Source organism: Calonectris borealis, chromosome 11, assembly GCF_964195595.1.
Source record: "Calonectris borealis chromosome 11, bCalBor7.hap1.2, whole genome shotgun sequence".
Lineage (NCBI taxonomy): Eukaryota > Metazoa > Chordata > Aves > Procellariiformes > Procellariidae > Calonectris > Calonectris borealis.
Window position 1 is genome coordinate 21111502 of NC_134322.1, and position 114297 is coordinate 21225798.

At 41.3% G+C, this 114297-nt stretch overlaps 2 protein-coding genes and 1 long non-coding RNA gene across 4 annotated transcripts; 1 reads left to right on the forward strand and 2 right to left on the reverse strand.

Moving 5' to 3' along the window:
- The first annotated feature begins 439 nt into the window (after nt 1–439).
- PSTPIP1 (proline-serine-threonine phosphatase interacting protein 1) lies at nt 440–59998 on the forward strand. The gene is made up of 15 exons (XM_075160432.1): nt 440–1790; nt 21419–21519; nt 25109–25183; nt 37687–37721; nt 38804–38910; nt 40784–40846; nt 41932–42030; nt 43827–43872; nt 44715–44794; nt 47598–47696; nt 48350–48446; nt 51582–51666; nt 53193–53263; nt 54894–54994; nt 56983–59998. The coding sequence occupies exons 1-15, from the start codon at nt 1758–1760 to the stop codon at nt 57112–57114; spliced, it is 1224 nt and encodes a 407-aa protein (XP_075016533.1). The 5' UTR covers nt 440–1757; the 3' UTR covers nt 57115–59998.
- A 12190-nt stretch (nt 59999–72188) lies between these two features.
- TSPAN3 (tetraspanin 3) lies at nt 72189–96667 on the reverse strand. Of its 2 annotated transcripts, XM_075160433.1 has the most exons (8): nt 96486–96640; nt 91202–91304; nt 84096–84287; nt 82921–82995; nt 79088–79189; nt 78567–78719; nt 78189–78272; nt 72189–73138 (listed from the first exon to the last, which is right to left on the reverse strand). In XM_075160433.1, the coding sequence occupies exons 2-8, from the start codon at nt 91301–91303 to the stop codon at nt 73046–73048; spliced, it is 801 nt and encodes a 266-aa protein (XP_075016534.1). In that variant the 5' UTR covers nt 91304; nt 96486–96640; the 3' UTR covers nt 72189–73045. The 2 variants fall into 2 exon arrangements, with proteins under 2 accessions (XP_075016534.1, XP_075016535.1); XM_075160434.1 differs by lacking the exon at nt 91202–91304 and having other exon boundaries at nt 96486–96667.
- A 630-nt stretch (nt 96668–97297) lies between these two features.
- LOC142086841 (uncharacterized) lies at nt 97298–106352 on the reverse strand. The gene is made up of 5 exons (XR_012675263.1): nt 106059–106352; nt 105582–105685; nt 105025–105077; nt 104490–104610; nt 97298–101292 (listed from the first exon to the last, which is right to left on the reverse strand). It is a non-coding gene; the product is annotated as an uncharacterized LOC142086841 (long non-coding RNA).
- Nucleotides 106353–114297: the final 7945 nt, after the last annotated feature.

A 114297-nucleotide genomic window follows, 5' to 3' on the forward strand; every position in this document is an offset into this window, starting at 1 on the left:
TGACTAGTGCCCATGCCCTCAAACTACATTTTTTTAGGGAATTTTCCCTTCTGGAAGAAAGCTTCTCTCATTCCTCCTCAGCACCCTCTGCGAGTGACTCCTCACAATTCTCCTTCTCCCCCTCTCACGCAATGATGCTTTTTTCCTGCTGCTCATGACAATCAAAGCAGTTTCTGGCCCTGCACACCTCTGGCCCTGCAAACTCTCTTTTTTGCCCTCCTTCGCTGGCACTTCACGTTCCCTTTCAAAGTCTCTACACATTCCCTGTCTTCTTCAGGCCACCAGGAAGGAAACTTGCCAATTTTCTAAAATACCAGCTACAAATTGCTCGTGGAGTGACTGCTGATAACTCCAGCCACCAACTGCTGCAGATCTCTCTGAGCAGATCTCTGTGCCCCGCCGGAGCTCGGGGAAGTTGCGGGACTTCCTCACCACTAAATAATCTGCGCGGGTGGCTGGTGCTGCAGGGACAGTAAGAGAAAAACAACACCCAGGCATCAGGAACAACATTAATTAGTTATAGCTAAGTAAATCCTGATGTGTTCTTGGTGTGGAAGGACACATTTTTGCATAGGCAACCACGGCAGGAGTTTTTTTCTTTTCTTTTTTTCCTACCCTCTGAAAAACACATATTTAAAAATCCTTAAAACATCCTAAGGAGGTGAACAGAGGCAACGTCACCTGTAGGACAGGTATTTTGAAGAGGGTTTCATGGAAGCGTTAGACATATTACCTTATTATCAATTATTTGCAGCTGCACTGTAACAGGTCAGTTAGTTTATTTAACTAGCTGTCTGAAATACTTGATGTCAGCACTGTGCTGGGTGTGCTGCCGATTCAGACGTGTGTGAAGCTTCACTTCAGGTCCCGGTGCTAATAAACTCTTAGCTCTCTTATCATAATTTTTTTCAAGAGTTTTGATTTTACTTCTAAATTTCACATATCTTGCTTATTCATAGAAACCTTTACATGAGGGCATGCAAATCAGAAATTTTCGCTATATAGACATACAGGTATCTAAAAGCGTGCAGACACCTGCACACTTTACAGTGTTCTTAATTTAACCAGAGTCTTGAAAAGCCTTTTCAGTTGCAAAATGCAACTTTGAGCTACGCTTCCCATATGCAAATACATGGGCCTCTGCCAGCCCCAGAAGGTACTGGATAAATGTGGCACATACCTTTCTTTTGCTTCTTTTTCTTTGTAAGACCAGAGCATTATATGATAGTTTGACTCTAATTTCCTCCACAGCTTATCTCTTTGCATTGTGCTGGTTTCCTTTGCATTTTAATTGCTTGCTCTCCTCCTGTAGCTGATCAAATCATATCACTGAATTTTACTAGCTTTTTTTTTTTTTCCTCCTTTTTTATTTGCCAGCCGCTCACATGCACACATGGCAAGGAGCAGCCTGACATCATTTGACATCTCCTTGCTTCCTCATTTCAATATTAACTGTTTACCAGAAGAGAAACAGGTTTGGGGTTAGGGTGCTGAGTGCATGCATGTCTCTGTGTGTGAGCAAGAGCGTTTTTTCCCCTCTGTCCCTTCACAGCCATAGGTCATTACGCTGAGCTGCCTGAAACTGCCCAATGCTATTTTTCACCAGCTTGACTTCAGAAGAGACAGGTCCGTGGATGTGCTTGACTTTCTGCTTTGGCTGGGGTTAGCAGCAAGGCTCAGTGCTGTGGCTGCTGCTGCTGCTCTCATCTGAGAACGAACTTGCTGAAGGATTCCTCGCCCTCCACAGAGCAATAATAATGACACAGCTGCAGTTTAAAGATGCTTTTTGGGTAAGTGAGCATTTCCTACATGTTTCCTATATTCAACATATCTGTATTTTAAAATCTTTTAAAATACAGCTTGGTTCTATATATAGTTAAAACTAATTTAATCCCATTCTGTGTTCTAAATTTAGTTTAGTAAAAAACCAAATTTGTCTCCAAGCAAAAACATGCGGTTCGGTAGTATGTGTGTTTGATCCTAGGCAGAAGGATGCATTGGAAAGAATATATCCAGTCCACATAAAACAATTGACATTCCCAGTTCCTGTGCTAGGTCCAGAAACCGCTTGTGAAAGGGACATGGGTTTGTCTGTCTCATAGTCCTAAGAGCACTTGCTTGCAGTCAGTGTCCTCAGTTTTAGGAGTGGCTCCCCTGAGCCCGTGAACTGTTACTAATTACAGTCTGAATTCTCTCGTGTTTGCTTGTAGAGTAAAGCCAGCCGGTTGCGTGCAAAATGCTATTGCTCAGGCACCTACAGAATCCATGCCTGCTTTTAGGTGCAGAAGGGCACGCACCAGCCACGTAGGCGCCCAGGAGCCACACAGCAGCACAGGGAGAAAGAACTAGCAGGGCCACTCAAGAACTAAGTCCGAACACTCACAACTGGCTTAAAAACAGTGAATACTAGAACAAGTAGATATGCTCCGATCTTGTTACTTGGCTTTCAGTTGAAGGACCTTTTGGTGTCTTGTTTTCAAGCTCTTTCTCTGCAGTTACAAGGTAAAACGACCCCAGTCATTTCTCTCTCAAGGGTAATCTGAAGTTCTCTTGCAATTGCTTCTGGAGCGGAGGTTTTATGGAAAAAAAAAAAAACCAACAACAAAATTCTAACATTGCAAAGTTGGGTAAACAGGATGTTACGTGGTTGCCTCTTGTCTGGGCAATCATTTTTCCAGCATCTAGGATTGACTTGAAGAAAGACATGAAGGCATATGAATTCTTCCTGCCATTTTCCTATCGGCCAAGCAGAACAGCCCCTTCATGGTGTATTTGCTGCTTGTGCTTTCTTTCTATCCACCCGCCCTCCAAGGTAAACCCTCGCTTGGTTTGAAATAGAAGGGCAGACGTAAGAACCCATTTCAGTGAACCACCTTCCTCCTGGCACTTCCAGGAAGTCCTCCCTGCCCCCACTCTAGTACCAGATTTGAACAGTTAAAAAAAAATGTAAGGAGGAAATACAAAAGTTAATTTTGATGTTAACCCTAACTGCGTGCGACCACACCTACGTGAGATTCTCTGTGCCTCCTCTTTCATACAGCTACTAACTGCATAGTCCAACACACGGGGTAGGACACAACTGCGAGCCAGTGCTACCCTGGGAGCTTCAGCTTTGGGAGCTTCAGCTTCTGCATTTCTGGACTTCCTTTGAAAACGTGCCATCCGACTTTTAGAACTTGTACATTTGGTATATTTACTTTTCAAGGTCTTGGTCTTTAGCGAGAATAAATCAGGCATACTCAGCGGGCTGGAGTAGGGTCAGGGTGACTAATGCCAGTTGACAATCTGGCCAGGCCAGTTCTTTACGGCTCCTCTTCCCTCAACTTCTCTCCTGTGCTTAATCACGTTACCATGACTATAATCCTTGCTTAGCTTTGAAGCTAACACCTTCCTTAAAGGAAAGTATCTTTGTTTTATTATTGTTTGGCTGGAAACATTGTATCACCAAGCTTGATTAACAGGGCAGAAATATATCCGGTTGCAGGATGGTAGTTTTAGCCATGCAATAATACGTCTTTTAAAATGAAAACTTACAGGATATTGCACAATGCGGCAAAAGCGTACAGCTTGCCTCCCAAATCACAAGATCAGCAATTATTTTTGCATTCATAAGGTTCTGTTATGCCCATTAGTGAGAAGGAAATGTATTTGCGCGGTTTGCTTCAGTGAGCAATTATCTCCTTTATTCGATTTGTACCACGAATAGAAACCGTCTTTATGATTAAAAACTAAAAATTGTATTTGCACCATAGTAGATCACTCAGTACAGACCCCTGATCTCTAAGACCTGCCTAAGGACACTGTCCCCTTCCTGTAATTCACCCTGTAGTTCACCTGAGCAACAACTCCCTGCTGTTACCATCAGTAAACTTTTGGATAGGCAGAAGTTTCTTTAGTACCTATTGCAATGTAAAATATGTCGAGAAACCCCGAACGCAGCAGATCTTCCCCAACTAGCTGAGAAAGAGCACCATTCATTCCTCACCAAAGTTCCTCAGACTTTGTAAGAACAGGGTGTGCCGTCCGTCAGGAAAATGCAAATTGTTCCTTATAACAGGTATAAGTTTTAATCTCTCTTTTTCCTTATTAAATGGAGCAGTAATAGTACTATACTAAAAGTTTCACACTTGTGCTATTTTTTTTTATTTTCTTTGTAGCATGGCCTGGGCTAAAACCAGCGTATTTTTTAATTTTGTTGTTACATCCTCCGCACACTCCGTAATGGTTTAAGGCAAAGTTGCTCAAATGTGCTCCTTAGCAGAAGCACTAAAATGTGCTTCTTAGCAGAAGTTTTCTATCCTCTGATAATATTTTTTGGAAAATATTAACGAGATGAAAATACAAATCAATTTTGATAGCCAGTGCAGGGCAGTTGCTAATGGATTAATATTCTGCTGGGCTGCTGTACAAATGTAACAGATGTTGCCTGCCTTCTCTAGCATCATATTAGACAGGTAGGTAAATTCCCATGCTAATGGAGAGTACGTCTGTGATACCAGCTGAGTTTCCTGTTAACAGGGTTACGTTAATAGGCAGAGATCTGAGCAACATTAATTTTTTTTGTTACAAGAAGCCACTAACTAAGGAAATCTTTCCCCTTCTGTCACAAATACTGAGTCTCTTAGTCTCATTCTATGTTCTTGTACTCATCGTTTGCTTTTCCTCTGAAATTCTTGTCATTGCCTTTTCCTTCTATTTTGTTTTTCTCCAACATGCTGCTCCACACTCCAGTTGCAACCTTGTGAAATGCAGCTATTTCTGGCCAAGAGGTAGGTAGGTGCTTACTGGCGCCATTTACTGGCTTTGCCTTACCCACCTGCGGAGGGGGGATGAGGAAGACTTTCAAAGGAGGCGTTTGGGTTTGGGGCAGGCTCCAAAGTGCCCAGAGCTGAGTGGGAGCAAATCTATTCCCTTGGGCAGCTTTGAATCAAACTCAAGTGGTCAAGTCAATTCCGAAAATGTGTCATGGGCTCCTAAGGTGCTTAGGATTTAAAACAAAAAAACGCTTAAAGTGTGAAGTGCTTGTTCGTTCTCAGCTGTGGGATGAGCTCAGAGCTCATGTGCTAACATGAGATAGCAAGGTTTGCCTCCCTGCTCTGCTGCGGACTTCTTGTTACCACATTTCTGCCTGTGCAGTACCCGTGGTTATGGTCAGACGCTACAGCAGCGGGAGCCCTGGAAGCGCTTAAGGTAAAGAGCCTGGTACAAAGAAAGATGCTTTCTTAATCTTTCTTGTTTTGACTTCAGGCTATATTCTACATCAGGTTCAATGCAAAGTTGACTTCGTAGGTGAACCTCTCAACTGTTACTGTAGCTTTTTCACACAATGGTGTACTATATATGCCAAAAAAGATGTGATTAGTTTCATAAATAATTTAACTTCTAATGAGACTCTTAACTGTGGTACAAGAGTGCAGAGATGATTATAAAAGTCACAGTAAGACTGTTTTCTAGACTTACTAGGCAATGTACTGAAGAAATACAGCATCAACTGTTCTACTCAAAAAAGGAAGTCTTTTTTGTACCAGGAGCTACACCGCTTTCCTGTAGAGGTTAAGTTTTGCAGGGCCTGTTGTTTTGAAGCAGGTCTGCGAGGAGGAAGCGAGACTGGGCAGGTTTGTTGGGAGGGAGGAACCAGGGCTGGCGAGGGCTCCCGCCAGCCCCTGCGCCCAAGGCACGGCTGAGCTCGGGCAGGGGAGGATGTGGCTGCCATACCTTCCGTGCTGGCATCTCAGCTTTGCAAGTGGTTCCCCACCGAGTTTAGTTTGAATTGGATTGCACCAGTTGCATCTGTATCTACTGACAGAAGGCAAATTAAAATAAATAATCTCACCCCACACTGGCGCACAGACAGCCGGGCTCTGGTGTCGGTACGTACTGCATCTCTCTGGACTGCAGAAAGCCTGACTGGGCGCAGATGTACGGCTGCGGCCCTGCTTACATCCAGGGCGTCATCACTGGTGGATATGTGTGGAAATGGAGAATAAATCGGGAACCGACTCGGAAAAGTTGAACGGATTGCCCAGCTGATGTCTGTGTTTATTGTGAGGTCAACTTCATCTCCTCAGAAGAGGCTGCTCTATTCTTTTTTTGCATGTAATTTCTTCCTACATTCTCCCAGCTGATCTGGGAAGGATGCTTAGCTCACTGGGGCGATGAGAAGCAATCTCACAACAGTCATTGAAACCACAGGAAATCACAAGTAGAAAACCTGATTAGTTATTGTGGCTATGGAAACACTGGTGCTTCACAAGTCACTTCTGAGCAGAGCACAACAGCTAAAATGAAGCTCAGATGGACTAACTCTCCCAGCTCAGGTACTGATAGCAAGGTAAACAAATCAATGGCTACTTCCATCTCCCGTATTCCTAAAACAGCACCGAGGAGGGTGTGTGAGGAACCAAGCACAGCATATTCGGGGTGGTTCTTTTCCTTAGTGATGAGCTCAAATGGAAGGACTAGAGTTTTGTGTTTGCAGCTTTTGGTTAATATGCTCAGCTATTGCCTGCATGTGGCAGATCAGGCTGAGCATCTTCCCTACGAGGAGGAAGAGCATCTGGGGAAGGTTTAAACACAGCGGGCTGGTCCTAAGGCCGCAGAAGGCTTTCCAGACCAGGTAGATTAATGAGTTTCCAGAAAGCTCATTTCAGGTCAGTGATTGAAAATAATTAGACAGTTAAGCAATTATGTTTTATTAAAATTTTCTGATGACCATGCTGCAACTAAGTGCCTTATCTAGGGGTTTTGACTGCTTAAACTGGTTGATTCATGAAGTCAGTGTGACAATTTTGGTAATATTTTTACACAGTTACGTCTGGTTTGTTTTGATCTGTCCTGCTCTGCAAAAGTTTGGTTTTGCTTGGGCTCAGAGAAATGGAGGATTCTTATTTATGCCAACTTTAACTGTGCCATGGGTATGCATTTTAAATATGGAATAGGTGAGTCATCGACTCTCTTTTCACCCGCACGTACACAGACACGTCTAATCAACACCGCCTAGAGTTAAACAAGTGTTTGTTGCACATGGCTTGAAACGGATCCTGTGGATCTATAACAGCACTTCATGCAAAGATCAAAGAGGGTGTCGTCTGGTTTGCTAAAGCAGCCTGTTGAGGTGCATTTTCTGATGGTAGAGTCACAGAATATCTGAGATTGGAAGGAGCCTCTGGAGATCGTCCTGCCAACCCCCTGCTCAGCGCAGGGCCAGCTAAAGCAGCTTGCCCAGCACCATGTTTTGAGTATCTCCAAAGATGGAGACTCTACAACCTCTTTGGGCAAACCGTTGCAGTGTCTCACCACCCTTACAGCAAAAAACCTTCTTATGCTTAAACAGGACTTCTTGAATTTCAATTTGTGCCCATTGTCTCTTGCCCTGTCCCTGGGTACCACTGAGAAGTCCTGGCTTCGTCTCCCCTGCTCCCTCCCACCAGGTGTTTATACACATTGAGCCATCTCTTCTGCAGGCTGAGCAATCCCCGTTCTCAGCCTCTCCTCCCACGACAGATTCTCCAGGGTGGATCTCAGATTCTCTCTGTGAATCTCATTTCAACATATTTTTTCCTTGCAGGACTGGGTGATTCATGACCCATCCCTTTCTTCCCGTAAGGCTTGCACTCCCGCAATGCAGCACCGCAGAATTGCACCGCTTCTCTTTCTTCAAAGTTTACAAAGTTGACCGGGGACACTGACCTTGCGTTGCTTTGCAGGCAGTGGAAGCCTCTGAATTTCAATCCAGTTACACTCATTGCATACTTGCATGGAAGGCAAATTAGGCTGCTTCATTTTATTATTATTATTATTCAGCTCCTTTTAGCTCAAAAAGACCTTTTTCTGCTTTTGTTTTCATGCCATACTGCAGCAAGGTAGATTCTAGCTGGCAGATGGCACAGAAAACACTTGTTTCATCTCCTGTTTAATCTAGGTTTTGTAATAAAACTTCTCTCAGTAGCCACAGTTCACTAACATACAAAGTTCACTGTGTTGTTCAGTAAGAATTTGGGGATTTGAGGCTGGGATAAGGTGAGGGCTGGGGGGCATGGCTCTGCATGGGGATCACTCAGCGTTGCTCAGGGTGTCAAGGTTAAGAAAAAAAAAAGTTGAAAATATGCATCTAGATCCCAACAGCTTTGCAGTTCCCCAAAGAATTGCACCCTTACTATAAATGGAGTTCAGTACTTCTTCAAAGTGGTAGAAAAACGTCACTGAACAAGATTGAGGAATTGTAAAGTTCCATAGCTCTTGGTAACACACTCTTGGTGCAACTTTATTTTTGCTTGAAATGAAAAGCAACAGTTATTTACTCTTAGTCTTGAGAATTAAGTGAAAACTGACCAGCTCAGGCTAGCTTAGAGATACCAGCTTCTGTTGTTCCATTCAGAGCAAATAAATAAATAAACACAAACTTTTTTTTCCTTTAAAGTAACAACTTTTCAAGCCAAGATGCTATTTGGTGCTGCTCTCAATTTGTCCATGCCTAATTAATTCCTAAATGGAAAGAAAAATAAAAAATAAAGGGTGGGGGCAAAGGAAAAAAGAAAATAGGCGGTCAGCAACACTGAGGTCTGAGTCTCATCACTTCATGCTATTTGCAATACGTGCTGTAATTACTGAAGGGTTATTAACAAGTCAGGACTGACGAACAGCCCTGGGGGCAGCTCCTCAGTGGGATGGAAATCGCCAGGAACACCAGAAGGAAAGGAGGCACCTGTCATTGAAAGACCCCGGCTGCACATTTGGTTAGGACTCGTGGTTTTGACAAAACCTTTTTTTTGTGGGAAAACACAGTTTTACTGGAAGTAGGGGAGCTGTTTTGGAAGATAAAGCTAGGTTTCGATGAAAAAGTTCACATCTGGTGAAGGCTTCCTCTGGAGATGGAGGTTTAAGCTGAAATTTCTAACCAAAGAGGGAGGTGGAGACCAAATTCATAAGAACCAGCCCGCTGGGGTGCGGGGAGCTCTGCAGGGGGGGATGTAGTCTGGAACAGGAACTGGACCTTTCGTTGCCCGCAGTCTACCCTACCTGTAGCCTGGAGTCTGGAGCTTTCCCTCCACTCCAGCAGATTCATCCACGAGTAAAACAGCTAGAGAAAGGAGAGATTAAAATAAAATACCTCCTCCCTATGTAGAAAGCAGATGGTGGATAGTGTGCCAGCTTAGGCAGTGGGATGTCTCAATCAGATCTGCCTGATTCAGAGCAAGTTTCTTCTTTATATCAATGTGAATGTCTTTTTTTGTTGTTTTCTGTTCCTGCTGTTGTCAAGAGGTGAAATGTGGACTTCTAAAATCTTACATAAATTTGCAGGGCAAGAAAACTGTTTCCCACCCTGCTCTCATTTCATATGAGAGAAGCTCATATGAAGAGAACATAAAACACTCCTAAGACAGATAATACTGAGGCTCCCTCTGAGTGGAACAAGAACGTTATTCTTGCTGGTTAAAAGACAAGGCAGTTTCGAGTGAACGGACACCCTTGTGTGTGACAGTCGGGCTGATGCAACAGTTTTAACAGCTCAAAGGGTTCAAAAGTAGCTATGCTGGTGCAATCCCTTAGTGTGCACCCACTTAAGTAGATCTTGCCCATTTCCTATACCCTAGGAGCTTGCAGCAGAAAAGGGGTACATCCAGCTAAGTACCTCATTGATTCAGCAATTCCTAAAAAACCCAGAATTAATCCATTTTTAATTATTTTTGTATAAGGCAGGAAAGACACTTATGCAAGTGGGAGCAAACACAGATAAATGCCTCCCAGAACAAAAATGTAATACTAGCACAGTTGTCCCACCTGGACAAACTGCTTGACTTTAGTTAAATGAACCCCCCCCCCCCCTTTTAAGAATTTCTAAAAGCCTGAAGTTGATTTTGTTCTGTTGGATTGCACAATTCCCCAGGACTTTGTGATACACTGCACTAATGGAGTGTAAGAATATGTTGCGTCATATTGAGTAACAGGATATGTTGAAAATTATTATTTAGGTGGTGAAGATCTCTTGTAAAATGGAAACGGTAATATGTAGCTATCGGAATAATCCTCACTAAGAAGTGAACTAAATCTTTAATTCATTCCCCTTGTACAGCAAGACTCTGGGAAGATTTCCTGAAGCTTTACCCTTCCCTATGTGCCAGGAAAGACCACTAAAAATGCCTAGCTCATCTTATAGGGGAAGCAGAGGGTGTGGGTGCAGCAGTATGTTGTATTTAGTGCCTTTTTCAGGACTAACAGGAAACAATTCTCAGTTTTGTAAGACAGGGAGGAGAAAGACACACAGTTTTTTAAATGAATTAATGTACCAGCTAAGCAGGTCTGGTTCCAGTAGCTCTATATGACCTGAACAATTGTCTCTGTCCTGAGCAAGTCAGGATTGTTTCATGTTGCTCTGCTCACAGTGGTCTGGGACTGAGCCCACCGTGTTTGCAGGAGAGGAGCTCCTTATAAAAGAGACGAGACCTGGAAGCGGATGAACTAAAGAGGAATAGAAACAAAAATAAACTCTGACCATTATTTTGTATAAAACAGAAGCATCCTCTACTTTTAAGATTCTATTTCTCCTTATTTTACTTCCAGTTTCTCTTGTGTAGCTAATATTCAAGAAGAAACTGAAGCAACATCTGATTTCACCATTGACACATTTATCTATTGGACTCCGGAAAACAGTGGCAAAACAGTGCTGTGCCTTACGAGAAGCAGGTGCAAATGCTCATATCAGGCCTCTCAGTTGGCTCCCAGGAAGAAGCCACCTTACGTTATGGATTTAGCTGTTGTCTAAAGTCACCACATGGAGAAAATATGAAGGGATGCCACCACCTCAAGCCTGTGTCATACAGCCACATCAAGCTCCCATTTAAAACTAGTGAGGGATTTATGCTTCCTCCTGTCCCATTTCTCACTATCCCCATCACAAAGGTGTCCCAGAAGTTTGTAATACCCAAATTTCCTGAATGGGTTCCTAGCTTTTTGTCACACTTGTGACGCATGTCTGGCTGCTGCCCCTTTCTCCTTTTCCTAGCACAGAAGCATCAGGGGTCTGAACAGCTGCACTGTAGGAGCATGCCATGTCCTGAAGGTGTCAGAAACATCCTGAGACCCCCACCTGCAGGAACTTCAGGTCAAGGCTGAGGTCAGTGAAAACTAGTGGAAATGGGCAAATAAAACCGTGATCTCAACCTGGTAGAATATGTGCAATTCAAGAGAGTGCACGTTGTTTTCCCTGGCTGCTTTACAATACAAGACACTTGGAATAATAAATGACAGCATCTCAAAATTAAAAGAGATGCTCTTCTCCTACCCGGTATGAAGAAGGTGTTCTTGTGAAAAAGGATGGCACAAGGTTTCCATTTCCTGACTTTGCTCGTGCCCTTTGTGGAAGCTTCATGAATTGAGGCATTATGAGACACAGGCAGATGGGCAGTTGAAAGAAGGTGATGGCATGTGGCATACCGTGGCATGGCTCCGAAGCTCTATTTCTGCCTTCCAAAAGGCAAAGCTCCTTCCATGTAACGTTTGAAAGAAGCCGAAAGTTCAGAGGTCACTGTCACATTCTCCAGTCCTCTGGCTAAAGCTTGGAGGACTGATTTTGTGATTAATCATGCTATGAGATGTAAAAACACTGCTATGCAAGAAAAAAAGAACAAAACAAAGCCACCATAAAATCTTGCACTCTTTACAAAGAGAGCAAAAATTAAGCTACAGTTTTTCTTCCCTAGGAAATGTTGCGCATTCTTAGAATATTATTTAATTAAAGTGTTAAGAAGGGAAGCTAAAATGGAGGTAATAACTACAGATTCCTTTTATTAGACTGTAATCTAGACTTCCCAAGTCTGTTCCCTCTGTACCATTAGCCTGCCAGCAAAAGTTAAGAAGGCTTTTGTGCAGCCTTTGTAGCTATGCAAATCATGGGCTGATTAAAACATGAAGAGAGCCAAACAACATGCTGTGACTATAAGAATGCCTAATATATAACACATGAGCAGTCCAGGACGCCAGTGAGGAGGGCGAGGGCTCAGGAAGCTAAGGAGCAAATTCCTCTCGTCAGCAGAACTCCAAAACCACCATTTCCTTCTCGGAGAAAAGCCGCAATGTCATAGAGAGCAAAAGACCACTGGGAAGCTACTGGTTTGCTCAATGTCACCAATTTTGCAATGCTACTGTGAAGTTTGTGAAATCTCAATTTCAATTTATTTCTGAATATCCTAGCTGCTGCAGAATTGAAGTCTGATGAGAATCTCTGCTTTCATTTGAAGTTCTCTAGCCTACCTCGTTACAGGGGGAAGCGTGAGATGGCAATCTAGTAGCTCAGCAATTGGAATGCTACAAATGCAATGTTTTTTTCCTTCTGATTTTTGAAGGTCCTATTCAAGGTTCACATCTATGCTATATCTGGCAATAAATACTGTTTGCTCCCCATGAAAAGTACTGCATCGCAGATTTAGGTAACAGGCTGCAGTGAAATTGCAAACTAAGCCTCATGTTGAAAATGCTCGAGTCAACTCCTGAAATTATCATGAAAAAGTCCCAGGATAGCCACCTATATCCTTAGCAAACACGTATGTTCCTAATGTGCAAAGACTGAATTTACAAGAAATGACAGAAATGTTATACAGCCAGCTCCAGCCCACCTATTCCTCCTTGGTTTTTTCTGCTTATGTGGAAAAATCATATACTTTTAAAAAAAAGTATTGTTTTTTTAAGTTCGTATAAATTCTGTAGTCTGTTCAGCCTTGGAAAGCATGACCAACCATCGCATCCCCATCCATTCCAACCAGTTCCAGCCAGTAAGAAAAAGGAGCTCTTACACGGTAGTGCAGTATGCAGCATGGACACATGCTTTTAAACTCATTAACAAGTTTGTTATCACATGAAAATTTATAGAAAAGGACTCGTATCAAACCAAACATTGGTCAAAGGAGACTGTTTCCATTAGAGGCTTCCGCTGCAATGCTGTTCTGTTCTGGACACTGATGACCCATTTATGTGTTCACCTCTTAATTAGGTTGCACAACTACGTTTTCAGCTGCTAACACTTTTCCAGGACAAGGCAGCAGAGGGTCAGGCTGAGAACCTGGGATTTGTTTTGAATAAAGGCTCTTTCATGTCTCACTGGTGTAGAGCAGAACTAGGAGAGCATCTCATGTAATGGGGAAGCAACACCTAACCGCTTGTTATCGCACCAGGGCCATGTAAAGCCCAGGCACCGTTCCTCAGCATCGCAGCTGAGCTGGAGTGGGGATTTAAACAGTCACTTGGGTATCAGATACACGAAATAGTGGTGCTTACTGCTATCCCATTTTATTTTACTATTTATTCCAGGATAGCTTGAGCGGCACAGAAAAAGAGCAGTAAACTTCCTAAAACACTTGTTACCATGTGAATATATTCCTAGGAATACTAGGAAATTCTAAAATATCCCAGGGAAAACAAAACAAAACAAAAAAACCACGAAGCAAGTAGTTCACTTACAATGAAAGACCATGACATGATAGAAAACATTCAGCCCAGTTAAACGTACTTTGAGATTATAAATCTTGTTTGACTGTTGGCTATTAAATCTGTTTGCTGCTCACCTACGGTAAATACTCAGCCCTTGATAGAGCACTTGACAAGGAGACTAACAGATCAAGATCGAGAAACACTGTTAAAGCAGTGCCAATATACAGTGGTATGATGCAATGATATAATTTGTTGATATAACTCAGTCAGAACAACTTACTTTCAATCCAGGACGGGGATATCACGTATGATACAACTGTGGATAGAAAGGATTTCTTTCTGACAGTTGAAAAAGGTATTGGCAGAATGATGCTTGTTCAAAACTCACTATCCCCTGTTCTCTCTAAACTTCCTCCTCACACCAGTAGTTATTTCATTTTTGAACCTGGAAAAATGAATCTTAAGTTTTTGTTTTACTAAAATTGTCAAGGGTTTACGTTAACTAAACAAGATAGGCTACAATGCAAAAAAAGTTTGATTTTAAAAAACTTCCAAAGATACTCATAACAGATTCAGTTTCAATTTTTTTTCTCTTTTGAAAATCTCTATGAACACTTTATTTAGGCGATTTAGCAACATTTATCATTTTCAGTCCCAAACCCATCTTGGTAATACTTCTGATAAAAGCCTTAGGAAAATACCATTAAGAACAAAGACAAGGAATGCACTTTTACAGCTAAATATTTTCAGACTTAAGAGAAAGTGGGGTTCTTTTAAGATTTGAATATTTGCAGATAATACATTTCAAATAATTCCTAAATGAAGGATCATTAGGCTAAAAGAATACCTGATAGCTATGCTATCACTGTCAGTGCTCATACCACTACCACTTGCAGTCAGGCCCAAACCTGAGAGATGTGCAAACCAGTTAACGTGCAGATTTTGATATTATCTTTATCACTCAGCACTATCCTGCCACGTACCAAGCAATGCACCAGAAGTCCGCTACACAGTTTTTTCTTTTCCAGCCTTTCTTCCCCTGTCAGGGTAGTGTTGTTGCTGTGCTGTAACCTGGGGGTTACTCTCCCTGTGAACCACCTAGGACGTAGTTCCTTGCAAAAAGCAGGTGAGCAGGCTTTGCAGCCGGAGGCGCTGGGGAAGAGGCCTCTTTTGCTGACAGCCAGAAGTGCAGCTCCCCTGAGCAGTGCAGCAAGCTGAGGTGGAGCTGCAGTGGCACTTACCAAACAGGACATACAGCTTCAGCTGCAAAGCAGTTGAGATGCTAAGCTGCTGACAAGCCAGCTTATCCTGCGGGAGCAGGTAGAGGTATGCATAGTGGTATGTAAACTACCTCTAAAGAAAGGTCTGAGTGGGCAAGCCAGGTCCCAGGACGGTGTTAGAAATGCACCAAGAAAACCAGCCACAACAGAAGAGCCCACAGTTCCTACAGCACAACCGTGATGACTTGATCAATTCACGTCACCTTCTGAATATTCGTAGTTGGACATGCAAGGGCGTACAATTTAGCGAGCGCTTTGCACACAAGCCTGGATATTTTTGCTTCAGTTCAGTCCATTGTAATAGCTATTTACCAAAACCATGCTTCAGTAACCAGTAAAGCATTTTAGTCTTTCCTACTTGATATTATTGCAATAGTACCCTCGTGACTTCAAAACGTAGGTGCTTGCTCTTCCAAAACCCTTGCAGTACCCTCTGAGCACCCAGCAGCACAAGGCTCAGAGGAGAGATGTGCTGTAAGGCTGATTCTCAGCTAGCTGAAGACACAAGACTTAGCACAAGGTTACTCAGCTTTATGCCACCAGGAAGTAAGAAGAAACTATGTCACTCCCCAGCTATCTTCGTACTGAACTTTCTACCCTCTGGGCTGGTAACTGACACCATCAGTCTTCCCGCTTGCAGCCTTTGGTTACGAAACCGAGTCTCCCCTTCATGGCTGCAGAAACCAGCTCAGAGCCAGCCGTGAATAATCTCTCCCACAAAGAACTCCCGATGTTTACCTGCGTGATTGCCTATGGAGAAACTTCTACCGGATGGAAAGGTGCAGTCCCAAGGCAGCTATCTCTTTAGTAAAGTGCTAATGTGAGGGAGCAGCATCGTTAAGCCACAGAGAAAAATAGAAATGGAAAGAAGAAAGTGTATCCCAGTGTGCTTACTCTCAACACCTCTGCTTGCAGTCCTCCGCACCTCCTTTCAAGTGTTCTAGGAAAAGATATTCTGGTTAAAACTAGAGCATCAAATTTGTGGTTTTCAGTCATACACTCCCTTTCACATTTCCCTCATCTCTGGAGGGAACAGTGTTGCTCATTGCACTGGAGGAAAGCAACTTTCGCAAACGGGAAGAGGAGAGGAGATGCTGCCTCTCCATTAGCTGTGATTCTCCCCATGAGAAGAAAAACCCCGGGCTCTGGGGCAGAGACCAACGCGCATGTGAAGTATTAATGGAAGAATCTAGGACAATATGAATCTGCCTGCAACACTGAAATCCCTTTGTCAAGCACTTTCTTATGAGTGATTATAGGTCTGCTGGACAACGCAGATTAACTAATCCTTTTTATTAAAATAAGAATGAGTAAATCCTCTTTCACAGTTCCACATGCTTTGACTAAGTGGAATCACTTTCTTGGCAATGAGACAAATTAACTGGTGGTGATTCAAATCATCCTCTTCCAAGCAACTACCTACATTTTGTTATAAACAAATTATGTTTTACACATTTAAAGAATACATTTATTGTTTAATTAAAGCATTTTTTTCTAATTTCTTAAAAAAAAAATTCTTTGACTATTCGTTAGTTCTTATAATTGTCACAAAGTCCCAGCTGAGAGGTGCCCAAGCACTATCTGAGTAGTGCGACGTTAACAGCCTTTGCAAAACCATTCGATGCTAATTACAACACAAAATGGTAAATGGGAAATAGAATAAAGGCAAGACAGCTTATCAAGGCTAGATAGTTGTTTAACATGATACAGTCTTGCTGTCTTGATTGCCTAGACAAAGAAAATGTGAGGTCTGTTATGGTGCTACACAGGAAATCCTTAAGAAACTAGAGAAGAAAAACAACACAGGACTGAACAGACACAGCAGGAGAACAACAACTGTAAAAGTGGGCAAAGACCCCATTCTGGGGGAGACGCTGGTGGCTTATGCTGAAATGGAAATGCCTGAGCGGGAGGAAGGGTTCTCAAGAGCTGGCCTCAGGATTGATTTTATTCAATATATTCACTGCAGATACTGGCATAAGACATTAAGGATGGGCTGGAAATAGCTGTTGTTGAAACAAATGGGTAGAATGAAATCTTGTACAGCAGGTATGTGATAACCTTCAAGCCTAGGGTAACAGAAAGCAGATAAAATTAATGTTTCAAAGTGCAAAATGAGAGTAAGAGACCAGTAGCAAAAAGGTCCAATACACTCTGGGACCTCATTAAGTAAAATTGCAGGAGAGGAGAAAGCTGCAGATATATCAATAGATTGTAGATCAATTAGGTGCCACTGGTATGATTTGACAGCGGAAGAAAGCAGATACATCTCTGATGTATCAGAAGTGTTTCTTAGAGAGCAGACATTAATGTCATGGTACAAAGCATCAGTTAGACTTTACTGGAGTAGCAGAGCATCGTCCTTGTCCAACAGGGATTTATTTAGCCTTGAACAGGTACTATAAGAACACACAGGAATCAATGGAATGAAAAAACAGTATCCCAGGAAAGGGCAAAGGAGGTTTGTTTGGATTCAAGAAAAGGTTGAGAGAGGATGCATTTGTACAACACATGAAAGAAGAAAAAGAGCTGCTGAAATGAAAGGGAAATGCTTGTGTAAGTAAACTTGGGCCTAAATGATTTATGGCTACATTGTGGTTGGAAATTAAGAAGCAATGTTGCAGGGTGAGCGTCCATAGCAGCTTAAACTTGTCTCAACCTGGGCTGTCACCTGGCTACGTTTCCTCTCCCTCCTTGCTGTAGCCTGTGACACGCTAGTGGCACATGCTGTTTAGACCACAGCCAGATCTGCTGCCTGGGAGGCTGAGGCAGCCCTGGTTTAGATTTCAGACGCTGTGGTTTCTGAAATAGGGCTTCCACGTTCTTCAGGAACACATAGCGAGGACAATAAAGCAAATTTTGAGATGGATCCCCTCAAAATGAAGAAAGATTAAATGAGTACCTGTGGCAGGAAGTCCTTTTTAGACCTGCATTTAGCTGGAGCCAAATCCCTATACAAGGGTCAGCCACAGGGACAAAACCCACACGAATCTAGCAGGCAGGAACTGATGCATCCATCAGAGGAGACTCCAGCTCTCGTTCAGATGCGACTGCAGTGGCTCCATTTTTAACACGTTCAAGTCTTACTCGTGTTAGCAGGCAACAGAGAGAAAGCAAAACTGTTGAGTAAGGTACTGGCCGTTTGCACTTGGCATACATCTGTGCACACAAGCACACAGAGTGAATGGTGAGAACACTACTCCCATGCCCTGCTTGGTAAAAAGCCTGTGATCTAGGAGTGTGCAAGTGCTATTACAGATTTCACATTTAAACGGGTTATCTTTTTATATGCATTAAAGGACTAAAATATTCCTATAGTTATAATGAGCAAAATCTGGCTTTTGCATTTCTAAATTCATTGAAGTAAGGAAATGGGAAGGCAAAAAGATGGAGCACAGAATGTGTTGTGAGCAGTGGGGAGCAGCACTAACCTGTTCCCTTTGCTTTACTGCCAGTAAAAATGCCGGTGCGTGTCCTGGAGGCGAGCCTGTTTGCAGAGCTCCAACAAGACTGCACGGCTCTGCTACCCAGGGCAGTGTAGCTTACAAAGGATCCTTTGACTCAGACTGTGAGAGTATCTTGTTAGATGTGCTGCAAAATTAATTCTCTTGGTTACCAAGGCAGAGTGAACCTTGATGCAGTTTTTAATATGGCATTGCTTCTTCCCCTTGCATTTTTATGGCTTAGAGCAAGATGTCCAAATGGCTGAATCGAGTCCATTAGGTAGTTTTACCAGACCCCTAGAAGGGTCGCTGGTCAGCAGGCTGACCCCCAGCACGCTGTTGTGTTTTTCTGAGTGGTTTTGGGTTGATAATGAGTTAGTGCTGCATTCTCCATTTAGGGAATTTAATAAGTAGTTCTCTCTCAGACATACAGAATTTGCCATTCTTTCATTACGGCAACTGCGCCAGTTTAAAAGAGGTGGGGGAAGACTCTAAGTGAGTTTTAGCATTTACTGAACAAAGAGATATGTTTAACAGAAACGACAGAGTAACTTTACAGTGTGCTTACCACTCTCGGTTTGTTGACTGTGGCAGTATGCCTGACTGCTGGGGTGATACAAACCCATATGATATTTTCACTTACCTCTGGGCAGCATTTCTGGGACAAGGAAGCTGTATACAGAGCTATGGGATGTCGTTAATTGCATCTGGAAATACACAATCAAAATTCTTAGGCTGTGAGTTGGTGGTGGAGCATCTAACCAGAGTGGTTTCTGCCAGGCAGAGGGAGCAATTTATGAGAGTTTTTTACAGCAGCAATGCCTTCTGCCATTGAGATGTCCTCAAAAAAAAAAGGGAGAGGGGGAAGTGACAGTCCATTGCCAGGGTATTATCAAGAACCTTTCCTACTTTCCACTATGAATGGCAAAAACTTGCTTCTTTTCATTTGTCTCACAGCAGGATCCCTCCCTGGGATGTGTGTGCGTAACTTGCCCTTGGAAACATTAGGAAAACTGATGTTTTGGGTTTGAGATGCTATTTCTTAAGGAGTGATCATATGCATCAGATCAGCATATGTCATCCTATCATTTTACTGTGGTTGCAACAGTGGTAACAGTGGATCCGTGGCACTCTCTCCATCTTCTTTTATCTACATTATTATCTTGCCTGGCTCTATAGTGCAGACACTTTGCTGGTAGAGGCATTCCTCTATGTCTCTTGTGAACCATTATCCTACTGTCTTTCCTTTCTCCCCACTGCTCACAATAAGAGTGTCCATTAGGGAAGAAGGAATTACTGCTGTCAAGAAACTGTAGCACTGGAAATGTTACTACAATCTGTAGGTTTACAAAGATTGTCTGCAGAAATTTATCCTTGCTCTTGAAAAAGCAAAAAAACCTGCTCCCAGGTCTGCAAATCTCTACAGAAACCCTGAGGCCTGAGTGAGCAGCACTGAGGCAGCCGTCGGCCACCGCCATTCATCCCCAGAGCTCCCCCTATTCCTCTTCAGTCCCAGCAATAAGGAAGCAAAGCCGCAAGCTCAAATATCCAGCAGTTGCTTGCCAGAGGATCCTTCCCGAGTCCCAATATTTAAACAGCTGTCTTCTTCACAGTCATAGTGGAAAGCAATAAACTAACGCATTTATTAAATGATAACTGCTTTGGGGACAGTGGATAGATGTATAAACTGCATACAGTTCATATATGAGCACCTGTATTGTACATAAACTGCTTGAGAGAAGGAACATATTCATTCCCTTTATGGTTACACAGTCTGTGATTTTACCATAATGCTATAACATAAAGCTCAGATAACATTCACCATACATTTTCAGTAACATTATCACTATGTACTGGTTAACTGAGGCTCTCAAAGTAAAAACGGCTTGTCCTGATCCCATTGTGAGTCAGTGGGAGGTCCAGGAGTAGAGCATAGAAATCCTCTCCCAGGGCCACACTCGGAGCACATCGCAACTTCACTCCCTTCCCTTTCTGGGCTCCAGCATTTCCTCAGCAACACTGGCTTCGTTGTGACTGATTTACTATTGCTGCAGTGCAATCTGGAGGTTGGTAAAAAGATGAAAGAAGTGCAAGACTAATTGTCTTTCTTCTTATTACTCAGATATTTTTGTCTGAGATGCATGGGGGTATGCTCTGATGGATCATGTGGACAGGGGTAAGCCTGACGCATGGACTTGTCTGATGGGGAGGGAACCGCAGTCCTGGACCACAGCAGAGGAACATGGCGCTGAGCCGCAGAGGGTGCAGAGCCCCGGTAGGAGATAAGAGCCTTGGCTTTGGGGCAGCAAACTCCCCCCAGCTCCACGACCTCGCCTGTCTAGTGTGGCTGGCTGGAAATCACAGATCACCTTGGCTGGCTCCATTTCCACGTAGGGTCATGGAGCAGGACAGGCTGCAAAAATGCCCAAAGGCACAAGCGAATCCCATGTATTGCGCAGGAGATTGGGTGGTGAATGCAAAAGCAAGGGAAGGAGCACTCATTGGCAAGCGTCTCAAACACAGACTTGCAGTTTCCTGCAGATCTGATGTCCACATTCCCAAGCTCTCTACATGCTTATGTTCTACTTTTCTGTTTTTTAAATCCTGTCATGTTGAATTTACACCAGAGACAGACTGATTCAAACAATGAGAAGAGTTGTTACAGCAATCCCAAAGGAAACTTTAACAGCACATCAGAACCCAAGGGTTGCCTAACGGCAAACTGTCTCCCATTAAAACACCCACCACTGACCGGGTGGCACATCCACTATCCCGTGTATTGATACTCATACAAGCACAAGATTGCTTCACGTTTCCACTTGCATCTAGAGATGCAGGTCACTGTCTTACTGAGAGTCCTGTGGCAGTGAGTTGACTCTGACCATTCTTTTTAGCAAACGTATGGGAAGAGGAGCTGTTGTCCTTAAGGACTACTATACAGGTCTGCTCTGCAAAGATCCCACACGCAAGGCTAAAGGCGACTTCCCCAAAGAGACAGCTAGCGCTGCTTTCCACACAGCAAAATTTGCAACCCGCTTCACTTTCCAGTATTAAAAAACAAACCTGATTTAATCAAAACTTTTACAGATTTTCACTTTGGAGAAACCTCACCCATACCTGCCCTGCCCCAGTTGCCATTGTTCTGGGCAAATCTAAAGGTCCATTTGGATTTTCCAGAAAATTAATTTGCTCCATCTGTCTGACAGTAGGCGTCTGGTGAACCTGCAAACTATGCACACAAATCAGCTCAACTGTTTATCTTTCTGTCTTCAGTGCAAGGAGTTCACCTTCCACACTGGCTATGAGGTGCTTGTACAGCGGCTGTTGGATGGGAGGAAGATGTGCAAAGACGTGGAGGATTTGCTCAAGCAGAGGTAAGAAAATCAGAGTGAAAAAAGTGTGAACAGCCTCCATTTTCTCTCCAGATGTTTGGCATCTGGAATGGAATAGTAGGCTGTTTCTAAATTTGGTAGTGATACTAGTTTACGTAGAAAAGCCCGAGTGATTTGAATCCTTTTGACGTGATTTGTCAAGGTAGATAACAAATAGAAATTTCAAAGATTTGAGAAGAGAAGAGAGGGGTGAAAGAATCAGAAATCCAGAGCTCCGTTAAGAGTCAGGTAGTTATGGGTCCAGAATCACATTATAGCATATACATCCACAACAAGTAGCATTACCAAATTTCCCCTTTTACAGGGAGCATTTTTCTTTCTCTTTAAATGTGTTGTTGCCACAGGCACAGTTTCAGTTTCCTGCAACTACCAAAAATAGGCCATTTTTCAAATACAGAGCTATGCAAGACGCTACCAAAAGCCTTTCCCAGATGCCCAAGACAGCGCACGTCATTTGCCGACCTTACTAGACTTTTAATAACAATGTTGTAGATTATGTCCATCCTTTACATGCTTCTTGGGGGCCCCTCAACAACAGCTATGGACAGCTGACACTTTTGTGGGTGAGAAAATATATATTACACAGCTGCTCTGACTCCTTTGCCATTCATTTTTGTACTTCCAACTTAGAAAAAAATATGTAAAATTTGGTTCTGTTTTTAAGTGGCTGGGTTTCAACAGTTTCAACATGTAGCACGAGGCACATACATGCTCATGCATGACCTATAGGAAAGACCACACAATACGGGTTATGTATTCAGCAGGTAATCCTAGAGCAGTTCATCTCAGAACTGTCTCCTTATGAATATTGCTCTGCCTTCATCAGTCACAGCCTGCTTTTTCTTCCCATGCTGTCCCCATCTAGTTTTCTGGTTTTAGGTTGGCTTTCTGAAGGCTACTTTTCAAGGACTGGGACTTTGAAGAGGATGCGAGATGTCAAACTGAAAGCTGACTATTTCAGAGTGTGAAGAGTCTCCCATCAAAATCTGAACCTATTTGAATTGCTTTTCTTGACCACCAGTGGAAGCCGCATGTGACTCAGTCCTGAAGTCACATCTGTCTGATGGTAGCTTAGGGTTAACTGTTTAAAATAGCTCCTTTGTGACTCATAACTTACAGAGATCAGAATTACATTGCAGGCTTCAGGCAGGCCCTACACTGCAGCATGCATCTGATGCTATATACACTTGTGTTTCTTTCCAAAACATATTAGAGAGGTTTCTGCAAGTTGCAGGGTAAGGTTCTTCCTGGTTTGTGGACTTTCCACAAAGAAGAAAAAATGCACATACACTAATTTTGCAGATCTGAAAGCTACAAGAACAAATGTTTCCATGAACTTTTGCACACCCCCAAAACATTCCAGTGAGCATGCATACGTGTGTGTGCTTGTGTGTGTACATGCATATTGGGGGAGGAGGAAAAGGAGAAAAGATAGCGGGCACTGAATTGCAGAAAGAAGGTATTATTTCCAGTTTATTTCTGGAAGATGTTTGTTTCAGCTTGTCCTCATGTCATTCATGGGAATAACCTAGGAGGAGATCAAAGCATGTGATGGATCTGTGTTCCTAGAGGCTGCCCATATCATGGGCTTCATGCCAGAATTTCAACAAGGACTCCCGCAGCAGCTGCCCTGAGACCCAAAACCCACTGCCCTGGCTACACTAATACTTTATCAGTTTTCCACCCGGGTCAATTACTTTTGCTCACAAATACCCCTGCCTGGTCCAGAGGAGGGCCTAAGAGATTGGGGAGTGAGAAAGCAGTTGTATTCCAGAACAAAGCCCCGGATTTAAAACACAAAATATGCTCCAGCTCTTGACGGCTGCAGGGAAACCTAGAAGCTGTGTGCAAGAGCACTGGAAAGTGGGAAAGGCAGCACCAAGATGTGAAAAGCAAAGTCTCTGACACAGAAATGTTTCTTGTTATTAAAATTAGAAGAAAAATAATCTACTCTGCTTCTGCAGTGTTATGGGTCTCTGGAGCATATTTCCATTTTGATGAAATTTCATTCATCTAACATGAAAACGAAGTGGTACCTCTGTGTGGCCTGTCACCATATTGTGCACCCCATTCTTCTAGAGGAATCCCTAGCAGTGATGTAGGAACACCCCACTAAAACGCAGCAATTTCTAGTGCAGGATGACAGCAATTAACTAATTGCATGTGCAGTGTTAGACACACGGGAGCCATGGACAGAGGCCAGGAGCAGCCTCCACTCCTGGCTGCGGCAACTGTACGCTGCTGTATGACCAGCGCTACTATTCCACCAGCCTGACAGATCTCCTTGGACTGGGGGAAAGTCCCCAGGACAAGCCTGCCTCAGGTCACAGAAGATGGTTGCAAACCAGTGAAATTGCACCAGAGTCACCGGTACAGCTGGCTACAACGCAAGGTGCTCACAGCCATCAGATGCAGAGGAACAGTCGAAAGGGCAGTTGGATGTTCTCAAACAGAGACCCACCCCAACGGCTGCTGTGTTGCAAAACTGAAAGACCAGCCCTCAAACCGCTGGAACTCAGCAAACAGCAATAACAAAGCACAGAGCGGCTGAGTGGGAAGATGGATGCAAGAACAAACCAGTGGGGTTGCATGGCCTTGCACCCACATCAAAATTCCTTTTTTGAACAAAGACTACATTTCTCTTAGGTGCCAAGTTTCAGGCTCAAAACTGTTTGAAATGCTTTGAAACCCCTTTTGAGAACTGGACTTACTCTAACCAAAATCCTCCCCCCCTCCCCCCCAAATCCTAGCACCAGGCTATCTGTTCATTATTCATTATTGACCATTCAATAGTTTTTAGCAGCTACTCAAAGACTGAAAACTCAGTTCAGTCCCAGTCTTGCACCCAGGGGAAAGGAAATAACATATTTAGTACGAATACTTTTTTTTTTTAATAGAGAATAGAAATTTCTTCCAGAGCTGGGGGGAGGGGAAAACAGCAAAGAAATAATTGTTTTTCTTTATTAACCATAGAAACAGAACTATTTTCCCGAGTCACTAGTTACAGTTCCCCATTAAATGAGATATCACATATTGTCCCCTCCATAAAACTGTTACAGCCTCACCTTACAAATAACAAGGCTCCTTCCCCCTCTGCCTCCGTTGCAGCTGTTCAAGCAGCACCTCATGTTTCTAACGGTTAGAAATTTTCCTGCTACTCCCGGCTCCCATTTATTTACAACCTCTCTTAAATGGAACCTACTCTTCACTCCCCTCCCAGCCTTCTTTTTAATGGATCAAGTCAGCCATCATCTTTTAGGTTTCTGAGCATCTTCACTACACTTCTGTACACCTCTTCTTCTAATTGAATCCAACTTTTTGGGGACAGAGTTGTACATGGCATTGCACAGTAATCAAAGCCATGGAGACAGGCTTCATTTTCCCTCATTTCTTCTACAAATAGGCTCACCCAAAATATTTTGGAGGTAACTAATAGCACTAGGATTGAGGAGATAGAGAAATGAAAGAAATTGTATTTCTCATGTTTTGTACCTCAGATGCAATTACAAGCTTTGTGTAAACATGATCCTGGTACCACTAAGAGAAATTGAGTAAGTTTTTCTTTTAACAGAGCACAAGCAGAAGAGAGATACGGGAAAGAGCTGATTCAAATTGCCCGAAAAGCAGGAGGACAAACAGAAATCAAGTAAGGAATTCTTTTATTATTAGTGCAAACAAAAGCATTTTGGAAGCAATATCAGACTCCTGCGTTTTGCCTGTGAATGGGGTCATAAGCTGCTCACTTCAGTGCGTTACACAGCACTTCAAAATGTACAGGAAAAATGGGGAAACACCATAATCCTTCAAATCAGGATTCAGAAAATCGCTATTTGGGAATTGCCAGTAGATCTTTACTGAGAAATTTTTGAATTTCAGGATTCCTAACAATGTTTAATATTTGCTTCCAAAAGCAAACTAAGTCATGGGAAAAAAAGGGAAAGGAAAAGGTTGTTAAATGTTTAGTATGGTGGTTTGGCAATTCTGGGAAGCTGGTGGACACTGAGATACTGTGACAGAATAAACACAAAGTGCAAAGACACCAAAAATTAGCTTCTACAGCAGGAAAAAGGCTTAGCTTAGGAATACAAACTTTAAACCTCTTTGAAGGGACTTCATTTGAAACAAATCAATGGAACTACTGAAATACACTAAAATGACGTACATTTTTCTCTGTCTCCTCTACTACTATCTTAGATCACATATAAATTGTGTTGGGAGGGGAAGATATATGTTGGCATGGAATTTAACTTAATAAACACTGCTGATAAACTGCTGCTATTATTGATGGTAGCAGCAATAATGAGACATTTTGTCATTATTGTAACAAGTAATAATACAGTAATAAGGTGGCAGAGGATGAACATTTGAGGTCACAGAAGACAAGTCTGAAAGAGAAGACCTCAATCTAAACACAAAACAGCTCTATTGACCCCTGGGGCTTGCTACCCTCATCCATCCCGTATCTCATTTCTTAATTGCAGTCTCCTTTTTACGTCAATTTATCACACTCAGTGTAAGCGTGATTTCGTGTTCATATTTTGTGGGAAAACTTGACCTCAAACCCTTGCACCACCATGGCATGCAAGTGCCAGGCAATCACCTGTAGCACTTGCCATCGATTTGGTGGTGGCACATCCAGGCTGACAGCGAAACTGTTGCATTAACCCAAGCACCTGATAGCGCGCAGAGCGCTGAGGCTCACTCCAGAGAACGTGCAAGCCTCTCCTCCCCTAGCGCTCCATCTCTCCCTTGCCCCTGAGCAATGCAGTAAGGTATAGCAAGACTCCTAGCAAAGGCTGCTGGAGATGGCTTCTACCTTCCTGGTGTCTCAATTCACAGATCTAATCGGAGAAAAGGAAGGAGAATAAAAATTGGTTTGAAATTAAAATAGCAGATTAAGGGTGGATGGCTTCTTCCCAAACCAAAGGCTTAGATCAGCATTCCAGGATTAACGAAAGGCTCCACCTAAATTTCTTTACTGGCAATGCAGGGCAGGCAGAGCGAACGTGTTCAGAAAAAGACAGCTTTGGCTGCCCTTCTGTGACTTAGTGGATAATTCTTGGGTCTGACTTTTCCTAAGAGATTATAAGAGCTTGATTTAGAGGCAGAGCCAAGTCCCAGAGTTGGGATATGGATCCAAGTTCCCCTCTAGTTGGGGGAAGTTTGGACTCGGGCCCAGCTCCGCTTTGATCCAGCCATTTTATAGCTTGGCATAGAAAGAAGGCTGAATATACCAACAAAGCATGCTGCAGAGCTGATTTACTATGTTTCCATAAACCCTGCCTGGTCTGGGTAGCAACCAGCTTTGCACTGACATTTTTATCAGAGCAAATGTCTCACTGTAACTGTTCCGAAGCAGAGAGAGGACACCTTGCTTTCTGTCGTTCAGCATCTTCTGGTTGTTTAAGGAGTTACACAGATGGACAGTGAAGGGCATTTGTCCAGAGTAAACACTTTAAAATCAGATAAAACTAGGGTCTGGTCAGGGCTGGAACAACTCATGAAAATGAAATATTTGGTTTTAATGCCTTATAATTTTTGACATGATATGAAGTTTCCGTTTGTTTATATGACACTGATTGCTGACAGCAGTTCTGGTCCCAAGGTGAGTCCTTCAGAGAGACCGGAGGGAGGGAACCTATGTACTACCTGTCATAAGAAAAGCTTGAAAGGACTATGCTACAACTATCACCGTGCATTGCTTCAAGTGCTTCCTCTTTATAGGACTCCCTATTATCGACTAGCACACTGAGCCCTAATAGTCTTACAAGTACTTGGCAGGCTGAACAGGGCTGTTCACATTGTTAAATGCAGCTTTGGGTAGCAGTATTTCTCAAATAAAGTCTAATGAAGGCGTTGTGCAGGTATTTGTACCTAAAACTTGCATTTGACAACCACCAGGAAAAAAGTAGCTTTCAGGTTTTTTTGTAGGACATTTTTCAGATCTTCCTGTCCATGCTATGTATTGCAGAGGAGCAGGAATTACTAATTTTAGATCACTCATTTTCTTGCTAATGCAAAATTATTATCCTCTAGTCTTAAATTCAGTCATCTTTTAAACATCTCGGATTTTAAGGCTTTCTGTCACTTCTCCTGGGAAATTATTTCACACCCCAGTAGTTCTCAATATCAGGAAGGTACCCGATACCCTTTCAAAAAGTCGATAAAAAGAACATAGAAAAATCCATCCACAACAGCCACCCAAAGACTTCCACTATCACAAAATACCTGGAAGACCTTAAGAGAAACAACTGCAAGGCCGATTAATTCTGTTTAGCGCAACTTCTGAAACTGATAGATTGGCTGCAAAAACCTCCCATCACTCCACCAGATCAAAGCGATGCTCTGTGGCTGCTATGGAAAGCAGAGCAGGAGAGAAGCAGCTCAAAGCTGGAGCGAGCAGCAGTCCCTGTGCAGGGGCCTGCTGGCAAAGTGTCCGTGGCAAACCCACGCTGCCGGCCAATGCCAAATCTGCTGATCTGGAAACGGCGGCACCACTACATGCCATGGGCAGCCCAGCGGGGTCTCACATGCTTGTATCCTCCTAGTACCAGTGTGACCAGCTCTTTCCAACTCCAGAAATGCAGTCCCTGGCAGCCGCCCGGCTCTTCTAATCTCAAACCCTCCGAGGTTAAAAAAATGTAGAGGAAAAAAAAACCACCTTTCTCCTCTGCTTAGAGAGAAGAGGGGCTGCTCAAGGGAGAAATTAGGCAGCGGTGGGGAGTTACTGCCCAGGTTGTTACTTCAGCACAGTCAGGACCAGCACGAAACAAGGCGAAGAGAATAAACACAATGAGTAAATACAAGCAAATGGGGAGAAGCCTGGAGAAGTCTATGGCACTGCACCAGGTAGTAGCCATCACTGTAGAAAACAGTTCTCTCCCAAGCCTCCCCCATATTTTAAAAGTTTTTAGTTTTGAATCAAAGAAAAGAACAATTTCAACATTTTTTTTTAGGCTCTTCTCTTCTCCCCCAAACTTTTGCTTCAGCTGGAACAAATTGCTGAACTCAGCTAAATGCGTAAGTAGATTCAACTGCCCATTTTTATTTACTGAAAGACACAGATGAAAAAATATGCTGCTGACTCAAAAGAAAGGTAGTAGGGAAAGCTCTCTGAAGTGTAACAGCAACGCTGGGACCACTCTCCCTTGCTTTGAGAAAAATCTAGGTGACGGCAGCCATAGAGGTTTCCATCCTATATGCTGTCCAGTGCTTCCCTCAGCATCGCTACAGCTCCTCTGATGGAGAACTGATCGCTCAGGGCCTGGCACTGCTCGTGCTTGGCAGAGACAACTACGAGCCAAGATTGTACTAGGACACTTCACTACTGAGTATCAGCGGTAATATACCATTGTGACCTGGGAAAAGAGGGTGATGTTGTGTCTCCACCTGCAGACTCCTCAGCACCAGAAATGTAAGAAATCACTTTGACCTGAGAGCTAGCAGGGGACGAGTTTTTAGCACTGCTACTGGAGGTGTGATGACTTCAGTGAGGTCCTCACTGTTCTTGTTCAAACCAGTATTGTAAATGGTCATGGCCAGCCTACAGCTGTAGAAAAATTTCTAACAAAACTAAAATCAGAGAGGCAGACATGCCGCAATGCGGGAGATGGGCTGCAACAACTTTTTATTTTATTTTTTGGTTAAAAAAAAAAAAAGCAAAGACAGGATTTCTAAAAGAAGCTGGTGCTGGTTACCATGGGCATAGCAAACAAACACTCCAGCTTCCAGCTCAAGAAATAAAAGTTCCCTATAAGTGCTGCCTAACAGCCAAAGCACACAGTCATTCAATAGTCCAGCCTGATTCAAGCGCATTTAGGCGTTCTGGCTGCTTGCCCTTGCCTCGAGCACTGCAGCTGGTAGAAACGACTTCCTATAGGGAAGGGAGATATCCTCTTTCCAACCCATGACACAGATCTAACTCAGCAGTTGCTATAGGCCTTGGCAAGTTCATTCTAATGTACAGAAGGATGCAAGAAGGGTCACACAGGTTCAGACCAAAATCCCTTCAGCCTAATATTCTGTCCTCAACACTAGATCCCAAGGGAAGAGTAGAAGAACAGGGTAAGCATATGCGGATATTTCTCCTAAATAATCTTCTAGCCTTAGCAACTGGTAGTTCAAGGGCTGCCACATCAGCAGCTTTGTATGTAATAGCCCCCAATGGAGTTTTCTTGTGCCTTTTCTTATTTGAAACCCCAAAATATTTTAGCATCCGCTGAGTCTTAAGGCAAAGCAATGTACTTTCCTGTTAAGTGCAGAAGTGCCTTTTTCGTTGTTGATTTTTAGCCCACCTCACCACACTTGCCATGTTAGATCAGACACACATGACAAAGGTAGATTAGCTTCCTTGCAGTGGGCTTCCTCAACGCACATCTGCATTGGTGAGCTGCAGTCCCACTGCCTGTTCTGGTTCTTACAAACACACCCAGGTCCATAATAACACCAAGACTATGGAAAAGGCTGGCTACTACTTTCAAGCTAATCACCTGGATGTGCCAGCAGAGTCATGGATGCAGGCTATGCCTGGGAATACGGGTAGCTGGGGAGTCTTAGTAAAAGTACTGGGAGAACAGGTATTGGAAGGGAGCAAGAGAGAATATCAGTTGCAAATGTACCTCTTGAGTGGGTCAGATCTAGGAGAGGACAGCTCTTGAGGAGTGGGCAAAGCGCGAGGATCGCAGCCGTCAGGGTGGAAAGATGGGTGCTGCACGGAAATAGAGCTCCGGAGCTCACCTATCACAAGTCAGGGCTAAAGTGTATTTTTAAGATGTCTTCATTCCTATCTTACACTAATTTTAAAGCCCTGTTATCCCACTTTTTTTAATCACAAAAAATAATATCTGAATCACAATTTCATAGTTTCTAATCATAAAAGGAATTATGAAAAAGATTATTACAAAGCTACAGCCATGTATTCTTGGCAAATGCCAGGTTATACCAATATCCAGTGGGGGAAGGAAACTACATGTCATGAAGTTTAAACTGCGGTATAGTTTTGTACTCTCCATATTCTGTGTTGCACACTTAGGAGAGGATGCACAGAAACGGGGGATTTTCAGCTAAGTTACAAACTGAGATCAAGTCTGCAAGTTTTTGCTGGTAGTGCACACAGTAATGATGTCTCGACACACTACAGATGATTCTCAGCAGAGCTCATGCCTTTAAGAGGAAACACCTTTCAGGCTGCAAGGAGACTGGGAATTTCCATGCGTTGCTTTGGGCAACTCTTCAGCAGAACAACATGAAAACAGAATATACTACAGAGCCCAGTTTTCAGATACATCCTCAGCTTCAGCTGAAATAGAGCCTCTGGGAACTCAGGTCTTCTGTAAAATAACTGATGTAAACACGCAGTAGCTGGTTAAATTCTGCGTAGTCTGACAACAGCTATTTTTGTCATTTGCTCTGCTTGTCTATTCTAATGTATATGATTTCCTACTTTTTTGCTTCCTTCTTTTCCACTACCATCTCCTTCAGACCTTGGGAAAGGGTAGTTCCTTCAAGCCTGTGTCTGCTCTGCCCTTCTCTGCAATGCCTGGAATAGAATATTTCAGTGAGCATGAGGTGAGGGCGTCTGTAACAAAATGCCAATTGCTGCTTCCTGTGTATAAATATAGCGCGTCTTTCACTTAACATACAGAATTCTCTGTATTATTCACACAAAGCAGGCATTTTTGAACTGAAGCTAAGAGTCATTTTTGGAAGGTCACATCCTTCCATGGTTAGTTATTCTCCACTCAAATATCCTGAACCCGCAGAGAGTTTATACACTTGTATCTCAAATTTTCAGGACCCTGTGAAAATGGACCCAAGCACATACTCTGAAAGACCTAAGCCTCTGCTCAGGTCTTGTTAAATCCAATCTAGATAAGCTCTCCGGTGATGAGGATAGGCTTTTTTGAGCAGTGCTGCTCTCTTTCCAGGAGACATGAGTTTATGTTAAAGGTACAGAAGTAGTTTTGATTGTTTTATCCTTTGATTTGAATGGCATAGGTCAATCTGGAGTCACAAGGAGTCTAATTTGTAGCATACGGACGCAGATTTAGAGGGAAGAGAAGGTACATGGAGATGCCATCCCGTTTGCTCCTCTGCCCCAGCAAAGTCTGGGGTGATGTGTGCATACTCCCAGTAACCAGCCTTGGGAGTGATGATACAGCCCCCTTCCCATTCAATTTGGGGCTGCTTCCGCTTTTAACACATATCTGAAAATATCCAAGCAGCAGAAGCAAAACACATACACAGACACACCACAGCACTAGAGGAACCCTCCACATTTGTTGCTACTTTCATGAAAGATATGCTACACCCAACCTGACACTAAGCCCAGCCTGCTGCACAGTGCAGCCTCCCCTACAGCTGGTATGACTACTCATGCTAGCTAGTGCCTTGCTATCGCTAATTTATAGACAGACAGAAACTTGGACTCCCATGGTCAGAGAAAGGGTGCTGCTCATGCCTTTTCTGCGCCACAAGTGGCTTAGACATCACACCACAGCTGGGACCTGTACAGAAATCTTTCAGTTGCACTGAGTGGTTTTGCCTTTCTGTTTATAGCTCCTCTGAGAACAAGAAGAAAACATTCTGTCAAAATTAATTCTTCAATGTTTTCACCACATCCCCACTAAGCAACGTTAGACATGATTCTCATGTGAAATACTCTGCTATGTGCCTGGTCTAGGACTCGGTAGTGACTTAGTTACCTCCCTGTTAAAAGACCACAACACCTCCCCCTTCTTTTCTTTTTTGCAATGCAGACAGAGTCCCAGGTGCAAATTATTTGAGACTAGATGCTTCTGAACTTGTTTCCCCCCACACTTTGCTACCACCACTGGGCTTCACAGAAAGAAATGTTGGTAAAACCACATTGGGTCTTCACTGTGTGGCAGGAGGAAAGATAGATGTTAACTGTGGCCTCAGAGGAGACTGGCATTGGGCTGGTTTCATAACGATGTTATCAGGATCTAAGTTACCAGAGGCAGAGGGTGAATAGGACTGCTGGAAAGTGGTCTATAGAGTTCATCTGGCAGTGACTTCTCTCAATTTCAGAAAGAATAATTTTAAAAATTACAATAAGAACAGAACATTGTAGATCATATTGATGTTAAAATGGAAACATACCAGAAAGGAAGGTGGGGTTATTTCACACTTATATTTGCCAAGCAAAGGTAGAAAAGAAAGAAAATTTAAAAAGAACTGTGGTTTTCCACAGTTAGGTTAGAAGAGCCTGTTTTACCTTCCTGTGTACAAGATGTAAAGGGACTCTTTGAATTACTCAGTGAAACCAGTCTCTAATTGAGTGAAAAGGCAAAGTACTGAAAAATAATGCGCAAACCATCAAGCCTACAGTTGAGAGAGTGTGGTGCAACAGTGTACGTAGCGATTATACCTGTGATCTAAGCACTGCCACTGATAGAACTCTGCTAATTACGTCTCCGGTACCATAAAATTCAGCTTTTCATGACTGTGAAGCAGAAGGTACCAGAGCCCTATCTACAGTACATTTCCTGGTGGTCCTTGTGTCACTGCCCAGTGCAGCCTGCTCTCCAGCAACAGCCCAGTTCTCTAGCAAAAATAAGGTCCAAAAATGAAGACAGAGAAAGCAAACAGAGAGCAGCTAGGAGAAGTTAACTTTGAAGTGCTCTCATCCCACGCTGTTCCAATTGAGTCCCCTTCCCAAACCAATTGTAAGATAATTTTGCGCAGTGAGTGAGTAAAATGGATTTATGATCAGATGCAGTGGTTCCCCACTACTCCTCATACCTGTACTGTGATGGTGGGTGAGTGCCAAACAAGGCACCTCTGCTCACAATGCATTTTCTGCGTTGAAAGCAGGTTCTGCTGGGAGAAAAATCAAACCGAGGTCTCAAATGATGGATTCTATAAATGTTTATCCCGTTAGCAGAGAGCCATAGGGACTAGTGGTCAGTGCCCTGCAGAGACAGGGTTGCTTTTCCAGCTTCGGTGTGCTGGGTAAACTTGGATAAGTTCACTTTCTAAAGTATTTTGCAATCTACAGAGCAAGAATACTAAACAATGGGTGAGCTCTATTGTAATGAGCTTCTCCCCTTGGTTCCCCTGTTCCTCTAAAAGCTCTGCTATTCTCCTTCTCCCCCTCCGCTTGAAAAGACAAGCACTGAAACGTGCATATTTTACAAGAGCAGCTCAATTCCGCTGTACTCGAGTAGCAGGAGACTGCAGCTAGTGAAGGCAGCAGCCAGGGTCCGTATCCCAGAAAACGGTAAGAATACTTTAGCCACTAGATGGCAAAAATCACCAGAAGTTGCTGCAGAGTGGCTGTTGCACAGGCTCTATCTGGTCCCCGTTATTCCAGATTCAAAGTCAATCCTGTTTCCACCAGAAATTCATGTTGACAAATCGAATCTTTAAATGTCCAAGGGGGAGTCGTTTAACAAACATGCACAGTAAATTTGTGTCCAACCCTATTTTCAATGAGACATCTGCAGGAGGCTCCACATAGGGATGCCCAAAGGGAAGGCTGGTGCTCCGTCTTCAGCTGGAGTGGTTTAACAGTCTTCCAGAATTGACATGGAAGTGTCAGAAGTGAGCAATTAAAAAAAAAATTAAAAAGAAAAAAGAAAAGAGGCAAATAGCAAATTTTCAGTTTTGCTTGAATTATTTTCAGCCCCAGGTTTTCTAATTTGGCCACAGAACAAACAAACAAATCAATTACTACCACAACACTAAGCAGCATAACATACTGAGAGGATAAAGGGTTTTAAAGTGTTCATGAGAGTGAGACATCCTCACTTTGGATGCTTCAGAATAAAGCCCTTATCAATCCTATTAGAAAGTCAAACCCACCCAGAAGAAATAGGTAGTAGGTACTGTACACACAAAACAGCACAGATAAAATTAAAACTTGTATGTCTGCTACACGAGTTGCTTCCATTAAACCCTCCAAAGCGCTGAAATGATATATTTCACCGATACAATCAGAGCATCTAGCAGCAACGAGGAGCTAATCTATAGCACTGCTGCTGCAGCCAGCACATCCCCACAGCCCAGAAGTCATAAAGGAATACTTGATGGATCCATGGGTCAAAATTTGATTTATTTATTCTCTCCCACGCATTACTTGGCACAATGACACATTTGCTGCTCCCTTAAGCCCCATAAGGATGAGGGATCCAATTCACTGATTTTAGAAAATTATTATAAAAATAAGGAAGGAAATGGCTTAAGTCTATTTCAGTCTACTTATGGACTGTGGCCTTGCCCCAGTCAGCAGCTAGGGAGATGGCTGGACAAATCTTTCACACAAGGAGCAAAAGGCCAGAGCTTTCTGAAAAGGCCATTAGAGACCATGCAGGGGGCAAACTGGTCTCTCTCCAGCTCATAGCCAGATGCATTATTATACCCGAAGACAGACTCGTCCTTACAGAGAGCCAGCAAAAAGGAGAAAAGCTTCATATATGGCTTATGATCATGAACTACTCTGGTAGCTCAGATGCCTGGAAACTAAAAAAGCAGCAAATTGCCTTTGTTCTTGATATGTACTGAGAAAGCGCTATTTTTCAGAATTCACTACAGCAATTTTGCCAGTCTTTGCATAACCTGAATCACCAACAGCAAAGGAAAAAAATCTCTGGGAACAATAGATCAACACAGCGTGCAAACAGTATGTGTAGTTTGCAAGTGTCCTCTATTTTTTAAAACTCCAGTATTTACCTATTTCAGGCATGAAGTGTTAGCACATTCCTCACCTCCTATTTGAAAGTCCACACTAAAAAAGCAAATTTTATTCCTTGTATATATTTAATTTTTCAAAATAATCCGTTAGAACTTTTAGGTGAGAAAAAGCTATCTCTGCTGCTAATATTCAACTTGTCTTTTAATTTCAAGCTTTTAATTAACTTAGCTGGAAAGAATACTGTTTATTTCCTTTGTGTTGTGTAAGTTTAGTTTCCATCAAAATTTCACACCAGACTCATTTTTTGCAAAATGAGCCTTCAACATGTTTAAGTATTATTAGGACAATACTGAAAAATATTCAGTCTAGCATGTTTTCCCTGACTTATCTCAGGAGATTCACCACAACAAATCTAGTTGAAAGCTGAAAAAAATCAAACAGTTAGCTCAATACTCATCTTTTCTGGCTGAATGTCTTTTCCTCATATTTCTACAAATTTAGATTTGGAAGTGGATTGCAAGGCAGTTACCGCTGAGGACAGGCCCAGCCTTTCCCCTCAGTTGTGCATTTTTCTTATGTCTGGCAAGGCAGCCTTGCTATGGGAGAGCAAGTTTTGATTAGGAAACAGATGTCCAGCCTAAATTAACACAGGGCAATTAGGATCCTTCATGTGTCTCTTAAGGCTCCTGAAATGGCCCAAGAGATACAGGATTTCCCTACCCATCTGCAGTTGCACATGGCTGGGAAGTGATATGCATCCTCTTCTGGGCTCTCCTGGTAGCCAGGCTTCAGCCAGGGAGATTTTAGGGTCTTCATTAACAGGCTTTTCCCCTGGGCTCCCACCTGGGGTAGACCAGGGCTCCGTGGAGATCCCAGAACTGTTTCCTTCAGGGAACAACACACTCTGGGGCTTGAAGAGATGATTCCTAAATATCCTGGTTTAACCCCAGCTGGCAACTAAGCCCCACACAGCTGCTTGCTCACTCCCCCCCGGTGGGATGGGGGAGAGAATCAGAAGAGTGAAAGTGAGAAAACTCGTGGGTTGAGATAAAGACAGTTTAATAGGTAAAGCAAAAGCCGCACGTGCAAGCAAAGCAAAACAAGGAATTCATTCACTCCTTCCCATCAGCCGGCAGGTGTTCAACCATCTCCAGGAAAGCAGGGCTCCATCACGCATAACGGTTACTGGGGAAGACAGACACCATCACTCTGAACGTCCCCCCTTCCTTCTTCTTCCCCCAGCTTTATATGTTGAGCATGACGTCATATGGTATGGGATACCCCTTTGGTCAGCTGGGGTCAGCTGTCCCAGCCACGTCCCCTCCCAGCTTCTTGTGCACCCCCAGCCCACTCGCTGGTGGGGTGGGGTGAGAGGCAGAAAAGGCCTCGACTCTGTGTAAGCCCTGCTCAGCAGGAACTAACACATCCCTGTATTATCAACACTGTTTCCAGCACAAATCCAAACCACAGCCCCATCCTAGCAACTGTGAAGAAAATTAACTCTATCACAGCCAAAACCAGCACACTAAAAAAACCGAAAAACCTCCAAATCACACCACAGCCCTGGCTTCTGTGTATACAAACGGCCTGCAAACTGGGAGTTAGAGCAAATTATTAAGTTGAAAATGCCTCTTACAGATCATGCTCTTTCCTCTCCTATGACTTCTATGCTGCTTTCTTAAAATGGACTCTGGCTTGCCAAAAAACAGGACATCGGGCAATCTATCATTATCCTTTCATGCCCTTCTGCAACTCTGCATTGTAGGACCACTTGTGCAGGTCCATCCGGACAAGCAGCATAACATCTCTTTTTGCTCATCTCCATGCTGTACTTCACAGCCCAGCACCAAGGCCTGATTTCACAGCATGGTTTATTCATCCTGTGCTTCTGGGATGTCGAAAACCCCCGGGAGCAATCGGTTTCAAAGCCTCCGTACGTTCTCTGCACCATTTGTGAGTCTTTTAAAGGAGAGCGAGCTGTACCACATGGGGGTGCTCGGAAAGCATAGTACGGAGGACGCTGCACAGCAGAGCTGCTCTATAGCTTCACGGGTGATGAGGAGGAAAAATTTGCTGGTGCTGCATTCAACACAGAGGGTGGAGCTGGTTTCGCTCTACCTTTCAGACTAGTGCTCCAAACCCAATTCCCCTTGACTGTCTTTATTTCACTCGGTTGACTTGTATCCATTGGTAAGGTGCAAGAATAGAGAAACGTCTGTTAACATTCACAGTCACAAATACAGTGGGATTAAAAAAAGGGGATGCACGCAAGGAGTAGTGCAATTCCTTGCTTCATGGAGCATTTTATTGCATTTCCTGATGGTAACAGATTGATGCTATTGTGCTTGTTAGCATGGTCAACTTTTATTACAAGACTATTAAGAGTTTTATCTCTATGTGAATCTTTGTGATTCTGAGGGAAAGTTTTTCCTCTAGATTCACAACCCATCCTTAGAAGCCTATACTAATAAAGTGCACTTGTTTTTGCCTCACAGCACACTGAAGGCAGCATTTGAGAGGCTTAAGCAACGTAAGTATTTACATCTTCCTTTCTGACCTGGGCTAAGACAGACACACAATGTGTTCGTCTCCCCTGGGGTCTTTGATCCTCTTCCCCCTCTCTTTCCAACTTTTCTATCCCAATCTGTAGTACGGAGAGTGGAGGGAAAGGATACTCACGGGGAGTCCTCCAAGGCTGGGCACTCAGTCCACTCTCTGGTGGCAAATAAAATGGCTTGTTCCTCAAGTTAGTTTTATCCGGATCAAGTCACAAAATATCAGTTCTGTTCCCTCTTCTGCAAACCACTGACATGAAAACAGCATGCTTTCTAAATGTGCTCAAGCCTGAACGAAAACCTTTCACACAGAGAAAATGCAACACCGTCATAGCCAATAGGAGACCATACCTGGCTACCGGCACCCCCTGTTTAGATAAACACATCCTTTGGAAAGCAGCTGGTGAATTAAGGTATTTTTAGAGCCTGGGTGGGGGAGCTCAACATTTCTGGAAAATGCAGGGTTCCATTTCAGGGGCACCAAAGCTGACAAATGCAGAGAAGTTACTAGCCACTTCAGACAGCATCAGCCAGGTGCTCTGAAATTCAATCCATCTTTGCTGACCCTTGGAAATTCTCAGCTTGCAACCTCATCTAATGACATTTGTGCAAGGCCAGACACAACTGGCAAGCAGCTCCCAAGAGCAATGACAAGAGGGTGATGATGGAGGTCAGAGCTTGTTCCCTCCCTCTGTACCACAACATCTGACCTCCAGCCCCAGAAGGAAGAGGGGTGGCGGGGGTAAAAGGGACTATGAAGAAATGCAGCTGGCTCTGCACTTGCCAAGGCTGCCCTGCGTGGGTGCTCCGATTCTACAGCAAGGAGTCTTGCCTATGCAACTTGCAGGCACTGAGAGGACCTGCAATAAGCCCTACTCATGTTGTGTGAGCCCTCGGCAATGTCAGTGCATGCAGAAACATAGGGAAGCCTTTTTTAAGGCTGCCCTGTTCATGACAAGTCATACAGCACCCACATCCCAGAAACATCTCCTGAAAAATGTGATTTCATATTTAAAGACCTTTCCACTGACTGTATATGAATTCTGATTTGCTTTAGAAATCGAAAGTGTTGGAAACTCTCATATCCAGCTGGCAGTAATGCTGAAGGATGAACTGAAAGGACTAGAGGAGTTCCGAGAAAGACAGAAGGAGCAAAGAAAAAAGGTGAGGAACTAGAGAAATGTTGAAACAGATTGGGTCAATGGTCCATGCTGATGACCTGTCTCCAGCCATAGACTGTGAATACTGCAAAAGATGATAAAATATGCCCAGTGTGCCCTGTTCACTCCATATACTAGACTGTGGAAGAAAATCTCTTTCTGATCCCAGCTGGAAATAAAGTAGTGCTCTGAACTCAGGAGATAGAGGCTTTAGTCACTTTTACTCTCTCTGGTGTAACTGCAGATACTATTGTTATTCCTCTAAGAACTTAATCCTTCCTTTTCTCTTTTTTATATCCTTGCTAATTGGGTTTCTTTGGTATGATCCTGCACGATCTCCAACATGCACTAAAATAAAGGGGTAACACAAACATTCAAAAACATAAAAGCAAATGAATATCATGCTGAATGCAACACCAATATATGCTGAATTATGTGGAATAAATAGCATCTAGCTGATGTTGTATAATAAAAATTTGAGTATATTTAAGGCCATTTCATCCCTTATGATCTTATCAAGCTCTAAGTCCCTTGAAAAAGTAGCTCTCCATAGAGACAACAGTGGTCACTCTTACAGCCCCTCTGGTTCCATGGGGTTGAAGACTAAGATGGGACAGTCATTTAACACTGAAAGCACTGATTGATGGAGGAGTAAAATACAATATCCAGTTCTTTGCTAATTTTAAACAAATGAAAAAGCATCTGACCAGTATCCAATGCCACAAAAATCTTGTGTCTACAACCCTGACACACAGGAACTTGGAATAGCAGAGAACTCTGAATGTGAGAGTGGGTAAAACCAGTGCTGAGATTTGAGGTCCACAGCAATCTGATGAAGCAAATAAGGCATATAAAGAGAGACAGCGTGCACCTAGTTCATTAGCATTTGTATCCCCACCACCACTTTGCCACTAGGATTTGCAAAGGGAGGGGCTCTCTCTCCTGTTGAAAACAATAAGCCTATAACTCAACTGGAAACAGCTAAAGGGGCCTGGAAAAAAGGGTAAAACTGCTTTGGAGCCTTAGACAAGCTTTTTTCTCCGTCCAGCATGCGGCTGTGAGGAAGTCAACATTAGACATGCTAGATGGTGTCAGCATTTTTGGTAACCTCCCAAAATGCTGTGATTTGTGTTTCGCTGTAGCTGCTATCAGGACTGTGCTATTTAGCCCAATGTGAAGCCAGCCTCTGGGTAGCCCCGGAGTTTTGCTTGAGCATGTAAAGATTAAAGGACCAAAAGTCCCACTGAAGAAACCCATACCCTGCCAAGTAGGAGCATATCTCACTGTCACATAAGGCTGGGCATATCACAACTAAAGCCGAAAAAGAGAACTGAGCACTGTCCTTCCAACGCTGACCAGATGACGATATGGAAATCAAATAGCATCGAGCATAATATTGCCAGAAACAATGGAATATAAATTACACAGGAATTGTCTGTATTTAAAATGGACAACTACCCTTGCTCATGTGGGTGAGACAGTGGTTTGGTCTGCAAAGATGTGGGATCAAGCTCTTGAACCAGCAAAGGAACTCTGCTGGCAGAGCTGATGGGCACTGTGACTGGGTGTTACGCTATTTAATCTCCTTAAGAAAAAGAAAAAAAAACGGAGGAGGAAGAAAATTAAGATCTGGGTCCTCTTTGCTATTAATGGAAACCACTGAAGCAGAATTACCTTGGATGATTTTTTTACCTGGCACTTTCATGCCCTCTGTATCACTTTGAAACCTGCCATTTATAAAAGCAGAGTGAAGTCATTTTCCCCACAGGCATGTGGCTTATAGAAAGGCCCTGACAATGGCTTTCCTAATCCTGCCACTAAAAAGGGGAGGAAGAAGTCCAAAACAAGAAGTGCTTATTTCTGTGTGTTTCTTACAGTACGAGTCGGCAATGGAGCGCATGCAAAAGAGCAAGTTGTCCCATTATAAGAAAACAATGGAGGTAAGCAAGGAGGTTTTGTGCAGGTTTCTTGATGCAAACTGGCTCCTGTTTGAGACAGGGTGAAATCTGTATCACATGTACTTGTATTTAAAGAAATGTCAAGAATGTGTGAGTGTGCAAGAGTGTGTGTGAGAGAGAGAGAGAGGATGTGATTCCTGCTACGAGGAGGAAGCTAATCTTCCCTGCCGCACCCACTGCAGAGTCTCCAAAACAAATATTCAGAAAGTTAACGTGGAATGAACAATGCCCCAGGTCAAACAGGATTTTAGTCTTTCTAGGCAAAGATACTTACAGGAGCAAATGTAACTTTTCAGTCTGTGTAAATACAATTTTATAACAACGAGGGAATCTTGTAAACAGGAGGAAACCTCTCCAACTGGAAAGCTTGCAGGTACAGGAACTGCAGGCAGCTGGTTTTGGTTTCCAATGGGCAATTGCCTCTAAAAAAAAGTAGTTGCAGACCTGTCAGTGCTACAGGTGGAACTGTACTAGTAATTTTTATTTAAATGTGGTTGTTCTAAGTGAATCTCTAAGACAGGGAGGTCTTTTGGTGCAAAGAAGGATTTCTTTTGCTTCCGAGGACTACACCGAGACTGTTACCTATAGGGTGCTGGCTCTGTCTCACAGCTTGGAGCAATGGGCAAGACAACACACTGACTTCAGCCACCTGATGCTCCAAGTCACACTGTGGAAATGGCAACCCATCCCCACTGGCACCCATCCACTGGGAATGTGGGCTCCTAATTTTGTCTCTACACTGTAGCTCGGACAGATGCCTGAGGCACCAATGGTGCTAGCGCTGCCTGTGTATTCGTGACAACCCCTGCGGGGAGCTGGCTGCAATTGTACAAAGCAAACAGTTTCAGGACTGCAAGAAGAGGACTGCTGCCAGCCCCTACCCCAATTTTTCAGTTCTATTTTTCTATCTCCTTACGGTGTCATTGGGAATTTTTTCTGTTGCCCAAACTTGGGCACTGATTTGCTCTCCCAGACTACAAAACAGAAAATTCCTGGAACATCAAGCTGGAGACAACCCAGCTCGTTCCGTAACCCAAACCCTCACATTTGATTTCATTTCAATACAGTCAAAGAAGACCTACAAACAGAAGTGCAAGGAGGCGGATGAGGCTGAGCAGTCCTTTGAACGGACAACTGCTTCAGGCAACCACAAGCTAACGGAAAAGGTACCTTAGCTGACAGTGATATTTAGAGAGAAAACTGTGGTTTTTTCCTTTTCAAGGTACAAGAGAATACAATTGAACAACCCATTCTGCGGGATGCCAGGGGCTACTTTCCCTTCTAATTAACCCCTTAGAATCAAAATTAAAACAAAGCACCTTCCCAAGGAGGTCTTCCTTCACAAACTCCTTTGGAACCCTGATCTTGTTCTGCGATAGGCCAACGGTTTTTAAAAATGCTGGGAAGGGACTAAGTTATCTAATTAATTTATCCCAGGCTATGATCTAATTGCTCTATGAATCCTGAAAGGAAACTGAATGAGATTATTCTCTGAAATTATTCATAAAAAAAAGAAACAACTCAGAAGTATGTCATGCAGTTAGTTTTGCCTTCTGGTTACTTACATTTAGTAGGCATAGTATCTTACATTAAAATGCATATTTTTCCTCAACATTTTTCTCCTTATGGTTAATTTAATTTCAACTAAATTTACAAACTCAAAAATAAATCATTGGAAATTAAGGCACTGCAGTCCTTCATTGCATCGTCTTGATACTTGTAGCTGACAATTCACTAACTTTTAATGGGAACATTTTACAGCGGAACAGATGGAGAAAACAAAATAAATGAACTCCCTTTGGCTCGATAAAAATCAGTGCGGTGTAAGCAAAAAGGATCAAAAATCATTTCAAGGAGCGGGGGGATGGAGACTCTAAAAACAGCATCAGAACTTTACATTTTATTTCCAGCATTTGCTAATCTTTGATGAACAAAACCCTCTAGCTTAGCTGTAAAGAGGGGATGAAATCCTGGCCCTACTGAAACTACGCCAGAACACTTAGCAACTTCAATGGCATCAAAATCTGACCCAGCTCCTTTCATGCAGAAGGATCCCGGGGTGCTTCATTGCGATTACTTCCACACACATGCCAGCACATTTGAAATGCACGGAGGCATCTCACAAGAAACATGTCAGCTGTTTAATTCTGCACAGCACTCGCAAACAGTTTGGGCCAGGAAGCAAATAAGAATGAAGCTTATGTTCCCAGCTTACTACACATTTTCCAACCAGCTGTGATGAGGAATATGGTCATAAGAACCCCTACCTGAGCCTTGTCTTGAAGGGCAGAATGGAAGAATGTGTTATACTGATGTCTAGAGCTGTGGATTAATGTACTGTCATAACCATCTGTGCAGAAAGACCTGGGAGTACAGCGCTGTCAATAATAGCTGTATTTTCATTTGTTAAAAGCTGTAGGTTTTTAAAAAAGAAAAGTTCTACTTAGAGTGAATTTTGCTTTTAGGCTTCTGAGTTGTTATGGGAAATAATCTGGCATTTGCAAAGTATTTTGAAGGCTGTGTTCTTTTCATCTGTGTATTACATGAGGAGCTTGGAAGATGAAAAATTTTAACTGCCATATATTTCTGCTTATAAATATCTATTAGAAAAGCACATCAAACACTTGAGAAAAAAAAAACAACTCAGCCAACAGACACAAGCTTCAGGCTGGATCACGCTAGCACCGAGCTCCTATGGCAGGGATGTCTGCATGGAAAGATGTAAATTGCCAGATTTCCCTTGAAGTCAGTGAACCTATGGCTGCATCTGTGAAATTCTGGTCCCTTCTTCTCCATAGCACACATTCAACAGAACCGTGCATAAAGGCGGGACAGCCAAGAAGTGTTTGCAAGTTTGAGCCTTTCCCCTAGAAGGGGAAAGGGAGCAGGCAGCAAAAAAACTGGGGCAGAAGCAAAAAATATGGTCAGAAATTAATTTGGGGTGTTTCTTTTCCTGTTTCAGAGTCAGAACAAAGCCAAGCAATGCAGAGATGCAGCAAATGAAGCAGGTGATGCTCTATTTGCAACTGAACTAAGATTTTTCTCAGCAAAGATCTACCAGCACATCGATTTTGATAGAGCACCCAATCATCCAGGCTGGCTCTGTTTGAAGTCAGGTTTCCCAAAGTCACCTACCCAAAGATTAATGAAGAAGCTTCTAAAGAACAGCAACCTGATAGTCATCTCATTTACTTTCCTTTGTGGAAATGCGAGTCTCCTGCTTTCATTAAAGAATTTATAAGACCTCCTTTAGGGACTTCACCCAGGAAAGAAAAGCTCTTCTTGAAGCAAGTCTGAAAGCACAAAAGAATGGCACTCAAATTGCCCCCAGCCAGCCCAAACCAGATACACAGTCTCCAGGTCCCCTGTACATGAGCATGGTAGCATTCGCCAGCCAGAAACACAGTATATGTCCAGAAGGACAGGCCAGCAGACATCTGAGCTGGTTCATGAGTTTAGACTTGTCCCTCACTGCTCATGTAAAAGTTTACACTAAATCACATGGCTTACCTAGCTGGCTCAGCATGGAAAGAGCCTAAGGATGCTCAGTGCCCAAGCATGGTCCAGGCTCTTCATCTCTGATTTGCATGAGCCCCACTGTGAAGTTTATAGATGATCTGCAAACCACGCAGAGAGAATCCTTACTCTAGTATAAAGTTGCAAAGACAAAAACAACAAGTATCCTTGCGGCCCACCAGTTTCAAGCTCACACATTCTTGTGATACTCTAGCAAACCATAGGCCTAAAGTATAAGAACCACAGCAAAGTCCTAATAGGAGGAAAAAGAGAAAGACTGTATAATTTTTTTTCCTAACTGTTGGGTTTCTATTATGCATGTCTTTGTTTACAGAGAATGTGTACAAACAGAACATTGAGCACCTGGATAAGATCAGGACAGAGTGGGAACAAGAACATATCAAAACCTGCGAGGTAAACATTGACTTTTGCAGCGATATATTTGTGCGCTCTTTATTTTATCCTATTTGCAGATATCAGTCTAAGACCTGAGATATCATCCCAAGGGTTTTGCTGTTTGCTTTATGTGGAGTCTCAGTAGATGTCTTTGCAAAAATGAGAGTTGATTTAGACATAGCTGCTAGCTGTCTCACTTGCTTACACTCTCCTTCCTTGTTCAGCATATGTGTGTAGGGGAGGGGAATAAGTGCAGAGGTGTGAGAAGTGGAGCAATATATGAACCGATACAATCTACTTGCAAGCATTTATTGCCAGTTTTCACCCACAGTTTGCACTAGCTTTAGGAATTATCTTCTATCATAGCCGAGATAAGGTTGTTTCTCAAATAATTGCTTTGTGACAAAATGTAATTTCAGTAGAAAATGAACATAAATGTAGACATGAAAATTCATTTTTAGTTTAAAAAATGAATTTCAAAATTGAAACAAGAAGAATTCAATTAATCCATTAAAAGCAAACAAACAAAAGATTCCCTTTAGATTATGTTTTGCAAGAGGCTTCCAGAATGGCTTCTTGTTCTAATACAGGAGAGGTTTTTGTGTTTGCTTCTTTTTTTTTTTCTTTAAATCTCACAAGTTCAATGGAGATTAAAAATAAAATTTTCTTGCTAAACTGAAAAAGTACGTACCGTAGCATTCTGAAGGCAAAGATATCCAAGCCACTCAGAATCTTTATTTTGCATAGCACTTTATATTCACCTGCAAGAATATTTGCCTTCTGCCATGGAGTAACCTTTCAATTGAAAGGTGGTGGTGGGAAATTCTCTGTTTCTGTTATGCTGAGGATGGACAAGGAGATTTGCACTTGGCTAGTAAGTTTTGCACAACAATTTACAGGAACTGGTTGACATCAAAATCAGCCACATATTTGATCATACTAATCTTTCAAATACATTTGCCCATCTGCTGAAGTACGATTTTGCTACGTTTGCTTGTTGCAAGCTTTATTTCCACATAAAATAAAATGCCAGGAGCTTAGCTTTCCAGTTCTTTGCTTCCTCTTAAATATTCCCTATCTGGGACGACTGGAAAGTCCCACAGCTGGCAGAGCAGACCTTCCATAGAAATTGTGCCAAGCCTTAATTTTCCCAAGATGCACATTTTCCCCCTTCTTAAAAAGCCAACAAACAAGCGAAGCGTTCCACAACCTAAAAGACTTCATTTCTCCCACATGGCTAAATTCTGAATGGCCCGCCCGCTGCTTAATTCAAACAACCATTCATAAAGGAAGGGCATCTTTAACGCCTTCTTTTAAAAGTGCTTGTAGATAGAAGGACTGATAGATTTTTTTGAACTAGTAACTAGTACAAAAGCAACTTAAGATCGCAAACTTCTGGCTGCATAGCGAGGAATCTGGAAGTGCCACGGTCTCTAGCTGAGCGCTAGAGATGCATAGCCCAAAAATCTTGGCTAGCAAGTGGCAGCACCGGGATGCCCTTCGTCACGGGGGCTGTGCCATATTCCTTGGCATGAGATGCCCAGGTTCACTAGCAGTCTGTCGCACAAGCTGATGGGGCACGAGGGATGTGTCTAACACAACGCCCAGCTGTACTTAGCAAAGGGCTTGACAAGCCCAGAGTCACTACACTTCCCTCTTTGATGAGCTGCATTTCCCGACAGGATGCCATTTACGTGGAAAATTCCCAGTTGGCTCTTGGGCTATTTCAGCAGCCCCTGAGGGGCTAGGCTGCCGCCATAGGCTTTTTGTTCGGAATCGATATTGAAATACTCATTCTCCACCCTTCAGGTTCTCTTTAAAAGCTTTTTCTTTCAGAAACTGGTCCCAACACCAGCTGACTCCCTTGATGGACTCTATTTTCTGGTTTTTTTTTTTTTTTTTTTTAAGATGGTAAGGTATTAGATGGCAGGCAGCATACCCAGCTGAATGTTCTGCTGAATATTGTATACATTTGTAGTGTTCTGGACATAATTACTAACAAATGGAGATGGAAACAGATGGCTGGAAGCATCTGAGTTTTTCACACCTCATAGAAAACCAAAAATTGATGTTCTACTTACAACAGTACAACTTAGACATCAGGGTGTTGTTTTTTGGTTTTTTTTGTTTTTTTTTTTTTTGTTTTTCTTAAAGTTTTTAAGGAAAGAGTTTATCTGCCTCTTCCCCTAACTCAGTTCACACTTCTCCTCTCTCTTCACCCTTCATTCTTCCCAAGCTGTGCAACAACATGAGAAAAATCAGACAGATGAAGGAAGGGAGTAAACTCTGAAGAAAGAAAAATGCCTTCTCTTTACTATGAAAATAACCTTAGAAATGAACAGAGGCAACTCCAGAGAGCCTCAAAGAGTTTCAAAAGGAAAAGTTTGGAAAGACATTTTAGAAGGCAGAGATGGATAGTTTTGGCTCTACCTCTAACACAAATACAACCCTTTCTTGCCAGTACTCTACTGATCTGTTAAACATCAAGATTTCAGTGCGATGGGCAGGCAGGAGGACCCTGACTCTGAAATCCTGGGCAATAAAGGTAGCAGCCAAATCCAGATCCCAATTCCTCTCCCCTGCTTTATTTCTGCCTATAAAACATAACTTTAATTTGGTGCAATCAACTAAAACAAATTCTTGAGCATGAACAAATAGATGTAGTTCCTCTAGTAGCTGAAAAGATGTTCTTTACAAAGGATCCTTCAGAACGGTTTGCAGACTTACAAACTTGGCCCAGAGAAGCCCCAGCCCTGCCGCTGCCTGCAATGCAAATAAATAACTACCATGAGGCTACGTCACATCTCCTCTTTGGCTTTAGGTCTTCCAGCTCCAGGAGTGCGACCGCATCACCATCCTCCGCAACTCGCTGTGGGTTCACTGCAACCAGCTCTCCATGCAGTGTGTGAAGGATGACGAGGTAGGGGTGCCTGCCAAGTAGCTTCACGTGCAGAGGAAGAAGAGGAGGAGCAGCAGTGCTCTAACAATGCAGCACTAGCTTGCCCTTCTTTGTGCACGCTGACCGTCTCCAGCAAACCAGCTGTTGTGCATGTTCAGTGAGGGGATGGTATTCTCAGTCTAGCTTGTTTCCTCTAGATGTAAATCAGATATAAGCCTGGATGTAGACGGTCTGTGTCACACTTGGTGACACTTACATATCTCCTCCCCGCAGTTTGTTGGGGAATGCTTCCAGCTACCAGAATGCTCAATCGAGTACATATGGGGTCAGGCACAATTTTCAGAAAGGCATCCAGTCATGGTGTCAAAATTGGAAGACATAAAGAATACACTAGTTTTGACTTTGAACGGTTGTTTCCTGCTATTAATTTCTTTATTGCATTGAAAATGCAATGACTGCCTTTGTCCACCTTTCTTAAAAGAATATCCAGAGCACAAATAAACAATTGTGTTTACAAGAACGTTTGTACGGGGGACAAGCCAAAGATCCATCCAGGTCAGACATGTATCAAGTATAAAATATCTCTTAAAGGGAAAAGTATTAGAAGAGCATTAATCGTTAATTCAATGCGAAATGTTAAAAATTAAATTCAATTCTTGGATTCTGTTTTGTAGCTGTATGAAGAGGTTCGGGTAAGCTTGGAGAACTGCGTTGTAGAGTCAGACATAGACTACTTCATTAAGACTAAAATGACAGGAACACAGCCTCCAGGTAATTATTCCTATTGGTCTTGTCAGATGAGTCACCCATTAGGCTGAGGCTGCAGTTGTGCAGTACATGTCCTTTGGAGGTGAAGCCAGCTGGAGGAGTTTCTGCTCCAGCTATTCATTCCTACCTGCCGCGGCTCACTTCCCCCTCCCTGTGCTGCTATCTCTCCTTGCGCGCCTCTGTAAGTGGGGTAGCTGAATGATCCAGGTTAAAAATAACCCTCCAAAACAGAAAAAAACAGTTATTTTGGCTTTTCAACCAGGCTCATTTCACAGTACAGCCGAACTGACACCACTAAGGAGGTGGCAAACTGCCTTGCAGAGATGGCAACCTCCACTTCCTGCAGCGGTGACAAGTCAGAGCCAACTTAACGTGTAACTGCACCCTGGTGTCTCCTTGACAGAGATGCTGCCTCTTCATTTGCAGCACAGAGAGGACCAGACTTTGTATTCTGTTTTGTTCCACCTACCCAATGGGGAATAACATCTTTTTTCCTCTCAGGAAGTTGTTTGTGTAAGGGCAAGACCCTAGTTGGGGGAAATTTTGAATGAAATTGGCTTTGCTCCAGCATGCAGAAACAATGTAAGGTTCATAGACTCCGTCCATTCAAGCCAAAGTAGCCTTTTCATCGACTTCCATGATCAAAACCTCTGGGCTGAAATGGAGACTGGGACAGCAAGAGCTAAGAGCAGTCGTAAAATGAAAACATGCTGCTCGAGGGTAGTTCCCCAAACACATCACCAGAAAGGAGGCTATCTAATGTTTCACACGGCCAAATACAAACCACACCCTCTTACTTCAACAAGCAATACAAGATATTTATAGACTGAGTGAATGCTTGAACTTCTGTGCAGCTGCTGCAGTAAACAGAGATTCACAGCCGTTTTAAAAGGAGAGAAAAATCCCTATTTCATGTCTTGATTAGCTGATGATACATATCTATGCTGAAAAGATCTCTTCCTTCATTTATGTTTTTTTTTTTTAATCTGTGCACAGATACTGTTTCACTCCCACTCTCTGCTCTAACACCATACTGCTACGTCAAAGAGAAAATCCCCTTAGTACACCCTCAGCAGTATCAATAGAGCTTACTTCCATTCAGAGTGGGGAATAAACTATACTGGCATAAGAAAATTTTATACTGATAAAAAACCTTCCATGTTAGGAGTTGTATAGGTAAAAATACCAGCAGTATGAAGGTCCTGTCCCAAGGGGTAATTATCTCGTACAGGAACAGCTTACACCCCTTTGATTTCATCGCAGAGCTCAGAGCTGGCAGCAATTACACCCTAGGAACTTGCTCAGCAGAGCTGGATGCTGCCACTAACTCAGCACTGAGCTAGCTGAGGCCTGTTTTTCACTCAGCCTTTCCTTCATTACACCTATGATTATTAAGAATTGGGATTTGGGGAATTTTTTAAAACGAATATATTGATACTGGTGCACTGGATGCCATTTTGCTGCTACAGTTTATTCTTCTTCACATAGGGGATTTAAATTCACTGACATAGCAGCATTTACCAAGGAAAAACTACATTTTCACTGGCAGAAGGGAGAACTGTGCCTTGCAACAGTGTGAAACAACTTCTGTATAATAAGAAATTTGTAATTCTCAGCTAGGTGTTTTTTTTGTTTTTGGTTTTTTTTTTCCCCTCCCCATGTGAGATTTCTCATTCTCCAGTCGCCTAGGCAATTTTCTGCAAACAGCTCTTGGCTATGTCAGGACTCATTTCTAATAAGAACTAGGTGGGGAAAAACCCTTGAGAGCTTTATGAAAGGCAAAGAAACAACTGACTTGCTTTTTTGTTGTTTTGTTGTGTTGTTTTTTTTTTTTTTGCCACCTTCTAGAAGGTGACATGTTCTGGAAGTAACATCCTAGTATCTCCACAGCTCTGGCTAATGAGTTTGCACAGTAGCACATGGTGAGCTGTTGATCTGTTTCATTATTTGCAAAATGCAGGAGGAAACCCACCTGTGGTTTTGTATTGTATAGCAGGAGAGCTTTATCCTGACCAAACCTTTTGGTTTCTCATGCTATTGCTCACTCCCCTCCTCTTACAATGCATTATAGACTAGAAACTATACCAAGGTGACAATCTAGAAAGGTAATAGGAGACCCTTAAATTGGTCAGAAAAGTCCCTAATTATTGAAAAATCTTATTTGTAAGGATCCTTCACGCTCACTAGTTGTACATGCCTGCGCTGCTTATGATCTTGGCTGACCCAACGCAAGAATGTCAACACAACCTTTAGCCCAAGTCCAACGTCTTTCTCAATTTGCTGGTATCAGAACTGAGATAATACGCTATCACAGACTTCACTCATGTTTGTTTGGCTTTAACACAGAGAAGGCAGTGTGTGGCCACCAGCTCTAAGCAACTACACTGGGAGCTATGAGATGAAAAATAAATAAATCCATCTGTAACTATTTCATCTGTAAAGCTAGACTTGGAAATGGTCTCAGTTTCACTCTTAACGACACCATAGGGGAGAGTGAAGGAACTGTAACATTACTGTGTTTGAGAGAACAAAAAACAAATATCTCTGGGTAAACAGCAAATCAGCTCTCAGGAGGTGGACGGGGGAGATATGAAAGGTAGGGAGACACTCAAGCACAAGCACAGACTGGGAAATTGCTCATTATTGCTGCTGGCAATAATGTTCAGAAATCTCCCCAGCTCCGACAAAAATTCCTAACTCAATACATTAAGAAAAAAAGAAACAAAACACACTGCAGCCAATTGTATGAAGAACATGGTCCCAGGCTCACAATGACCATGCTCTGCTCCCTTAAATCCTGAGCTTTAAGGCAACAGAGGAAACAGTCATGGAGGAAACTGCCTTCTTAATTAGGGTTAGACACACTATTAGAATGGTTCTTCAGGACCTTGACTGTGCTCGACCCAGGTCAAGCATGCCTTTCTACCACGGACATATCTGCTTACAATCACTTGACTGGCTTTTGTCAAGTCCCCAGGTCCCCCTCTGCTGCTCCAGCCACGTTACAGGCGAGAGCAGATAGGTGCTGCGTTGCACCCGGAGCAGCCCCTCTTGATGGTTGCAACTGTCCGTTGCATTCTGGTGGGGAGAAGAAAGTTTTGCCTATTTGAACATCTCATTTTTATTGTCCTGTTGCAGATGCAATAGGATATGAGAACTACTACAGCAGAGAACCAAACAGAAGCAACAGCAGCCCAACCCAGTCTTGTGGGATGATGAAGAGGTGAGTGGCAAACTTTGGTTCCCAGAATAGGTATTTCTCTATATGAATGGCAATGTATGATGACAGGAAATAGGACCTGGAAAGTTATTGCTTCCTTCATTGTAGCAGGAGGCAGCTACGTATCAATAAATACAACTTGACAGAAGAAATAAACCTATTAAAACCAGAGTCAGAGTAATTTTGCCATGGCCTAGTGGGAAGAGAGACAGGGGACGAGTTCATAAAACAATTAGGTGGCCAGCAATGGATAGCATTCACTTATTTCCTCTTTCCTAGTGAGTCATGGCACATAGCAACAAAACCACTTTGTTCAAGGGAGGGCAAAGGTGAATCTTGCTGGGAGCAAAGGCTGGGGAGAGCTGTCTTTTTTGGCAATACCTCCTGGCTTACTGCACCGCCCAGCTGAGCAGAACAAAGAGCTGCTCTCTGTATCTAGACCAAAGGAAAAAACACTTAGAGGAATAACTGTGATGATTAGGGAGGCAATTTTTTTTTTCTGATCCATTTATGCTGGTAAATGCTGTAACATGGATGCAGTTATATCAGCTGAAGAGCATGGTAGATCTATTGGTTTAAATATTTTGTACTAAAATGGCTAATTCACAGTGGGAATAGCATCATATTTAAAGCAGAAGAGCTTTATATTTTGACAAGCCTTATTACATGGCAAAGACAAGGAACGGGCTGTGATCTCCCATTTAAAATGTGGTTCAGGCTTGTTAGTGAGCTGATAAGGTTTATACACAATATTTTGTTTTTCAGTCGGAAACCAGATCTTCTATAATAATTAATTCTAATGCTGCATCCTATACAGTTATAGAAGACAATTGTACTGTCATTTGGAACACAACCGTGCTCTGCATGGGCAAGCAGCCTAGAGAGACTCAGTCTGAGTTTTTCAGAAACTGTTGAGTTTGGACGTCCATTTTCCAGAAACACTGAGCGTTCACCAGCTGAAAAATCAGACCCTTTAAATATGCCTTAAGCATGCCTAACCCATATTCTCACTTTACTTAGTCTCCAGTACTCAGCTGTGATATAGAAAATAATTAGGGATAGATTAAAAAACAAACAAACAAACAAACCTCACTTAAACTCATAGTTTTTAGAAAGGCTCAATATACAAGCTTTGTATTTTAAATTGTATCAGAGTTCTCCTTAAAGACAAAGAGACGGTAATCTCTTATAAACAACTGATAATTTTCATCATATTAATATTGTGAAATAATTGCAGTTTTGCACCATGAGCCTTTGGATCAACAACAACAAAATACTATCTGATGCATTTTATGCACAATTTAGTGATGGCTGATGGCTCAGTATTCTGCTGCATTTTTTAAATATATTTTTAACTGAAGATAAATGTATCTACAGCATAAATGAAAACAGACAGCCACAGGAAGAGGTGACATCTACCCAATACAGCAGCAGATGGAGGGAAGGTTGAGTCAGACAGCTGAGACAAAGGAATGCTCATACCCGGTCCTGTTCACTCATTTTGTCATTGGCTTCTCTTGGTTCTGCAGATTCTCCGGACTACTGCATGGAAGCAGCAAAAACAACACGGAAAGTGCCACTCCTTCAGCCCCTCCTCTTGGTATGCCTCTTCAGGAAATAAGTTTACCAGATGTGTTTGTTTTAGATCACATTCCTAAATCAAGCTTTGACATGGAGCAGAAATGGTACAGCAGATATTCTCATGTTGGCCGTCAAGAGTAAGAGTAGTCAAGAAACAAATTTAGCTTGGATGTGTATTAAGCAAATTTCCCAGTTTAAAGTGCCAAATAATCCATATAATCTTCAAACCCCCTGTCTAGGCAAGGGGGAACTGTGCATTCAGAACAACACAGTCTGACTTAGATAACAGTTTTCTCCTAAGGTAGAATACACTACCTCTAAAAAGCCCAAGAGAATACTTAAAGTTTTTAACAGACCAGGCTCATGCCTTATAAATGCAAATATCCATCTCGTTTCGCAGTTACACTGTCTTATTGTAACCCTTGCCACTAGGCACTTATCAGACGACATTTAAAACATAGTATTTTGACTATGCAGAAAGCAACAGCTTATGACGTTTTTATTGGTTTGATTTAAAACAAAAATTTTTTAACTGTGATTCTTGCCTAAAGAAAATAAAAAGCTGTTTTAGAACAGTTTTAGAACATACCCAAATCGGTTTCCTTTGTCAGGCCTGCCTGCTTGGGCACCCAGAAACGAAGCCCAGACTATCTTACTTGTTGCATTCGGTGCTCAGCCAGGAGAGACTCTCCAGTGCTATCAGACACTTGCTGGACCTGTCAGGCACCCACTCAGGCTCGGGCACACGTAGAGCAATGCAGCGTTGAGCAGTTGAGGGTAGTCACTCCTTCTGAATTTCCTTAGGCTGGGGACAGGAGGGGAGAGCGTTCCCTGGACAAGGTCCTCAGGAATGGCAAACACTCTTTGTGTTCAGCTTTTTCAACTGCTCCCATGCTTGTCTTTCAAAATCTGAAAAGTCAAGGAGCTGATAGTGCTCCTTGGAACAGGACAACTAAACCAAGGGGTGACTGTGGGACGGTACAGGCACCCTGGCTGCTCCGTGAGCTGTCAGAGCGCTGTCATCCCACTGAGCAGTCATATGTGGGAAACTTCTGCTCGCCTCAACAGCGGGGGAAGCTCCCAGGCAGATGCTGGGAAGGAATAAGAGGTTTCCCTAATTATGACAAGCTGCATTAAAACAACATCTTCCAAAAAAGTTATGTCAGTGACAAATAGCTATCTGGGAACTATGGAAATGACTGGAAAATGTCTGGTGACCCATCGGTACAATATTTTCCATTCTTCTCAAGGGAAAAAGAAAAGCCCTGTGTGAGTAACTGAACTGCTAGAATTTTATACCACCAGTAGCAACCATTTTAAACCAGTTTAATCACAGCACTTCCCTCTTTGGACCATTTGGATTGTGCCTTAGCAGGGTAAACATTTTTCCCAACCTGGATGAGGCTAAAGCTAGTTTCTGACCTCCCACAAAGTTCAATGGGTGTATTGTCATCTAACCAATGGGACACAGTTTTTGTGCAAGACTTTACCTACAGTTCACAGCAGCTTTTCTATACATGTACATCTCCAGACAGAGAGAGAACAGAAACCTTTTTATTTGTGAACTCTTGCATATGATCCCATGCATTTATAAGCAACTGAACCCTTTGTTTCTGTGTGTGGGTTTTGTTTTTTTTTTTTCCCGTTAGCAGAGAAAACAGACGGCGTCTATGCATCCATTTTTGTAAATGAACAAACTGGAATCACATCATCACAGGACTACAGAGTACTTTATGACTACACAGCCCAGGTAACGAAAGGCTTCAAAATAAATATTTCATAGTGTCAGATTTAAAATAGATCCAAACATCCTGAAAGTGTTAATTCTGTGAAGGAGGTGTTATCTTCACTTTACAGCCAGGGACACTTAGAGAATTATTGGTCAAGGTCACACGCAGAAGCCAGGAATCGCAACTGCCAGTTCTTGGCGCACAATCACTAGACCATGTTGCCTCAAGATGAAACAATAACATTTTTTGCAAGTGATTACACATTAGCACATGCTATACCCCTTCTAAATTAGTGCTGAGCTGTTACAACCTCCTTCTAGAGATAGTAGACCGCAAACACAAGAAAACTTTATTTTTTAGGGGATGATGGCCAAGTATGCAGTATTGTGCATTCTGAACTTACATCTCTTGTGAAATGTTCTCCTAGGGAAAATGGCTACAGATTCCTTGTGTAAGAGTGTGTGAACTCTTCTCCATTTGATCTCACTTATCGTCTGGAGAGTCCTGCTCCAGTTTAACACACTGGCTTCAACTGTGGTGCTCTCCATGCTGGAGAGGACTGAATGCCCATAAATGACACTGTTACCCTGTACTTCCGTGTTGCAAGTCGCAGAATTACAGTGGACATGGCCCGTGTACCAAAAGATTATTATAAAGAACAACCTGCATCCTTAACTGGGATATTGAACTCTCACTGGCTTCAGACCTACCTAGGCATAGTGCCATTAGTAAAAGGTTATGAATGGACTGGTTATGAATATTTTCTTGTTCAGATGGACTCCAGAACCTGTTGGACTCTTGAGAAACCATTAGCCTCCTCTAATGGGACTTTCACAATTTAATTACATGGCATTTTAAAGGTTCCTTTTATTAGCTTTAGATTAGCAGGAGAAGCATCCAGAAGGTCTTATGTTACAGTGCAGACAGACCCTCACACCAAGGGACCTGCCATCAATAGCCAACATTGAAAAAATGCTGGCACGTGACAAAATCAGATAGCCAGATAAATTATGAAAACAGAGAGAGGACTGGAAAGGAGCACTTTCTCTTAGGTACAGCAGCATTCTGACACTTTTTATATGTTCTTTGTTTTGCTTTGTTTTAAATCCTCTTTTATTATTTGCCTGAAATTTCATCCAAGCGCAGCTGGAAGTACCTCACTGTTAATGGCAGTTCCCCTGAGGGGACTGCTGGATCCCTTTGTCAGATCCTTACTCCAGGAGTTGCCTTAAAAATATGACACACACAGATTTTCCCTGCTGAGAAAAGAGCCTGTTACTACTTTCAGTATATTGTATATTGAGGCCTCTCATTTTTCGAGTCCGTTCTTACCTACTCAGGTACATTAAATTTAGATTTAGCTGATGCATCAGACATATCTGGAAGCCTCTCTTACCCTGTTTTCTATTTTACTACACTGCAGGTAGCAAAGTGGTTTCCTATGGAAAATAGGACAGCACCATTGAACGGACTGATAGCCGCCTGATAGCTCAGCGATAGCTCACTTGCAACTACTCCATTTGTCTCAGAGATAAAAGTTACCTATCTCAGGAAGAGTCACTGCACCTCCACTGGTCACTGGCGTTCCGTATTAAAAGAACTGAGAGACCTATTTAAGGCCTGGATTAGTAGAGACACTGTTTTTATCTCCCTTGGGAATTAAGCTGTGCATTGTTTTATTTAGCAACACCTGCAGACTACAAAAGGGTCATGGTTAGCTGGTTTAGGACAGTCGTATTTAACCCTTTCCGGCCTTCCCCAATGATACAATAGTCAAGTTGCTCGGGAGGAGACACCATGGAGACTGGGGAAATTTGAGGATCTTAAGGAAATAGCCAGCTCAGCAAGTGCTTAATCCCTCATTGTCTGGTATCTCAGGCTCATTCCCAACGCGAAGGGCACAGGCAGGCTGCTGATGAAAGGCAGGGTAAAAAAACCCACCAGATACATGCTTGGGCCCTCCTGTGCTCTCAGGCTAACCACATCTCCTTTCCCTGTCTCCTTTCAGAACATGGATGAACTGGACATCAGTGAAGGAGACATTGTAGTTGTCATTGAAGAAAATGAGGATGGCTGGTGGACAGCAGAAAGGAATGGGCAGCGAGGCTTTGTGCCAGGGTCTTATCTCGAAAAGCTTTGATGAAAAGAAGCCCCTCAGACTTTAAAAGTATTCTATTACTGAAAACAAACAGCACACAAGGTCTGCTTCAGCTGACCAAGGGCAACCCATAATACTGTCTTCTACAATTACTAGTCAGGAAATAACCAACTGACCATGCTTTCCTCTTCCTTCCTCCTGCCCCATCCCAGCACCTCCTGGCCTACACTGTCTGCAAAAACCGTCTTCACCTCAGAGAGATTAGGACTCGCATTTCTTACCACAGTTCTTCCTACCCTCAGCACACCGTGCTGCCATCAGTGTCGCAAAGCTTGGTGAATCTGGGAGGAAAATCCTGCCCAGAACTTAACTGCACTAAAGGAAAAAGATCAAGGAAGAAAGTGCTGTTTCTCCAGGATGGAGGACTGCCTCCAGCCAGCCTGTGAGCCACCCTCATGGTCACAGCAGCCATGTTCTCTGCCATGGATTCTCTCCTCTCACTGCACAGGCTGTGCAAGCATTTTTGACAGTGGGGTGGAAAGCACACTCAGAAAGCAGATAGCTTTAATGTTGCAGGGTCTTAGCTGTAGAAAGCAAGGAAGAAGCTCTCTCAAGTTCCTTTTAACAGCCCCCTTTCAAGTTCCCCTTACAGCACATGGGTAACCAGCGAAAGAGGCGGGGAACCCTCCACTGTTCTTTGTCAGTCACTGATGAAAATATGAAAAACAATGAATGCAACCAGAGAGGAGTACCTGAAGAACCGAGATACATCAGTAGTAAGAAAACACAAGGCACTCCCCATCACAGCCATCTCCTAATACGATGAAATCCATGCTATCCATGGCTCTGATTTGCACTGGATTCTGGGGCAGAAAAATAAGGATAGACAAGCCCAAGGCTTGGTTTTGCCTTGGTTGGATGGCTTCCCTGACACCTCCCTGGGATTTTTCATGTTTAAAAAAACAACAACAAAACCAACAAATAAGCAAAGCCTCCAGCAGTGCTGCACTTCCCTGATCCCTCTCCTCTGAGCACAAGAGAGAAGTGCCGATTACCTCCTCATGCAATCTGCATACCCGTGTCATCAGTGCATTCTCCTTTCAACTCCTCTGTCCACCTGGCTGATCCTCTCCTTCTCTTCTGCCCGCAGGCCATCTCTAACTGCTATCTACAGCCTCTGCACCTCGGGGTTTGCTGGCATAGACATGTCCTGGTTCCTTTCTAGGCACTTTTAATGTGCTTGTTCTTCAACAAACCCTCTTCAGAGAAATCACATTGTGCAGGTTCACTGTATTTCACAGATTTCAGCCCTATCAGTCTTTCTAGTTTAGTATTTAAGAACATTTCCAACTGCCACTGTACTTACCAAGGGATCGATAGATGCCTTCTGCCACTCCTTCCTTTTCAGTATTTTGAGATAGTTAGAAAAAAATAAGAATCCGTGATTTAATCTGAAGCAGAGTGTGCTATTTCTGAAGGCAGAATGACCTTGTTCATCAAGGTTTCAGGTCTTAAAACTGAACCAAGTCAATGAAAATGAATCAAATTGCTACCCAAAAGGCACAGAGCAGGAGGAACTGTTAGCTAAAACACAGCAGGAAAGACAAAGAGAAATCTAGACAGAAGCCATAATGGTCAATGCAATTATTCCTTAAATGAAACAGAATGAAGGTCAGAGGCACTTGCAGTACCTTATTCTAATTTCTTGCTTCAAGAATGGAAAAAAGTTGCTGCAGGCCCTTTTTCTTTAGTTCCCTGCAGTCCTTTGCACAGGCACACTTGTCCTTTCTATGCTTCCCCAAGTTATTCTGCAGCACATCTGCATCATTGCTGAAAGGCTCTTAGTACTTCACATTAGCACAGGTTCAGAGGAACTGCAGGAACTTGAATGGCATTTAAGGCACTAGATTATATAAACAGTAGTGCTCATTCAGGCTGAAGATGTTTCTGTGACCACATCTGAATTGAACAGCGATAGAAAGATGGTCCACAACAGCCTTCAACTAGGCCACCGCACTGTAAATGGCAGCTGTCAGAGAACTACAACATTGCTCGTTATGTACAGCATGAGAGGAAATCTAAAGTACGAGAGATTTAATATATTTGCTTCTTGAACACTCAGTCTTCCACAAAGAGAACTGTAATAAACCAACAAATACTTAAATAAATTTAGGTAGATATTTTGCAGATTATCTTAATTAAAGAGTCAAAAATAAACCATTGAGCTGCATCTAATTATGCGCGGCACACAGATTTTGCTAAGACTACTCGCTTCTCTGGGGCCCCAGACGGCCTCACACAAGACACTGCCGTACCCAGCCCTGGTTACCCTGAAATCCTGTTACAGATCATCTTTGCTTACATGTACCACATGGTCTACATCACTGACAGACAGCTAGTGGAATGGTGACTGCTGTTTCTACCCCATTAAATAATTCCATATTTTTGCTGTTAAACTCAGGAAATGGGTTTCCTTTCTACCCATCTCTTCTTCTGTCAAGTAAATACTGTTGTAAGTGCAAGAGGCTATAGATATTTCAAAATCTACCCAGTGTCATAGCACGTGGGTCCCACATGCTAACTCCAGACTGTTCAGGAAATGAAAAAGCAGCAGCAATGTTTTCTCATGATTCCTCTGGTTTACGTTGAAGAATTTGGCTGATAAGTAGTTACCAAGCCATATCTAGGCAGTTTGCCCTATCAGTGTGGCAGTCCTTGTCAGAAATAGAACAGAGATACCAAGAAATACCCACACCCTCTGAGTACACCCGCATTTTAGGTGTCATCCACCCCCCTCGTCAGTAGGAAAAGCAAGAAGGTCAAATGTAGGTTACTGCCTTAATAATATTGCTTTAATAAAAAATGTTTCCTCTCCAGTTTGGTAACACTTGGGCAACAAAACTGAAGCATTCAAGTAATCATTTCATTTTCAGGTAAGATGTGAAACTGAGATGGGCCCTTTCCAGTGGGAGGCATTCTTAAACTAAACTCCAACATTTTTCGTTGAAATTCTTTTGGGACAAACACTTCTGATAAGCCTCCATTTTCATTTTTGACTACCATTTTTTGGCAAGGAGGTGCCAAGCAACATGCAGGGGCAAAATAACAGTGGCAAACAAAGTTGTGTGTTTGTCAAGTTAACTCCTATTTCATAGCACACTCACAATAAGCAGAGTACCTCTTTACTGACACTGCTAGTGCTCTGGCTCTGGGTGGGTTCACACACAAGAAGCTGTTCCCAGAGAGTAAAGAACATGCTTTTGCCAGCTGCTCAGCAAAGAGGGAGCCTAATTGCCTACCTATAGCCTGTGGCTAGCATGTATATACAAACAAACTAATTAAAGAGAAGTTACAATAAAGTTACTCAGCTGTTTTTGACTTAGCACTGCAGGACTTCAGTTTGCACAACAGACAACAAGTATTTCATGCTGAACAATTTCAGACCTGTAACTAGAAATTTTGACTAGGCCATAAGAAACAGGCATCATGTATCCATTATTTATGAGCGGCAAGAAAGATTGGGAGTCATTTCCCTCACAAACCACAACAGAATAGAAAGGGAACTGAGGTTGACACCTGCTGCTCTTCTAGATGGATTTTGGATTTGAGGAACATGGCCATGAGATTGCTATGAAAAAATGTAGTGGTAATCTATTCTATTATTCCTTTAACCGCAACAAGAATTCAAAGGTTGGAAGTAGGCAATGCAGGCAACAGTACCCTTAAATCAGACTCTCATATGCACATTATTCTCTTTTACCATGTTATTATTAATTAAGGAGAAGAACAGGAAAACCTGTTTAAAAATAACATTTAATCAACAACAACCATATGTAATTAGGAAATGTCTTCATGAGCAGCGTGAGACCCATCTCTGCACAGAACAGATTTCAGCTGCTGCATATGGCATTAAAAGCCCACAAGCCAGTAGTAAAACTTGGTCAAACAAAGTAGCGTCAGACTAGAAACAGAGATCAGGCAACCCAGCTCTAGGACAGCCAACGCAGTCAGTGTTTAATCACAAAGAAAGGACCTCCTGCCAAGCTCACAGGTCCATTGCTACAGACAGTTAGCTTCTAGCATTTTTTACAACTAAGCTGAAAGGGTGAAATCAACCCCTTCACCGCTGAGCAGTCAGCAACAGCGGCTGTTCAAGGTTTGAAGTGTTTACCACCTCCTTGAGGACTGTGGCTTGAACTCTGTATTACAAATAACCCGGACATACTTCAGCCAAAGTGTTGACAGATTATATACGTAAGACATAAACAGTAGCAACTCTTACCTTGGATTCCTTCTCGTCTTGCTTCTTCAAGAGGTGCATTCGAGGTCTGAGTCTCCTTTCCAGAGGTAATTTTCTAGGCAAAGGCTCCCAATTGCAGCTCAGACCGCACTGATTACTGAATGCAGTTTAAGTGGAAGCACACGGATGCCAAGAGGAGATTAATTACAAGCAAGGCATCAGGTGGTGTCTAATAGGAGCCTGGTTGGGCATTAAGAAACATCTAACCTAAGCACTGGTGGACAACTAATACACTTTCTTTTCTGGTACTATGTAACCTCTTGGCTGTATCATTGCTAACTGGCTTAACTGTGCAGGCTTAGAGAACCCAGGGGACTCTACATCAGTACTATACACCGTCTGCCGCATTGAAAGGTCACTGTTATCCTTCAGCGTGACTGGCAACAACTCTGCACTGTACAGGCCTGAAAAGCAGCCTCTGCTGCTCAGTACCATCTCTTTTCCCTTGCTTTGTCGTTCTCCAGCTTGCAGGGCTGGGGCACTGAAAGCAAGGGCAGTTACCACCACATAGCTATCAATACTTCATGTGTCCTCAAACAGTAACTACGCTCATTGCTAGCGAGCAAGGAGAGCAGGAAGGTGCCCTTAGCTTGGCCTTCACCCTGAGATCCATGTCTTCTTGCTGCCATGGGGTCACGGGCACAACCAAGTGGCCAAGCCTCTAAAGTAAAGTTGGCTGTTACCAAACAAAACTAAAACCAGCATTAGAGTCAGTCACTACCATCCACAAGTAGCATTCACCAGCTTCCTAAATTAATGACAGTACCCACCACAGGTGTTTTTATAGTGCAGCTGTGTTGGGCATGCTCACTGTAGCTGAGGCTAAAGGAGGGAGAATAGTTGGGATTTTGCTCCCCAGGAAGAGGAAGGAGATAAAGTTGTGATGCTAGGTCACATCAGGCTTCTGGAAAGTAAATGGCTGCTAGAGGCCTGCAGCGGCTGAGGGACTGTTTTTTGTAGGAGAAAGGATACTTGTGTGGAGTAACTAGATTTTGGAAGAAGAACAGGAATTAATGTCCTGTCTGTGACTAGGTTATTAACAAAATGACAACACCCCATCTACTGAGACAAAGCGGAGAGGGCAAAGAACTTTTAGTCAAACTGTTAGCCATTATCTATTCTTTGTTAGCAATTGTCTGATTTCAGTGGTCAGCTCACATTTTGGATGAGGGAAGCTCAAAGCCACAGTTATCTCCAGATTTGTGCACTCCTGGATCATGCACAGTGCAAATTTGATCTGTTTCTAGAACGGCCAGATAATAATATTTCCATCAAATTAGCCAGTGCACATGGTACAGTGCTCATCCTGCCCTTCTACCAGCTGCTAAAGGACAGCTGACACCTGATCTGGCACCAAGCCGGTTGATGCAACATGAAGAGCACATTTACCGCCTATCACTGCTGTGTGCCATGTGGCTGCAGCATTTCTGTCTGACACAAGGGCCCAAAAGGCAGATTCACTGTGGTGGTGTATTCTGACCGAAAGCACAGACTAAATCTTGCTTTTAGATATAACATTCTAATAGAAATCACTGAGACCTCCCACTAAAATCAGGAGAAATCAGACTTGACATCCCTGAAATTTCTAAGAGGAAAGACAAAATCCTCCAAAACCACCGGGCGAACAGAATTGGGCTTAGAACGTAGCTACCAGCTTATAGCCAGGGGTTTCCACATACCATCTTGAGGACAAAGAGGGTACAAGAACAAAGAGGGTACAAGAGGGAAGAGATATCCTAAGAGGTTCTTTGAAATTAGAAGGAATTTTACTTATCAGATCTAAAAGAGCCAGTGTTGTGCAGATTTGAAAATATAAAAGCGGCACTTATAATCCCAGCTTTGCTGCCCTTACCATAATTCAACTAAACCACCAAATCAAGGGTAGACGTACAGAGAAGTAACCAGCATGTTAATTGGTGCAATACTGAATGAACTATAACTGCACCAGTGGTGCTTTGACTTAAATTCTCTTTGACTTCGCAATTCTGGCATTTGCTGCAGCCCCTGCCTCAGGGTAAATGGACACACAGTACAGCTAAAGAAATTCTAGCCTAAACTTGAATGAAATTTCCTGTGTGGGATGACACACTTGGATTGTTCAAGGAGCGCAGGCTAAACCCTTTAATAAAAAAGTGACTGACTTTGTGAAGCAAAGGTATGACTTTGGAGAAGTCATACCTCATACCTCAGTTCTCCCATGCATCATGGGGAGTTTGTAAAGCACCCTGATGTCATGAGCTGAAAATCCTTCAGGCACACGAAGTATTTTTGTGATTGTTCAATCCCAGACTCAGTCTAAACAAGCTGGCGTTGGGTGGTGATCAGATCAATATTTGCAACGGAAAATCTTGTACAAAAGGACAAATTATATTGTGTACACAGCGCCATTGCTCGTTTTGTAATACAGCTGGATGGCTCTTGGGAAGGGGGTTGCAGACATGAGATAACACTCATACTCAATGCAGGGAGCGTGTGGGGGAAGTTTAGTACATTCCCTTCCACTTTGCAAGGGCACAAATGCTCAACAGCTGCATCTAAGGAAGAATTGTTCTGAAATTTTAAGCCGAAAACAGTCCATGGGGGAACTTCTTGGGAAACTGGTGAACTTTAACCTTCCCAGGATAAGAATGTTAACATAAGTGTGAATGGGAAAGCTTTCAATGCACTGATAGACGTGAGAAATGCTTTGTCTTTAGAGAAGGGCTGCACAGCCCTTCTTGTGTCTGAACCCCTTGTGAGGAAGGGAGATGTGAGCGACAGTGACTTTGTTCTGCTAAGCGGCAGCTAAAGGTTTTACTACGGTCACTGCTCAATTCAGCAGCCATAGGGAGATTCAAAACCAAAGAGAAGCTCTTATTCTAGGGATAGAAGGGATCTTGAGAAATGCATCCTTCCTGCTCTGCAGCGTCCTGTGCCAGCTTTTTTAACCAGAGCGCTTATCAGCACAGGCCCTAAATCTGACTTATGTTTGCTCAGTCTTTGTTTCCCACCCATGTATACTAACACTGCCAGGCTAAAATGGTGGTTTTAAGCTTTTAAAATGGATATTGTATTCAAAGCACAAGAGCACTTCATAGAGCGCTGGACTATTAGCAACAAGCATGCTTCCTAAGGATGGAGCATTCTCCAAGTCCTGGAAGTGCCAGGAGTGCCTAGTTCTTCTAGGGTATGTACCAGGAAATAAAGTCTTGCCTATTGCCTGTGAGATGTTTGGTAGAGGCCTGGCACAGGACTACACAATGCAATCTTTGCCAAAGATGACTTATCCTTCTCTTACTCTTAGTTGAGAGCGTATAAACACTACCCATTTACTTGATTTGCTGGCAGCCTCATTCAGTGGCAAGCATGACTTAATTTCATATTTTACTGCTTCCTTTTGTCCAGGTGGGAGAAAAATTTCAGAATTCTGTTCAAAAGCAGTTTTCTAGATTGATTCCTACTTTGATCTACAAAATAGACTGCTTTTGCATGCAAGGCACCCTAGATCCTCCCAAGCCACCCAAATGTCAGTGGTTTACTTAAGCATTTTATTTGCATGAAGAAAATGAATTCCAGTTCTTCAGTCACAGCCTAATGCTAGCAAAGGTCTGACACTGCAGTTATCCTGGAAAAAGCTGAAGTTATTCTTTGAAATGGGGCAGGAGCCCATTTGTTGAAAGGGGCTGTTGCCTGAAGCACCACACATCCAAGATGAAAGCAAAGCTGTCCATTCTCTGGAGTGTCAACAGGAATAGCTCTGTGGCCCCACACTGCTGTGGCTCACCAGTTACCAGTAGTAACCCATATTTGCAGGCTTCCCTCTGGCAAAGAGAGAAGAGGTTTCAGCTCAAAAGCTTTGATGTGAAGCATGATCATTCAGGGTCATGAGAAGCAGGTGAGAGCAAAAAGAAAAAGTGTTGTCCTTTGCATAGCACTAAAGTTGAAACTTTGCAGAAGTGCTTCTTTGCTTGCTCCAGCAGGATCACTAAGTGAGTCTCAGGTCACCAGACTTGAGCTCTGGTAATCTCTCATTTACATGGTTAAAGCTCATATCCAGGTTTGGCCTACAAAACCTGGCCACGCTTCCAGGTTATAGGTAAACTGTACTTGATGTTCATCTGCAGTATAAATACACCACACAAAATACAGCTGAACAGCTATCCTGGAGTCTAGACATGGAGGGAAACAACAGCTGCTGCCAGGCACAGATCCAGCAGATATTATTGCAGTCACAGCAAGGACTAAGTCAAAGGTATATGCCTGCACTAAATATGTATCATGAAAACAAAACCTGTATCATGAAGGCAACTGCCATAGTGAGGAAGTAAAGAAACAGGTGGGCAAACTCTACATCTCATGTTTACCCCTGCTACCCCAGCCAGCTATCAGACCATTAAACCTGCCTGGGGTGTAACACATGGACAAGGAGCAGCTGTACAGCTGTGCTTCCCCAGCATTTCTTTCTCCTCCATCTAGTAACAAGTAGCCTGTGATTTAGACTTATTTTTGAGCACTAATCCTTGTGATATGCTATTGTCACAAATGAGTGGTTTAGAGGCCGCTTAAAGAATCACTGTCAAAGGTATTAGCAGAAAGTGATTTTAATAGAAATTTAGAAAAGCATGACTTAACAGAGTTCGATGGCAAGGTTCACTCTATCACTTACTACCAGATGAAGCATACAAAGGAAAAGAGCATGGGAAGCTGACTAGCTTGACTGGTGAAAACACTATCTGGCAACAACTAAAACATCAGTGTGTTACCAACATTCTCATACTAAATCCAAAACACAGCACTATACCACCTACTAGGAAGAAAATTAACTCTATCCCAGCCCAAGTCAGGACATTGTGTTAGAATTGAACTGGAATGATTTATGCAGAGGCCCAGGATGAAAAAGTTAAGGAAGACCCTCCCGTTGAGTCACGAGGTTCAGAGAAGACCCAGCTGGATCCAACCTTAGTCTCAGACTTGGACAATGGTTTATGTCCAATACAAAAGGGTAAGGAGGCCCTCCCATTGAATCACAAGGTTCAGAGTAGACCCCCTTGCTTTCAAAACTTCTTCTCAGAGAGGCGGCTAGGGGCAGCTGGATCTATCCCTAGTCCCAGACCTATTTAACAGTTTGTATCTAATACAAAAAAGAATAAAGAAACCCTCCCATTGAGTCACAAGATTCAGAGTAGACCCAGCTGGATGCACCCCTAGTCCCAGACTTGGTCAATGGTTTACGTCTGAAGGACTGTATCTGTTTAGCAGAAATATGAGAATGATATGCAAGACAGTGGGAAACAGGATAAGAGTGCCAGCATCTTATCACCCAACAGCCATGCACAGCATACAGTGACCAACAAATACTGTTGCTACTTTATAGGTCTCTGCACCAAGCTTAGCAATTTGGCAGACAGGAAGCTTTGTGCTTGCACGAGCTTAGATGTAGCATAGATGTGAGTTTGCTCTCCTGCCTTTTAGCAACGTCCCAAGCATACATCATGTTTTAAAAGATGCTGCCCCCAAAAGACCTTTCCATCTACTCAATGCAGCTCCAGAGGAAACAGATCAGCTATGAGAAGGTGCAGAAGTCAGCAAGGAAAAGATTAGCAAGATGAGCTTTAAAAAAAGATGTGGAAGTGGAAGTAGGGCTTATTATATGTAGAAAGGGCAGCTGCTCCAATCAGGGTGGCACCAAAGAGCAAAAATTGAAAAAGACAATTTAGAGGCTCAGGTGGCAGTCTGCTAAGCACTGCATTCATCCAAGTGTGTGCTTATGCCACAGGATATAGTGCACAGGAAAACCCAAGATCCACTGCACTTAGAAACTTCTATTGCATTTCAGTGGCATTTATCTCAGGCCCAAGATTAAGTCAGTTACAAGATCCACTAACTCCATATTGTAGAGGCTATCACTATCACTTATCACAAGTACTTATCTCAAACCTCATCTGAAACCCCAAGTACTGAAAAATCTCACAAACTGTCCTCTTCTTGCTCTCAAGACTGATTTTTTTACTAACTTCATTGAATTGAGCTTGTTGGACTATTTTTCCCCGTTTAGTAAGACAAACACACACCTGATCACACCTTACTACAGCATAATTCTGAATGAGATTCTCGAATTCTCATGAGCCTCATATTAAGTTGCTGAAAGGCAGTAAAGCATGGGACTTGCACTGCAATGTACTTAAAAGTCATTTTAACAGCAGCAAGAAGAAACAAAGCTCAATTAAAAAACACCCTTAAGGCAATTCTACTCCCATGTGTTAAAAAGCTCTGGATGAGGTCAGGCTCACTGCTGCAGGCAAGCTACATGCTTGTGTGCTCCACATAGCATACACATGTTCAATCATTCTTTGAATAATTTCCCATGCAGGGTGCACTGAGACCTCATTACCTCGTCAGCAGAAGGCACCAGACCCAGGCAGTTTGGATGAGCAGCCACTTCAGCTGCACAGCTAGGGTGAAGTAAACGTACTGCTAGCTGTTTGAAGCTGGAAATCGAAGCACTGCCAAACAACACACAGAACAGATCCAGCCACCCCCTTAAAGACAGACACAAACCTTTCTCCCTTCCCAAACCACCCAGTGTTGCTGGTATTAACAGCCTCACTGGCTGAAATAACAGTAAAAGTAGTGACTGCTGAAAAGAAGTGGCTAGACTTCACAGATATCATTAACAGCATTTGACACCGTAGTGAAACATGGAAATGTAATCAATGTACTACAGTGTAATCAGTCCTACAGAGCTTCTATCAAGCTTATCAACAGGGTATCAAGAATTATTTATTGGTTCTGTATTTCCTATGCTGTAAGATCTTACTGTAACAGAGTTGACTTTTGGCAGACTGCACTACAGAAGACGAGTTGCATCAGATTAAGTAGGGGGATAGGAACATCCTACATATTGTATATTCCAAAAAGTTAAATACACAGAAGAAACCTCTTGGGAGCAGTCAGCTACTTCTAAAAACTAAGAAAAGTGACATTTTGCTTGCAAAAGTAACAGGATTGCCTTATATCGAGCTATAAGATAGACAAGAGGAAATCCAAACAGGAACTGAAAATGTCAGACACAGGATTCAAGGAGAAAAGAGCTGGAATGAAACTAAGTCATCCCATGTCCCCTAAAAAGCACTGGCAGATACGAGCATATTAGAAAGGCCAAATTACAGTGACACCAACGTTCCTGTCTTAATGCAATCCAAAGCTTATTAATTCTTTTCAGTAAGAAAAAAAAGTATTTCCTGATGTATCAACATTATTTCACTTGCTGCAATTTAAGCCCATTATTTTTTTCTTTCAACAGCCACTGAAAATATAAAGATTTCCACAAAGAGGAAGGGAAGAAACTCAATATTCCCTTTGCTAGAATGTTGACCTTAAGAATAGTTAATACATGTGGATTCTGTGCCTGAAAAAAGAAAGAAAAAGGCAGTTAATCAGTGATTCTAAAGTTGAAGGAGAAATTAAGAATTCATGTTTAAAGTGTTAATGAGAATGCTGTTCAAACTTAAGTTTCAAGAATGTAAACTAGCTAGAAAACACAGGAAGAGGGGCAGTGAGAAAGATAAAGGATAATAGCGCAGACCAGAGATACTACAGCACAATGAAGCAAACCAAACTAGTTGGTACTGGAAGCAATGGACCTGCGGTACTCCTAGCATTAATTAAGCACAGGCTGATTTATGGAACTTTTTTCTCACTAATATTAAGTAGCTCCTACTGAACTGCATCCTGCCATGGCTCAACTGCCTTTGATACTTGAGCTTATCTCGAACTAGCTAGTGGAGGTAACTATATACTACACTACAGATTAAAGTCCTATGCTAAACAGGGTTCAACGGTAACAGCTAGAAAAACAACTAGCAACTAAAAATGTACTAGAGTAAAGCAAAACTCTTCCATCTTGCTCACACCTAAGTTTTTAGTTTTTTCTTTTTTTATTTTTTGTATTGTTCATTATGACAATGAAGTCCACACTGGAAAATACTGCTTTGAATGTTTACAGGAGCTTGAGTTTCATTATGGTACAACTTCGTTTAAGAGGAAGGAGTCCCAATATAGGTAACTTAACAGTAGAAAATATCAGTGTTACTTGATAGACAGGGCCATGCTGTTCAGACTTTTCCACTGTTCTTTAATATTAATGTGTTTCCTTGCTCAACAGCAAAAAACACTCTAAACTTAAAAAACAAGATCTCATTGCAATGCGAACCTTCTGACTCAGGTGAAGAAAAAGCTAGGATGCAAACCTTGCTTAGACTGTTTGGCAACGAGTGAAGCAGAAAGGCATATGGCTTCACCAGCTTGCTAAAAGAGAAACAGTTTGTAATAGCACTCTCTTTCACCCACAGGACAGAAATCTAGTCTTCTACTGTCATTTTTCTTAGCACATGAATAGTTTGTTAAGAGCAGAGTTTTATTAACAATAGCAGGCAGCCTGCATCCAGCGTTAATGGGAATTTAGCCAGAAGATGAGTAAGACAAGAAGCTCTTCTCAGACACAAAGCACGCTTTTGGAAACGCATACACTTTAGTTCTAGGAGAAATCAAGGGTCTTTAAGTAAAAGCAAGAAATATTGCTCACATGGACAGCAAGAAGCTCAGCATATCAAGACACATTTTAATACTAGTGGTTTAATACGTTTACAATGGAGTAAGTTCTCTCTGTACATTCACCCAAATATAGTGCTGTTCTACTACAGGCAAAGTTAAATGCTAAATAAGCCACAATTTCTATTGAAATAGGTACGCAGAACAGCACTTCCATGAATGGGTGCAACAAACTACCTGCATTTTTACAATCTATAATGCACAGTAACAGCATCCCATCAACAAGCAGAACAAGCTGTTTCGCTTTCATTGTTTAAAGCTTTTAACAAGACACAGGTATATGAACTACAGCTAGGTAAGCCTCACATTTGTCATCTGCCTTTAATATCAAACTGTCTCCTTTTCTACAGGACTCTGGATTAAGAAATTCTACTCCAGGGTTACACTGGGACCAAAGACTGAATTTCAGAAGCCTGCCAGATGAGTTTGCAGTTCTGGAATTCTAAGCAAAACAGATTTATAGCCAATCCAAGGCTTTTAGTACTATGGTAATACTCAACATTAACCACGCTAAATTATACTGAACCAGTAACAAATCTTAGTTGTCTGGCTTCTAATCACCTTCAGAATTCAGGAAGTCTACATAACTGGAAGTGATGACAGAAGGTATGGTTGCAGAAATCAGTATTATCTCAATCCTCACGTGAGAACTTGTGTATGCCTCCTTATTTGAGTATCAATCCCACTGAACTAATTAGCACACCACAACCCAAGCACATTCACATTACAGGATCAAAGACTGTAAAAAGTAAAACCTCATACTACAGCTGCATTGATGTCTGACTACTAAGGAGATCCCACTTGTTCTGAACTTCAGTGTATTAGACCCTTGCAAGTTTGTTTGTTTTTTTTTTTGTTAGATGTTGTTTTTAAAACACAACATCTAACTCTATCCACACATCCAAGATCTACTGGCCAATCATGCAAGAAGGCCACTGGTTCCTACAAACAACTAATTCACAACAGTTAAAAGTACGGTTGGGCTTCGTTTAGATTGTGTTTTACGCCAAAAAGAGCTGTAAAATATTTATTGAGTAGATTCAGAAGAAGTTTCCACATTCCAGCATGAATTCTCTGCATTTTCTAAAGCAAGCAGAGACTTCCCTGATCTATAAGCAAATACTTGATGCTACACCATTAAGTCACCTCTACACCAAATCCAGGTCTTCCAGCAAGATTAACAAGTACACAGACTGTAATCTCTCCATGTTCAGACTCTTGACTGCAGAGCTTATTTCTGCCTTGTTGCTAGTAAGAGCTGACTACTTTTTGAAGCATCCTTAGCTTTGTTCTGTGCAAAACAGAAGTCTGTGTTAAAACCTCCCGGCTCTGATTCTTACAAGCCAGGGTCGTCTCGATCTTCTTAGTCTGGAATCCTACCAAGCATATCTACAATATGCAATACAACATGATGCAGATAATGCTTAAATTCGTCAATGCTTCTGATAGATCCTGTTAGCAGGCTTGCTACTGCATCCGGGAAATTTAACGCCAGAGTCCCAGGAGGCCTTTCAGGTTATTAAACCACATACTGTACTAAGAATGAAAATCTAAGCCTTAAGGGCATATAATCTGAAACCCACCTTTAGAACTTAATATAGAATTCCAAAAGTATACTTCTACATCAGTGTAACAACTCTAAGAAACTTAAATCCCCCCACATGATATATTGGCCTTAAAAATCGACTACGCATATCAGAATTATCTTTTCCTGAGTGATATTTCTTTGGGTATTGGAGAATATTATGCTGATGTCAGTTTGGCTGACAAAGTCTACTTTGCATGATAAAGCACATAAGCAACTGGTAGAAATTCTGAACGCTCCTAGCTTCTGCAAAGAACGAGGCAACTGAAGCCATAGAAAGCAGAGCAGTGACTAAGCATGTGAATAATGTAAGACATATTAATGCATAATTAACATACAGCAGTTATAGTATGGCTATTCACCTCTCACTGTTGAGAAGCCACAGATTCTTCCTTAATTGTATTCACAAGATGTTAACTTTCCACCAAGTTCAACCAAGTTTGTTGTGCTGTGTTTCTCTAGTATTGTTTAAAATAAAAAGAACAAATATGATACAATCAAGCTTCCACCAAACCTTAAATACAGATCTATTTAAGTGAAACCACTTAAAACTGGTGCTTTCATACTAAAGCTTATGCTTCTAGCACACCAGGACTCCATTTGAACAAATACACTGGAATCTTAAACAGAAAACAAGACATGTTTATAGGGAGGATATACAGAGATTTATTTCATCAGGTTTACTATTTACAGTTGAGATCACTTTCACATACTACTTCGCTACTCTACATGGCTACATTGTTTCCAAACCAATTTAAGATCTACAGTCTAACAGTTCACTCAACACATAAAACCGCTCTTCATAGAAAAAATGAAATATTTCATTATAGAACAGTAGTGCATACATTATACTCCTGAAAAGCCAGCTTGTATTTTAAACCACTAATGTTTGAAAGATTTGATCTCTGAAGGTCAAAACTGCAGTCACATGATCCTAAAATTTTGGTTAGTCTTTTTTTTTTTTACAATTTTTATATATAAAGTGTACTGGACTTCACTTAAGTGTTTTTTCAAAAATGACACTGGTGAGGGGCAAGATTAAAATATTTTCTTCTCAAATTAAATAACAGCTGGCTTCCTTTGTACAACTTTGGCCAAAGTTCCATGTAGTCAAGGTTTAAGAAATCCTTTCTCTATATGCAAGAATCAGCCAGTTAATGCTTAGAGGTAATCTACCAAAGTAGGCACACATCCTTTGACTTTCTTATCAACCAAATTACACTTAACTTGCAAATGGTTCTGAAATTAGAAAGTTTACTAGTATACTAAAACATTTAGATACATGAATACCTGGCTAAAACAGTGAAAGTCACAGGTAATTATATAGGTGTGTGTAAAGCTGAGTTGTTTTGCCCGTCACCAGTGTACAGTACGGCTGTCCTCATCTGTGGAAGGTGTGCTTTGACTAAGCTTAGGGCAAGAAAGCTATCGCAGGAGACCTGGCCCATTCACCTTCCACATAAGTGAGATAAGATTGAACTGCGTGTTCGCATTCTCTTCTAGGCATAGGTTCCGCCAGTGATGAGAAGTTCGTAGGCAGGATCCCGACTCCTCCTACATAGTACTATACAGGCACACAACATGCCCAGAAGCTATGGAGAAAAAAAAAGAAAACAAACTGAGTACAAAGAAGGTACCTTCAAGAGATTTAACCTCAGCACAGAAATTGTCAGCATGCTTCACAAGACTGTAATTGTCCATAAGGTAAATGGTAACAAATGCATTGTTCTTGAAAAAGCTTCATTTCCTGCTGCAAAAGGCGAGGGCCGCAAACTCCAGCCTTATTTTCTTGCAAGATTGTCTTGGACATCTTTAACAAAAGCTTTTTTCATCAGCCATTTGTATCCTGCCTCAAAAATTCAGATGGAAGAAATTATAATTTTTTTTTATGAAAGGTACAGATTTTTAGATATTGTATCTGGTATGAAAAAATCAAAGTGAAATTCAAATGCGTTAGCCTCTAATTGCTATGACGAGAAAGAGCAAAACTTTAGAGTTTTATGAACCTACTTTACCGCTGAAATCTTTCAAATGCTCAATCTCTGTTAACATCTCATATTAGAAAGCTTAAGTCCAATGCGAATTATTCACTTTTTGACATTTTCCTGCCATTAAAATTCACAGTACCATGACTGTGCTGGCAAGTTTGCCAGGAATTTAGGGTATGATCACCCCATATATATGTACAAGACTTAAATCAGATGAATAATCAGGGATGCAGGGCATGGTATTTTACAGAAGTTGCATGTTTCATTCCACCTTCATTCCATTGAAAGTGGAATAAGTCTGTACCTACTAAAAAAAATCAGGCATACTGTTGTGTTCTGTGGTCTACAGTAATCGGCAATGGCTTCTAGTAAAGTAAGAGATTGTATTGATTTGGTCATATGCATAGAAGTTTATTCACAGATGCAAATACTTCAAGAGGCTCCTGTCATAGCTCTGGATTATAAAGCATCACCCAGAAGGTAGGTAAGTTTCTGAAAAAAAAAAAAAAACCACCCCAAAAAAAACCTTGAACAGAAAGCAAACAAGAATGAAATGGGTGAGCAGACAACCAAGTGTAAAGCTTCTTCACTGATACAGCAAAAACCCAGTGAAAACCCAGCACTGGGACAAACGGAGAATTACTCACTTTTTTAAATAAAGTCTGATGCAAAAATCACGTGTGTTTCAAGTTTTAGAACTAAATGATGGTACACGCAACGTAATACTTAAGTCTGCTGAAAGACTGAAGAGAGAATGTTTTAAAAATCCTAAGTCTAAATAAGCAGTGATTAAAAAGAGGCATGATGAAATTCTAGTATGAGCTTTTAATTTCCTGGAAAGGAACAAGCTGTAAAGATTAGTAATATTCTTTGTCTGGAGTTGCATTATCTGCTTTGGATCTATAGCAGAAACCAGCTCAGGTTCAAAAAAACATACGCAGAGTAACCTAGAGTATGGCACTTCAGCCTGTTGGTAAAAACAGCACCTTTCTTCACTTCCCATCAGTACTTGGGTGGTTCCAGTTCACAGACTAACTCCCAAATATATGTCATCATAGAATGGTTTGGGCTGGAAGGGACCTTTAAAGGTCATCTAGTCCAACCCTCCTGCAATGAGCAGGGGCATCTTCAACTAGATCAGGTTGCTCAGGTTGTTATATTCATGTCAGCATAAGAGAAAAAACAGAGTTACATGAGAGAATGACTCTTCTTGGACACAGCCCTTCTAAGTGAGGAGGTAATATCCACAATTGAAAAAACCTTAAGTTAGACTTGTGAAATGGAGAGATTATGGTAGTTGCCAGTGGCTACAGAACCCTGAAGAAGGGTCACAGCCTGCAAGTACAAAAACTTCATCTTTTTCCTTGTTCAAAACAAGGATAAAATGAAGAGTGTGCTGCAGAGAAACACCTCCTTTAGTCTTTTGCTATAATTCATTCTAGCCATGTATGTCAAATAAATAAAAGTAGTTCCATTACATTTACAGTTATTCACACAAAGATGATCCTGTTCAATGACTCACTCAAGACATTCAATTTATACAGAGTTGTGTAAAATCTGAAACAATCAGGTACTATCATAAAACCTCATGTAATGAACTTTTGAGTTACTATTTAAACTATTTATATCCTTTAGGAGCCCACTAAGCATATTCCTAGAATTCACTAGGAAGTGAATTCACACAGAATTGACTCCCATATTTCAACTTTCTCTAGAGAAATGATTTATTATATCATTTTAAAAAATACACTAGCACCTCTAAAACCTTTTCTAAGGCATTTGATTCTGTGCCTCTTCAGTTGCTACTTAATATTATGAACAAAAATATTTTAGAAGTCTGTGTTGAGGAAGGATCCATGCATCATCCCCCTCTTCTTCAACTTTCAGAAAAATTTAGACATCTCCCACAGTCAGAAGGTTGTGGGTTTTTTTGTGGTTTTTTTGTGGGTTTTTTTGTTGGGTTTTTTTTTTTGTTATTTTTAGATTTGGCTGCTAGCAGTAATTACATCCAATCTTTCAAACAAATTTACTTTTTTTGTACAAAAAAAAGCTCACTGGCTGTATATACATATGCCAAGCTCAGTATCTTGTAAATGATCACTAACTACAAAAGCTATCCTTAAGAATAAGCTAATCAAGCAAGCAGCATGTCTACTGCACTGCAATGCTTTTGTTCCCTTCAGTTTGCCTCCTATTTATTAATAGTTCTGTGCTGTCACTGTAGTTGAGACCAGGGAATTATTGCACACTGGAAGATCCCCATGGTAACTGAAACATGAACATACCAAAAATTACTTCTATGCAGAAAAGACTCAAGTTTTCCACAAATTCCAAGCCTTGCAAAAATTCTCTTCTTCTCAATCTTTTCATTTTAAAGAAAGTACTGAAGGCTAAATTTGTTGACTGTAAGCTACTAGAGGTAATGAACTTTGGACAGCCTTATTGTATAACATATGAAATAACAATCAGTTCAGAGGGGACTCTATGCCGTGAGTATAGGAAAAGTAGTAAAATTCACCAAAAGGTAAGAAAAACATAATTACTCCTCTAAGTTTACAGGACATGACCTAAGTTACAGGCCACTTGCTAAAGTTTACATTCTTATCTCTGTTTCAATTAGTCCACAAACTATTTTGCTGAGAATCAAGGCTAAGCACATACTTAAATTCTGTATTACAAACAAGAGGATGTCGCAACTTATGTCTTAAATTCCAGGAGATAAGTAACAGAACTGTTTGAATATTGTTTACTATCAACTTGACTGAAAATAATGTAGTTTTAAAACATGTGAATTTATAACCATTTGAACTGTGGAGCAAAGATACAGTAATATGATCTCTGACAGACTTAAATGTGATTATCACTCAGTGAATATTACTAGACAGAAATTTCAAGGGTATTCCCAACACCCTGTATTCTATATTTATCTTTATTTTATTCGTTTTCTAAACAGGTATCACGTAGCTTGTTTAAGCAAAAAAGATTTCAGAATACTATACTGCAGCACTAGCAAAGAAATTTCTCTGATGTTCTTATTTCCTTGAAAAACTGTTTAGACAATATGTACTTTCTGCCAATAGCTTGATTGCTGACATGTGGAGACAAATCAAAGAGCACCCACTGCTGAAGGGATACAACTAACATGCTTGCCTAGAATTGATGAACCAGAAATAACAAAAGGATGCAAGCAGCCACATTTCCACTGCAAGCACGTGTCAGAAATTCTGGCCCAGTCCCAGAGAGGATTATAACTGTGCTGCATTTTGGGGTGGACCCGTTAATTAACCTGCAAACTCCAAAACTAGGAATAATGCCTCCTCTTGGGATTCAGCTCACCCAGCCCTATAACATAAATTTTTTTCCTACATAAAAAAAATCTGCCACAATAACCATGGTTGTGGTAAATACATTCATTTACATTACACAAATAGAAGACTAAATATTGCTTTGACAGTTCTAAGAATGGCAATTAAAAAAATACCTTCCTTCAGAAGACTGAGCACAGATCTCACCAAATTTAAAGTTCCATAGGTGAAGTAATCTGGTTCTGGACAGTTCAACAATACTACTGTATACAGTGTTACCTATGAGTATATCCTTGTAGCATTAAAATAGAAATTTAACTGTATCTTCACAAGACTGTTTGCAAAAGACTATTTACCTTCAAACATACAATCCAGCTCAAAAGCTGCTTTTGAAAACAAAAAGTGCCTAAACCGCCTGACTTAACAGGTACAATGTTTTCTGAATTCAAATGCTATTAAGGGTACAAAAGTAACTTTGAAATTAGTTTTCAAGTCTCTTGGGATTCAGTACTACATTTCTCAGAAGCCATAACATTGGCACAGTCTGAAAATAATGTGATTGCTGTACTAAGCCTGCCAAATTGATAAGCATTCAAAATTCCAATTTTACAGATATATTTAGAAGACAGTCCTAGTCTTAAAAAAATCTAAATAGTGAGATACACATTAATCTTTTTCCTCAGTTACTTTTTTATGACCAGGGTAACTGTAACAATTAAGGTTCATGTGGGAGACAGCCTGTGCTCAATTTTAAGTAGGCAGGGTCTCCAGTTTAGAACTTACTTTTTTGCTTAAAGTCCAGAAACCAAGAAATCTTCAAGACACAACACAAAGCTCAGTTGAACAAGAGCAGAGTATGCATCAAAAACCCTGCTGTATCTCCTGGGTGGTCTTGACATTATTTGTATGCCATGAAGCATAGTAAGCTGATGTACCTCTAAAGTGGCATGAAATATGAGCTATCTGTTTTAAAGTTGGAAATTAAATACTATGCAAATTCTTCAAGTGTTAAATGCCGTCAGAGCACATTCATGATACTTAACACTTAGATAATTAGTTCAAGAAATAATTTACCATTTACATTCTAGCAGATTACGGCATGTAACATTGACTGTTCAGCTATCTTCAAATCTAATAGAATACACATCCACATAGCAGTAGTTTTTAGACCATGCATGGTTCAGAAGTTCTGTGTTAAAGTGTTTAGGTCCTTTTGACTGATATTCATTTATTCCCCAAACCAAATAGGGACTAAAGCTGTCATCATCTTGTACACACCTGTAATAATCTGGACAGCAGTTTAGAATTTCATTTGAGAAAAGGTTTACAGCTAAAGAATATTCTCTTACCTGAATAGCAGCAAATGCTAGTGCTGCCCAGATGACATACATCATGATCTCTTGAAGCTTCTTTACAACCAGAGCCTCACATCCCTGAAACAAGTAGACTTCTTAGATGTCCATCTGGCAACCACATTTAGACACACACCAAAAGCCCCAAAAGCATCAAACAGGGCAGAAAGATAATCCAAACACTAAAAAAAGTCATTACTTAGTATATCATTACTTAGATGAAAAAAAGAGAGAGGTCTTTTTCCCCTTTAGAAACCATGTTTATTTCCTGTTAAAGCAAATACACCCAAGACTTCATGCTCCCACTAAAAAGAAAATGAAATGATTGTCAGCAAAAGCATGTGCCTACGTAAGTTCATACTTCGGCTGTCTTACCTCAGAATAAAGGTCCATTGGACGGGTCAAGCTGCCAGTACAATTGCTGAGGGCTGCTTTGCAACAGCTAAGCGGCACACTGTTATTTTTAGTTTGTTTGAACCAGACAGTATTCTCCCAGTCTGAATAGTTATGGATCCCACAGCAGCGCAACTGAAAAATCATACAGGTAAAGAGCCAATTTGTTTATCAGTCAAGAAGTGGGATGAGACAGCAATTCTAATTGCAATACCAAGAACACAAACATATTAAGATTATGTTCCATTGCAGAAAAATACATTAGTACTAAATATTTGAATCCAAACACCGATTCATAGCCAATTACACAAAATGCACCTCCCCATCAACAATGTAATAATTCTACTAATTTTAACCAAGTTAAGCTATTTATTGACCAATCAGCTGTTTCCTAGATTTGTCAGAATGGAGGAAGATATGCTACACAAGTAGCAGAGCAACACAGCACCTGCGTTTTAAGGACAGAAAGGACTGAAAAGTTCCCATGTGTCTTGCCGCCTCACCTGCCTCTGTACATAGTCAATAGCACGACTGGCTGCATCAGGATTTGTCCCATTGTATCCATTGTATACTTTCTGAATGCTGTGATCAACTTCATCCTCCACCTGTGAAGTATTAGGAAAGCATCTGCATTAGCACACCAACAGAAGTAGTAAAGGTCTAGGTAAAATTTTCACTTCTAGTTATAGCAATTCAGGAGACCAAGATAGCTCCCTGTCATTTGAAATCAGCATACTTTGGTAGTACAGCTTCTTAAAATTCTAACTTGACTTTTGCAAAGATGTTGCTAGCTTGCAGTTAATGGACAAAAACCCAAGCAGCTATCTTCCGTAAGATTTTAGACAAAGTAGCTTTGCAATGTATCTCAGAAAGGAAATTGCTGTTATCATGACACAGTGGCAGATACTCCATGAAGTTAAGAGCACTCTGTAAGAGCATGCATTCTTTTCACTTCCTACTCCTCCTTCAAAGTTCCAAACCAAAACCAGTATGACCATCTGGGCTAACTCATTCCCTTCGGGATCACAAGGATATGAGTAAGTCATACCACCTGCTCTTCCCATTCTGATTGAAGCACAGGTAAATTCTCAAAGATTAGGTCTTTTGGCTGACTATTCTACCCTACAGTGACCAAGCTCTCTGTTCCCAGCCCCCCCACACTTCCTGAGGAACGCTGATGGCAGTACATAGTACATAGCAACAGTTAGTGGAATAGCTCCTAAAGCTACTGCAGATGAGTCAAGCTGCTAAAGATGCTGTCAAGCACATGTGTTAGAAATGGATGCCATGCAAGAATCATCACTTGTCCCCCAAAAAGGCATCTTATAATGCCCATTTTTGGAGGAAATCTTACTAGAACCTTTTAAGTAGTATGTTTCACTGTAAACTGTTACTTAAATGCACAAAAGTTCAGTGTAGCTAAACATTTGTACAATAGTAAGATTAGCTCTGAATTGATTTTTTTTCTACCATATTCAACAGGAATTATGTGCAAGGAATGTAATCTTAGGGCTGAGCATTAACTAAGCATGCATATTCTTTAGATTTGCAAGTTACAGTAGGAAGGTCCTGCCAACACATCATTCCCTTAAATGAATAATGGAAGAATTTTCTGCAGCAATAGCACAAGTTTCATTCCCCCCCACCCAAGAATGCTGGTTATCTTTAAAAAGTAAATCTGTATCAAGATAGATATGAATAAAAGTCAATCTAGCCTGCACAGGCAACTTGTTTCAGACTAGTTTAAAATCAATTGTTTGACGATTTAACTAATGTGATTTACAACTCTGATCCATATAACAAAACAGCTGTTCAATTTGTCATATAGATTTTTAAATTATTTATTTCAGTGCTTGCTTGTATATCATTGGCTTATGGTTCAATTAGGGCAACATTATGCCTGAAAGCCATGCAAATTACATACAATGCAAACAGAAGTCACTAGTTCTAGCTAACTGGCAGGTTTTATGAAAAATGAAGAGAGTGAAGTACTCCACCCAGGGGAAAAAAGCCAGTAAATCCTCAACTAACCGACAGTCCATTTAATCCCTACTGCCATTTACAAAAAGCCTTACGTTTACTAATAAGGACCAACGCTAGCAAATTCTGCAGCAGGTCAGTCTATCACAGTATCACCTAGGCATCCTTCACGTTTTTCTGAAGGAGTACGATCCACACACAGCTTCCAACCGAAGCATGTTGGAAAATTAAGCAATTTTAAGATCGGTCATTGTATCTTAACTTAAAAGGGCACAATGCCACTTTCTTGAGACATTGTACTTAGTCTCACTTGGTGCCAACAGTTTTGATGAACAACTGCCACGACTTCAATCTTTCCTTTTGTTTGGAAGTTTATACAGTTAACACTAAAGTAATTCTAACATGATTCTGGTGCCTTTAAAAAAAAAAAACAACACAAAACCAAACACAAAACTCCCACAGATCTATACATGTCATGTCAGAAACAACACAACAAAATTAGCAAAGCACAGAGCTGCCTTATTTATCCTGGCAAAAATAATCAGAAATCTAAGCAGATTTCACCTCCCAGTTCACTGGTAATAAATCTAAGTTATTTCCGACACTCCTGTTGCACTTGAAAACAGTTTAAGACGCTAAGTACTGCAGGGTAGTAGAACACTGCCACTTCCACTAACAAAACCTGTCTGCCCTTCCAAAAGATTTAAGATTTAGTTTTCAAATACTGACTCCCACAAATGGCTTAACATAAGACCGTGCTGCCACCAAAAAGAGACTACCTTCCATCTTCCCTCAAGCTCTGACTTTGCGTTATCTATAGCTGTGAAACTGTATGACAGCAAGACAAAAATGAGAGGCAACAGGAACATCTGGGGCTAATCCAACTTTCAAGAGTTTCAAGTGTGTAATTTCAGATGGAGTAGCGAAGAAAGATCTATGCATCTGCTTTTATGTCCTCTGGATGCTGTTAACTGGAAAAGAGCAAGCCACTTTAAGACTGGACCAAAGAAGAGAATAAGATGACCACAGCTTAGTCCAGATCAGATCCATAATAACAACTATACTGTAATACACTACGCCTCTGCAAGTATTGGAGCAGAAGGCAACCATTCAAGCTAGCATGTAAGCACTCCCATTCTCCAGGAATTATACTGCTCTCCTCGGTTGCTTCTAAGGACTACTTCCACTACAAGCTTCAGAGTCCCAAATGATCTTCCCAGTGCACTGCCAAGATAGCAGGAATCAAATGTAGACCATGAGAAAGATATATCCTGAATTTAGGTATTGCTGATAGTGCACGTCTGTTGAAGCAACCTATTCTAACTGTTACTAACCCAAATTCGTAACACATAGTTCAAGGTCCTCTTGTTAGCTGCTTATTCAAGACAGCCTTCCTTTGTAAACCAAGCAAAAACACTCGATTTTTACTTGATGGTTGTTTCACTGTTTCTTCCAAGATAGCAGGAGAAAGCAAGGAGAGAATACTGAACAAGACCTGTGTTGTTTATATAAACACAGAAGGCCAAAGAAAGGTCAATGGTGGTGTAGTTCAGCTTGCTATTAAGATATCACTGGAGTGTCCTACAATGCGATCATACCACACGTCACAGCTAAAAATGCTTTTTCTGCTAATTTTTTGGCAAAATTTAGATGTAGAGATAACAAAAGCCAGTGAAACTGTGCAAGTTAGAAATTTCTTTTCTTCAAGCTACATTGTGGTATCTCTAATACCATGTGGTATATTTCTGCCACATATATATTATGCTGGTAGAAACACAGTTAATTTCATTTTTCTGGTCCCGTTTCTTAACTTCCATTAAACAAACAGTGGGAGAAGTCAATTTCTTTAGCCATAACTCTTGTCAACAACCTGTATAAAGCTAGACAGTATACATTCACACATTCAATCTTCTTGATTTTATTATTATGCAGTGTTAGTTTGTATACCAAAACACAAGACAACATTTAAGTTACTGCATATCAAAACAATATGCCCTATGTTCAAGTATTGTGTAACCTGTATCATTCACAAAGTCAAAGCGTAAATAAATTAGACCATCTGGAAAATTGAAAGGTACCAATTATTACCATGACTCCCCTCTACTGTTCAACTGTTAATGATATATTCCAGCTAGTTTTTTGCCTATGAGAAAACTTTCTGCTTTACTATCAAGAATATTGATATTCTAAATTTTAAGATATTGATATCTCAAATTAACCCACTTAGAGGTTTGGTTTTATTCCCTTAACAAATACCCATTAACAGTTCTACAGAATCAAATACAGTAAAGACTATGCCTCTGTATTTCGGTCACAGTTCACAATAAAACATTTACTGAAATTGAGAGGTTATTACCTTTGCTCTGTAAATGTATCCAAGAACCACCACCACTACTTCAGTGATAAAAACCAAGAGCAGGATGATCACAAACTGTAAAATACAATCAAGAGTGCTTGTTCAAATAGTTTTACCCATTTACTTTCTGAAAGTCTCCATATAGATTTTGCTATTTAAAGTAATTTTTCAAGTAAGGTTTTGATTTAACAGATAACTTAATGCAAGCAATTAAATTGACTAAATGAGCCCAGAATTAACTTCATTCAAGAAACTTTAGTGTTCATAGCTTCACCAAGTAATAAAAAGCTGCCCAGCCAGGCAAGTGCTGATCATTAGGACTGAAAACACCATACTGGAGTGCTTTAATCAACTGTTTTTTTCAATCTTCCTTCTGTTAGATAAATAGGAATGTCACATCAAAGAAGCTACCCAGGCTGTTACTAAGAGGGGTAGATGGACTAAGGGAACGTTTCTTCAGATTAAGCCCTGTAACAACTGACAGAGACAGCAAGCTGGGCATTTGTCTCGGTATATTTAAAAGCACTTTTAAAATAAACTGTTAAAGAAGCCTACACAGCATCCAACAAAAAAAACGAAAAAACCCTGTGAGGACAATTTAAATACTGGCCTCTATTCTCTCCTACCTAATTCTCAAGCTGAAACTACAGTTAAAATGCTTGGAAACACATAGCATAAAATACTGCAAACAAAGTGTCCAAATTAAGCCATAAAGAAAAATATCTAGGCATCATAACAGCTCTCAGTTAACTCGATGCAAGATACTTAAAACAAGAAGGCTCCTGGATCACCTTTCTCTCTCTCCAATTTCAGCTTTTCAACCAGAACAGATAAAAGTGAGATTTAAAAACTCTTATGACTTAATCACATGGTTTTACTTTTTTTAATGAGATGACCACAGTTCTAGAAAAGGTAAAACTGAGAAGCCTTCTGCTGCCAGAACTGGCTAATTTAACACCATTATTCAGAAAATTGAAATAAGATGTTCATAACAAAATACAAGGGGAAAATATTTAAGGCCATAAAATAAGATCAGAAGAAGCTTAAAAAGATTTTGGCAGTCTATTAAAAGGGAAGGCAGCCAAATATACAACAGGGTATCACTAACATATAAAGTGATATTTGTACATATGTATACATATACAACACTATCATATAAAAACTCTGCAACTTACCGTAGCAAGTCCACACCGACTTTCTCGAATTGTGGCGCAGCACCCAATAAGTCCGATAATAAAAAGAAGTGTTCCCACAGCTATGATAATAACTGCTGGAATTAGTGTGTAGACATCTTCGAAGAAGTGATCATAGTCATCATATGTGATGAACACATAGGCTCCCACGTAGCACAGTATGCCTGCTGCTGCCTACAATAGACAACATAACATGGTAAGTTTCTTTGAACACCAAACCCTCGTTTCAGCAAGGCTACTTCGCAACAATTATTTTATCAAACGCCATAGTCTTCCTCAGAAATTAGAGTTTTTTTGAATTTAGACATCTTTACTAGGTTATAACATATGTTTATCTCAAATGGAGGCCAGCCAGTAGTTTTAAAACTACATTTAATCTAGAAAGATTTAGTTTTGACTACACTACGGAAGTCTTCTGAGGCACATAGTCAAGAAGTGAGGGTAACCACAGTATGAACACCAAGATCTTGCTCCCTGTTCTCAAATACTTCCTTCCCATGCTGTGAACTACACTTTCTACATAGTCTAACGTTCACAAACTGTCTCATACTTTTGGGAACAGGATTCCAGCCCATCCAACCAGCAAGTTATTTGCTATTCAAAGGCTTTTCAGAACACGTATGCAGTTCTTTTATCTGCCATTATTTACCTACTACTTATTCTTCCATTCTGCTGATTACTACCTACGATTTAATGTTAGAACAGAATAGGTACACACATTGCATACTTTAACCTCTGCTAGGGAAAGATGAACTGCTAGAAATAACAGCATTTCTGAAGCGTTCACAGCAGTGGAAAATCTGATTCTAACCAACAAAGCAGGTAGGAACCAATATAAAACACCAATTATTAAAAGAGAGAACCAAATATCTAGAGAGACATACTACAAAACAGTTCTTAAAAGAGATGTTCTCAGAAGGATCATTGTACAAAATAGTCTTTATTAAACAAACAAAAAAACCTTGAAGTTACTGCAAATAAGACCTGTAGGATGGATCTGCCACTATACAGATTTAAAACACTAAGACAAAGCACTTAAATCAATCTGATATGACCTTACTTCCCTTACAGTTACAAGGATCCCAACACATCAACACCTTCATTAACTTTATGCTGAGCAGACCTAGTGAAGGACAGACAGCTGTTGCTTGAGGAGCCAGCTAACATACATTTATTTCAAAACAAAAGGGCCTTATCAATTTTTGCTTCACAAATGTCTTTCATAACTGTCTTCACACTTGCTGCAGAATGAAACAGTCCTGCTACATATTAAAATGAAACATTTATATTCAATTGATTTGCAATGATGGACAACATAATTTGAATATTTTATGACACTCTTTAGTTCTAGTGTTCCAATACACAGCTAAGCTAAAACAATCCACTCAGAAGATGCAACGACTAAGCTATGATCTGGGGAATTTCATTTTGCTGTAAAGGATAGTGTCCCCATTACAATCCAATCCATACACTGGACAAGAGTTCACTCAACTGGAATATTACACACATCATTCTGTTCTGAGGAAGAACATTGCAGGTTGCCTCCAGCCCTCCTTTCCCACTCAGTGGCCTTCTAACTACCCCTATCCCTGCACTGTGAAGAGGAGGGCAGACAGACACACATATAGCTAGTTCCAGTAGCTATAATACTACAAGACTGGGTCATGCTATTGTAGAATCAAAGAATCAATTAATAATTCAGGCGAGGAAAGACCTCAGGAGATCATTTAGTCCAATTTCCTGCTCAAAGCAGGGTCAACAATGAATTCAGACCAGGTTGCTCAAGGCTTTGTCCAAAGTCTTGAAAATCTAAGGACAGAGATTCCACAGTTTCCCCGGGCAACATGTTCAGTGTGGCACAGAACAAGACAAGCCATAAGAAGAGTGGTACCTAGTATTTCAGCACTGCAATGCTACTGCAACTATTTCCTGTAGAACAATACTGCATAAACACGACTAGAATAATACTTTACACATGGAATATCCCCTGCAGCACTTTGTTACAGAAACACTATGTCAAAGAAAAAAGTATTAAGAAGCAGCTCAAAACTATCATCAGTTCTGTGTGGATTTGAGCAATATATTTCACCTTTCTGCCTCTCTTTCTGCAGTGAAGGTAAGTGTGTACTCTGTAGGAATCTTAAAAGCATCCAGGAGGCTCACATTCATCCAATAAAAGGTGCTATGTAGACACTACAGTAGTGAAACTGAAAATTCAGTAACAGTCAAAGACCAACAGCAAGGCATCTTCTCCAGACAAGAAAATCTGAAGTGAACAAGCTATTACGAAATCGCCCCTTTGCACAAAAGATGTTGAAATGCTAATCCAACTATACAAATCCTGCCACGTTAGGTACAACATGGCAAAATGCAGACATACAATTTCTGTACACAAAGCAAAGATCCAAAGTAGTGTCACTGAACAATGGAATTACATTAACTGTTGCCTAGCAATGAAGCGTGTGAATGACAGGGCAGTGATGTAATCTCCCATTTCTAAGAACTAAAATGCTTGTTAGAAATATGGTATATTGCAAGGTGGCAGATGAAAAACACAGCTGTGGCTGGCATCAGGCACAGAAAATACACCACAAAACTGAAATCAGAACCATTTGTGAACCCCTTTGTCCTTCTCTGTTGTCTGAAATTTAAGTGGCTTCCTTCTTTTCTAAGAAAAATCTGGTTCATAAACTGCACGAGCACATATATTTAAAGAATATATTTGAAACAAAAAAAGTTTAGCCTTTAAAAACCTGTCTACAGGTGTTAGCTTTCCTTCCCTACTTCAAGAAGCATATGCATTTTAAGAAACTTTGCTCTTCCGGTATTGTGCCAGATAAAGTGAGTCTGACATATAGAGATTAAATACTGTCTCAGAAACTAAGGAAAGCCACACAGTGTGCTTGCTAAAAAAAAAACACCTGTATTTTGTATTGACTATTGGAAAGGCAGATTTTTCTTTACACTTCTCAGATTAAAGCAGCCTGGTCTGAAGACTTCACTAAATCCTTGCCACACATGATTCTATAATGACTAATCAGCCATGACAGCATTTAGCCTTAGGTTTTGCTTCTAAAGAAGGTTGCGGAACTGGTGTTTCTGTGGAAGAAGCTACAGAATTTTGGGAATAGCAGTGTGCATTCATACACCTATAAACCTTGCACTAGAATAATGAGGAAGTTGAAGATAAAGACAATGCCTCTACTTGATGAAGTGACCATACCCTTAAAAATTACTGCTATCTCTTCCTCAGAATCACTTCAACAAGTAATCTTTGGGGCTGGGGAGGGGGAAGTGGGGAGGGAAGTCCTGAAAGCAAAGGTGCCTATAAAAAGATTAAAACTCCTTTCCTGTGTATCACAGTTTATTTTTGAATAAGTACAATACCTAGTCTATCACAGAACAATGAAAACAGCAACACTACCCAGACAGTTTACAGGAAAACAAGTTTTAAATGCCTTCCCTTCTCCTTTCACATCACAACCATGTGATGCTTAGTGTTTTCTTCAGCCTGGTCTAAACCAGAAAGGAGGGAGGTCTCTAAATCAGCATTTTAACTGGGATTAGGAAAGTGCTTTTGAAGCAATCCTTTTTGCTCATCTTCTGATGATTTTCACTTACTACTTTCTGGTTTGCACCACTGAATAGTCTTAGGAGTGTGTAACACGATTCACTTTGGATGAAACTAAACCAGAAGATGAGCATTTACTGTGCTAACTGCTAATAGGTGTTCAGTCGATGGGACCAGACCAGCTTGAGGTCTTTCCTCCCTCGCTCCTCACAACTCAGTCGTTTCAACACCTGGTCCTCAGCACAATTGGGTTTTGTTCCACCTCCATAGTACAGTGTTGTATGTTAATGTACATAAAGCATAAATACTGTGACAACAGATAAAGACAAAGAGCTAGTTTTACCTATACAAAGTATGCACTTGTATAGGTATAGATCAATGCTGCACCAGTTAAATGCACATTTATTACCTGTTGCAACCCAAGAATAAAGTTGAACGTGTGCTTTTTAAAAGAAAAAAAAAAACCAAACCCCCAAAACAGTACCATGTGCTTAAATCTTAATTTGCTTCTCAAAAAGGGAATCATCTAGAGAAACTGAAATCTGTATCACAAGTAAAGACACAAGGATAATTTAAAAAAAAAAAAAGCAAACATAAAATAATCCAAATCTCAATGCTTATTATCCGGCAGAGTAAATGCTAAATCTGCAGAAGGCCAAACTCGCTCAAGTCAAAGACATTTGGGAAAAAAGCTACCACATTTACAATCATGCATTTCCTATCATTAAATGGAAGCCAAATATATAAACTGCGCACAGTTCAAGTAAGTCTTTGATAAACAGGGCTTGAGGGAAGAATTCTCAAACTTAATCTGCTCAAGGCTCTGAATAGAGATGGCAGCAGCTCCTGAATCTGTGCCAGGTCACATGCATGCTCTAGGGAGATGACTGGTTATTCAGCATTCACACATCCTTTTAGAGTTGTTTGCATCTAACTTGTAGTACTGAACCTGGAGTGGCATACTCTTATTTTAGGATGAATTAATCTTTAAAAAGTCAAGTACAGTCAATGAAGACAGTTTGTTGCAAAAGGCTTGAACAATTAGACATCCTTTTCATCAGAGGAAAAATTTAAAAATACATAGACCTCTTATAGTTCAGAAAAAGCTTGATATATTGCTTTAGCATGGGCCTCTAAGGAGTTACTAAAAGCCAAACAAGTATGCAAAGAACTGGAGGGAAAATTGGAAGATTGATGATACGTGCAATGATAAACATCACTCAAAGCATTATAGGAAAGCATATTTAAAATTTGGGGTTCTTGGAGTAAGCTTCCCCCCATCTTTGGGCTGGTGTAATACAGCTTCTTAAGCCCATACCTGTTTCACAAAATCAGCTTTCGCCTTTCACATGCACTGAGGTGTACAAGGCTACACACTGTCTAGATGCACCTTGAAACAGTTTCAGGTTTGGTTTTTTTTTGTTGTTGTTGTGGGTGGGGTTCTTTGTTTGTTTTTTTCTAAGTAGGCTGCAAATACACACCAAGAACTGTTTTCATCTTCTCAGTAATGCTCACACACTGCAGCTGTTTGAAAGCTAAAATTCTGGCTAGCTAAGATGACTGGTAAGAAAGATATTTAAACTACTTTTTCTGTTGATCATTTATTTACCAACCATGGACACTGCAGCTCCATTTACAAACTAATGCTCCCTTATACTACCCTACTAATGTTGCCCCCAAACAGATCCGATGAAAAGGTTGTCCAAAGATTTTATATCTTTACAAAGCATTGTCCTTCATGTTACTTTTGCTACTATGTTGTTACTATTGCATTTTCTTCACTTTGGGACCACAATTAAGCCCACAAAAAAAAAAAAAGAGTTTTTGAAAACTTTTTTAGTACTCTTTCAATTAACTAGGCCAAAGAATAGTATTTGTCCCTTTAGAATCTGCATTTTATTCACTGTGTTAAGAAAAATACATACTCTCTGAACAAGCAAATGAAGGTAGCAGCAAGGTATTATATGTTAGGAGAAAACACTTATACCTGATGTCCACTTAGGTAAGAGGAATATTTCATCTTTTTGGTAAGGACATCTACTTATAAATTCCTACTACTGCCAACTTTACCATGGCTGATTGATAAATTTTATAAATTTTGGTAGTAATACAGATACCACCCTAAACCCAATTCATTCCACTACTAAAGCATCTTTCAAGACTGGGATTGTAAAATACACCTATGGTATATTCGGATAGACCATCTGCATCATCTTTGATAAAAAGAAGCCAAAAAAAACCAGTAAGAAAAAATCTTCCACACTAACAGTCCCTCACCTTTTCTGCCTGGATGCTGTCCTAGGATCATCTTCCCAACCTGCATATTGCTTTCCTTATGTTTAACTTCAGTGTATCTTTGTTCTCCCTGCCTTTCTAGTCTGATGCAAACATGCCTTTTTTTTTTTAAAAAAAAAAAAAAAAAAAACAAACCATACACTCCAGGAGAGATTTTTGAGGGTCTACAGTTATCAGTTCCATTCTTGGTAACAGTTACTTTTCTCCATGCATACCAATGCCTGAACATTTCTTACCCATAAGTAGGGACACTGGTATTGTTGTTTGCCACCCAGTTTTTGGGCTTCTTGGAACAGTATCTTAAAAAGTGTTTTTTCACACTACTACTCCATTATTTGACTTCTACTGTATTTCTGACATTTTCAGTTCTCTCCAACACTAAAGTATTCATAGCCTAATAATTTTCAGATAGAGAAAGTTTTCCTGAGCTGCTTCTTTAAGTTTTTCTTTTTGCCTTCTGTCCTTCGAAACCTAGTTCCTCAGTTTTAACTTCAAAGGCTCTATAGGATATCTCTACTGTTTCTCTCTTACATTCTTTTCAGCACTTCACTGCTCCATATCTCCCCCTCTACTCCCCTCTGAAACAAATACACACCCATACTTGACATTATTTTCTCTACTTGCTTAAATCGGTGCCCATCCACCTTAGAACCCAATGGTTACCTGACACTCTTCTACTTTATTCTCATCAATAATAATTTAGCTGGAACACTGAGCTGTAATTGTCTTGCAAAATCCTTTGGGAGAAGAAAACTAGCAATTACATTCAACTTTGTAACATAGTCAGAAATATTTTAAAGGCTGATAAAACAAAGCCATGCAAAATTCAAGTAAATCAGACTGCTTTGTCTACACTAGCCAAATTCAATTCTGTAATACTATGCATAAAAACCTCAAATTCAAATGCTTTTGCAGCTAAAGCAAAAGGCTGAGCTAGGTTGCTTTTGCATTTGGCATTACATATTTTAAGTATCACCAATTGCAAAAGGCAGTGCACCAGCTGACTGAGGTTTTTTCTTTTTTAAACTAGAAGAGATGTTAACAATATAGCCATTCTTTTACACCTATTTAGTCACCAGGGTTGTAACATGACCTGGTGCTCCACTGTTTCCAGATTCCTTGCCCTGCACAAGAACAATGATGATTACTCCACGCTACGAAGTTTCGCCACGTAAATCGATATTTCAAATTCCATGTACTACTCAAAGATACCACACTTAGCTTTGCAAGTTGTTTTTGCTCTGTTAGGTACCAGCTCTACTTTTAAGCACAAGACCAGATGCAGAAAATCTTGAAAGATCTCAGGCAAAGACTTGAAACTCATCCTGTAAAGAAACATAAATGATACTATCATGGTACTTAAAAGCAAATCAAAGTCTTTCATGTCCAAATATTGTAAGGAGAAAAAAAAAAAAAAAAAATCACTCAGAGGGCACGACACTTCCATAGTTTTAAATCCTTATTTTTTTACTAAAAAAATTCATTTCTTTAATGCATGGGATTCTAAACTGTTACACAATCCTACAAATACACTCACTTCACTACCGTAGCAGCAGAAGCACAAAACATTCAACTTTCATATCCTAAAGTGACTGTCCTTCAAGACAAAAAAGGCTTCAGTCAAGTAATCCCTGACAGGTAGCCTCTGGGATCATCTGTCAATTATAGTCTTTGATCACCAAAAAACTCTCAAGAAGTTTCTCCATTACCCCAGCTTTTGAAGTCCATATCAGAAACAATTCTCAAGCTCCCAATAAAACAGAAAAATTACTTGGCTTATTCCTATGTGCAAGAGGAAGTGAGCTCTACTTTTCTACTTTTTCTTTCTACTACTAACTTTAAATGAATTTTCCTGTTGCTGCATTTTCTTTCTTCTTTTTTACCAGAAACCCAAAACACACTACATACACATTGATAGCTACAGCTCCTTTTAAGACAGCACAGAGACTTGCTCTAAGATAACACTACATAATTTCTAATACTATGGTTACTGTACTGTGGTGAGCATGCATAAGTTGTAAAGTGAACACAGAATTGTAGAAAGCATTCTTGCTGTACAGAACTGAACCCTTGAGATTTCTCATAAACTATGATACCAAAGAATGTTTTATAACAGCTTAGTCAAATGAACCATAAAATTAATGATTTGCAGTTAAATAATTGCAAGAGCAACTTAAAAAGTTAGTTTGCGAGTCCTGAGTTGAAAGTATTGCAGAAGCAGAGTTCATTCCTTTTCTCAAGGAGCAGGACATAGAGGTGAAGAAAAAAAACCTCAAAGCAAGCACAGGGTATTAGGTGCTGTTTTAGCAAAGCAGGCTGTCAAAGCACATACATTCTTCGGGAATATAAAATAGACAGACTCCCCTTTCTGAAGCAAGACTACAAGCATCTGAATCTTTTAACCATCTACCCTATATCCTAAACATAAGCCTGAAAACATTTCCCTAGCATTTTTGTCTTCATCTCATTTCTTCAAACTCCTTTCAACTGAATTATGCAAGTGACCTGACGAAGCCTTAAATTAAGAGTTCACAAAATGAACACATTTGACAGTAGTCTTTAGATATTTGTTCCAGGTAAATTTATTTCTTCCTCTTTCAAATCAATGCAGACTTGTACTTTAACAAAAGTTTTTTTAAAAAAACATGCTATTCTCAAATACTTTATGATCATCTTTTATTTGTAATTGATCATATTCAACATTTCATCAAGATATCAAAAAATATGTCTGCTTATCAACTACTATTTTAACTTTTTTTTTTTAAGACCACAGTTTAATGTTTTCCTGTCATACCAGTCATTATAATCTTTCCCCACTGAAAAAAAAACCACACCACATCCTAAATTCTCAGACATATCAATGTTGGGATTTCCACTCCACCAAAATACTTTGGAAAATATAGGTACTAGAAGTTTCATTATTTCTTTTCTAAGATGTGTTGTCTTTCACATCACAATTACTTCCTATGCAACACCTTTCCTTAAAGAAGGTTCCTTAGCACCATCTAAATGAAAATGAAGTCACTAGTTGACCAAATAGATCTTGTGCAAAGATAAAGGTCAACTGAAAGACTGCTTTTCCTTTGCCATTTATCATATCTACTGCAAAACTAATTCATGACAACAAAACACTAAGAAACATATTAATCTGATCTGTATTTCTCTGATCTTTCTAAGAAGGGCAAGTTTTAACTGATGCTTATCAATTCATTTCTTTGTAAAGTCCCTTTGAGGTTAAGCACTCTTTGCCAAATTATCCAAAATTCAAGTGTTTCATGCAAGATCTGTATCATGCTACTCTTGATGGCTACTACTCATGATGCTGTTTTCCTGCAGTACTTTGTTTTTAAGGCAATACGTGTGTCTACAGCAGATGTACTCGATGCTTGACACCCCTGCAAATACAACTTGGCTAAACTGTCAAAGCACCACACCAAAAACTTGGAAATGTGCATAAAGCCCATCCAGCTTTCTATATGATAAACCAGCACCTGTCCTGCTGTGAGAGGAAGATAGTTTCTGCAGCCCATTTTCTTTAAAAAAAAAAACAAACCTGTAGCAATTATTAACATGTAGGAATGTACAGTTGATATAAGAATTTAACAGGATGTGTAAAAAGTTCTCACAAGACTACACAGAAACAAGACAATTTTTTTTATAGTGTCAATTAGAAAATCTAATAAGTAGCACAAGACTTTCCAAAAGGAGACAAACTTGTAGAATCACTGGCAAATTGAGTGGAGTTTGGGTTGTTAAAGTCAGCAGTCACAGATGATGAATGAGTGGGTATGGCTATGACCTGTCAGCAAGCCTGATCTGCCTTTTTCAGAACACTTGAAAGAAATTTTTAAAAAAGAAGTTACACTGTAGACTACAGAGAATAACAAAAACATCTCTGCTTTTTCTTCAGCAGCAGAAGTGATAATTTTCTGAATATCTTGCATTCATAAGACAGCTACAAAGCACTCTGAACATTCACATCCTCCCACAAATATGAGACCCAGGGTCCCGGGCCGGGGCGGAGGAGTTATAATTCACTTTGATCAGCTACTCTTGCAGAACTTTTGATAGAAAACTATGCAGAAGCAACTTGCTATTACTACAGATGACCATGAAGATGATAATACATAAGATAGATAGATATATATACGATACCCTATAGAGACACATTAAATTTATAAAAGCAATTAAAGGAGGTTTCATAGTTACTTGACCAATTATAGGCAGTTATCTATTGTCAAGTCTCAGTGGAAATCCAGACGATCCAATTATCAAAATTGGAACTATATATGAATGACAAGCAAAAGACTTCTGTAACAGCACAAAAGCAATTACATTGTCAACTAGATGGGCACCAAATGTTAACACACAGTCAGCTCAGTCAACAAATGAAACATGCTAGATCGAGTTGGAATTCTTCTTTCTCTTTTACCATTTAGAAGTGAAGATGTACTACTTTTGATGTACTACTTTCCTATTTTTAGGCTATAGCTTGCTAAAGAGAGGAAAACCATCGATTTTTGTAATTCTCACTTCTAGAAAGCCTGCCTCATTCTATATACAGCTAATGAGCGGTAAGGTTGTTCCAGCACAAGCAACCCAGTTACCTATCTGCCAAAAAGCTATCAGCACAAGTTGACTTCTTCGGCTGGAGATGGTTTACAGAATACAAGATTGGTGAAATTTTAATTTGACATGAAGTACATCCTATCTAAATACAATCTGTCCATTTTAAATTAAGTCAAGTTTGTCAAAAAAGTAATTAAAAATTGTAAAGCACTAGATTCAGCATTGCACAAAATAACTTTGTACCCACTGCTGTTTAAGCTGAATAATTGCAAATTTCAACATGCAATTAAATTACGAAATGCAGCAAATAACGAACAGTACCTTTAAAAGATATAAAATACGAAAACTATCACTAGGCTTTTGAGGTGGGGGAGAAACTGCATACAGAATTTGTGTTCATTTATTCAAAACAGAGCCTAATTTCTATCAGCAACTAAAGGAAAATCTACTTGAAGATGCCATCAAGAATGCAACTCACAACAACTATATGTCCAGTCAAAAACTTTAAGTATGACGTAGCAGCTATCAGATAGCTTTTTTAAATGCCATTTGCAACTATGCATATAACAAAAAGCCACACCCAACAAAGCAGATTCCAAACAAACGGCTATACTAAAAGGTTGATGTAACTACCACATACTTCGAAGATAAAGAATGGAGCCTATACATCTCAAAATCACAGATTCCTAATACCCCCCACTTAAAAGTCAAATATGCCCCACATTTACTGCTCATCTCTCTGAACAGCTGTATACACAAATGCTGGTGAGACTGCAGAGATATACGTCTTCCCTGACCATCATTCATTTTTAGGCACCCATGAGAGGCATTTCTTTGTAAAAATTTAGACAAGAACACTTATCCTGTAACGCTTGTTAGATTTCCTATGACTTTCAATATTAAATGATGTAGCTATACATAGCAACACTTTTATGTTCTAATATCTTGTTACCCACTATTACTTTTTCAAAGCTGAAATCTTTGAACAGCTGGGACAACAGATCTTCTGCTCCTGGAGCTGGGATTGGAGGATGAGAAATGCTGTAGCTAAATGCAGAAAAGGAATTTTTAAAGTCTACAAAATATTTTTTAATTTGATTTCATTTAGTTAAGAGTTATGTTGTCCTGACAGGCCAATTATTACAGTGAATATAATGCCAAGCTACAGCCTGTATACCCATCCTGAGAAAGGTCGCTTACAGCAACCTACTGTTCCACCAACCTGGGCAAGCTTTTGTTTTACTGTCAAGCACGACTGTAGTTGTGGCAGGGATGCAACTGTGGTTACTGGAAAAAGTGAAACATGAGACTTGCTTTTAGACTATTAAGTTATATCTCTCTCTCTCTCTCCTAATTTTGCGTTAAAAATACAAGGAAGAAAACGGTGCTCCATACTTACCGCTAAGTATTTGGGACAGACGTCCTTAAAGTAAAAGGCCAAAAACTAGATGGCCATAACAGCTCTACAAAAACTGAAGTGGTAGAGACCTGAAAACCTCAATAATACAACTCAAGCTGCATGCAATTACACAAGCGTCTCGACCTCAAGATCTATAATGCTCGTTAAACCTTTATTGCCAGGCTACTGAGGCAACAGATTCAGCTTCATTCACCTCCGAATTTCGGGAAGGGGAGGGTGTGGACTGGAGGGAAGGGGCTGCACCCACCGCTAAAACACAGGTCCCCGCGAAGGTGCCCAGACGCCTGTTAAACAGAAGGCGTTTAAATACAAACTGAACGGACGAGGCGGCGCGGGGGGGCTCCCAGCTACTGCCGTACGTGAGCGAGGGCCGGACAGCGGCGAGGGGGGCCGGGCCGGGCCGGGCCGGGCCCGCAGCGCCTCAGGGCCGGGTCTCGCGCCACGGCCTGCCCAGGCCCTCTCCTCACCGCACCCGCGCCCGGAGACCCTGACCCTCCCCAGCCGCCCCCGGGCTCACCCAGAAGATAAGGTTAAGGAAGACCAGGACGGTTTTGGAGGAGGTGATGCCGCACTGCCCCATCGTGCCTGCGCTGCCGCCCCTCAGCCTCCCGCCGCGCGGCTCCTCTCCGCTCCCCTCAGCTCCGCTCCGCCACCGGCCCCGCCCCACGTGACCCAGACGAGCCGAGGCGGCGGCGCGGGGAGCCTAAGATGGCGGCCGTTTGCGTCACGTGGCGGGAGGGGGCGGAGGAACCTAAGATGGCGAACCGCTCCCCCTTAAAGCAACCGCCGCGTGGTCGCGGTGGCGCTCGTGGCCCGCGCGAGCGGCGCTGAGGGGCGGTTTCGAAGCCGCGCGCGCTGTGGAGGACTTTCCTTCCCCTCCCTTGGGAGGGAGACGCCGTTCGTCAGCCTCGATGGCAGCTTAGCCTGGAGTGGTCAGCATTCCTCCTGGCCTCAGAGATCTGCCGTACCACAGCTAATGGCATCTCTCAGCAGACGTTTAGGTCATGAGGGAAAAAGAAACCCCACTCAATTGCCGTCTGAGGAGTGGTTTGGTGACAGGACTCTGTGCCTTCAGGAGGCCAAAGGGTGGTGTCGGGCAGGAGTGCTGGGGGCAAGAACTGAGGCGAGTCCACAAAAGAGCAGCCACCTATGAGACATCTCTTCTGAAATGAAGATCTCGCTGGCCAGGTTGCCTTACTAACCTGCTACCAGCAAAGGGTATGAAGGTGCATGGTGTCAGATTGTGAGGAGATCTCTGGGTGCACTAATGGATTTTAAAGGAGGAAACCTGGTTCCCAGTGACAACGTTATCTGTCCACCAGGCATGGCAGGCAGGGAGAGCAAATGTTTAATGAGGAGAACACCATGTATTTTACAATCAGGACATTTGTCTAGCGGGAAGAAGGAGCACTTCCAGTGAAGCAAAAGAGCATGGCTCTTGTTGCACAACCCAACAAACAGTGATGAAAGTGCAAGCATTGTTAATTGTTAGAACATTTTAGACGCATCCAAAGAGGGTGGGATTTGCCAGCAAAGAACAAAGGAAAAGTAACTTAAGAAATTACGAGAAGACGTGCATGGTTTCCACAAGCTGTGCTTTTGCTGAGACTGCACGTGCACTCTGGGAACGAGGGCAAGGTAACACCCACCTAACACCCACCCAGTATTTGCTGCCCTATTTATTCATAAGGTTCTCTTTAGCACAGCCAGGATCCAGCCCTTCACTGTGAAGGCCTTGTTTGCTATCTTGCTAGTCCAACCAAACCCCTCCTCCCCTATTTCTTCTGGCATCATGGTATCTTTCTTCTTGATCTTTTATCCTCTTTCTCCTCTCTAATCCTGCACTTTTCCCAGAAATACCTGTCGTTCCTGAGCTGCTCTCCCCTGCTTGGCGAGCTCCCTCAATAGCTTCACCTTGTTCGTTTTCTAGCCGATATACTTCCCAGGTGGAAATGAAATGACCCATGTTATTGAGGGCCTCAATGTTTTAGGGATCAGTCTTGTAAAGGCAGACAAGTAACAATCAGTTATATTCCACTGTTCTGTTTCCATGGCAGCAAAGTTAGTTTTTTTTCCTCCTACAATTTTGGGAAGTTATATCCAGAACCAGTTCCTGGATACCATGGAGATTCTAAGTCTTTTTTCAGCTTTCTTTTCAAGTCCTTATATGCTCATGGATGAAATTTACCAATCTTGCAAGCCTTATCAGAGCATTTTCTGTCACTAAAAATTAATTTATATACCCAGAAGATATGATTAAAGTTGGTTGCACTATTAATATGGTTTTGCATTGAATTTATGGCATTTAGGGTGTGATTGTCATGTAATTTCTGGTTTATAATGTGCTGTCTGTTTGTGCTTTATATATTACAATTCTGTGACATATGGTACTTTTAAAAGCTTATATAGATTATACTATCAAAAATGCCATTAAGAGTTGATAGAAAAAAAGCCTTTCTAAGAGGAGTTTGATAGAAAAAGGATTAATGATGATATTTAAAAATTCTTACAAAGATTTTAGTACAACAATGCTGTTACACAATTTCAGTGTTGAACTTAACAAATGTAACAGACTGCTCTGATTTTCTGTATTAATTTTCTCTACTTTCACAACACAGTGCATATTTTGTTACAGATTGATGGAAACTGGTGTTCAGTAAACACGCTTCAGTTTCTTTTTTGCATCTAGCTTTGATAACTGAGAATGATGAAAAGGATGCAAGAAAGGGCTGGAACTTCATGCTTGGAGAGGAGACAAGTGCTGTTACATGAGGACCTGCAACGGCGTTGCAGCTTTATACATTCAGGGAACAAAAGGGGCTCACAGGGAGGATGGCAAAGGGCTCCGGGGAGAGAGGAGGAACGGAGAGACTGTGTGGGCTGGACTCACGTTGCCTGAGATGGCACCATGAAGCACCAAGAAAAAGATAAATGCCAAGCGTTCCTCTAAGCATGGCTCCTGAAGAAAAGTAAATGTAACAGTGCCTGGCATTCTTCTTTCCAGTGCTGTCTCGCTGCTCTCATGCATAGAAAGCTGACTGGTAGCTGATAGCTAGCTGATAGCCAGTATGGGGTCTTTGTAAGAGTTTTTGGCAGGCTCTTTCGCAGTGAAATACTCTTGGTTCTTTGGAGAACACGTGAAACTTTTGGATATCACCAGTCTCTGTAACTTCAAATCCACAGACTCTCTGTAGTATAAAATGTGGGCCTGTGCTGGCATCCTATACCAAGCATGGCATGCCAGTCAAGTGACATTTAGGGGAAAGATGTGGTGAGTAGTAAGATGCCACCAGAACTTGCCTGTCCTCCGTACATGGGAAAGTAGGCAGGAAATTCCAGCGCTCTGCCTGCACGGGTAGAGGAGGAGGGATGGCTTGCTGAACTGAGGATAGGCAATGCAGTTCCCAGCAGAGCAGGGAGCAAGGCAAGCTGGAAGCAGGTTGTAACAAGTAGTTTGAAAACTGGCTGCAATTTTAATACCTGGCTTGATTGAATTGGACTGAACTGTCTCCAGCACAGCTTTGCTGCTTAGATCTTTTCCACCTTTCTTGATGTGGACAAGTGGCTTGACTGCTGAGATGTGCCTTTGTCTTTAATACAGTTTAAGCCTCTTTGAAATTCTTCAAAGAATGTTTATTCAGCATTTCACAGCATTCAGCTTGTGACTATCATCATAGCAATATTTTCAGAAATGTGTACCAGAAATTTATACAAGGATATCCTGCACTTCCACTTCTTTTGAGAGAGCGAGAGGATCAAAGACTAAGGAAGAGTGCAAGGCAAGAGTGGCCCAAAGTTCTCAAATGCAGAATGCAGGTGTGCTAGATTCAGTGCATAATTTGTGAACTCACAGAGGCTCAATCTGTAGCATTTAATCTAAGATGCCATCGTGGCACAGACCGGACAGGTTGACTGAATGGCTGGTTAAGGCAAGTGGCTTGAGAAGTTGTTTTGCAGACTTGGAAGTGCAGAGACAAGTGTGCAAGCAGATACAATTATGATGTAGTTTGTCCTTCAGTTTAATGATGCTTGATTCAACTCTTCATTTTTTTGTATAAACACCGGGAGTTAAATTCTGTGGGCACAGTGCACTTTGCATTGATGCAATTGAGTCTAGACTGTTATAAATCACTGATCTAGACAGGCCTGTAGACAATGCCACAGCACTGATAATTTGCATTTGCAGGCATGCATCAGAAAAGTAAAACTGTATTCTTGCTTTTGGGACAAACAATGTAGTAAATGTAATAGAAATGAGTTAACCCCATTTGAATAAATTAGGTAGTAAAGAAGAATCTCATAGAATCATAGAATCATAGAATAGTTTGGGTTGGAAGAGACCTTTAAAGGTCATCTAGTCCAACCCCCCTGCCAAGGGCAGGGACATCTTCAACCAGATCAGGTTGCTCAGAGCCCTGTCCAACCTGACCTTAAATGTTTCCAGGGATGGGGCATCTACCAACTCTCTGGGCAACCTGTGCCAGGGTTTCACCACCCTCAGCGTAAAAAATGTCTTCCTTATATCTAGTCTGAATCTACCCTCTTTTAGTTCAAAACCATTCCCCCTTGTCCTGTCACAACAGGCCCTGCTAAAAAGTCTGTCCCCATCTTTCTTATAAGCCCCCTTTAAGTACTGAAAGGCTGCAATAAGGTCTCCTCGAAGCCTTCTCTTCTCCAGGCTGAACAACCCCAGCTCTCTCAGCCTTTCTTCACAGGAGAGGCGTTCCACCCCCCTGATCATTTTCATGGCCTCCTCTGGACCCGCTCCAACAGGTCCTTGCTTTTCACCAGCTCCTAAGGAGGTAATCATAAGTTTCTTCAATACTTTGAGGTGTATAATAACCTGGAAATGTCCATGAACATTGAATTATGCACAGTAAAAATGACCGATTACCTGACAAACATTTTCCTAATTAATCTTTTCATTCATTATTTGGAATTAAAGTTAGCAAACGAGAGCATGCATTTGTCGGAGTTTTGTAAACAGTGAATAGAGGTGGGAACCGGGACTGTCACTGTTAAGTAGGAAGGGCAGCAATGGTGAAATTCAGTCTTTCATGTGTTCTGGAGCAGGAGAGATCTCTTACCGCTTTCATTCCCACCCGTCTGATTTTGTAGCTCCCAGGAATGCCAGTCATGACTTGCAGTCCATTAATTGCCCTTCACTGGTAGTAAATGATCTCATAGGAGTCACTCCGTGCATTTCTTCACTTTTTGATGGACTTGTACACTGTGAGCTTTCAGGTAATGATCAAATGTTGGAAGCAAGCTCCATTTTATTGGCACAGAAGGGATGTGGAAGGAACCAGGAGCACTGTTCATGACTGAGGGGGGGGGAAAAAAAAGGTTGAGATTAGTTTATTATCTTTTCTTTATATCATCTGACTTAACCTACATGAAATATGATTTTCAATAATGAAGACAGATACACACATACACACATATACACTGCATTTAAATACAATTTTCATAAACTAATTATGTAATAATATATCCTTGTTCAAATACATTGGATAGCACGCAGGATGTTTGTGTGCTCTAATTTGATTTATTCTAATGCACATTTGATACTAGTCCTTGTGGTGTCATGGTAAGTGTTGGCATGCTGGAGAGAGACCTTTCAGATTTGAGAAGCACCACAGAAAAGCGGAGTTTGAAGCTAAAAGCCTAATGTTAGACAGAATCTGAAACAATTCTCATATAGATCCAAAGGACTGATACAATAGTTCAAAAAGCAAGATATGAAAAAATTCCGTTTAGAAACATGTTACTGCTATTACATTAACATTGTTTGTGTTAAGATGTAGGTGTAGGTTGGCATCAAAGTTCACTCTGATGCTGGAGAGCAGCTAAATCTGTGTAGTTCATCCATTTCATGCTGTGAGAAAAAGGGAGAAATCATGGCACTGTCCATTCTGTTCTTTCGAGTCTTTTACACCAAACTACAAATAGCACCTTCTCCCTTCTCACTCCCCCATCATTAAATTTTCTGCGTGAGCTCTCTGCCAGCTCCAGTCGGCTCGTTTTTCAGGATCTATATCCTGGAAAATGGCTTCAGTGTAACATTACTTTTCCTTTGGCAGCAGAACCTGCTAACAAAGCCCTTTGTCTCCACACCTGCAGGCATACACTCCTGTCCCTGCACTGCCCCACTCCATTTCCAGCTGGGCCAATGCAACTATTTGAAGAGAGGGTGATGCTTTTTTATTCACAAACAGCTGGGCACTGCTGAAGAAGTGACTGGGGGATGGGAACTTCTTAAATCAGACCTGCTGTGCAGGAAAGGTTTGTGAAACCTCAGAGTATAGTTTCATAGTTTTCCCTTTCTGCAGTGGTGTCAGCTTCAGCAGCTTTCTGCTGGCTTCTCTATTCTCCCTAACCCTTCTTCACATTGCAGTAACAAAGATACGAGTGTAAGTATTTGTGTAACCATGGAGACCAAGAGGAGGGAGCAGATTACGGTAAAAAATAACTCAGGGAAGAAAAAGTTGTATTTTTACCCTGTATTTTTCCCCAGTCTGTTCACTGGGTGGTCCCCAAGAGAATGTGCACCAACCCACCTGCCAGGGCCATGAATAGGCAGAAATGAACAGTGGGCAAGTGTGGGTTGTTTATTTGCTTTCAGCAGAAATGCTCCTCAGACTTCACCCTCCAAGAACCTGGAATGTGTTTCTGCTTAGCTGATATTCACCAGTTTCTGTCTAGTCTTGACTGGCAACGTAAGCTACCTCCCCAGGTTGCTTCTGTTACCAACAGAAAGTGAAAGGATGGTTCATCCCATCCTAAAGAAGGTGTTTAAGATGAAATGGATCACATCCTGGAGGGACACCTCTCAATCCATTAAACATAGAGGACCCTAAATGAGCAGCTTAAGTGTTTGGTCGGATGAGCTCTCCTGAGTCCAAACTGTTACTGTTCCCTGCAGCTCTCAGCCAAACGTGTGTGTGATTTCTTACAGATTTCCAGTGCAGTTACTGCTATTAACTAAAGCCACATGTCTCTCAAGAATTACGAAAGGCACGCACTCTTTCAAACCATTTCCACTAGTATGAATTTAACATGCTGTAAGCAGATACTGCATAAACCATCATCACTTGCTGCTTGTTTTTTGTTAAAAATTCAGCTCTTAAGGTCATCCTCTGTAAGCTTTTGTGCTCTTTGTACTGTGCCATGCCTGTTCCTTGTGCGTATTCTGTACAATCTGTATTGCCTTTTCCCTTTTACAGCATCCACTTCAAGCCAATTCACAACTCTCTCACCCTAAAGTTTGTGTTTTACCTACTAAGAAAGTGTTTCACAAAGAAAACAGAAGATTTTAAAGCTGATACAAAGATAAGACAATAAGTCAGTGACAGGCAGAAAGACAAATCAAATAAATAGGCTTCCTTACACTTTGGCCTGTATAACGACTGCCCGGGCACATCATCTAACATGCATGTCCCTGTGTCCCAATTACATGATGAGTATGACTTCATTTTGGTTACGTGGTGGCACACGCTGGGGGCATGGCTTGGGGGACACAGGACTTGGGGTGTCTCTGTATGGTGGTGTGGGGCCTCCCTGCCTCAGATGCTAAGCAGCGTTGTCAGAGTTCATTACATAGTCTGCAGCTGAAGTACTTTTGAAGGAAATATTATTAAAACATTTCATTCTTGTAATTGCTATTTCTCTATCTGGTTTGGAAAATTGATAAATCTTTTAAAAAAAAACCCAAACTCCCTAAAAAACAAGCTATGGTCACAAACTAGTTAGCAGGGCTGCTTTTGCTTCTGCAAAACAGCACTACCAAACTGTTCTCTTGGTGCCATCTGTAGCTGCTATGAGCTGCTCCAAGATTTAGCATCTCTCTCTGTACACACACCTTTTAACAACGATCTTTGCAGTTTACTAATGGTTAACCCTATTAATCTGAGAGAAAAGAGGGTATTGCAGTTAAAGCACATACTCCATGGATGGAGAACCTTGCCTGGATTCACTTTATGGTATTAGGAAGTTCATGTAACCTCTTTTTCTGATTTCCTCACAATTTCCTGAGGTTGTTGGTGTACCGCACAGGTGTATTATGAGTCTTTAGTTGACATCTAGGAGGTCTGGAGCTTCTGGAAAGCGGGACTCCTACTGTAGCTATTTAGCTCCCTCCCATGGATATTCTGCCTATCCCGTTAGGAATGGTCAACATGATATCTTTATGGTTACTAGCAACTACCTTGGAGCAGATGCTCAGCATAATCCCAACAGGTGTTAAGTGCCGTGACATAGCTCCAGAGAAGGGTTTAAACACATCCATACATTCAGCTGTGATTCCAGTAGAGTGAAAGGTCTGGAAAAAAACACTTGGTACTTTCCAAATGGGTAAGGATAATTAAAGGGAAAGTAACTCCTCCTCTTGTATTTATAAAATTAATGTTTACTTCTGTACTCTGTACATTTTGTCTTTGCACTTCTAAATTTTGGTGTTTCCCAGCTGACAGATACTTAGTCCTCCTCAAGTGTTACAGGGAAAATTAAATATCTTCCTTACCAGTTGTAGTTTGCTGAGTCGCAGTCTGAAATCAGCACTCCGTATAATTCTAGCAAGCCAAATGTGGCTCAGTATACAGAAGTACCAACAAAAAAAACTGGTATCAAGTAAGTGAATCCAGCTAGAAAAAATAGAAAATGTTAAGTTTTGTGTAGTACCCTCATCATCGTTTTAGCACCTCTGCGTAGGCCAGTTTTTCAGGGGAATAATTTATGTCATCCAATATTATATGTATTTTAGTGCTTACTTAATGATGACCTAATATTTCAAACAAAATACAACTTCTGTAATGAGATACCTCGTTTCTGCCAGGATGTTATTAGGGTACCTGCTACAGTGATCTAATGAGATTGACCTTCATTTCATAACAAATTGCTCTTCTCCTGAAACTATTTTTAATGGCCGTCTTGATTTATGCAAAGGGACCTATAGCGGTAGCCTTCATTTGGGGAAATAAATGATTCAAATAATTATAAATTTTATGAAAATGGCAAGTTACTTTAAAGTGCTACTATATTTTTACCATGTTACACACCGGTTGAGTGGAACATTGTGGAAGTCTCATGTGGCTTTGTTCTCTCTGCCTCTCTGCAAAGAACAAAATAAATGAGTTTAGTTTGTAATGGGTAGAAGGTAAAAACCATGTAATTGCCATCACTGAGTGTGTTTTAGCAGCTCACAGGCTTTCACCCGGAGGGTATCTTACTCCCTGGAGTGCTATTTGCTGCCATCTACTGGACATTTCTCAAAATTTCAAGGAAACGAGCAAATCGGTGCTCTAATAAAATTTCTCTTCTCCTGATATTCAAAGTCGTAGTGCATGTGACTTCTAATATATATTTTAATGAGATTAATCCTTTTTTAAAGGGTGATGAAGGAGAAAAAGAGGAATCCATATTCTGAATATTTGTGCTGATTGTGTTAAAATTATTGATTAGTTGAAGCAGGGTGGATATAGCATTTCAGAGGGAAGATGAGTAGGAGGTGGATACAGTTGGTGTTATATTAATAATGGATAAGAATGCTATGCTATTCTGTAGTTATTTTAATTCGAAAAGCCTAAGTACCGTACTAGTATTATTTAATGCTTACCACATCCTCAGAAGATTTCTTTTATTATATGGTACCAGTTTTATGGACTGATGTCACATATCCACTGTGAGGCAGAAGATTTTCAGCCTTTGCATATGTATTTCCTATTGCAGGAAAAATAAGTGATATAAAAATTATATGACTGAATATTTTCTTAGTGCAGCTTATGCATTTCTCCCATATTTTCCGTACTTTCTGCAGACCTGGCTGCAAATGTCATGCTTGTAAATTCCTCTTCAAAAATCCCAACACCAAGACTGTTCTGAATAAACAGCTTAACGAAAACGTGATTTGAGGTGGAAAGAGTAAGATGCAAATGAATGTTAAAGGAAAGGCTACACAAAAATAACAAGAACAACGTATTTCCTCAAAGACCATACATGTTCCCATGTTAAGGTAAAGAACTTTCAAGTCTGTATGTACAGCACCATCTGGTGACTTCTGCACAGCAGGATCCCAAAGCAGGGATTTATGTACCTTGCCACATCGTAGACAGTGAGTCAGTCGATATCCCCCAGCAGACCTGCTCCTTATGTTCTCGTTACCAGGTACAACTTCCTCACAGATGCAGAAATATGCTTTCATTCCTATTTCCAGGCTTTGGCTGTTGTCATTGTTATTTGTGCAGATGAACAGGAAGATTTGCTGGTGCTTGTGTTCTTCTCCTCATGTCTTGCTATACAGGCATGCTTTCCTTTTATCTGGGAAGGGCTCCACAGGCAAAGCTCACAGTCCCAGTCTTGGTAGTAGTCAGCAAGCACATAGATCATTATCTGGCACCTAGCCTTTCTTGGCTGCCTGTCTTCCTGCCTGGCTGAGACAGCAATTCGGTCTGTGCCTTTCAATTCTGCTGCCCACTGTTCCAGTCTGTCCTCTGATTTGCAGCTGTCCCACATTCATTTTGCTACAGAACAAACACAGGAGAACTCTGTCTAGATCGCCACTTTGCTGTAGGGTATGGATGGTGTAGGGTGATGGTTGTTGGTGTTTACTTCCACAAAACCAATGAACTGGGTGATCCGTTTGTGAGCATCCTCCTTGGGTGCCTTAACTATTTGTGGATACATGGATTTTGAGCAGTCTTGTCACAGAAACAGTTAGACTCCAAGAGGTTTTAGTTTTCCTGTAAGCAAAGAGCAGGTAAAAAGATTCAGAGCTTAATTCTCCAATGCATTACACCGTAGTACCATTGATTTCAGTACAGTTCTATTTCATCTTAAACCGAAAGTAATTGACTGGAATATCATGTTTTTAACCCATAAATCCTCTATATCCCACACATCTCAGGCAATCACCTCAACAGCTGTGGATCTCTGAATCACTTAAATGAGTTTCCTTACCACTGAAGAAAATATCTCTCCTTTGTTTCAGTAGAATAGCCCATGGACTTAGCAAAAACATCATGTGTCTGCGTCTAGATACAGCATATGAAGTTCTTCCTCCAGCAGTAATCATACAAACGCTGCAGGAATGAAGTGCTGTTACTAAGGCTCATTTCATTTTTTTCATGTAGTAGCTTTCTTAATTCATTAGAGAACAGTTTTTTATAATTTGGCACAGTGGACTGAGCTGGTTACAAAATCAGTCAGTATTGTAGGTGAGAAATAGTAGAGTGCTGGCAGTTTATCTGATGACCTGTTCTGCTGAAGCAGACAGGTCTATCTATTTTAGCAGTAAAGGAAGGTTGAGGATCAGAGATCATACATTTGCCAATGATACTGCATTGTATAAAATCTCCCTCCCACAGAGTCCGAAGTCCTTTGCTTTCTGATGAAACAACCTGACATGACATATATGTCAGCTTGCATGGCTGTGAAGCCTGCAAGGAGGCTATGAGGATATTTTGGAAGGGTAGAGAACTTGCTGAATGTTAAAATATAGCTTTATACTGCGATTTAATTCGGTAAGGGGTGAACCCCATTGTAAATACAGAAGCCAGTAGCTCCATAAACCATTGAGAAAATCTATATTTCATCATTTGAAAGCTCATATTTTCATCTTCATTTTTTTGTTGGCTTAATCCCTTGGGAACTTCTCTGCAGTGAAAGACATGGCATATATTAGTGTAGGCTTCTAAAATATATTTATATATAAGCAATAGGGAGAACATATGCTATACTACTGTTATTGATTGATTTTGGTTAAAAAAGCAACAATAAAACCCAGTGAAAACAGAGACAAAAGATCAAATTTGGAAATTCCTAACTGTAATAACAGAGTCCCTTTGAAATGAAATATACTGACAAGGACAGTCCTGACCATGCTGGATTCATCTGATAAACCTTTGTTCTCTTTTCTCTTGTTGACAGTTGAAGTACTAATGCTCCCAATAACCTGAGTGGTACAAAGGGAAAGGAATCCTGTTGCTCTTTTCTTGAGGGTAACAAGCATCTTCTTCTACCCACACCTAATGGGAAGTGGCAGGTCGGTGTTGAGGACAGATGCAGTTTACTGACCCTGTAAGGAATGCAGTGCCAGCCTGGTCAGGTTGCATTTCTTACCCTTTCCCATTCTGAACAACTAGAAGGTTGGGACAAGGCAATATTGATGTGGGGCACCTGAAGCTTTCTGTTCAAAGCAAGCATCCTGCTCACTGCAGATCCTTTGCTCACCTCACTTTGTGCGATATAGTTGCTGAGGCAAATGGTTGCAGGGTGGCCAGCCACTGAACCTTGGTACCTCCACCCGTGGGTCCCACCATAGGATAGCTTTGCCAGGGATCTGCTGCCTTTTTATTATGAGCGTCTAACTTCTGAGGTTTTATAATTCAGTCATTTCACTGTCTAGGGGTTCCTAGGCCCATGGCCATGCTGTTTTACCATCTGACACACTCAGCACATACATAAGAATATGTTACAGCTGCTCCCTTCATATCTTTCATGTGCATGCCATAAACTGGGCTCTGAGATGTTTTGAATTAGCAAAGCTCTGTGGCCCTCAGTGGAGCTATCTTAATTTACATTCAGACCTTCACAGACAAAAGATGCACCTTTGTAAAATGCATATCTGCATCCAAAATGCAGCCTCCTTGTGCATGCAAACTCCTGCCAAGCCAGAGATTTGCCATATGCAGGGGGATTCTCTGAGTCTGGAGTCCAGTGAGTTGCACACTGAACTTGGGCATTTTTCCTGGCTATAATTGCAATTGATTTTTCTAATCAACAGGGAAAAGTAATTCTGTCTTTGATGTAAAACACAGTTGCATTTACCACAAGGAAGGCCTTTTCCAGAGACATAAAGCATTCCAGAGCCCAGCCATGCACTGCTCGGGTAAGCACTATGGCTGTTTTGTGTTTCAGAGGGTTATGTGCAGTTACGGCCTTTGTTCTTTAAGTGTCCTATTTGAATAGAGAGAAGAATTGTTGTGTATAAGGGCAGCTATTTTGAACTTACGATGTTTTGGAGAGAGGAGGAAATGCAGTGAAGGGTAGAATTAGGTCACAACTTCAGGATGCCAAGATTTTTCTCTTGATTTGCTTATTGCTTTTGTAAAGCAGGCTCTCACATTTAACCACACTGGAAGGAATAATCTTTTCTCTGCACTCACTGGATTGAAGTACAAAGGAAATTCATTGAAATAATAAAAAATTTAATTTTCTACATTTCTGTGTGAAAGTATGGCAATAAAGACAAACCAATCTTCTCAGCTATGTAATTAGCATTTATGATCGGGAGATAATAAACAATCAATCAAAGTCAGTTAAAGCATTTCTCAAAAGCAGTTTAGAATCTCACTAAAATGACTGAAATGCAGTGCAACACAAGCACTTCTGTGATGAAGTCAGATTCAGGGCAGGAATAGCAATGGGATTGTTAATGATTAGTAGGATAAGAAGTAGGATTAGAAAGGCCACTTTTAAAACCGAGGAGCTCAGTTCAGTCCAGACAATATCCTGAGCCCACTGATTGCTCCCTGTAGAGAGCAAGCTTGAAATCTTCATTCCCTGTGCTATTTGGGACTAATAAATGCATCCAAATTAGAAACTAGTGAAGTGTTTTCACATCATACCCCTCATTAAGACACTTTGGGAAGTGTGGAAAGATAAAATTATTAAAAATTAAAATTATTAAAATCTTAATAACTGGATGACTGTATTAAATTTGCCTGCATCCAAAATGTGGCATACAGCTTTGCTTTCAGGGGATTGTGTGCACACAAGTCTCCAGTTCTCTATTGTAGCGAACGTGTACACATGTGTATGCGGGAGGGTGTGGGGGAACAGGTAGCGCTTTGGAAATCTAGCCTACATTGTGTGAAATAAGAAATTAGCAGTGACCTTGTGGCTAGTATTCAGATAGAATCTTTTGCTATTACATTATATCCCCTTTGAAAATTGCTACAGATTTTGAGCACTTACCTAACTATATCCATGATAAGGCCCACTTCCCAGATGCGGTTAAAACAAGCTTTTCTTCGTACCTTTCCATGGGATAACATCAATTCACAGCCATACCACTGTCTTCTTTTGGCAGTTTGCAGATGTAGGAAATACTGCAATCAGACGTTTCTAATTTAATTCAATTCCTAATTAATTTGATCTCTCCTTTAATTCAATCTCAGCCTCAGGACCTAAATCATTTGTATTAAAAATAACATAATGGCCACCCTTTCTTTTAATCAATGTTGTCTGCTTTAGGCAGGTATTAGCAGATAATCTGATCACCAAATACACAGTGAGTTGGCATTTAGTTAATAACTAACAGGGAAAATTTGGAAAAGAATCACAGGAGAAAAAATAAAAAGAGAAAGAGGGTAAAGAGAAGAGAAGAGAGCCTTACGAAGACACACAACATTAAGGAAAATATTATGGAAAAGTTATTTTCGCCAGTGACTGTTGGTACAAGCCTCTAAGAAGCACAGCCAGTGGTGTCAGCCAGGGTGAGAGGCTTAGCCCAGTAGGGAGAGTATTGACAAAGCTCCAAAAAGAATGAGGTCTACGGTAAATCTAACATCATTTCCTCTTAGACTTATTTAAACTTACTAATGGGATTTATAGGTTAGATGCTTAGTGGTAAAGCTGGCATAGCTCCACTGAACTCTGGCTGCATCATTTGCAAGCTTCTCTTTCTGATTGTAGGTAGATGCCATTTGCCTGCCCAGTAGCATTTTTATGGGGAAGCCTTGTTGTCCGGTGTGTTGTCTGGGAAGAATGTACTACCTGGCAGAGTCCTGGGCCAGGGCAGGAGTCAGGGCCGGGAAGAAAACTTCTGTTGCACAGCTTAATCCAGGTTGTAAATGGGGCAGTGTGGAGCAGCTCTGCAATTGCTTCGTACCAGCTCATGGGGAAGTCACCAGTCAGGCTCACTGGCCAGTTCTCTGGTCATCCCTGGCTGACTTATGTCACAAGGTCCCCAGTTCTCTGGAGACTGAGAGCTGCCAGCTGTAGGGCTGCCACATCTGGCAGTACTTGACAGAGGCTGACAGGGACTTATTTTGAGGGGACTGTGCTGCATCTCTCTTGTTTTCTTACAAATACCATCTTGGGAATGCATCTGAAGTAGGTAGTTTATTGTCCACTCTCTTTTCTCAGCAAATTTGCAATACTGCTGTAATGACAGCCCTTCTGGTCAGCCAGTAACTCCAGAGGAGACTTGGACTGGTTATTTTCCACCTGCCTCCCCTGTGACTGCTCCCAATGCCTGAGTGATCAGGCTGAATGGAGCCCATGGTCTGCTGCTCAGCAGATGGCATTTTTCCAGTACGTTAGTATTGGAACGACACCCAGCACAGTATGAGGGATCCCAAGCTGTGAAAGAGTCTGCCTTTTGACTAAGGCAGAAGGAAGAGCCTTGACAGTTTGCTGTTTTGCAAGTTACCCAATAGCAAAAAGAAGGTTCACACAGTGTCCTGACATGTTCCAGTATGCCATTACTCTCTGCCTGAGTTCCCAGCACTCTCATTCAAGCTCCATTCAGTGTATTTTACACTGATATAGTGATGAAAGGTATCATACACCATCTCAGAAGGGACCGCGCTCCTGTGGGGAGTAATATGAACTGTATATGCTAATCACACAAGGGCCTTTGAAGCTTGCAGTAGAGACTGCTTGAAGTCATCAGCATAATAATGTAGCAGATTTGGGACTTAAGAAACCCACAGACTGATACACACGTTTCTGGTGGTGTACGAAGGCAGTTGACCACTGGACTCCTATTCATGTTAATGAGGTTCATTCCCCATGACATCCTCGTAAGAAAGGCTGCTCAGCAATGCCCAGGAACAGAGCTGGTCCAGCGGGAGAGGTGCTCCAAGGCAGAGTGGTCTCCTGCAAAACAGAGGTATTGACACCGCACCGGGAGACAGAAGAGGATGGTGAAGTGGCAGAGGACACTAGTCTCAATCTAGATGTGTATTGGAGCTGAAATGGATGTCAGAGCAGCTTGATCTGCTACTCCAGTGGTATAGCTTTGAATTCCTTCCTTTTTAGAGGCTTTGTAATCTTGTAACTTTCTTGTTCGAGCAACTATTATTAAAATTGACAAAATGAATTTATAATTCTATAAAAATCATTCTGTGATAGATTTTAATTGGTGGAGGCTCCCAAGTCATAGTGGACAGTTGTGAGTCAGCGGTGAATAGCATGTAAGTAGAAAAACTGTAGGAGATGGTTTAGTTGAATAGGCCCTGGATTCTTGGATACTTTTCTCCTCAGATGGCTTGCTGTGTCCTTGAACACATTCTTTTGCCATGCTGTGCATCAGTTCCTGAATCTGTGACATAGGAATTATGCCCTCCTTGTAAAGTGCTTTAGGATCAGCACAAAACTCACATTGTGTTTTTATTTTACTTTTGGTGAGTGGAGAAAAAGAAAACCTTTTTAATCGTGGATAGAGAACAAAAATTCTGTAACAAGTACAAATTCTTTAGAGAAGACAGACAACTGTGTCTAAGAACTAGTCTTAGTTCAATCTTTCCGATTGCTGATTTGCAGGAAGAAGTGACTAATCACAAAGTGAAGTCTGTTCAAGATTAGCGTAAATTGTAGAAGGTTGTAAAAGGCTCCAGATGGATTTGAATTATTTGAAAAAGCAGACAAAAATAACAAAGGAAATTTTGAGTTGGATAAACACAGACTAATTCCTAATAAAAAAATAAACTAAATAGTCTAATGTGAACATCCAGAATTTTCAAAAGTCAAGGCTCTAGGCATGGAGATGTCTGCTCAGGACAAGCAAATAGGGTGCTGATGGGCTGGAGATGAAATATGTTCTGACATTTCTACAGAATACTGATACCCGTACTCCTAGTCCCTCGGTTCGAGCCATATCACCTCAAAAACATACAAACAAAAAATGTCTCACTCACAGCAATGAACAGAGTAGGACTGTGTGCTGAAGTTTCTATGATAGGAGATGTTGAAGGCTTCAAGGTGATGATACAGATGGGGAGAAATTCTTCATGCCACAGGAAATTATTTGAGTGGTTCACTGCTGCAAAAGGGTCAGTGATGGTGAAGCTCTGGGTCTGGGTTTTATGAAGCAGTGGATGGCATTAAAAGATTTACAACGAATGCTATTAAAAAATTTGTCATGTGGTATCCCACAACATCATCTGACATCCTGTTGCTCCTTCTTTGAAGCCGAAGCACACTCTCGTGTCCTGTGATCGCAGCTTTAGCAATAACTCCCGTACAAACAGAAATACATAAGCTAGAGTATTACTATGGCAGAGCATAAACCTTTTCTCCAGTAATATAAATGGAAAAAGCTTGGAAGGAGACTTTTTCCCCCGGACAAGAGAAGCTGCATGACTGGCTTGCAGGTTATGGGGTGTTCTTTTTCTTTTGATGGTTGAGGTAGTGGCGGTACATGGGCAGACTACTGGCCCATTTCCAACAGTAACTTGATTTAAATTTAGTGCCCATGTAGGAACCAGGGAAATTTTATTATCTTGACTTAATTCTCCATTTTCTTTAGAAGAACATTTATGTCCTTTTGCACTTTGGAGAGGTGCAAAGTTAATAGCTTGCTTTTTACAGATAAACTGCAGGGATTTCGTGTTTTTTAAGGTTAATCTTCTGCTGTTCACTGCAGTTAATCTGGGCCATTAAGACTCCAATGAAATCAGGCAAAACCTAGCATCTGACATAGCTCTGTAACTGCCCCCTGCCCCGCTGCACATAGGTGCTGTCCCTGTTCTGTCTCTAAATGGCAGCATGGTGCTGCGCAGGGGAGTACGGGCTCTCCCCCACCCCAGGGTGCTAAGCCAGGTGCTTTGGGCGATACCAGTGACACAACACATCCCAGCACCTGTAAAACAACACGCAACAGCTTGAGAAAGCAGCATTCTGTGTGTTTGTAGAACAGGGGCTACTGGCTAGTACCAAAAAGAACAGACATTAGTAAATACCTTTGCAATAAGCCTCCCCATTCCCATTCCTTCCCCTTTTGGAGTATAAGATGTAGTAGAGACTTTTGTGGCTTTAAATGACTGTCAGTTACTTCCAGTGTTCGCTTCTGTGCACGTCCTGACTCTGCCAACTGCAATCTAACAAAATAACACCTTAATGACAGCAAAACAAGGGGGTGAGAGCAGGAGATGCTAGTAGAAGATGCATGTTCGATAGCTACAATTTTGAGTTCTCTGGTTTGATACACGCAAATCTGCTTCAGAGTCTCCAAGCTGACCTCCCAATGGCTCCCCAACGTCTGCCAGACAGTGACTTTTGTGCTCATTTTAAAGTGTTGAACTGATAGCAAGAAGCCTGCCTCCATC

Coding starts and splice junctions, on each gene's coding strand:
- PSTPIP1 (XM_075160432.1), top strand. CDS start 1,758: ATGACACAGCTGCAGTTTAAAGATGCTTTTTGG. Junction 47,697..48,349: donor AGTGTGTGAAGGATGACGAG/GTAGGGGTGCCT, acceptor TCTGTTTTGTAG/CTGTATGAAGAGGTTCGGGT. Junction 51,667..53,192: donor TCTTGTGGGATGATGAAGAG/GTGAGTGGCAAA, acceptor TTGGTTCTGCAG/ATTCTCCGGACTACTGCATG.
- TSPAN3 (XM_075160433.1), bottom strand. CDS start 91,303: ATGAGTTTCAAGTCTTTGCCTGAGATCTTTCAAGATTTTCTGCATCTG. Junction 82,996..84,095: donor GTCGGTGTGGACTTGCTACG/GTAAGTTGCAGA, acceptor TGTATTTTACAG/TTTGTGATCATCCTGCTCTT. Junction 73,139..78,188: donor TAGCATTTGCTGCTATTCAG/GTAAGAGAATAT, acceptor TTTTCTCCATAG/CTTCTGGGCATGTTGTGTGC.